At 42.6% G+C, this 144,179-nt stretch overlaps 2 protein-coding genes, 1 long non-coding RNA gene and 1 pseudogene across 11 annotated transcripts; 2 read left to right on the top strand and 2 right to left on the bottom strand.

Moving 5' to 3' along the window:
- The first annotated feature begins 7,430 nt into the window (after positions 1-7,430).
- Positions 7,431-16,616, top strand: LOC138923247 (ral guanine nucleotide dissociation stimulator-like). Its single transcript, XM_070261177.1, has 14 exons — positions 7,431-7,597; positions 7,999-8,109; positions 8,976-9,169; positions 9,766-9,873; positions 10,538-10,728; positions 10,875-12,166; positions 12,533-12,636; positions 13,146-13,215; positions 13,986-14,054; positions 14,495-14,569; positions 15,144-15,170; positions 15,542-15,663; positions 15,869-15,972; positions 16,312-16,616. Exons 6-14 carry the CDS (start codon positions 12,113-12,115, stop codon positions 16,371-16,373), a joined length of 687 nt encoding a protein of 228 aa, XP_070117278.1. The 5' UTR covers positions 7,431-7,597; positions 7,999-8,109; positions 8,976-9,169; positions 9,766-9,873; positions 10,538-10,728; positions 10,875-12,112; the 3' UTR covers positions 16,374-16,616.
- Positions 16,617-53,530: 36,914 nt separating this feature from the next.
- Positions 53,531-57,998, bottom strand: LOC138923250 (uncharacterized). The gene is made up of 2 exons (XR_011436606.1): positions 57,455-57,998; positions 53,531-54,478 (listed from the first exon to the last, which is right to left on the bottom strand). It is a non-coding gene; the product is annotated as an uncharacterized lncRNA (long non-coding RNA).
- A 3,038-nt stretch (positions 57,999-61,036) lies between these two features.
- On the top strand, positions 61,037-100,448 carry LOC138923248 (disks large-associated protein 5-like). Of its 9 annotated transcripts, XM_070261185.1 has the most exons (12): positions 61,037-61,173; positions 64,545-64,630; positions 74,534-74,711; positions 79,631-79,708; positions 81,400-81,671; positions 82,408-82,523; positions 82,944-83,067; positions 86,124-86,281; positions 91,475-91,567; positions 96,504-96,720; positions 98,104-98,153; positions 100,092-100,448. In XM_070261185.1, exons 7-12 carry the CDS (start codon positions 83,025-83,027, stop codon positions 100,134-100,136), a joined length of 606 nt encoding a protein of 201 aa, XP_070117286.1. In that variant the 5' UTR covers positions 61,037-61,173; positions 64,545-64,630; positions 74,534-74,711; positions 79,631-79,708; positions 81,400-81,671; positions 82,408-82,523; positions 82,944-83,024; the 3' UTR covers positions 100,137-100,448. The 9 variants fall into 9 exon arrangements, with proteins under 9 accessions (XP_070117286.1, XP_070117279.1, XP_070117283.1 ...); XM_070261178.1 differs by lacking the exon at positions 82,944-83,067 and having other exon boundaries at positions 86,121-86,281; XM_070261182.1 differs by lacking the exon at positions 82,944-83,067 and having other exon boundaries at positions 86,121-86,281; positions 98,107-98,153.
- Positions 91,187-96,509, bottom strand: LOC138923249 (PWWP domain-containing protein 2A-like; annotated as a pseudogene).
- Positions 100,449-144,179: the final 43,731 nt, after the last annotated feature.

Genomic DNA, 144,179 nt, shown 5'->3' on the forward strand with positions numbered 1-144,179 from the left:
GGACACATCAGAACCACAACCCAGACACTCTGGAACCATGCACTGGAGACGCCAGAATCAGGTCTTGGACATGTCAGAAGCCCCTGCCTGACACGCTGGAACTACCTGAATGACACGCCAGTACCCCTGGCAGGACATGCCGGAACCACCTGCCAGAAAAGACTGAAACACCTGCTGGATACGCCTGAAACACTTGATGGACAATCTGGAATCACATGCTGGGCATGCCGGAATGACATGTCAAATATGCCAGAACCAGGTGCTGGATGCGCCGAAACCACCTTCCGAACCAGGCCTGAACCACCTGCTGGACACGCCTGAACCACCTGCCTGACACGCCAAAATCACCTGCTGGACACGCAGGAACCACCACCCAAATATACCAAAACCACCACCCAACTTGATGGATTCAGGTCCTGGACATGCCATAGCCACCTGCTGGATGTGGTGAAATCACCTTCTGGACATGTGGGAAGCAACTGCCGGACACCCCAGAAGCACCCACCGGACACATCAGAACCAGCAAACAGACACGATGGAACCACCAGCCACACATGCTGGAGCCAACTGCCAGACACACTGGAATCACCCACCAGACATGCCAGAAGCACCTTCCAAATGTAACAGAACCACTTCCCAGACACACCTGAACCAGCTGCTAGACACGCTGGAACCACGTGTTGGATATGCTGGAACCAGGGGCCAGATACACTGAAACAACCTGCAGGATATGCCAGAACCAAGTGCTGGACACAGCGGAACCTGGTGCCCTAAGGCCAGAACCGCCTGCTGGACACACCCAAAACACCTGCCAAACTAGTGTGAACCACCTGCTGGACATGCTGGAATCACCTGCCAGATACGCTACAAAAAGCTGTTGCACACACCGTAACCAGGTGCAGGAGATGACGGAACCACCCACTGGACATGCTGGAGCCACCTGCCAGATATGCCAGAAACAGGTGACGCAAATGCTGGAACCAGGTGCTGGACACGACAGAACCAAGTGATGGACAAGCCTGAACCACCTGCTGGACACGCCATAACCACCGTCAGGATGCACCGGACCCATCTGGTGGACACGCTGGAACCACCCGCCAAGCATGCCGGAGCCAGGTGCCAGACACGCTGGATCTGCCTGCTGTACAAACCGGAACCCCAGACCAGACATACTCGAATGACATGCCGGACATGCTCATGCTCAGTTATTTCCTTTACTTAACATTAAATCTTGAATAAAGTATAATGTCAAGCTGACTCATTTACTCCTTCATTTTAAAAGCTGAAGACTATTTCCTAGGTTTTTAAATAATGAGGTGTAAAGAAGGAGGTGAGGTGTTGAAAATAACTTCCACTGAGATTGACAGTAGCAACTGCTCTTGATTTTTTTGAGATTTGTGGGGTCACCCATCAAAGCAGGAATGCTATTTATCTTCAGAAATTAACAATCTGAATTTTATTAGAAATTTTGACTTTTATACACCCTCAAAAAGTAAAATTAGGAATTTATTTTAATTTTTAGCTCTGTTGAGGTATGAGTAATAGACAAAAAATGCACACGTTTTCTATATGCGTATTGATTAGTTTGGACATATGCATACACCCATCATATCATCCCCACAACCAAGTGCTGAACACATCCATGACCTCCAAAACTTTCCTTGTGATTTTTGTGTGTTTTTTTTAAGCTTAGGAATTTCCTGGATTTTAACCTTATGCTCAGATAAAAGAGGGAGAAGGTGAGGTGTACATTGTTTCATTATGGTACCTTAAGACATAGACTTTCAACATACACATGACTTCTGAAAAGCAATATTTATTATTCTCACAATGAAATATTTTCTCCTATTTCTTTCAAATATATGGCCTTCTTATTCTACCCCCCACCCACTTCCTTTTTGAGTAGGGACTCAGGAAAAATTTCCAATGGTACAAACAAACAGGGTCCAAGGGGTGGCTGCCCCTCAGCCCTGCAGGCTTTTCCCCTGTGAGAAGTGCCCACTTTGCACGTGTGTGAGCCAATGTGGAACAGGACAGAGCATGTCTGCAGACTGGTTCAGCCTGCTGAGCCCCTTTGCTGCTTCTAACCTATGGCCACAAAAAAGGCTAAATGGAGGGAAATTAAACTTTGATGTGTTGATGATTGAAAAGGAAAGTGCCTTGCTCTCTTAGGGATAAAGTCATTTGGAGGAAAATCAAATAACTATTATAGTTATTTTTTCCTGTCTTATTTTTCCACTGAAGCCACTAGATATTTCAATCTTGCTGACTTCCTAACACAATCCAGTAGTACTTTCCTTTTCTAAGGCCAATGAACTGTTATGTAAGGGGCTTCTATTGCTTTTTCCAAACCCTCCTGGGATTCTGTTTATCTACTGTTCGTTTTTCACCCCCTGCTTTTCAGATTGCTTTGTTCACTGTCCTTGTAAAATAAATGTGGCTCATTAAAATAACCAGCATTAATATGTATCTCTTTCACTGCATTTGATCTAATAAATATGCTGAAGATTTTCTGCATTCTGCATGTGAATCCTTTGTTGAATATTGGAACTGGGACAATCTCTTCGCATCCTGTGACTTGCAAATTCCCTCTTGTAATGTGTCTTATGATGAACCTAAATTTTAATGAATCCCAGTTTACCGATATTTCTTGTATGGAGAGTGTGTGTGCGTGTGTGTGTGTATCTTCTTTGAGAAGTTTTTTCTACCCTGTGGTCCTGAGGATGTTTTCTTATGTTGTCTTCTAGAAGTTTCATTATTTTACCTTTCCCCTTTAGGTCAAAGTGTCCAGGAATTGAGTTTTGTGTGTTGTGAGGGTAGGGCTCAAGGTTTCCTTTACATCCATATGCCCGTCTCTACGAGTAATAACGGGCAGCATTGGGACAGGTGGACACAAGCCTGGGAGTTAGGGGTCCTGTATTCTCAGCCTTACCCTCCCTTTAAAGCACCCTCTGAACGTGGGCAGGTGATTTTCCCAGTTCTCCCTCCTCTCAGACTCCTTCCTTCCTCTCTTCCTTCTATCCTTCATTCCTCCCTTCCTCCCTCCCTCCATTCTTTCCTTCCTTCCTTCCATCTATCCACCGGAGCATCTGTCCAGGTATCAATCTGCCCAACTGTCCTCCTGCCTGTTCGCCTGTTTGTCCTTCTTCTCTCCTTCGATCCTCTTTCCTCCCATCTCTCCAACTTCTCTTCCTTGTCTTTGTTCTTCCTGCTTTCCCTGTGACCCTCAATTTGTCCGCTCTTCCTCTGTCCATCCAGGTATCCCCTCGATCTGTGCCTCTACCTATCTCTTTGTTGCGTCTCTCTCTTCTTCAAGCACACTGTCTCTCTTGGGTTCATCTCGCTCACAGGCTCGAACATCCCTCTACTCACACAATCCCTCCTTCTGTCACTCACATTTATGGCTCACCTGTGAATGGTTGTCCCAGGACAGCCACTGTTGGAGTGCAGATGAGCCTGTGGGGCTTCACCCACTGTGTGGGGTCTCTGTGCCTGCCAGATGACAGCCCTTTCCACAGCTCCTGAGCCTGGCAGCATGTTCCTGCCTACTTCCTCATTGCTTGAGCAAACAGAAGACACCACAGGCCTAGGGGGCCCCTCTTCCTTCCCCAGAGGAGCTCTCCAGCCCCACACCTCAACTGACCAATTCTTACTGGGCAGCTGGGAAGCCGAGGTGTGCAATTCTGCTTTGAGGGCAAGCATGCTGATCACAAGGATTATACCAATATTTCAATCTGATTCAGCCCTCAGAGAGCCCCTGGTCTTGTGAAAGTCACAGAAAATTCTAATACAAGGTGGGATGTTTTGAGGAGAAGTACCTGGCATCCTTTGGGTGGGAAGGGCTCTCTGGAGCAAGCTTTGCCCAATTGGGGTCTTTAAGAAGGAGTAGGAGTTATATAGGGAAATAAGGTGTGGAGCGTGTTCCTGGCAGAGGAAATTGCATGAGCAATGTCCCTGTAGGCAAAAACAGCATAGTGTACGGGAGAAGTGACAGGAATTTGGTTTGCCTGAAGCACAAAGCCTAACTCAGAGTGAATGCATCAATGAGGCTGAAGAGTCAGCAGGAGCCAGATGTGCAAGGGCTTTGAGTGCCAGGTCAAGAAGTTTGAACTTAACCCTGAAGGCCTTAGGGAGCCATGGGTGATGCTAGAGCAGGAGTGTTCTAGTAAGATCTTCATTTCAGAAAAATGCTTCTAATGTTCAAGGCAGAGAACATCCTTTAGACACTGCATCCAGTGAGCATATTAGGGTGTTGGTTCCAGTGAGAAAAGATAAGACCTACATGGGACGTGAATGAACAGAAGGAATGCATTGAGGAGCAATCTGTAAGTGCAATTGGTGTTACTGGCAGGGGAGGGAGGAGGAGCTGAGAGATATGCTGGCTTCGACTTGGATGAGCGCAGCATTGGGTGGTGGTTCCACTGGGAGCAAAGGCAACAGATGATACTGAGTTCAGGCTTCTGATCTGGTCTCAGGCCAGCTCTCAGTGATGGCCATCTCTCTCCCTCTCTTCTTGCAGCCAAGGGGCATGACCTGAAGGCCCTCACACTCAACTCCACCATCTCCAACATCCAGTATTTGACAGACATGAGCAAGGGCTCAGCCACATTGAACTCCACTGAGAGAGTCCTGCAGCACCTGATGAGACCCTGGTGCCAGCAGCTCCTGGCAGGATGAGTGCCAGCCAGCCGCACCCCACCTGCTGTCTCTCCTGCTAGTCCTCCTCCTGCCTCCTCCCCTGCTTGGCTCCTTGTTCAAGAAGAGCAGCCTGGGCCCCTTGTCTTGGGCTGTAGACTGATCTCCCTCAGGGAAGTCCCTTTTCTGAGCATTTGAGACTCATGAACACTATCGGTGACCACACCAGTTTTCACTCTTCCCACTGACTGCCAATTTGCTCCTCCCTCCCTCTGGTCCCCATTATCAGAGGATTCAGGACATCTCTCTAGAGTCCCCACATTCCTCTCTCCCCGGGCCTGCGGAGGAAGGGGCAGCCTCCAGCATGGACGCTGTCTGCACCTACCACCCTTACCCCATGGCTCATGATGGAGAGTGCGACAGAGACCCCATGTGACAGAGAGCAGCATTCCTGGGTGCTGAACCAGCTGATCCACCATGTGACCCCGAGGGGCCTCTACTCCCTGTTCAAGGACAGCCTTTTTGTCAGTTGTGAGTGTTCGTGCTGAGCTGGATTGACAGTGATCGTTACTTATGCCTGTTCTGCTTTATTTTCTCTCTAACAAGTCAGCCCATGTTCTGAGTGGGGGACACAGAAACCGCATATGTAAAGAATTTCAACTTACAAACGGAGACTGTGTAAATGGATTTGTTGATCCCATTTAAAAAAATGTGAACTATCTCACTATTAATTTTTACATAGATTGCCTGGACAAATGGTAATATCTTGGTTATAATGGGTTTAAATATACCATTAAAATTAGTTTCACTTGTTTATTTTTACTTTTTTAAATGTGAGTATTTAAAAAAAGTTTAAATTTCATAAGATAGAGTGTGAAATTCTACTGTTGGACAGCATTGTTCAAGACATGAAAATAAAGCCCAGAGAAAGTGGTTAGGGACAATTTTTCCAAGGAAAGGAGTCAATCTGACCCACGTGGCAAGATGCAGAAAACAGTCTCATACATACATGCATACACACACACACTTAGAAAGCAAGACCAACATCATCATAGAGTTGAACCACTACTTCTCAAGTGGCAAGAAGTTGCAGTCCTACATTGTTCTAAGTGGACGAACCTCAGGAAAGGAGCCAGGAGTCAAGAAAATTTACCAATCAGGAAGATCTAAAACCAGAGAGTAAAGGTCAGGATCTTTTGTGAAGTTCCCAGCGGTGGATTCTGTTAGAGACTCAATACGTTAGTGAGAACTTTGCAAGAAGGGCTGTTACAGAACTCACCTATCCTTTCCTGTGTAAAAATACACAAGTTTTGTAAAGAATACTAGCTCCTGCCAATCAACGAAAAGATGGTAGAACACGAATATTGCCCATGTAAATCACTCCTGGATTAGTGAGCCAGTCAGGGAACAGATGACAGTGGACTGAGTTGGACTGGAAGGAGCCTGAGAAGAGAGAGGAGGGTAGATGGGGACAGGCAGGGCCAGAGGGCAGGAACTGGCAGACTGTGCTTTCCCGTCGCTCTCTGATGACACTGCTCTAAGACATTGCACCTAGAAAATACAAATCCTTAACATCTCACAAATTCTGTGTGCCAGGAATGGGGCACAGCTTAGCTGGGTGCCTCCGCCTCAAGGTCTCTGTGAAGCAGGGGCTGCGGCTCTATTGCGGCTCGACTCGTGGAGGGTTTGCTCCCAAGTTCACTCACATGCATATTGACGGGGTTTGTTTGGACTGAAAGTCTGAGTTCCTGCCTGGCTGTTGGCCGATCATTCCCTCCATTCTCTCCTATGGAGCATCTTCATAGGACAACTGAAAACATGCACACTTGCTCCCCCAGTTCCAGAGATATAAGATGCAGAGAGAGAGAGAGAGATGGAAACAGAAGGAGGGAAAGATGAAGGGGACTAAAGCCAATGAGTAAGAAAGAAGGGCCAGGCTTTTTGTTCTTAACCCTGGGTTGCAGGCCATCCCATCACCTTGGCTGCATTCTATTCAGAAGGCAGTTCCTGACCACTTGTGGTTCCACAAGGACGTGCACAGCAGAAGACAGTGAGCACTGGGAGCCATGGTGGAGGCTGCCCACCACATAGGCCGACACGAGGCACTTGGGTCTGATTCTAAGTCAAACAGGAGACCGTGCAAGGTTTCATGCCAGTGAATGGAAATATCTGAATTTCCCCTAATTTCCACGTCTTAGAGTTGCAGACCTGGAAACGAGGCCCAGAGGGGCAGTGACTTTCTCAAGGTCACAGAGCTGGAACCCAGTCCTGTTTTGAGGGGTACTCCACACTACATCCCACCCCTTCTTGTCATTCTTTCATCTCTAAGTGTGTGCATCAGACACATGCAAACCAGACCACAGGTGTTGCCGCTATTGTCTGTTCTACACCTGAGGATGTCCCGAGGGAGCTATTTCTGGCCTCGTCCCCATTGTGCAGGTTGGGTGATTGAGGAGGCCCTGGGAGGCCCAATGGCATTTCCAGGACACAGAGCTTGTAGGAAAAAAGAGGTCGGAACTCAGCTGCATGTCCTCAAGCTGGAGCCCTGGTTCCATCTCAAGGTCCTGTGTTGGGATCTGTGCTGGCTATTTGTGTACAGTTCTGGAGGTGACATGGGCAAGGAGGGTGAGCAGCCAAGATCCCAGAGAGGTTTTGGGTGGGTGTGATTGAAGGAAGGGGCCCAGGTAAGGGAACCTTGAGGAAGTGACCTCACTTCCTTGGAGACAGACCCCAACAGAACTTAGCACACTGGTCTCCAGGAGCCCACATTCTAGACATAGCATCCTATCGAGCCCACTTGAGTGGTGACACTGAAGACAAGAGGATGTTCTCTTGCTGTCTCGCGAGTTGTGGAGGCTCTGGCTTCAGGAAAGCCAAGAAAAAGAGCCTTTTCAGTCACTATAGACACTGGCTTGGCCCTCACCTGCACCACCTCTGTCCAATTGGCAGGAGGAGCACTCAGGTAACACAGGGAAAGCCAACCGGGTTAGGCCACAACTGGATGCCACCCCCACACCCCTCTGAGCCTACTTGTCTGTCAGAGGGGAGTGAGTGAGGGACGGCGGGGCAGAGCGGGGACCCACCCTGGGTAGGAGCTGTTCGCTCGGTGTTGGAAGCCTGGCAGTGTGTCATGTTCCCAGCCTAGGTGGTGGCTAGCAGGATGGGAGAGTGGGTGCTGGGAACCAAGCTCCTCTACCCATAGGTTAGTCCCGAGCCATCCGGTTGTCATCTGATTCCCTCCCTGGCTGGAGGTCTATGCAAATGCTGCTCGGTACCTGATCTGTGCTGGGGTCTCCTCCTGTGGCCAAGTCGAGGCAGGCCCCTCAGACCTCCTGGCCCAGCTCTCGGGCACTGTCTTTGCAGAGCTGCATGCAGGAGGTGGTCGAAGAGCTGACGGATGGCTTCGGGTACTCCATCTCCCTGGACAGGGGCCAGCTGCACCGCACCACCATCAATCACCTGGGCTGCTCTGAGGTGAGAGTGGGCACGGAGGGGTCTTCCCACCCAGAACCTTGAGATGACCAGTGCAGGCCCAGAATAAAAACTCAAACTGCCCATCTCCTGGGACCCTAACAGGGCTGTCCCCCCTGAGTGTCCCACAGTCCCAAAGGAATCTGGACTTCCGCTCCTCCCCACCAGCTGCATAGGAGGGTAGGAGGGCACTCTTTGCATTTCCATAGGAAGATTAGAGAAAACGTTGATGTCGTTGTCACTTCCCAATAGGCCCTGAGTATCTTTGAATTTTGCCTTTTTTGGAAAATGGAACCTCGATAATGAGGGTCTCCAAACTCCCTTTAATGTACGAGAAATAACCATCAGCGTGTTTTGGAAGTCAAAGGGATTCTCAGAACGTGTCACTGCCCTGTACACTGTTTCCAGACCTGGGAGGGGTGAGGTGGCCACATAACATTTCCCTCCGGGTCAGGGTCTGATGAAGCCTCAGGCAGTTAGAGGGGATGTCCCTCAGCCCCCAGTTTGGGCGGTTCTCAGTTCTGACCCACAGGACCTAGAGAAGCCACTTGGCATGCCTAAGTCTCTGTTCTCCTCTCTAGAGAGGGCGTGTCTGTTGAGGATTCACTGGGCTGGTGCTCTGCACAGAGGGAGCTCTGTTGTCCCTCGGCGGAGCAAATGTCCTCGAGGGAGCTCAATGTGGAATCCTTTGCAGGCCCAAAGTCAGATTGTACTTTGAAAGCCCAGAGCCTTGCTGAGTGTGGGAGACCCTGTGTCTCCTGTCGCACACGTCTGGGAGGGGCTAGGAGTTCCTGCGTCAGCTGCAGACCTTGATAATCCTGGTGGTTGCAGTTGTGGCCCTGACCCTGTGTCCTCCTCATCCCACCCAGAGTGAAGATGAGTCCACTCTGTCTGTCACTGAGGCCTGCAGCATGCGTGCCCTCCAGGCAGGCATGATGCAGAGGCTCTCAGAGTCTGTGCTGCCAGGCTTCCCCAGCAGAGTCCTCTGCAGTGTCATCACCTCCCTCTGCAGCTACTCAGGCTCCAGCACAGCCCACCAGGTGCTGGACCAGCTGTTTCCCAGGTGACTGCCCACCTCCTCCTCAGCACAGTGGTGACTCTGCCCACTGCCAGCTTGTGTCTTGTCTTGGGAATGTCACCACATCTCTCTGAGCCTGAGTTGGCTCCTCTGAAACGTGGGGTGGGAGAGGATGAACTTGCTAGGCTTCTCCCAGGAATGAACGGGATCAGCCCTTCAGGTGCTGCCCTGGTGCCCAGCTCTGCAGAGAGGGTGGTGGGCCATGCTGTGGTTGCTGGTGGTGATTATTTCTCTGCCTCCCATGAAAAGTAGTCTTCCTCTCCCTTCACTGGCTTGTGGCTTTTTGAGTTTGGAAAAGCACCTGGAGAGCACCCTGTCAAGGAGTTTGAGATGCCATCCAGCTGGCCCTGGTGCTTGTCCTTGGTGTAGCCACTTAGGGATCTCTAGGCCCGCAGAGGGGCCACAGGCCCACTCAGACACCTGCGGTGGTTCTGGTTGGAGTTCATTTAACAATGTCTATGAAGGACGTACTGTGTGCAGGGCATCTGGACACACTAAGTGTCTCTCAATAAATGAAGCAGACAGCCTCCCTGGGCCTCCTCTCTAATCTGAGAGTCAGTCACACTTGACATTATTCCTAGGTCCCATCTACCCTCCATCCCGGCTGATGCCCTCATCCCCTTTGGGACACATGGAGGCAGCTTGGCCCATTGAGTGCGGGATGCTGGAGGACAGGACCACCTCCCAAAGTGAGTGGTCTTTGGGTCGAGAAGGAGGGCCTCCTGTCTCTAGCAAACAGGGTGCGGGGAGAGGATGGAGGCTGTGGCCGGGTCAGGCCTGGGAGAACCCTGCATCTCACCCATCTTGTGATTCCCATGGGAGGGCTGAGTTCTGATGGCTTCCAGTCCGGCAGGACTGGACTCAAAGAGAGCTATGCATGGGTCCCAGGCCCCCTGAGAACTGGAAGGGAGGCTGGGCTTAGTTGCCTCCTAGAGACCCAATCCCAGCAGAGTCCCAGCTCCTTCTGCCTCCCTTTCTCCACATCCACCCCTTGTGAGCATCACCGCCATGTCCATAGTAGGAGGTGTGTGAGCAAGCTGCTCACAGATCTGCTCGAGTCTTCATTCCAGTGGCCCATTTGCATGGAGGGCTGGGGTGGGCTGTGTCCAGACCCTTGGGGAGGAGAGTGTGGGTGGGAAAAAGATACTCTCACAGACTCTGTGTTCAACCTGCTGGATGAGCAGACCTGCCACAGCCAGGACAGCCAGCCGGGGCTCAGGGCTGGGTTGGGCCCCTCCTCTGGAGGGGGAGGGGATGGCACAGGGGCCCAGATGCTAACAAGAGTGCCTTGGGAGGGTGGTGTTTAAGGAAAGGCTGGGCCACTGACTCTCTGGCCCATCTGCCTCCCTTCAGTGCTATCTATTTCCTGCTGGGAACCTGGCTGGGCCAAGGGCAGGATTGCAGGGAGCCCCTACAGTTTCCATGCTGGACCCTGCAGCTGGCCACTCTGCACATCAGCTTTGGTGGCTCACATGTGGCGGGCCATGCCTACCTTCTGCCAGGACGCCTGGAGCACCTGAAGGCCATTGAGGCCAAACAGAAAGGTGAGGGGACTGGAGTCTGGGAAGACTGTCTGTGTTGAGGTTCATGGGCTAGAGTTCCCTTAAAGGCAGTGGAGTCCTTCCTGTCTTTGGAAAGGCACAGAAACTGTCAGGTGTATGGGTGAAACTTTCTCTTTATCCTGCTGCAGAGCCAGCTCCAAAGCTCCTGCCACATCCAGAGCCAGAGCCAGAGCCAGAACCAGCCCCTGGGCTAGAGCCATCTCCAGCTCCAGCCCCACCACCCGTGGCAGAGCTGGAGCCAGCGTCACCTGCATCAGACCCTACAGGGCTGGAGGAAGGGGCACCATTAGCTTCAGCCCCAGTGCCAGCTCCTGAACTAGAGCCCACTGGACCCTGGGCTGTGACCACCGAAAACCAGCTGAGGGAGGAGAAGCTGAACATCTTGGACTTCCCTCCCCGGCTGGTGGCAGAGCAGCTGACGAGGATGGAGGCAGTGAGCAGCGGGGCTTGCAGGGCAGGGGGGCCCTGCCTTCCTGTGCCATGAGCTGCCCCACACCTGCCATTCCCTGATCCAAAATCTGATGATCTGGGTCCACATTCCTGCTCCCCCGTTACCAACACTGCGACTTAGGCACTTTCTTAACCCCAAGCGCTCGCTGTCCCCACGTGCACAGCAGAGCCAGACACTAAGAGCACCTGCTGCACGGGGTGGCTGTGCCGATGAATGAGGTGGAACAGAGAGGAAGTTGGGCAGGGTCTGGCCCTTTGGTGCGGGAGGGAGCTCACTGAAGTGCTGCCAGGTCCTTGGGCCAATCACGCGTGTGCCCAGGGGGCCTTCAAATCCTCAGCACATATCAGGCATGTGATGTGTACTGACTCCAGCGGAGACAATCACATAAAGCCGGTGCTTCTCCCTGCCTCGGGGGAATGTGCATGGGAATGGGGAGTGGGACCCGAGGGGGACTGCGATGGGTGGAAGATGTCCCTTGGGGTGGCCTGTGAGGGCTGTGTTCTGGAGCTTGGAGGAAGTGAGATGGGGCTGGGAGCAAATGCCCTCCCTTCTGCACAGCACTGTGTCCCGGGTCATCTTGTGCTGAGACCTTCAGTGGACACAGACAAAACCCAGGGAATCCCACACACCTCAGAGATCACATCCTCTGCTTCCTGAGCTCCCGCTCTGTCCACAACCCGCCTGGGACTGTGGAGGACCATGGATGCCGAGCTGGGGTGAGGCAGTGCTGGCAACACTCTGAATCTTCCTCAGGAGCTGTTCAAGAAATTGGTGCCTGCCCACTCCCTGGGCTCCATCTGGTCCCAGCGAGACCACAGGGACCACAAGTACCTGGCACCCACCATCCATGACACTGTGGCACACACAAACACCTTGGCCAACAGTGTCATCGCTACATGCCTCGGGGCCCTGGGCATGACAGCGCAGGACAGGGCCAGGATGGTGGAGCTGTGGATTCATGTGGCCGAGGTAAGTCATGGGAGGCCCATTGAGGCCCTGTCTGGAGTCATGGGAATTGCCTCTTGTTTCTCAGCTGTCGATATTGAAGTCTGTGGTCTGAGTCCCTGCACTGGCCCTAGACACTCCTGCCAGGGCCACACTGACCTTGACTTGAGGTCCTGGTGGTGGCAAGCTCACTTCCTTCCTGTGCTCCTTCCTTGTGTTCAGCTAAAAATCCTTGTGCCTGGCAGTGTTACTCCTCAGGTCCCAGGTGTGCCCTCCCTGGGTTTCCTGGGCATCTGTCTCATCCAGGACAGGAGAAGTCCATGAGGGGACAGAATCCAGAGCTGGAGAGCTCCAGCCCCCACTCACAGCTCAATCTCTTCCCTTCCCTAGGGGTGCCTAGGCCTCAGAAATTTCGCATCCTTCCACACAATCCTTTCTGCTCTGCAGAGCCCTGCCATTAAGCGTCTCAAAGACACCTGGGGACAAGTGTCCAGGTGGGTAGGCTGCTCTCCATCCAAGCACCATGAGGGGGAGGTGGACCCTGCACCCAGCATTGGGTGGCCATGGCCCCCGCAGTCAGCTGAGACCACCTGGGAGAAGTGAATGCCTGGGACACGGACTGATCTCGTTGCTGGGTCCCTGAGCCTCTCAGGGCCCTTAGGCCAGCGGTTCTGCCCAGGAACTCATTTCCTTCAATATCAGATCCTGACTTGAGCCCAGTTGGAGATTCTCAAGTGTTTCCTTTGCAGCAACAGAAATCTCCATCCAACTGAAACCAAGAGTGTTCAAAACAGATCTGTGTGGTAGATATGGGAATGGAGGCCCCAGGTGACAACAGGAGAGGCCCCTCCCCAGTCCCATGGGGACCTCGGGGCTCAGAGCAACCCAGTGAAATCCCTCATCCAGGCCCCAGGCTGTTTGGGTCTTCTGGGATCTCAAACAAACGGGATTTGCCCTTCAACCACCCCATAATCTTTCTTTCTTTCTTTCCCCACTCCCCCAGGGAGAGATCCTACACCTTTAAGAAGTGGTGCAGGGGACAGCAGCATGTGAGCAAGAGACTGTTCCTGAAGGTAACCTGGGGCTGGACATCTGGGAGGAGGGGTGTGCGAGGGGGCCGGGAACATCCTGAGGGCATCCTAGGAAGTGAGGCTATGGTAAGGCCATCCTGGGGTTCAGAGACCCCTGTCAGTGGGGCAGGAAGGAGATGCCGCACGGCCACCACCAACACCCTCTGCCCTCTCCCTCCATGTCTCAGTTTGGCTATTGTTGGGACACACTCTGGGAGTGCAGAGGTCAGGACCGTGGTCAGTGGTGGGGCAGGGCGAGGGGTGAAGGCAGCAGGTACAGGAACTCTGGCTGGGACAGAGAGTGGCCTCTCCTCAGTGGGTCCTTGAGCAAGTCTCTGCCCCTCTGTGGGCCTCGGTCTCCTCCTCTGGGAAATGGAGGGAGATGACGTGGTGCAGGCCTCACGGTGGGGTGATACCGTCCAAGGGAGGACAGGAATGGGAGGAGATTTGTGCTGGCTCCTCCTCGAGAGCTGAGGGGAGAGCAGTGATGACAGTCAGATGACAGGGAGTCCTCAGGAGAGCCCTGGAGGCAGGTGGAGTTCTCCCCACTCTTTCCTGATGTGGAAAGAGTCTCAGGGAGGCCTGGGCAGGCCCAAGGTCACACAAGAGTGAGTCCTGGAGCCAGGACTGGTCTAGAATCAGAGCACCCTGGAGGTGGGAACAGCATAGACAGCAGGGGACTGGAGCCAGATGGCCAGGGTCTGAGGTCAGGGGCCTTGAGGGACATGTGGAAGGGAGCAGAGCCTCTCTGACCCTGTCCTCGGCACTGACAGGAGGCGACCTCCGTGTTGGCCACTGCACAGAGGGGCCGCCATGGAGCCCGGGAGAGGCGGCGGCAGCAGGTGAGGGTGCCTGGGGGGGAGGTGCCCAGGAGTCAGAAGAGAGGGTGCTCCCCCTCCCAGCTAGAGGCCTGCCCCAGGAGAGGGGCCTTCCTCCTCCAGCGCATCTGCTGTGGCTGCCGAGCCTGAAGTGCCTGCAGTGGCAGTGAACAGGAGGAGGCCTGGAAGGGCTGAGAGCAGGATGGTTTTGGGGTGGGGAGGGGCAGGGGCCACACTCCCTGGGATTGGCCCACAGCCAGCCCTGGGACGTGACTGGGGGAGTTTGGTGTTCCTGGAGGGGAGGGGAGGAGGGCATTGTGTGTGGTGGGGGCTCCTGAGGGTCCTAGGCTACTGTACGTGTGAGCCTGGGGTGGGCAGGTGGCTGGGGTAAGGGGTTTCAGGGGAGGGTTCATGGGGTCACCTGAGTGCTGGAACTCATCACCGTCCCCACCTTCATGGAGCAGGGTGTCATCCCCTCCCTCGAGATGATCTTCAGTTACCTGGAGCTGCTGCATGATGAGACGGATTATTATGTGGAGGTGAGTGAGCCTGGAGGTGGGGCCCTGGGATCAGGCTCCTGAGGGTTTGGGAGGAGAGAGTCCTGCCTGAGCCCTGAGCTCTCACACTTGGAAAGGTCCTCTGCAGAGCCTCCCAGCCTCCTGTGGAAGCCAGGGCATCAGGCCCATCTCAGCAACGAGTGATGGGAGGCTCTGCCTAGGCTGCCATCCAGGCTCCCAGGGCTGCTGAGGCTCAGAGCTGCCTGACTGTGTGGCCCCAGGAGGTGGTGTCTGAGCTGGACTCAGCCTCTCCCTCTGGCCCTGCCCATGAGGGAAGAGAAGTCGGGCCCCTCCCAGTCAGGAAGCACATCAGTGGCTGAGCTGTCCCTTCCTGCCTGAGGCCTCAGTCTCCCCATGTGTCATCAGAGAGGGTTAGATTACAAGGTCTCAGCTCCTCTGCCCCCAGGTCTGGAGCCCAGAGCCTGGCCCAGGTCCAAGTCTGGTCTCTGGAAGGGCCTGCCCACTGGCAGCAGTGCAACACTGGAAGAGGTGGGATGGGGGCTAGTTCTGGGCTAAGGGGGCTGTTTCTGATGGACTTCGGCTGTCTGCCTTCCAGGGCAATGTGCTCAGCTGTCAGAATGAGGTAAGGAGCTGCGGCCTCACTGTGGTGAGTGTGGGTGTGTGGGAATGAGAGAGCCCCCCTTTCATAACAAGCCCTCTAGCTCAATCCCTGGGGTCGGACATTTATTTGCAGAGTTTGATATACAGAGCTGGGGATCCTATGGTGTTGGCAGGTGGGGGAAGGGCTGGCATCAATGACCCCTTCCTGGTAGAGGATCTATTTCTGGCCAACTGTGAGAACAGGCACGTCCTGACTGGAATTGCAGGGAAGGAGAGTTCCCAAGTTGGCAAAGGCCCCACACTGGCTCCTTGTCCCCCTCCTCACCCCCTCCAAGAGCCCTGCAGGGTACCCCACCCAGGCCATGTCTCCATCCTGTCCTTCCTCTGTTCCAGGAATTCAAATTCATCAAGGACATCGAGATGGTCCAGAAGGCTGCAAATCTGTACACCGTGCAGCCCGATGAGCATTTTGGGGCCTGGTTCCAGGCCGTGGAGCCCCTGAGCGAGGAGGCGAGGTGAGGCAGGGCAGGAGTTGGGTGAGGGCAGGGCAGGCTCTCTCTGCAGACCAGCTCCAGTGTCCATGGCCGTGGCTCCATGGTCAGCCTCAGATCTGGCTGCATGGCGACCCCTGGGGCCCTGGGACTCCAGCTGCTGGGAGGCTCTGGGAGGCACAGCTCAGGCATGGCTCCTGGGAGCCAACAACTCGACTCTGTCCTGTAGCTACAGCCTGTCCTGTCAGCTGGAGCCACGATACCAGTGGACCAGAAAGATTCGACTCTTCTTCACAGACAAGAAGAGCCACTCATCTTCCCGCCCAGGGCTGAGTGAGTGTCTGGACTGGCAGTGGCTGAATCCAGGGGCTCAGTACAGATTCAGGCCAAGTCTGGGCCAGGGGAGTCAGACAGCTGTGGTGCTGGGGCCCCAGCTCCATCGCTGAGCAGTCCTGTCATGGGCGATTCCCCTCGCATTTCTGGGACTGGTTTGTTCCTCTGTGAAGTGGGTGACACTAAATATCAGCCCCTGTGTCAGGGACATGGGGTGCTGTTGGCTGACTGAGCACTCAGAACCGGGGCTGGGGCACAGGGTACAGTGGGTGCGGGGAGGGGGGAGAGTATGCTGTGTTTCTGGTGGAGGCCCCCTAGGAAATTCCTCTCTCTATCCAGACACCAGGCCCCCAAATAAGAGCCCAGCGGTGGTTGCAGATGACGCTCCTGAGACCAGCTGAACTGCAGCAGGGACACAGCGGGGACACTCAGGTGCATGGGGCCACCTCTCAGAGGCTGATGTGAATGAAAACTTTGTGATCCATTTCCTGGGGTCCCTGAAGGCAACAAGGGAGTGGGCGATCCCCCCATCTCCCTCACACATTTTCCCCAGTGCCTATTTCCCTCTTTGGAGGGGCCATGTTTTTGTTGTCAATGATAAATGCTAAGTTTGGGTATTCTATTAAATTTCTGTTTTTTTCTCAGCCTGGGAGTGGACATGTGGTTCTTTCGCTCTCTGTGCTCATGAAAATGAGATCCAGAATCTCACATTCCTCCTTGAATTCAGAAACCTCGCAGAGTCTTCAGCTCAGGGCATGTGGTGAAGGGAGAAGTGCCAGTGCCGTCCCTGGCTGCTGAAGGACAGTCCTGTGTCCCCCTCACTCAGAGGACAGGATCATTGCAGTGTGGTTCACCTGGTCCTGGAGCAGAAGCAGCCCCTCCGATCTCCCGGGGCTGAGACGTTGGAGGGACTTTCTCTGGCAGAACAACAGCCACGGAAACGGGGGTGTCTTTAAAAGTAGCACTTGCTTGGGGCCAGCCCAGTGGTGCAGCGGTTCAGTTCCCATGGTCCCCTTTGGCCGCCTGAGGTACGCTGGTACAGATCCTGAGTGCGGACCTAAGCATCCCTTGTCCAGCCACGCTGTGGCAGGTGTCCCGCATATAAAGTAGAGGAAGATGGGCACGGATGTTAGCTCAGGGTCAGTCTTCCTCAGCAAAAATAGGAGGATTGGCTGCAGATGTTAGCTCAGGGCTAATCTTCCTCAATAGCCAAAAAGCTGGCCCTGGCCTGTGCCTAGCACAATTCCTGCCCAGGACCGTGGCTGCCTTTCTGCACTTGGAGGATGAGGGAACATTTTCCCAGTTCCTCTTGCCCAAATGAGGAACTTGTTTTCTGATTCAGCCCCTGGAATTGCATCCACTGTAAGTGGGGAAAATCCTGTAAAACCTCAAAATGTGCACGTGGAGAGGGCGAGGCTAGAGGAAGGTCCTGTGCAAAGGGACTAAGGGTAGGCAGGACTTTCCCTCTCTGGGCCCCTCTAGGGTCTCCCTGTTCACCTTTGACCTGGGCTTGGTCCTCCTGGGATTCGGGTCCTTGACTCTGATTCCCACTTCCTGCTTATTTTCTCTCCAAGGGGAAAGATTGGGGAGGCAGCTTTTAGCACCACAGCCGGGTCTCCTTCCACGAACCTGGTGCTCCCTGTGAACTAGGATTTTCAGCATCCCTGCACTTCCGCATGCAATTCTCTCTAAGGGCAGAAATTCCCTAGATGCCCCTAGCCTTTCTGTCAGGTCCATCGTGGCCACTCCTTCCAGGCTGGACCTGATGGATCCCAGGTGAGCTCTGGTTTTCCAGGATAACAGACCATCATCCTGACCAGGAATGACCCCACAGTGTTCCTTGCTGCCCAGGGTGACCTCTGGGCCTGTGTGGTTCTCAGGTCCACTGTCTTGGACAATCACCAGTTTACACACTCTGGTGTAATTTGACTGGCTTTTCCGAAGTGGTAGCTGGGCCCGAGCCCATGAAGCATGTAGCCCCTGGGGTGACTGGAGTCTTTTCCACAGTCTTGGCGGTGGTTCTGTCATCGAGGTGTGAACCTTTCCTGTTGGGAAGTTGGAAAGATGAGGCCTAAGAAAGGTGTGAGTTGGGGGTCCTGCGGGCAATGCCACCAAACTAATGTTCTGTGGGTGTGCATGGACACAGCCTCACCAAGTATAATCCGGAAATGCTCCCCATGTGGGTGTCCAACAGACACTGGTCTGGCTCAACCGGAGAACCCGCCTGAGAACCAACAGCTAAAGGGTGACCTCCCGGCCTTTCGAGCTTCATCCCCAGGAAACACCATGTAAGCAAGGAGCAGATGAATCGCTTGTCACTTCTGAGTTATCCCCTCCTTCCTGATCACTGCAAGTGTCACTCAGACACTTGGCAGGCCAGACTCTGCCAGGGAGGCCGTCTCAGGACAGCCAGAAGCTGAGGATAAATCCTGGTTCCCGGCAGCCCAGGCCCTTGCTGATGCAGCACAGCCACCCAGGAAAGAGACTTGCCAGAGGACGGTGGGGAAGGCTGTGCTGTCCCTCCAGGGAGAAAGAGTCGTGGCAGGTCCCAGGGCTAGTCAAGGGCCAGGATGAAGGCATGGGTGTCCCACAAGTGTCTCCTCCAGGACTGGGATGCTCCTGAGAGCCGACCCGGCAGGTAGCAACATTCAGTAAGTCACGTGGGTACAGCTGTGGCAGAGAAGGGACAATTTATCCCATCTTTGGGTTTCCAAATTGGAAATTGTTTGCTGAAGTCCGTGAGTAAAGCAGTTAGAAAATCTGGATGTCAGGTTTATTTTTGAAGGAAAGTATGAGTTACCAACACTGGCTTCCTAAGAGCTAACTAAAGGGAAGAGAAAATAACAATGTGAATCTTTTGAAATCCCTCAGGTGCATATAGTGTCAGAGAGAAATCGTCAGAATATTTGAGGAACTGGAAAGCAGGGTTCTGTTTAAACTGTTGCAGGTGTAAGGTGGGGATGGGTGCTTGCATCTCATCTTCCAGTGTAAGTGAAAACAAGATCACATTAGGAGTGAACTCAGTCTTTCCAAAGTGGTGTAAGACATGGGATTGTACTCCTCACTCACGTCCCTCAAGAATATCTTGCCACGTGGTCCATTCATTGATGCATCTTCCATTTACAGGAGCTAACAAAAAATCTGTCCCATTGACAGCCATACCATCCAGCTAAATGCCACCTCACCCCACTCACAGTGCCCCGCAAGCCTCTCTTGGTGATCTGTCTCATCACAGTGAGGGATTCATGCCAGAGTATTCCAGAACCCTGGGAACCATATTCATACCATCTCCAATTGCCAAGACAGGAGGGTCTCTGAATGGGAAACCTGACTCTCAAACACTGCCTTTCCCTTGGCTCACCTTAGGATTTCTCCCTGAATGACATGATTGGCCCATTCACCCGACTGCTGCCCCCTTGGTTTTGGTGGCTCTGGAAGAGGTACCAAGATGTACTGGCCTTTCCTTCACCATTGAGGAGACCAATGAGAACCCTTCTTGACTCCTCAACCTGACCTTAGGTTTTGATGTGTACACTGCCTGTCCCAGTGACCACAAGACCTTGGAGACCACTCTGACTCTCCTGAGGGAATTGAACTCTCTCTAACTACAACCACCAGACTAGAGCAAAACTGGGGCCACTGTTTTAGGAACAACTTCAGCATTTGCAGCTAAGGTTGGAACACTTCTGGAGATCTACCAAAGCCCCTGGGTAAGGGGTCTGGATTCTGGAGAGAGAGATTCTGGTCTTCACCAATCAGTTCTCTCATCCAATCATAGGGAAAGGCAGAAGCTCTATGTATGTCATCCCAAGGACTTCTCAGTTTGTGAGATTATTAACTGGGTTGGGAAGGAATATGATGGTGAAGGAGAAGTGCCATGGAAACATTGAGACTCAGCCCAGGGTCATGCTCAAGGCCAATGCATCCACCGCACAGCTCCTGGGAACATTGGCTGAGGACTGCTCACAGCTCTTTCCCTCACATGCCCACAGCATAGGGAACCACCTAACCTTAGGAGACAGCCCTCTCGAGGGACAGCCAGAGGCCCATGTCTGGCTGATAAGGGAATAAGAAGCCTGGTCTCAATTTGGGACAACACCAAAGGGCTGTCCCAGCTCCAGAGATCCTTGAGAGTTGGCAGAGACTCAGTGGCAACTGTCTTGGCCTTCAGCTTCTCCTTCAACTATCCCCGCCTTGCTAACTTCCCATAGGGATATCTCCCCAGAACGCTTTCCTAAACCTTCCACATGGAATCCTCACCCTCACAGTCTCTTTCCAGGGCCCCATCTGTGACAGGCAGCAATCGGGAGACATTAATGCAGAACACAGCAGCATGAGATTCGGCAAATGCTGTTCTGGAAGAATGATCTGTTAGATGATCTGAGAGGGTAGGTCATTGTAATCTCCAGGATAACTTAGGTAATGCTCTGGTAATAAATGCAACAATTGAGAAATTCATGACTAAAGATGTATTTCTCCTCAGATTTACATCATACATTGATAGTTGAGGTGAAGGGACCCCTGCTTCCTAAGTCACGTGGGGCAAGGCTGATGGAGGCCCCACGATCTTGTTGGTACACCATCTGAAACTGATGCCTTCTTCAGTTGCCACCAAAGGACAGAAAGAGAACCTAGGGTCTTACACCTCCTCTTTTATTCTTTGGCTTAAAAGTGATGCCATTGGTTGGAAGGTGCCACATATCCTTTCCAAAACCAAGAGGTCTAGGAAACATAGTCTTCTGTGTGCGAGAGTGAAAGCAGAAGTGGATGCTGGCCACCACACTCTCTTTCTTTTCACCAAAGGATATTATTGCTTTCCCTCTCACATAGAGAATTAACTCACCCTCTTTCCCAAGGAGGACATCTGAAGACCCGGTAGACTCAGAAACCCTAGCTGACCCTTGGGCTAATGGGACAAAGACTTCAGGGACCACACATGACAAAGAATACAGAACTCACAGGAGTGGATTAGAAAATTCACTGAAGAAATGAACAAGGACTATTGTAATAAGCAGAAACAAGAAACGCTGGGGATGGGGAGAACCTGGCATCCTCAGTTGTCACATCATCCTATTCCAAATACTCAGTCTTCTGCAAGAAGTTGCAGGGCATACAAAGGGACAAAGAAGGATGGCTCATACAGAGGAAAACTTAATGATTAGAAGGGGCCCTTGAGGAAGCACTGAGGGGTTACTGCAGAAACTTTTGTCTGCTTGTTGCTATTCACATTCCTGTGCTGAGCCTATGTCTTCATAAGCTTGTTGCGGGGATGCTGAACAGCTCTGTTTCAGGGTAAGACAGAGTCAGAGGTCATGGATACCAGCACCTGATTTGTCTATTCTCTTCTGTCTTTCTCCATGACTGTATCTACTGTCTCATCTTGCTTTACAAGCAAAACCTGGAAAACCTACCAAAGCAATTGTTTTTGGGTTTTTCTACCAATAGTACAGAAAATATGGCTGTTACTTTTGGTGCTGAAACTCAATTTTGTGGAGCAAATTTCAACCTGAATTTGAAGCTTGTTTAAAATAGTTAAACATAGAATAACCATATGACCTGGCACTTCCACTCCTAGATATTTACCCCCTAAAATCGAACACAGGTACACAACCAACAATTTGTCTAGGAATATTCACATCAGCCCTGTGCATAATAGTCCAAGGTGCAAGGTCCATCAACTGATGAAGGGAGAAACAAAAATGGGGACATCCATGCAATGGGATATGAATCAGCCATGGAAACGAGTGAACTGCTGATGTGTGCATAATCTTTAAAAACACTATGCTAGTGAAAGAAGGTAGACACAAAAGGAGAAATCTTTATGTTTCTATAGATAAGAAAAGTCCAGAAAAGGCAGATCAATAGATAGAATGTCCCTTCCTGGTTGCCAGAGGATGGGCGTAGGGTGGAAATGGGGAGCGACTGCTTAATTTATATGGGGTTTCCTTTAGGATGATGAAATCTTGTGGTCCAGACAGCAGTGATGATTGCACAGCACTGGGAATGTCCTAAACCCCACTGAATTGTGGGTGATTCACCTTTTCACAGTGAATTTTACGTGACGTGAATTTTACCTTAATTTAAGAAAACAATACAGAGTTCATTAGCTCCCACAACAGAGTGTCAAGAGCCCCTGTGGCTCAAGGATGAAAGGGCTCTATCAACAACCTCATGACTACTCCAGGAGTGGTAGATTTTCATTTTCTCTCATAGTGAGAGTGTTCTGTCCATTGACACAAGACTATTCGATTCTTGGCCCCAAATGTCCAAAGACAGTGAGAAAAAATATGCCCTGTCATACCCCTTTTCACTAGACAGGGCTTTCCTTCCAGAAGCCCCAAGGGAACTTTCTGGGTCAGGGTTGCAATCCAGCCCATCACTAAGCTACACTTTGAGCAGTGACAGGATTGCATTCAATTCCTTCCCCACTGTTCTCAGGTGAGAAGAAAAGGTCATGTCGCCTGAGTCCATGGGATGGGAAACACCCAAACCAAAATTAGGTTCTAGCAAGGAGAAAGCCATCAGTACACAAATAACTCCCTGTTCTAGGATTTAATTTTCTTATTAATAGACTTTACTTTTTAGAATAATTTTAAGTTTACAGAAAAATTCAGCATGGGGCTGGCTCAGTGGCATAGTCGTTAAGTTTGTATGTTCCAGTTTGGTGGCCCAGGTGTCCCAGGCTCGATCCCGGGTGCAGACCTATGTACCACTGATGAAGCCATGCTGTGGTGGTGTCCCACATACAAAATATAGGAAGATTGGCACAGATGTTAGCTCAGCAGCAGTCTTCCTCAAGCAAAAAGAGGAAGATTAGCAATACATGTTAGCTCAGAGCCAATCTTCCCCAGCAAAAAAAATATATATATATATACAGCAGACAGCACAAGTCCCAATATCCTCCCTCATACCCCAGTTCACACACACTTTCCCTTGTCATCAATATCTTGCATTTGTGAGATACATTGGTTATATTTGATGAGCCAACACTGATACAATATAAAATAAACAGCTTATATTAGGGTTCACTCTGTATGTTTTATCTTTAATGGGCTTTGAAGAATGTATAAGGGCATCTATCCACTGTTACAGTATCATACACCATAATTTCTCTGCTATAAAATTCCTCTGTGCTCCTCCTATTCATTCCTCCCTCCCTCTGCCCAAGTCCTGGTAACTACTGAAGTTTTTATCATCTCCTTGGTTTTGCCTTCTCCAAAATGGCACATAATTGGAATCATACAGTGTGCAGCCTTTTCCAATTGGCTTCTTTTACTAAGAAATGTGCATTTAAGATTCCTCCATGTTTTTTTCTTGGCTTGATAATTCATTTCTTTTCTATTGTTGAATAATATTCCATTGTTTGAATAGACAACAGTTTGTTTATCCATTTACCTCTTGGAGGGCATCTTGTTTATTTGCCATCTTTTCCAATAATGAATAAAGCTGACATAAACATTCAACTGTAGGTTTTGTGTGGATATATGTTTTCAATTCATTCAAGTATATACCAAGGAGTGAAATTGCTGGATCTTAGGGCAAGAATGTCTAGCTTTGTAAGACACTTCCAAACTCTCCTCCAAAGTGGCCGCACTGTCTTGCATTCCCAACAGCGATGGATGAAGTTTCCTGTTGCTCCATGTCCACCTCAGCATTTGCAGCTGTTAGTGTTCTGGGTTTTGGCCATTCTAATAGGCCTGTACTTGTATCTGATTGTTATTTCTAATTTGCATTTCCCTGATGGCAAGGATGTTGAGCATCTTTCTGTGTGCTCATTTGCCATCTGTGTATGAAAGGGCAGAAACAGAATGGACTGCAGGAAAAGAGATGGCTGGGATGACAGGAAAGTGGAGGCAGAGATGATCTTCAGGGCTAACTAGGCACTGACTATGCCCTCTGTCAGATAAATTGTGGTCTACCTAACATTGAGTTTTGAGTGAAAACTCCATAGTATCTCGTTGTGCACACATATATCTTATTGAGGCTTGAGTTTTTATATATGTTTTTACTGAAAGATGCTGTAAGCCCTATGTATAAACAGGTTGCTGTACAGCAGGTGATGACAGTGTCAGAGATGATGAGAGTCTATCTTGAGTGGATGGTGTCTGCCATGCAAGCAGCATGTGTTGCCTATCACCAGAGGCAGAAACCAAACACTTCTGCCACTGCGTCTTAGTATTGGAGTCTCCAAGGAAAACACAATGCAGCCAAGCACTGGGTGGAACAATGCTTTACTCACACAGAGGAGACAGAGCAAGATCAGTTTCAGTGGTAGGCAGTGGTCCCCCATGGCCAGTGGGTTCCTCCTGGCAGCTGAAGCAGCGCAGCTGGCCTGCACACACCCTTCCCATGCTGTAGAAGAAAGAACCTGACCCCATCTGCAAGGGACAAGTATAGCAGTGGAGTTGGCCAGCTGCCATGTGACGCCCAAGCTTAAGCAGAACGAAGGAGAACACATTGAGTCTGGAATGGGAAAAGATAGTCCCACAAGAGGTGACAAGTTCAGCACAGGCTGTGCAGACTCCTTACCTCTTGGTGAGGAAGTGTTCCCCGCCCAAGACTCCTTCCTAAGTGGCCCAGTGAGGGTCCACAGACCACATGAGCTGGATTGCCTCTCCCGGCAGTGTCAGTGGCAGCCAATGCCTCTCCCAATACGCATTTTCATTTTGCATTTGCCACCAGAGAGAGCCCTGAGAGGAGCTACATCTCTTTTATCTCTTGGAGGACACTTCATTCCTGAGAAGTTTCCGTATTCTCGGCTAATTGGGTTCATAATCTAATCATTTTTATATTTGTGTATGTAGCATGCGCAGTATCCCCTCTCTAATGTTCAGTTCACTTGCAACACTGGAGGTGCTTACTATTATATTTCTATTTTAGAGCTGAAGATTCTGAGGTCAGAAGAGATTACATAACATCTACGAAGTTATCACATTTACTAAGTGCTGAAGCCATGTTACCAGGTCAGACAAGCTTCCTTCAGAGCTGACCTTTTAACCTCTAACGACTTCTTGTAGAAAAGAGAAGAGTAAATGCAAGTGCTTTCTCAAGATCATTGATTGCAGGAGTTCTTTGAAAAGAAAACAAAAAGCAACACCTTCGTGTTAGGAAAAAACCTTACAGTTCTCCTTTACCCGGTGTCTCATCTTAATTTTCACAAGGAACACCTCACTTCACCAAATCTGTGTGGGTTTTCCCCACACCAAGCAATTCCGTGGACACCAGCTGGGCGTTCTACAATTTAACCTCATTCTGACACTCTGTAGCTGGAGATAGCGTCAGATCCCACTGGTTGAGGGCTCAGTCCCATGACACTGCCCCCCACTTCAGATGCCAATGGCAAGTAGTAGGTCCCCAGGTTACCCACATTTTCTGTCCAATTTAACTACAAATCAGAGGTTACCACAACTTCCTCCTTAGGTTCGATTAATTTTCTAGAGCAGTTCACAGAACTCAGGGAAACATTTATATATGTTTACCAGTTTATTGAAGGATATGATGAACGATACAGATGAACAGCCTAATGAAGAGACACACAGGGTCAGGTTGGGGAGGGTCCCGAACATGAGAGCATCTGTCCCTGTGGAGTCGGGATGGATCACCCCCACTGTAGACAGATGTGTTCACCAACCTGGAGGCACCCCAAAGCCCATAGTATTGGGATTTCATGGAGGCTCCCTCACAAAAGCATGACCGATTATTAACTCCACTTCCAGCCCCTCCTCTCTCTCTAGAGAAGTTGGAGGAGAAAGAGGGGATGGAAATCCCAAGCTTCTAATCACAGCCTGGTCTTTCTGGTGTCCAGCCTGCACCCAAAAGCCACACAGGAGCCCACCCAGAGTCGCCTAGTTAGAACAAAAGAAGCTTCTATTGCTCTTGGCACTTAGGAATTTACCAGTGTTCCAGGAGCGCTGTGTCAGGAACTGTGGGCAGAGACCTATCTATATTTCCTATTATCTCACAACGTTTTTTCCATTTCACATTACTGTCTCCAGATACTGACTGTCGATACAGCATGTTTGCACCCTTCTCTGCTGTATTAAGCCTGGGTGGGCTTGACTGCTCCCAGAGGCCACAGACGGGGAAGCGTCCGTAATCTGTAACGCCTGTTCATGAGTATCTGACTACAAATACTCTGCTCCTCAGGCATATGCAGACATGGATAAACTGCAGCCAGAGGCTCAAAATCCGGAAAGAAGGGGCTATTAGAAGCTGAATCCCTATAGAGGATAGAGGGGGGAAGAATTTTCCCTCTATTCTTCTAGGTTCTTCTGGCTGTTCTAAGAGTTAAATTGACATAAGACAGAAAAAAGGAGAAAAAGAAAACAAAGTTTAATAACATGTATGCATGGGAGAAACCTAGGAAAACTGAGTAACTCAGCAAAATGGCTGAAGCCACCACCTTAATTACCAACTCAAGCTGAAGACACAGGGGATGTTGGCTGTGGGGGCCTGGGACTTCCAGGGGCAATTCACGTGGAGATGGAAAAGTAAATGTTTGGTAAATAATTGTTTGCTCTACCTGGCAGAGACTTTGCATACAGAGAGGACGGTGATCCACCGGGCCTTTCTGGGTTCCTCGCTGTCTGTCACACCTCGTTCATATCACACTGTAGTTTCCATGGTAGGAGTTCCCTCCTGGAACAGGCCTTCCATCTAAAATTCTTTTAGGCAGTTATGGGGAAGGTCAAAGTCTTTTGCTCTTAAAATTGATCAAGCCAAAGAGACACATTTTGGGGTAGCAAATTCTGCTCCCCTACAGTAGTTAGATTCATGAGGAACTGGAGCAAATGGGAAATGTAAAGTTCTCCTCAAAGGAGGCCCACATTTTAGTTATCAGCATTATTACATATTTAAGTATGTAATGCATACATAGCACAACCGTTCAAAAGGCAAAAGGGGTCAGCAAACTTTCCTTCCAAGTGCTCAGACACACAGTAGTTCACTTCAGAGAGAACAGTGCTTTAATTTTGGTGTGTATCCTTGCAGAGAAGTTACTTTCATATACAAATAGGCAGATGCTGAAAATACACACACCTACCTATATGCGTATATAAATATATAGGTCTATACTATGTTAATATGCAATCTCAAATACATATATGCATTTCTAAGTATTTATCTTTTTCTTCACACACATGTGGTTCCAAGTCAGTACATTAGACGTGTCGTCATTTCCCACAGCTTCAAGTTAGGTCACAGTATGTGTGGCTGCACCCTAGGCTAAATAACCCGTCTTCTACTAACACGCATTAAGGATTTCTCTGTATTCTTACAAGCAGCGCTCCAATTATTAAAACTGCGTAAACTACAGTTTGCATCTATCTAGGCTTACACGTAAGTTAAATTTTCAAAAGTGTATTTTCTGTGTGCATTTTCACTTGTGATGAGTTTTCACTTGAGTGTCTTTTCACTTGAAAAATTTCTCATGGTGACTGTACCATTTTACGTTTTCACAGCAATGTGTGAGTGTCTGTTTCCCCAGCCCACAGTTCCTACTCTGACTCTCCATTCTTCTTGCGCTAATGCTCTACTTTCTCCTCACCTCAAATATCATTCAAAGAGACATTTTCCCTCTGTGTCAAGGCTCAGAGAGGATTCCACACTTGTCACTTTAGCCACATCTGTACTACAAACAGGAGAACACTGCAATATTATTCCTTTTGTAGGTTCAGCAAAATAAAATCTCATTCACACACATATTTCTAAGATTACTTAGGGTATTTCAATCTCCGACAATGGATAAAAACTAGGCTGAGAACATGATCCAGTACCTCTATAAAGAGTTTAACTGTTTAAAAAAATGTTACATTTTGTGGACACTGAAAGCTCATGGAATAGGAGTAAACATGAGTTGGGAACTGTGAAATAATAAGAAATATATATATTGATGTCAGCCCCTGGTTCCTGACACAGAGCTCCTAAAACCCTTGTAAAAACCTAAGTGGTGAGAGCAGTAGGAGCATCTTTTGTCCCAACAGGTGACTCTGGTGGGCCCCCGGATGACTCCAGGATGGGGGCTGGTTACCAGAAAGACCAAGTCTTGACTAGAAGTTTGGAATTTTGAGCCCCATCCTTCATCCTCCAGAGACGGAGAGGGGCTGGAAACGGAGTTAATGATTGATCATGCCCACGAGAGAAAGCCTCCAGAAAACCCCAACAGTACAGGGTCTGGGGAGTTTCTGGATGAACACGTGGAGGTGCTGGGAGAGTAGCACGCCTGGAGAGCGCATGGATCTGTGCCGGTTCCCCATGCCTTGCCCTAGGCACCTCTTCCATTTCGTTGCTTCAGAGTTATATTCTTCTATGATAAACTGGTAATCTTAAAAGTAAAACATATCTCTGAGTTCTTTGAGCTGCTGTAGCAAATTAAATTGAACCCAAGGAGGAGGTCGTGGGAACGTCTGATCTATAGCCTGTCGGTCAGAAGTGCAAGTGACAACCGGGGCTTGGGATTGGCATCTGAAGTTGGGGGGGGAACAGTCTGGTAGGACTGAACCCTCAACCTGTGGAATCTGATGCTGTCTCCAGGTAAACAGTGTCAGAATTTGGGTGAATTGAGTTGCATTGTAGGACAGCCAGCTGGTCCAGGGTCCTGGGTCCAGGAACCTCAAAGAGGAACAGAGAAGGAAGTGACATGAAATAGCTGTTCTTTAATAATTCTAAGAATTAATAATATTATCTGAGGAAATGTGGAAATCACACAAGCCAGGAAAGGAGAGACAAATGGCCATAAGATGCTTGTACAATAAAAAGAAATGTGAAAATTTGTTTGTGTGCTATAGAATTTTGCTTGTGTGTGTGCATTTTAAAGTATTATAACTTAATATACAATTATAACCCAGTTTCAGCTATCAGTATCGTAACAAAATAATTTCCCCATACAAAAAAATAAACACAAACATTTTAACGGCTACAAAATTATATTGAGGGTGTTTCGTTACTTACTTAACCATCTCAATCTTTGGGAAATTTAGTTGTTTTCCATAATATGCGATTATAAACGATGCTGGTATTAACATATATTCATACTAAAACATTCTGTATATTTTTTATTTTCTTACGCTAGGTGTATAAGAGAGCATGAACTGAGAAAAATTTTAATTGCTCCTAATTTATATTTCCACCAGCACTACATAAAGCTTCTTACCTCAACAGAGTTACCATAAGGGATTAGTATTTCTTTAAACAATAATTTTGGAAAGGGAGCCTTGGAATGCAATCACAAAGGTAACCATCGCAGGACAGGAATTCTGAGTTTCCTTCCTATATAGATTTTAAGAACTCTGCCTAAAGCCAAAGAGAAGCCTGATCTTCTTTTCTTTTTTATTTTTCCCAAGGATTGGCACCTGGGCTAACAACTGTTGCCAATCTTTTTTTTTCCTGCTTTTATCTCCCCAAACCCCCCCTGTATAGTTGCATATCTTAGTTGCACGTCCTTCTAGTTGTGGGATGTGGGACACCGCCTCAACGTGGCCTGACGAGCAGTGCCATGTCTGCGCCCAGGATCCGAACCCTGGGCCGCCACAGCGGAGTGCATGAACTTAACCATTCGGCCACGGAGCCGGTCCCTGGATCTTCTTTTATTTTATATGATTTTTTTTTTCTTTTTTACTCCTTTTACAAAAGAAAGATCCAACATCAAGTGATGGAGCCATTGGCCTCCCCAAAGATGTTCACAGATCGCTGCATCCTTTGTCTCTCTTTTCTGGGACGGGTACATGTGATCAGGCTGTGTTAAACAACTTGATCACGAATATCATGTTGAGCTAGCTGATTTAATTACTCCTTCCCTGAGACTTCAGTGCCACAGGGACTGCTGGATTTGGAAAAAATGACCCGAGACCAAAAGGGGATATTGGATAGGTTCCAGAACTTTTTAAAAATCTCTACTGCAGCGGAATGAATAAGACAACAGAGAGAAACTTTATTAAGCTGGATTTCAGGGTTTCTCAGCCTAGGCTTCCACTATAGGGATAACGTCCCGAGCAGAGAAATTTTTCTGTTAATCCTAGATCACTTAGAAGAACTATTACTTACTTTTGGAGTGCCAGAACTGACATGTTGAACTAGGACATGGGAAGCAGGAAGAGTTAACAGTGGATGTCTGTGGAGTGTGCTGAGGAAAGCTTTGTCTTGCCATGTCTCCTTAATGGACACAAGAAGGTTCATACGTATAAGTAAACTCCATTTTCCTGTGAATATGTCCTCACCTCATTGAAATACAGGAATTTTCTATAATTCAAAGGATGGAATGTATCTTCAAGAAAATTCTGAATGAGAATCAAAGCAAACAATGCTTTATTTTGATAAAAAACAACAATAATAACAAAAACACTGAAGCAGTTATGCAGGTGCCATATCCCTCTGGTGTGCTGGGTTCCCTGCCCTGGTCTGAAGAGGAGAGTCCTCGCTACGACCTCACACAGCATTCCCTTCTGTATGTCTACGACATCTTCCATGTGTTTACTCCTGGAACACAAGGAGAGATCTCCAACTCAGTGACACCATGCCAGTTGATGCACGCGGGCCATCTGGCCACTGAGGGCTCTGACAGTCTTCACTGATGGTCATGACCTCATGATGCATGGCACAGAACAATCTTCTACACTTTGCCAAGTTTTAATATCCTCCGCGATTACAGTGTTTAGACAATGAGTTACATGCTTATACGTTACAGTAGCTGGGAGGGGTTTCCTTCCAACTTCTGGTATTGGAGGGAAAGAAAGGACAACTTTGTGAGTCAGTCAAGCCATAGGAGACACACAAAGGCTGTTCACATTGTAGGAAATAATCAGATCTATTTTTTTAAAAAAATCAGTCTGTTGAGTGTTGAAGTCATTCTCTCCAACGTTTTGTCACTTGCAGAAATTCTTGTATGAATTCATTATAGGAGAAACCGAGTTTCTTCTGACTTTCTTATTATAATTAGAAACAGTGAGATGAAGGTGCTTAATAGGATTACTCCAGGGCAAGAGGGGTCCCTCTCTGAAGGGTCCTGTAGATGTGGATTTCCTACATAAAATAAGTAGAATGATGGGATTTCATCTTTAGTTTGAGAAGAGGTCTTTTCATTAAACTTTCTTGGAAACAAGAGGGCGAGATGTTCGCAGTAGCAGGGATAATGAAACTATTTTGAAATAAGCAGAACTTCAAACTGAGGAAACCTAGCGGATTTTTCCAGTGGCAATGAGGAAAGCGGGAACTGGAGAGACTATGCCACCGGCTTGGGGTAACAGGAACCTCACAGCTCCAATGGTGATCTGTCAGCATGAAGGAGGGTTAAGTGGTCTGAATCATCAGAATATGAAGAAAAGGACAAAAAGAAGACACCACAAGTCAACTCAGACCTAGGAAGAGACCCAGAGGCTTCACTTTGGGATCCTCCATGGTTAATAAACCTGTGTTCTTTCATAATTGTGAAAGGAGGCTTGCCTCCCCCAACAGTCACATTCAATTTCTATTATTAAGTTGACAAAATTAAGAATTTTCTTCTTTCTCCTCCAAAGCATACTGACAAATAAATACTAGATTTGCTGAGGCAGGATTCCTGTTTTGAGATCCACAGAAAAAAAGAGCCTGAGTGAATTGTAGCTCTGTGAAAATAATCTTTGAAAATGTCCAGTTAAGCTTATTTTAAGTACTGAGTCAATCAGATTGTAACCTATGGACTCAGAGGTCAGTGTGAGCTGGTCATTGACGTGAAATACATTTACAAAGAACAGTTACACTTGTCCTGAAAACAGTGTTTGTGCTTTCACTTTTTTAGAATCTGAATTTGGAGAAGAACCTGATTGACCAAAATTATAACTTTAAGAACTTCATGAATAGAGAAATTTCTTTCTTTTCACCTTCCTTTCTTCTATTTCATTTTCATTGTGAAATATACAAACACAAAAAATGGATACATATTAGACAAGGAGAACTGATCGGTGGTTACCAGGGGAAAGGGGGGGTGGGGGGAGGGCACAAAGGGTGAAGTGGTGTACCCACAACATGACCAACAATAATGTACAACTGAAATCTCACAAGGTTGTAAACTATCATAATCTTAACAAAAAAAAATGGATACATATAGATGGTTATTAAATAAACAACTGTGTGACATCAACCCAGGTCAAGAAATAGAGTACTACTACCACCAGTAGGTCTCCTGCATGCCCCCTACTGTTGCTAGACTCCTCTTGCCCCCAGGGTATCGAATATCCAAATTAGTATAATAACCCTCCCTTGCCTTTCTTTATACTCTTATCATGTCTATTTCTATGCCAAAATCATAGTCTGATTTTTGCCTGTTTTTTTCCCCTGTGTAATTAGGGTAACATATATATACTGTTGCATCTGATTTCTTTCATTCAATATTAAGTATTTAAGATTCATACTCAGTGTTGCAAGTTAATCCTATTAATACACCATTTTGTTTATTCCTTCGATTGTTGATGGAGGTCTGGATTGTGTTCACTTTTGGCAGTTACAAATGATGCTTCTGAGACGATTCTTCTGTGTGTGTATATATATATATACACATATATATATATCTGGTTACCATTCACATGGATTTACTTATGGTATTAAGCAGGGATCATAGGGTAACCATATCTTCAGCTTTACTGGGGATATTGTCATTTTTTTTCTTCAAAGTCAACAAACCAATTGATAGTCCCACACTGTAATTCCCATATCTTCACATTCTTGCTGACACGTAATACTGTCCAGATTTTAATTTGAGGCTTCTGGCGGGTGTGTCGTGATGACTGTGGTGTAAATTTACTCAGCCTTTTCTTTTCTGTAACTCTGTCCCTGGTCAAGATTTGTGTGGGGGGGACAGGGTAGGGGGGAACCCGGGATTCCTACATCATCCTACGTGAAAATGTTTGTGGGGCACTGATATCATTTATTTCTTTTACTTTACTTGGTATTTCAAGTGCACTGTCCAGTAGTGTGGCCAGGACACAGAGTCATTTCTCAAGGACCCCACGGAGTCTAAATATTAGACTCTAAATATTAGGTCTTCTTGTTTCCCTTTGAAATAGCTTCTTTTGTCCATCTGATAAAACAACCTCGAGTACTCTTTTTAAAAACAATAAGATATAATTGACATATTATATTAGTTTCAGGTGTACAACATAGCGATTCAATATCTGTGTATATTGTGAAATGGTCACCACAATAAGTCTAGTTAACATCCATCACTATGCATAATTACATATTTTTTCTTCTGATGAGAAATTTTAGGATCTATTCAGCCACTTTCAAATACACAATATAGCGTTATTAACTATAGTTAATATAAATATAAATAGAGTCAACAAGTGCGTTACATCCCCAAGACATTTATTTATAGCTGGAAGTTTGTTATTCAACCCTCTTCATCCCTTTCACCCCCCATCCCGACCCCCCACCTCAATTACTCTTGAGGGAGCGTAAAATCCTCATACTGACTAATCGTGGGTACTTCCAAATTATTTGTCGGCTTCCACCCAGATCTTGCATTGAAAATCTCAAAGAGAGAGTTTAGATTTTCTTTCCTTCTCACTGCCTGACCTGACCAAAATGTCATGCATCGCTACTGGCCTATTGCTACATCCAGGAGAGTCACTTGAGGAACAGACAAAACTGGAAGAAAAAACACATGGGTAATTTATCACTACATTGTCATCACAAGCATGGAATTCACCAATGATGCCTAGGAAGAAATTGGGATCATTTATGGAATAGTGTAAAGAGAATATAGGAGATATCTCAGCTGAAGAGAAAGAAGCTACAAAAAATAATTATGCAAAAGATGGAGCAATAAAATGCATCAGGAGATTCAGGAGCATAAACAGAGTTAAGGGAAAAAAATGACCCATATTTTCTTAGTTACTCATTATGGAGAGCAGGATCAATTCCTAAAAGGTCAAGTAATTCTGATTCTGGTGCATTTGATGATAATGTTTATTACTAATGGTAATTTGTATTTTCAACTATCATCATGTAATGCTGATAATGTGCATATATAATTTATATTTCTATAGTTATTGCTACTCTCCTCTTAGACTAGTGACCATTATTTTGAGCGACAAAAACACAGTGCCTTGAGATTATCTGTCTGTTCATTATATGTGTTAAGTTATTGAATTTTTGTCTTGCATCAATTTTTATTTCATTAATTGATTGTCATTTAGATGATTCGGATGTTTACACATAATTATCAAGTCAAATCTCAGTATTCCTTTAGCATTTCTCTCTTCAGTTATGGTTGGAAAATCTGTCCCTAACTTAATATTACAAAAACATATGCAGATGTATCTCCAGATCGCTTTTACATTTAATTATTCATTCCATTTTGACTATTATAGCTTAGCCTAGAGAATTAAGTAAATATGTATTACTTCACTCCTACACACCTTTTAAACGCAGCTAACAGACACTGAATAAACCAGCCCATCCTGGCGGTATCAGGAGTTGCTTGCCCCATATGCTGTCCCCAGGCTGCAGCCGCCTGAGGGGACTCGCCCGGGGCCCCGCCCTCAGAGCTCACACCCGCCGTGCGCTCTCGCCAAGGGGCCGCCCCGCGGACCCTCCCGCGCGGCTCTGCGCCCACAGGCCGGACGCTCGGAGACGGCGCCGGGCCGCCCTGCTCGGCCTCCCCGGCGCAGCGGCGCCTCTGGACCGAGCACGCGCACCAGCGGCCTCCGCGCAGACTCCGTGCCCGCGCACGCGCCCTCGCGTCGCGCTCCTGGCTGAGACACCTGCGCTCGGGGCCGGGCTCCGGGCGGTTCTCGCGGTGCCATTCTCGCGGAACTTCCGCGCTTCGGTGGCCTTTCGGACGAGCCGCGGCGCCCGGAGATGTTCAGGTTGGAGCGACACTTCCCAGAGGGCAGCGGTCACTCCAGATCTTCGGCTTCCATTCCGTTTTCGCGCGGTTCTCCCTCTTTGCAGGGTGAGTTGAGCTCATTTGTGGATGTGTTAGCACAGGATGCGGGAATCCTGTGAAGCGAGTCAATTCGGAGCCCAACGTGAACCAGGAGGGGTGGCAGTGGAAGCGCTCACTGCGTGGAGGCCGGTAGTAGGGACGCCAGTCCTCACGGGACTCTCGGGCCTGAACGGCAGAGGACGGTGTGTGTCTGTGGGGACAGACGGGCAGCGTGTGGCGGGGTGTGTGTGAGAGACGCGAGTGAGCGGTGGGATGCGCCTCCGTGCCGTGGGTGTGGCTGCGAGGCTGTGACAGGTGCGTGGCTGTGCTGGGGTGACGGGGATTTGGTGCATGTCCTTCACCTGTGCGGGTGTGATGGCTGTGGCTCTGTGGCGTCACTGTCTGGTGGCTCTGGGCTCCCTGGTGTTCCTCCTCTTCTCTCCTCACAGCTGCTTGGCTGCAAGAGGGAAGTAGGATCTTGAGCCCTAAAGGGAGATTTCCAGCCAGGGGACACCGAGGTTAATTTGGGAAAGCCTGGAAAGTTCTCTACTTGGGAGCTCTGAGGGGCGGCTACTGTCTCAGAGCCTCGGGGTTCCCAGAGCTCGGACCCCAGGAACGTGCTGTAAACCTATTCCCGTAGTCCAGGCTCTGTCCTCCTGCCATCTGTTTATGTGTATGAGCAGGGCGGGTGTGGACCTGGAGAGTGTCGTGTAAGGGAGTCATTCTGTGCCCCAAGAACAGCCTGGTGCCTCCTGACTTCCTCCTCAGTCCTGCCATCCCCAAAAGAAGAACCTTGATGAGGGGAAAGAATTGGTTTACACACAAAAGTCAACATTGAGGATGGTTGATTTTCTTTCATAAAATCATTGATTTTAAATTATTGATAGAAGAAAAGTTTAACAAAACTTTGCATTAACATCTGATTTTTAGTTGTCTTCCCAAAAACATGTCCAAATACTAATTGAAATAGAAGAAAATAAGGAATCATTTTATTTACCCACATGCCTTTTGTTGCTGCTTAAGGGCACTGTCAGTCTTACTAATGTTCTCACTGTATGAGACGCTTGATCACATCGGATTTTTTGGGCAGGTTATAATTCACAAATGTCTCTTTGTTTCTGCTCCATTTCGGTGGGAGGGAAATTTCCTCTTTCCTAGAAGCTCTTGATTTATAAATTAAAAATGCATTCTCAAGTAAAAGTCCTGATTTTTCCCCCCCTTTTTTTTGTGAGCATTATCAGAGCAGGGCTGATAAGCACAATTTTATCCTAAAAAGGCAAATTGTTTCTTTTATAATACCCAGTTAGGGGACATGCAATGTTCTTCAATAAAAATAGCTAACATATTTATACAGGATTACAACATATTATTAAGTTTTTATGTAGATTATATTTCTCTAAGATATTCATGCTTAAGAAGTGATCTTCATACTCTTGCCTCTACTGATGAAAACCCCAAGACACTAATATGTCATGAACTTTAAGAGCAGTTACATTTAGAAAATCTGAGAACAGAATCTATGTCTTAAGTTTCAACTGGATACCTTTCCCCAGTTATGAGTGCGTACTTTACACTGGGACCAGTATCATCCTGATTAATAATCCTGTACATGCCATCACATAGCAGGACCAAATTAATTAACCTGTTCCCTCTTAGATTTTTGTGTTTCTAGTTTTGGCTGTCAAAAACTGCGTATTGAAGATACTCATATCTCTTCTAGCCCAGTCTCTTCTAGCCAGTGTTTACGTATTCACTGACCAGATTATTCTCTCCTATGTGCTCAACTTAGTAATATTAAGAGCTATAATGGAGGAAGGAAGAAATTAAGCCCTGTAAAGAAATGATTTGAGCTTCCTGTGTCAGGACTGTAGTTGCATGAGAGATGGAGATCCCATTTGGCCAAGCAGGGAAAGACTGACATTCTCACAGACATGAGTTTTCTGGATAAATGTGATAAAGCCCAGCAATGAACGGTCTCTGGAGGCGGAGATCCAATGCTCTGTGAGGTTTTTGGAATTGAATAGCAATATGAATTAGTGATTGTAATATATGGATCATGGTTCTTGGTAAGGAATTTCTGAATGATGAGTACAATGAATATTTTATTGCTGACTAGGAGGTGCTGAAATTGAATGACCTTAGTATAACTCTGCATCATCATACATCGAGTATTCTCTAAATCAGGAACCGCAAAAGTGTTCAGTGAGGGATTGTTAATGGCCATAAAAGAGAATAAAAACATAAGCTGTTTAAGTTATCAGAGATGAAGAACAGAAAAGACCTTAGATATGTTGTCCAACCTAGTGTACAGAAACCTAGTCATCTGGAGATGATTAAATCTATTATAACTGTAAGTTTGAGTGCTATGCAGCCATTCAAAATATTTGTTAAAATAAGAAAACTATGTGGCATAGGATTTAACATAAAGAACTTGAGGATTGAAGACATCCCTTAGTTTATCAAACCCTCTTATTTTTCTATCCCTTGTGACAATGTCTTTATTTCATTTGGAGTGTTTAGCCCATTTACATTTAATGTAATTATTGATACAGTTAGATTAAGATCATCCATTTTATTATTTTCTGTCTTTCCATCTGGCTTCCATCTTCTTGGGTTAATTAAGTATTTATTTAAAATTCCATGTTAATTTGCTTCTTTGCTATACTTTGTGATCATTTTTAGTGGTCACGGTCTGTATTATAATATATATTCTTAACTATTCAGAATCTACTTAGAGTTAATATTGAACTCTGCTCTTACTCGTCAAGTGTAAAAACCTTGCAATTTATAGCCCCATCTTCTGTATTGCAGCTGCCATATATATTGCATCTATCTTTATATAAAACTATAATACCATGTTTTTAGTAACATCTGTATTGATATAGAACACAGCACATATTTAAAGTATACACTTGGATTCATTTATTTAAAATTTTGATATAATAGACCTATAACATTATATTAGTTTCAGGTGTACAACATAATGATTCAATATTTGTATATATTGAGAACTGATCACACTAAGTCTAATAAATATCCATCGCCACATATAGTTACAAATGGATTCATTTTGAAATGTGTATACATCCATGAAACCATGACTACAGTCAAGATCATGAACAAATCCATCACTCCCAAAGCCTTTGTAATCCCTCCCACCTCCCAGCCTCCTCCCCCTCTGCCTCCAGACAACCACTGATCTGCTTTCTGTGACCATAAATTAGTTTGCAATTTCTAGAAATGCATATAAATGTAATCAAACAGTATGTTTTCTTTTTTGTCTTGTTTCTTCCACTCAGCATAATTACTTTGAGATTCATCCATGTTGTTTCATGTATCAGTTCAATCCAATATATAGCTGAGTAGTATTCCATTATATGGATATATTATAATTCATTTATCCTTTCTCCTGTCAACAGACATTTGAGTTGTTCCAGTTTGGGGCTATTATGAATAAAGCTGCTATAAACATTTCTGTGAGAGTATCTGAATGGGTCTAAGTTTTTATTTCTCTTAGGTAAATACCTAGGTGTAAAATTGTTAGGAAGTAAGGTAATTGTATGTTTGACTTTAGGAGGAATTGACAAGCTGTTTTCCAATTTTTAAAACTGTTTTATATTCCCACTATTAATTTATGACTGCTCCATTGACTCCACATCTTTATCATCCTTCTTATTATCAGACTTTTGAATTTTAGCCATTCCCTCTAAACTCATTTTTAACCTGAATGTCACAAATTTTGACATGTTCTATCTTTATTATTATTCAGGTCAACATATTTTAAGTTCCATTTGAAATTTCTTCTTGGACTCATGGGTTATATAAATATGTATTGCCTAATTTCCAAACATTTCCCAGATATTTCTGTTACTGATTTTAATAATTCCATTTTGGTCTAAGAATACACTCTGTGTGATTGGATATTTCTAATTTATGAGACTAGAGTTTTGTTTCCCAACATATGGTCTAACCTGGTGACTATTCCTCATGCACTTAAGAGAACAGGTGTTCTGTTGTTGTTGGGTGGAGTTTTCTATAATTGATAATTAAGTCTGTTTGGTAGTGTTTTCTTCTTTGCTATTACTGATTTGCTATCTATTTACTGAGAGAAGTGTGTTGAAGCATCTTTACCATTTTATTTTTTTCCTATTACTTTTCACTTCTGTTTGTTTCCTATGTTTTGAAGCTATTATTATGTACATTCACACTTGTGAATGTGGGCTTGAGGAATTGGATACTTTTTCATTATGAAATGGCTTTCTGACTCTGGTAATATTCCTTGTTCTGAAGTCTCCTTTGTCTGGTATTATTACAGCCACTACAGCTTTCTTTGGATTAGTGTTTCCATGATATTCTCTGTCTATCCTTTTACTTTTGACCTATTTTTCTTTAAAATGTATATATTGTGTAAATGTGTATATATATAAAATGTGTAGTATTGTCCTTTCTTGCTTAAACCCAGCCTGACAATCTCTAAATGTAATCATTAGACAATTTACAATTGATGTAATTATCTATATCAGCAGTTCTAAAACTTTAACTTGTATAAGAGTCAGCTGGAGAGCTTGTTAAGCCATACTTTTCTGGACCCATCACCAGTATGTTCGGTGGAGCCCATGAATCTGCAATGCTATCAAGTTCATAGCTCGTTCTAATGCTGGTCCAATAACCACATATCTATGTATTTGTGTCTCTCTGTACCACTGGTGCCTTTTTTCCTGTCTGCCTATCCACTGCTTGTTTCCTTTTCCCACTTTTTTGCCTTGTCTTAAATTGAATTTTTTCTTTTGTATTTCCACTTTGACTTATCAGATATACCCCTTTATTTTATTTTTTGAGATTATTCTGTGGTTTCCAGTATTTACCCCAGTCCATCCTCAAATACTGTTATACTGCCTAGCATATAAGGTAATGTTCAACAGTATATTTACCTTTCACCTGCCTATCCTCTGGATTATTTTTATCATACAGCTCACTTCTGCCTATAATGTACATCATACAATGCATCATTATTATTTTTGCTTTATGCATTTAGTCCTTTTTTAAAGAAATTGTAAAAATTCATTCTTCCCCTCCAAAATTCTTACACCTGGCAGACACAAACTAAGGAGATCTCTCAGAGCTTCTTTTTATCTATTAATTTGAACCAAGTGGTAACATAATTTGATTGGAATACAGCCACACCCATTCGTTTATATATTGTCAATGGCGGCTTTCCAGCTACAACAGCAGAGCTGAGTAACTACAAAAATATTTATTATCTGGCCCTTTATGAAAAAAACTGCTGATCCTCAGTTAACGGCTCTAGAGGAGCTACCGGAATGAATGTCACTCAGGGGGATGCACTGCAGTGGTGCTCGAGGTGCTCTGCCCTGGGCTTCTTCCCTCCCCCTTGGCTTTCACTCACCAAGTGGACACAAAGTAGAGAGCAGCTTTGGTCTTCCTAAATATACGTTAGTGACAAGGTAGCTGGCATATTTAGGGGATTAAGAATTCCTTAATAACCAGACACCGAATAGCCAGACAGCTGAGGAGGACAGTGCAATAAAACCACATATAACAATGAATAAAACCGCATATAACACTTGAGGCAGAATATAACATGCTTGGCCGTGGCATATTATTCTCTTGAAAAACTGCTCAGTTTTTCTTGTGAATATTTTATTCAGAAGTTTTGTACAAATATTCAAAATTGGTATTAATATTGATTTCATACATTAATACTCAAAATTAAGAATTTAATAGTCTTAAATTTTTGTTATCGCCATTACATGTTCATTAAAAGTTAGAGGTGCAGGCCTGGTGGTTAAGCTCGCATGCTCCACTTTTGTGGCCCAGAATTCGCAGGTTCAGATCCTGGGTATGGACCTATACACTGCTCATCACAGCATGCTGTGGTGAGCATCCTACATACAAAATAGAGGAAGATTGGCACAGGTGTTCGCTCAGCGACAAACTTCCTCAAGCAGAAAGAGGAAGATTGGCAACAGATGATAGCTCAGGGCCAATCTTCCTCACCAAAAAAATAAAAAAATATATATATACATACAACTTGATTGCTAACCCATAGAGCTGTTTTTTTCATTTCATTTCCTTTCTTGTGATTTTAATATTAGAGTGTTAACCACTTTCCCAAATTCATCTGACAGACTAGTGTTTCCATTTATACTTTGTTTGAAGCCAACAGATTACCTGGGTACCTGCCCCAGCCCAATTCCTTTGAGCACTTCTCATCCTGGTAGTACTGCTGAGTCCCACATAAAGGGAGCATCTCTAAATGAGCCCCTCAGTGAAAATCAGGTATCATGTGTTCTTGGCCAATAGTATGCTGGAGCTCAGGGCCATTCTACAAGAGTATAAAATGCCATATGGCTGCTTAGCCGTGTTTCAATACTTACCAGCAAACTTAACAATAGTGCAGATTCTTTAATGTGTGAAGGTTTTAAAGCAGGGTGAGAAATATCCACTAATAGTTTTATTTGTTTAATGTACCATGCCTAAAGTTATAATTGTCAAATAATTGTCATTTCATTAAACTATCAACATCCCTCTAGATTTGCACTGTCAGATACAATAGCCACTAGCTACTTGTGGCTATTTAAATTTAATTGATTAAAATTAAATAAAATTAAAAATTGAATCCTTCACGGGTACTAGCCATAACCAAGTGTTCACTAGCCACGTGTATTGGACTTTACAGATAAAGAAGTTTTCTATCATCATAAAACTTTCTATCAGATAGGAATATTCTGAATACCTACATTTGACATAAAGAGAATTTTATGGATTTAACTAATTAAATACTGCCACACATTTAATCATTTGCAAAATTAACTGAGTACTGTAAAGCATATGGTTAAAATCATAAATCTTTGTCAGATATTTGAAAGCATCTTAATTCTTGTCTAGTAGAAACAATACGCAAAAATATTGTTTAAAAATAGTAAATTGGAAAAAAGTTGACTTACATTTTGTTATTGCCATTTTTAGGTTTATACATACTCATATTCTCATTTCTTACCATATTTCCCCTATGATTATGATAACTGGACGATGTTAGATAATTCCTGCAGTTTCCATGTTTTTGCCTCACACACACACACAAAGTGTAATCACAAAAAGTGAATGTTTTGGATCTAGCTTATCAACCAAATATTTCTCAGTCAGGGCCTAGGTCTTGGTGACCTTGCGATGGAGTCCCCTAAATATCTCTCCTTTATTTCCTTCTTACAAACACGTGATTGAGATGGGTTAAGTTATAGTTTCAGACCCTTCCTCCCCTATGATGGAGTAACAAGGACAGCAGGCACTCTTTCACCTCAAACAATTTAAAAATATAAAAAATATGTGTGAAATGACAGTGTTCAGACATTAGTCAACTGCTCAAGACTAAGATCCCTGACTGCATAAACAGTCAAGGTGAACCCTAGTATTTCTCCAAAAGTAATGAACCAATAGCCACAGTGGAAAAACTCCATAATATATGGAATATTGGGTAAAGTATGCAAAAGGAGACTGGCTTAATAGAGAGGAAAAATTAGACCTATGACATAAAAAAGCCCTTAACCTTTTATAAGCTACTCTGGTCTTGCCTAACAAAGCTTAAAAATGCACCTTGAAAGGATCAAACACTTTCCAAGTTATACCACCTGCAAAGAAGCAGGAAAATGTGATACATGATCAGGAGAAAAATCAATATTTAAAACTGACTCAGATATAGAATTAGTAGACAGGTTATTAAAATAGTTATACCTATGTTTCATATGGTGACAAAGATAGAGCAAAATATGAGCATGTTAAGAGAGTCATGGGAGATTTTTAAAAACCCAAATTAAACATATGGAAATGAAAACTACAATGCCTGAAATGTAAAATACATTGGGGAAATTAACAACTGATTAGGTACTGCAGAGAAAAGATTATTGAGGTTGAAGGTATACTAATCAAAAAGAAACAGAATGAAAAGACTGTAAACTTATCAGTGAGCTGTGAGACAACTTTCAGTGACCTAATATTATCATTAAAGCCCCCAAAGAATGAAGAAAGAGGAGGGGACTGAAAAATTATTTGAAGAATATGGTAAACAATTTTCCAAAATTGATGAAAATTATAGATCTAAAATTAAAACTCAGTGAACTGTAATCATAGGAATGTAGAAATATAAACCAAGGCTGATCATAACCCATGATTTTAAAACAGTGATGAAGTAAAGAGGAAGTCAGCAGAGAAAGGAGACTCATTATGTAAAGAACAAAAACAAGAATAAAATCAGATTTCCTTTGGGAAAACAAAGGTAGAAGGCAATTGAGCAAAATCCTCATGCAGTGCTGAAAAGAAAAATATTTCCTTGAATTCTATGCAAAGTAAAATATTTTCATAAAAAAGTAAAAATTTGTGTATGTCCAATTTTCTCACAGACATAAGAAATGAAAGAATTGATTTAACAGCATACCTGCACTATAAAAATGTTAAAGTCCTCCAGACAGATAGAAAATAAAATCAGATGAAAACTTAGATCTACACAAGACATGATAAAAATGTGTGTAAGTATATTTCTTTCTTATTTTTTAAATTAGTAAAAAGATAACTGAGTGGGACCCTCAGAATGGTGTAATGAGGAGCTTGGCAATTTTCCCCAAAAAAGCAATGATGAAACTGCATAACATTATTAAAACAATTACTTTCACTCTATGGAAATTGAGCAAACACATAAATGAATCAAGACGCATTTATTCAAGCAAAACTACTGAACTCCAGGAAGGGACATTGGGAGAGTCCAGAGTTTTAGCCTAGGGATGCTCCCATCTCCCTCTGGCTTTGTTTTACCAGAGCTGAACAAGCTATGAAAACCAGCAGCTTTGAGCTCTGGGATACTGACATGAGTTGGAATGGAGTATGGAAAAACCCCATGCCTGGAGGTGTTGTGCAAAAGGAATATGAACCTCAGTGCAAAGAACTGGGGATGGATAGCTAACACAGACGGTCTGAGGGTGCAATATCATGAGACTAACCAGAGGTTAATCAAGGCAATTCTGGAAATGAGAAAGCCAGAGAAGTTCTTAATAAGATTTGACACACTCGTGGGGGTCCGGAAGGTTGGTTTATGCATAAAGTTGTGAGAACCCTAGCCATCTGTCCATCTCTGGCTGAATACGAGGCCTTGAGTATGCAAAGAGGTGACAGGAGAAGGCCCTGCAGAAAGTAAAAAGCCAAGGATTTGGTTATTTTTTTAATTTTATTGAGGTCATAATAATTTATATCACTGTGAAATGTCAGTTGTACATTATTGTTTGTCAGTCACTGTATAAATGTGCCCCTTCATGCCTTGTCCCTACCCCCCAACACCCTTCGCCTCTGGTAACACTAAACTGTTTGTGTGTTAGTTTATCTTCCACTTATGAGTGAAATCATATGGTGTTTGTCTTTCTCTGTCTGGTAAAAGCCAGGGATTTTAATGTGTTTCCCAACCAACCAACACTCAGAGCCATTGCCAAGGGGTAGAAGGCTCACCTAATCAAGGGGCTTATGGACAACATCTGAGCATTCATTGGCTGACCACTAAGATATGCTGACCCAGAAGTGACTCTGTGAAGCCAGGCTTAAAGGAAAAAAAGAATTTAAAAAATAACAATAAACTGGTCAGAGACATCAGCATCTCCAATTTGCAAAGGAGACAGATTCCAGAATTAGTCAAGTCAGTACACAAAAGCAACAATATCAATTCCTGGGGGAGTAGTAGATCTAAATCCAGAGTTGGTGCAATATATTATCTAAAATATCCAGGTGTCAACAATAAAAAATGGGAACTGCAAAGAAATGGGAAAGTGTGAACCATACATGGGGAAAAGTGAACAGAAACTGTTTCTGGGGGAGGTGAAGATATTGGACTCAGGAAAAAAATACTTAAAAGGAGCTATTATAAATATATTCAAAGATCTAAATGAAACCATATTTGATGAACTAAAATAATGTGTACAATGGCTCATCAAATAGAGAATCAATAAAGAGAGATTACTTTTTAAAAAGAAGATAATAGAAATTCAAGACATAAAGTGTTGAATATCTGAAATGAAAAGTTACACAGACAAGCTCAACAGCAAATTGAGTTGTTAGAAGGAAGATTTTGTGAACCTGCTCATAGGTCAATGGAGATTATCCAGTCTGAAGAAACAAAGATAAAAGGAATAAAAATTAACAGAATGTCACAACCTGCTGGGAAAACAATCAAGCATAGCAAGCATACACATGACAGAAGTTCCAGGAGTATAGTAGTTACTTTGAAGGAGAGTAGAGAAAAGGACAGAAAAGTTCTTTGAAGAAATAATGGCCCAACATTTCCCCAAATGAGGAGAAACCAATCTACAAATCCAAGAAGGTCAACAAACTTCAAGTAGGATAAACAAAAGGCAATTCACATATAAACACATCATAGTCAAGCTACTGAATGCCAAAGACAAGTAGAAAATCTTGCAAGAAGCAAGAGAAAGAGGGCTCATTATGTACAAGGGAACCACAAGCAACTGACAGCTGACCTCTCTTCAGAAACAATGCAGGCCAGATGATATTGAAAATGCATCTTTCTCTTTCTTTTAACTGATGGTAAAGATGATTGCACAAAACAATGAAAAAACTGTAATGTTGGACCTATATAAATATGTAGTATATGAAAATTGCACAAAGACAGGGAGGAATGGAGCTATATCGAAACAGTTTCTAAACCTTACTGGAAGTAAATATTAATCTGAATAGTATTATGTTAAGATGTATATTGTCTTCCCTTGAGTAACTACTAAGAAAATAATTCAGGCTATTAAGAGAACCAGTAAAATGTTTCTCTAGAAAAAAATATATTTGATATGAAAAAGCAGTAAAAAGGCACAAAAGCACATAAGACATAGGAAACAGCAAAATGGGAGATAAAAAGTTAACAATATCGATAGTTGAATTAAATTTGAAATGTATGAAGTACTCCAATTGAAAGCTGAGATGGTTGGGGCCAACTCTGTGGCCCAGTGGTTAAGTTCATGTGCTCTGCTTCGGTCACCCAAGGTTTGCAGGTTCTGATCTCAGGTGGGATCTATCAGCTCTCATCAGGCCACACTGCAGCGGCATCCCCCTAAAGCAGAGCAAGATTGGCACAGATGTTAGCTCAGCAACAATCTTCTTCAAGCAAAAAGAGGAAGATTGGCAACAGATGTTAGCTCAGGGCCAATCGTCCTGGGGGGGGGGAAGCAAAGATTGTCCGTCTCAAAACAAAACAATATACAACTGTATGCTGTTTACAAGAGACAAACTTTAAATTCAAATAGACAAATAGGTTCAAAGTAAAATCATAGGAAAGTACACCATGCAAATAGTAACAAAATAGCTGGAGTGGCTATATCAATATCAGGCAAAATACTGTTTGATGCAAAAAATGCCACTAGAGACAAAAAGGAATATTTTATAAGGAGGAAACTGGCAACTTACATAATTATTTAACACTTATAAACATATTTGAGAGCTGAACAACAAAATATATGAAGCAAGTCTGGCAGAATTAAGATATAAACAAATTGTCAACAATAGCTGGGGTCTTTAATATGCCATTCTCAGTCTGCGTCCAATGAAGGAAGAGAAACCTCACAGTAATTTGAACAGGAAACTGTTAATATAAATGACTAACATAAGGGGATTAGAATAATGAGAGATTAGCAAGTAAGTAAACAGAACGCTACAGAATGTAAGACTAGAGATATAAGGAACACTAAACAGGGCTGAGATTGAGAGCCCATGGGAGATCCACTTGACAGGACTGAAATCCAGACCTTGTGGGAGAGGGCAAGGCCTTTACTTACTGAAAGGACTCTGCGAGTAAGCCATGGTAATGGATCTTCAAGAAGCCCACCCCCTAGTGTTTGTGCTGCGTAAAGCTGTCCGTGGGGAATCTCACCAGAGATACTTAAGTGCGAAACTGTGCAATGGAGGACACACATGGAAACTGCTGATTACTGAGAGCTGCTGGCTTCAGGCACTGGAGAAGCTCTGAGTGACGCAGGAGCCAAGCAGATACTCTGCCATAAAATAATCCAAGGATGGGTGTGTGATTAAAGAGCACAGATGTATTTACAGAGCAGCCAGAATGAATGATATTATACCTGAGTCAATAATTTTTTAACTGTCACACAGCATTCCCAATAATGGAGAGAAAAACTAGATTAAAAAATGAATATGAACAATCTTATCTGCCAATTTGAATGACGTCACATGTGTAGAATAGAGGCAGAGACCATATGCTAGGCTATAAAATGACTCAATATATTTAAAAGAACTGAAATAATGTAAAGTTCTCCTATCACAACATAATTGAATTAAAAAGCAACAGAAAGAAATGTGGGAAAATCTCAAAGTTTGGAAATTAAACTACATGCTTCTAAACTGCCCACATGTCAAAGAAGAAATCACAATGGAAACTAAAAATAATTTGAATGAATGAAACAAAAACAACATCTCACAACTGATAAGAAGTAAACGAGGATGCAAAGGAAAATTTATAGCTTTAACACCTATATTAGAAAAAATTATTTTAAATAAATACCTAATTGTTCACCTTAAGAAGGTAGAAAAGAGGAGCAAACAAAACCAAAAGCAAGCAGAAGGAAGGAAATGATCAAGAATAGAGCAGAGATGGAAGTCTATTAGAAATAATCAAAAATTACAGCAAAGATGCAGGGTACAAAACAAACTTACAAAGATCAGTTGCATTTCTATACTCTAATAATGAACTAAGAGAATTCAAGAATACAATCCCATTTACAACTGCAACAAAATGAATAAAATATCTAGGAGTAAATTTAATCAAGGAGGTAAAACACCTATACAATGAAAACTATATGACATTACTGGAAGAAATTGATGATGACATAAAGAAATGGAAAGATATTCCATGAACTTGGATTGGAAGGATAAACATAGTTAAAATGTCCATACTACCTAAAGTGAGCTACAGATTCAATGCAATCCCAATCAGAATCCCAACGACATTCTTCATGGAAATAGAACAAAGAATCCTAAAATTCATATGGGGGAACAAAAGAACTCAAATAGCTAAAGCAATTCTGAGGAAAAAAACAAAGCTGGAGGCATCACAATCCCTGACTTCAAAATATACTACAAAGATATAGTAATCAAAACAGCATGGTACTGGTAAGAAAACAGGCACACAGATCAGTGGAACAGAAGAGAAAGCCCAGAAATAAAACCACACATCTACAGACAGCTAATCTTTGACAAGGGGGCTAAGAACATACAATGTAGAAAGGAAAGACTCTTCAATAAATGACATTGGGAAAACTGGACAACCACATGCAAAAGAATGAAAGTAGACCATTATCTTTCACCATAAACAAAAATTAACTCAAAATGGATCAACTACTTGAAGGTAAGACATGAAACTATAAAACTGTTAGAAGAAAATATAGGCAGTAGACTCTTTGACATGGGTCTTACAAAGATCTTTTTGAATACCATGTCTCTTCAGGCAAGGGAAAAAAAGAAATAACTGGGACTTCATCAGACTAAAGAGCTTCTGGAAGGAAAAGGGAACAAGGATCAAAATGAAAAGACAACCAGGGCTGGCCCGGTGGTGCAGTGGTTAAGTTCGCACGTTCCACTTTGGCGGCCCAGGTTTCGCTGGTTTGGATTCAAGGTGTGGATCTGGCACCACTTGGCAAGCCATGCTGTGGCAGGCGTCCCACATATAAAGTAGAGGAAGATGGGCACGGATGTTAGCTCAGGGCAAGTCTTCCTCAGCAAAAAGAGGAGGATTGGCAGTAGTTAGCTCAGGGCTAGTCTTCCTCAAAAAAAAAAAAAAAGAAGAAAAGAAAATATACTAAGGCAGCAGGGCAGAAGAAAATAACTTGCAAAGGAACCACATCAGGCTTTCAGTGGATTTCTCCGCAGAAACCTGACAGTCTAGGAGAGAGTGGAATGATCTATTCAAAATCCTGAATGACCAAACTTTCAGCCAAGAATACTCTATCCAATGAAAATCTCCTTCAGATATGACAGAGAAATAAAAACTTTCCCAGATAAACAAAAGCTAAGGGAGTTCATTCCCACAAGTGCCCCCCTACAAGAAATCCTCAAGAAGGCCCTCATATCTGAAAAAAGAAATAGGAAAGGCGCTACAAAGCCCTGAGCAAGGAGATGAATAGGTAGGCAATAATCAAGAAGTGGCATATCTCTATCAGATCAGGTTAGTAAAAAATTCTAATGTCAAGGATAATATAAACAGAAAATACCAAAACAAAAATGACCTCATCTTTTTATCCATAGACTCACAACACAAGTTGGAAAATGATATGACAAAATAACTTAGAAGGGAAATAGTAAAGGGATGGAATCAGTATAGTCTAAGGAAGTAGGAGGCTGTCAGAAAATGGACTATCTCAACTATGAGATTGTTTATATGAACGTAAGGGTAACCAATAACAAATAATCAGAACAGACATCTTTACAATAAACGAGGAGGAAAAGAAGAAAACCAACAGAGAAAACTACCTAATCAAATTGGTAGTCCAAAATACACAGGAAGGAAACAAAGGAAATGCAGAAGAACCAGGAAATGTGTGAGAAGATGGTAGTGTTAAGCCCTATATATCAATAATCTCTCCAAATGTAAATGGATTGAATTCTCCAATCAAAAGACACAGAGTGACAAGATGGATTAAAGAACAAAGCCCAACAATATGCTGCCTCCAGGAAACATATCTCAGCTCTAGAGACAAACATAGGCTCAGAGTGAAGAGATAGAAGACAATACTTCAAGTCGATGGCAAACCAAAGAAAGCAGGTGATGCCATACTTATATCAGACAAAGTAGACTTCAAGATAAAACTGATAAAGAGAGACAAAGGGGCAGTGTATAATAATAAAAGGGACTCACCACCAAGAAGACATAACACTTATAAACATGTCTACACCCAACACAGGAGCACCAAAGTACATAAAGCGACTATTAACAAAGCTAAAAGGAGATATTACCAACACAATAATAGTAGGGGACCTCAACACTCCACTTACATCAATGGATAGATCATCCAGAGAAAAAGCCAACAAACAGATACTGGACTTAAATGAAAAACTAGATGAGATGAATGTAGTAGACATATATAGAGCCTTCCATCCCAAAACAGCAGAATACACATTCTTCTCAAGAACACATAGAACATTCTCAGGGATAGAGCAAATATTGGGAAACAAGGCAAACCTTAATAAATTTAGGTAGATTGAAATCATATCTACTATCTTTTATGACCATAATGCCATGAAACTAAAAATCACCTACAAGAAAAAAGCTGGGAGAGGAAGCAAAAATGTGGCGACTAGACAACATGCTACTGAACAACCACAGGGTCGTCAGAAAAATGAAGAAATCAAAAGATATTTGGAGGCAAACATGAATGCAAACAGCATGTTGACTCTTATGAGATGCAGTAAAAGCAGTCCTAAGAGGGAAATTTATAGCAATACAGCACCACGTTAACAAACAAGAAAAAGCTCAAATAAACTATCTTAATCTACACCTAACAGAATTAGAAAAAGAAGAAGAAAAAAGCCCAAACTCAGGAGAAGCAGGGAAATAATAAAAATGAAGTGCAGAAATAAATGAAATAGAAACAAAAAACACTGTGAAAAGGATCAATGAAACAAGGAGCTGGTTCTTTGAGAGGATGAAGAAAATTGACAAACCCTTAGTGAGACTAAGAAAAAAAGAAAGAAGTCTCAAATAAATAAAATTAGAAATGAAAGAGCAGAAATTTCCATGGATAGCACAGAAATACAAAAGATTACGAGAATACTATGAAAAACTATATGCTAACACACTGGACAATCTAGAAGAAATGGGTAAATTCTTAGACTCTTACAACCTCCCAAAACTGAATCAAGAATAAACAGAGAATCTGAATAGAGCAATCACAAGTAAAAAGAGTGAAACAGTAATCAAAAACCTCTCCAAAAATAAAAATCCAGGACCCGATGGCTTCTCAGGAGAATCCTGCCAAACATTCAAAGACAATTTATTACCTATTCTTCTCAAACTATTCCAAAAAGTTGAGGAAGATGGAAATACCCCTAACACATTCTATGAGGCCAACATCACCCTGATCCCACCACCAGACAAGAACAATACAAAGAAGGAAAATTATAGGTCAATATCGCTGATGAACATAGATGCAAAAATCCTCACCAAAATATTGGCAAACTGAATACAGTAATACATTAAGAAGATCATACACCATGATCAAGTGGGATTCATACCAGGGACACAGGAATGTTTCAACACCCACAAATCAGTAAATGTGATACACCATATAAACACAAAAGGAGGAACAAAAACCACATGATCATCTCTATAGAAGCAGAGAAAGCATTTGACAAGATCCAGCATCCATTCATGATAAAAATTCTCAATCAAATGGGTATAGAAGGAAAATATCCCAACATAGTAAAGGTCATATATGACAAACCCACAGCCAACATCATACTCAATGGGGGAAACTGAAAGCCATCCCACTGATAACAGGAACAAGACAAGGATGCCCACTCTCTCCACTCTTATTCAACATAGTACAGAGGTTTTGGTCAGAGCAATTAGGCAGGAAAAAGAAATAAAAAGAATCCAAATAGGCACTGAAGAAGTGAAACTTTCACTCTTTGCAGTCGACATCATTTCTATATATAAAATGTTTAGAAAACTCTAAAGAATCCATCGGAAAACTCTTAGAAATAATCAACAACTACAGCAAAGTTGTAGCATACAAAGTCAATGTACAAAAATCAGTGGCATTTCTATACTCTAATAACGAACTAATAGAGCAAGAACTCAAGAATACAACCCAATTTACAATTTCAACAAAAAGATTAAAATATCTAGGAATAAACTTAACCAAAGATGTGTAAAACCTATACAAGGAAAACTATAGGACATTACTGAAAGAAATCGATAATGACAAAGAAATGGAAAGATAGTCCATGTACACGGATTGGAAAAATAAACATAGTTAAAATGGCCATACTACCTAAAGCAATCCACAGATTCAATGCAATCACAATCAGAATCCCAATGACAATCTTCACAGAAATAGAACAAAGAATCTTAAAATTCGTATGGGGCAACAAAAAAACCAGAATAGGCAAAGCAGTCCTGAGAAACAAGAAGAAAACTGATGGTATTGAAGTCCCTGATTTCAGAACATATTACAAAACTGTAGTAATCAGAACAGCATGGTACCAGTACAAAAACAGGCACACAGGTCAGTGAAACAGAACTGAAAGCCCTGAAATAAAACCACACATACATGGACAGCAAATCTTCAATAAAGGAAGCAAGAGGGGCTGGCCTGGTGGTGCTGTGGTTAAGTTTGCACGTTCCTCTTTGGTGGCCCGGGGTTGGCCAGTTTGGATCCTGGGTGTGCACATGGCACCACTTGGCAAGCCATGCTGTGGTAGGCATCCCACATATAAAGTAGAGGAGGATGGGCACAGACGTTAGGTCAGGGCCAGTCTTCCTCAGCAAAAAGAGGAGAATTGGCAGCAGACATTAGCTCAGGGCAAATTTTCCTCAAAAACAAATAAGTAAATAAAAAATAAAGGAACCAAGAACATAGAATGGAGTAAGGAAAGCCTCTTCAATAAGTGGTGCTGAGAAAACTAAAGAGCCACGTCTAAAATATGAAAGTAGACCATTATCTTTCTCCATAGACAAAAATAGACCCAAAATGGATCAAAGACTTGAATGTAACACCAGAAACTATAAAACTTACGGAAGCAAATATAGGCAGTACACTCTTTGTCATCAGCCTTAAAAGGATCTTCACAAACATAGTGTCCACTCAGACAAGGGAAACAAAAGAAACAATAAACAAGTGGGACTTCATCAGACTAAAGAGCTTCTGGAAGGCAAAGAAACCAAGATCTAAATGAGAAAACAACCCAGGAACTGAGAGAAAATATTTGCAAATCATATATACGATAAGGGATTAATCTCTGCAATATATAAAGAGCTCACACAACTGAACTATGAAAGAATAAATGACCCAATCAATAAGTGGGCAGAGGATATGAAGAGACATTTTTCCAAAGAAGATATACAGATGGTCAATAGGCAGATGACAAGGTGCTAAACATCATTAATCATCAAGGAGATACAAATCAATGCTACAGTTAGATATCATCTTATGCCTGTTAGAACAGTTACAATGACCAAGACAAAAAAATAAATGTTGGAAAGGTTGTGGAGAAAAGGGAACCCTCATCTACTGCTGGTGGGAACGCAAACTTGTGCAGCCACTTTGGAAAACAGTATGGAGATTTCTCAAAAAGTTAAAAATAGAATTACCATATGACCAGGCTATCCCACTACTGGGTATTTATCCAAAGATCTTGAAATCAACACTAAGCAACGTATGCACCTCTATGTTCATTGCAGCATTATTCACAATAGCCAAGATGTGGAAGCAACCCAAGTGCCCAACGACTGATGATTGGATAAAGATGATGTAGTATATATATACAATGGAATACTACTCCACCATAAAAAGCACATAATCGTCCCATTCACAACCACATTGGTGGAACTTGAGGGCATCATGTTGAGAGAAATAAGCCACACAGAGAGAGAAAAGAACATATGATTTCACTCATATGTGGAATATAAACAAACTTATGGACAAAGAGAACAATTTAGTGGTTACTGTGGCAGCAGGAGAGTGGGTACAAGGGGTGCGGTGGCACATCGATATGGTGTTTGATAAATACTGATGTACAACTGAAATTTCACAATGTTATAAACTAGTTAGACCACAATAATTTTTTTTAAACTGGTTTTTTGGAAAGTTCAGAAAAGGTGAGACAACATGAGTGACATCAGCCTCATGGTGGAATTTTCCCCCTTGTCACTCCCCTCTAAGTTACAGCCAAATGGACATGCACTGACCAACATAGGATTTCCTATACAGCAGTAGAGGATGCCTAAGAGATCCATGCGTCTATACATCTGAATGTGGGTGGACTCAACCCCCAGTAAGCAGTGGAACTAGGGGAGAAGCCCCCACCACCCTCCCTGAGTGGCAGCAATCCAGGTTGTGGATCCTCACACAGTGGCTTGCACAAGTGGTGAGGACAGCCCAGCTCACCTGACTGCCAGTGGAGCATGGATGGTGGCAGCCTGGCCTGTGTGACTGCTGGCACAGTGGAGGTGGCCTGGCCCACACAACTGTGAGCAAACTGGGTGGGGGCAGAAGAAATAGCCCCTTTGCCCCAGCACTGGCAGGTGGAACCTGTGACCAGAGGCTTCAGGAAACACAGCAGATCTGGTGACCTAGCCCCCACTGGTGGCACCCCCCAACACCAGCTCAGCTGGAGATACATATAGTTCTCCAGGTCCCTGGCAGGGATAGTGACACCTATGAACCCAGCACCCCTGGCAGCAGTGCAACGAGCACCTTCAGACAACCCAGGACAAGCATCACCAGTCATGCATGGGGCAGCAGCATCCAAGCCTATGGGAGCCAACAGAAAGCCAGTGGGGTCTCAGATAAACCAGCTTCTCTATACCTGGAAGACCTAGAAAAAGAACAAACAAAGCCCAACGTCAGGAGAAGGAAGGAAATAATGAAATCAGAGCAGAAATAAATGAAACAGGAAGTAGAAAAACAATAGAAAGGATCAATGAAACTAAGAAGTGGTTCTCTGAGAAGATAAACAAAATTGACAATATCTCAGCCAGATTCAGAAAAAAAGAGAGAAGACTCGAATAAATACAATCAGAAATTACAGAGCAGTAACTACAATGGACACTGCAGAAACACATTGGATTACAGAAGAATACTATGAAACACTATATGTCAACAGACTGAATAGCCTGGAAGAAATGGATAAATTCTTAGAACCATATGACCTCCGAAAACTGAATCACGAAGAAATAAAGAATCTGAATACACCAATCACAAGCAGAGATTGAAACTGTTATCAAAAGCCTCCCAAAGAAAAAGTCCAGGACCATACAGCTTCTCTGGTGAATTCTACCAAACATTCAGAGAAGATTTAATTCCTATGCTTCTCAAACTATTCTGAAAAATTGGGAGGATGGGACACTTCTGAATTCATTTTCTGAGGCAAACATTATCCTGATATGAAAACCAGACAAGGATGACACAAAAAAGGAAAATTACAGGCCAATATCAGTGATGAACATAGACGCAAAAGTACTCAACAAAATATTAGGAAATTGAATACAACAATACATTAATTGGATCATAGACCACGATCAGGTGGGATTTACTGTAGGGGTGCTGAAATGGTTCAACATTAGCATATCCATCAATGTGATGTACCACATTAAAAAAATGAAGAATGAAAATCACATGATCATCTCAATAGATGGAGAGAAAACATCTGACAATTTCCAATATCCATTTATGATAAAAACTCTCAATAAAATCGGTATAGAGGGAAAGTACCTCAACATTACAAAGGCCATATAGCACCAACCCACCGCCAACATCATACGCAGTGGTCAAAAAGTGAAAGCCATTCCTCTGAGAACAGGAACAAGACAAGGGTGCCCACTCTTGCCACTCTTCTTCAACATAGTACTGGAAATTTTAGCCAAACAAGTAAGGCAAGTAAAAGAAATAATAGGTATCCAAAAAGGAAAGGAAGAATTAAAACTGTCACTATTTGTGGTTGACATGATTCTATGTACAGAAAACTGTAAAGAATCCAACAAAAAACTATTAGAAATAATCAACAAATACAGTAAAGCTGCAGGGTACAAAATCAACATTCAAAAATCATTTGCATTTCACTCCGTAATGGGGGCCTGCAGTTTGCCAGTTTGGATTCCGGGCATGGACCTACACACCGCTCATCAGGCCATGCTGTGGTGGTATCCCAAATAGAAGAACTAGAATGATTTACAACTAGGATATACAACTATGTACTGGGGCTTTGGGGAGAAAATAAAAGAGGACGGTTGGCAAAATACGTTATCTCAAGGCCAGTCTTCCTCACACACACAAAATCACTTGCATTCCTATACACTAATAATGGACCAGCAGAAAGAGAAGTCAAGACTATAATCCCATTTACAATTGCAACAAAAAAGAATAAAATACCTGGAATAAATTTAACCAAGGAGGTGAATGCCATATACTCCAAAAACTATGACATTAATGAAATAACTCAAAGAAGACAAAGACATGGAAAGATATTCCATTCCCATGTATTGGAAGAATAAACACAGTTAAAATGTCCATATTACCTAAATCAATCTACAGACTGATCTACAGATCAATCTACAGATTTAATGCAAACACGAATGGAATACCAATGACATTCTTCATGAAAAGAGAGAAAAGAATCTTAAAATTTATATGGAAAAACAAATGACACTGAATAGCCAAAGCAATTCTGAGGGAGGAAAAAAAAAAACACTTGGATGTATCATGCTCCCTGAACTCAAAATATACTACAAAGCTGTAGTAGTCAAAACAGCATGGTACTGGCATAAAAAACCCAGATATACAGATCAATGGAACAGAATTGAAAGCCCAGAAGTAAAACCACACATCAAGGGACAGCTAATCTTCAACAAAGCAGGCAAGAACACACAATGAAGAAAGGAAAGTCTCTTCAATTAATAGTGTTGGGAAGATTGGACAGCCACATGCAAAAGAATGAATGTAGACCATTGTCTCACGTGATACTCAAAAATTAACTCTAAATTGATTAAAGACTTGAATGTAAGACCTGAAACCATAAAACTCTTAGAAGAACATATAGGCAGTACAGATTTGACGTAGGTCTTAGTAGTATCTTTCTGAATACCATGTCTCTACAGGCAAGGGAATCAAAAGACAAAATAAAGAAATAGGACTACATCAGACTAAAGAGCTTCTGCAAGGCAAAGGAAACCATCATCAAAATGAAAAGACAACGTACCAATGGGAAGAAAATATTTGCAAATCATACATCTGACAAGGCGTTACTTTCCAAAATATATAAAGAGCTCATACAACTCAATAACAAAAAAAAGAATAATCCAATCAAAAAAATGGACATAGGATACGAACAGACATTTTTCAAAGAAGATATCCAGATGGCCAATAGGCACACAAAAAGATGTTGGACATCACTAATCGTCAGGGAAATGCAAATCAAAATGACAATGAGGTATCACCTCACACCAGTCAAATGGCTATAATTACCAAGACAAAAAATAACAAATGTTGGAGGGGATGTGGAGTAAAGGGAATGCTCTTAAACTGGTGGTGGGAATGCAAACCGGTGCAGCCACTATGGAAAACAGTATGGAAATTTCTCAAAAACTTAAAAACAGAAATACTGTATGATCCAGCCATTCTGCTACTGGGTATTTATCAAAAGAACATGAAATCACTAATTCCAAAAGATATATGCACCCGTATGCTCACCACAGCATTATTCACAATAGGCAAGATATGGAAGCAACCTAGGTGCCCATCAAGGGACAAATGGATAAGAAGGTGTCGTATATATATACAATGGAATACTACTCACCCATCAAAACAGACAAACTCATCCCATGTGAGACACCATGGATGGATCTTGAGCAAAACAAGTCAGACAGAGAAAGAAATACTGTATGATTTCACTCCTATGTGGAATATAAGCAAACACATAGATGAGACTAGATTAGTGGTTACCAGAAGAAAAAGGGATGAGGGAGGATGAAATGGTAAAGCCACATATGTATGGTGACGGATAAAAACTGAATTATTGGTGATGAACACAATGCAGTCTAAAGAGAAACTGAAATATTATGATAGACACTTGAAATGTATACAAGGTTGAAAGCCAATATGACCCAATAAAATAATTATATATATATATAAATACATATATATACATATATATATTTAAATACAGACAGTGACCACTAAAAATAGGCACATATAGAAAAAGCAAGTTAAAATGGAATTTTAAATAAATATTATTAACCCCAAAGAAGAAAAAAAGAGAAAGGGGAACAAAAGCCAAATGGAAAAAAAGAAAACATACAGTAAAATGGATGACCTAAATCTGTCAATTATTAGATTAAATGTAAAAGGATAAAATTCTCCAATTGAAACTTAGAGTTTGTCATAACAGATAGAAAAACAGGATTTAAAAAGAAACAAAAGAATATCTTAAATACTCAAAATCTTTGTTAAATTCTATCATACATAGTTTCCTTATTTTGACAAATATTTTGAATGGCTGCATAGCACTCTAACTTATGGTTATAATAGAATTAATCATGTTTAGGTGATTATGATTTTATACATTAAGTTTGACAACATATCTAAGGTCTTTTACTGTCACAGAACTATACACTGAAAAGTGGTTAAAATGGCAAATGTAATGCCATGTATACTTTCCAAAATAAAGTAAAAGAATGATGTGCTTATCTACCACATGGACGAACTTTGAAAACCTCATGCCAAGTGAGAGGAGCTAGACATAAAAGGACACATATTGCATGATTCCATGTAGACTGAATTTCAAGACTCAGCAAATCCATGGAGACAGAAGACAGGTTAGTGGTTTCCAGAGTATGGGAGGACCAGGGATAGGAAGTGACAGCTAACAAGGACAGGGTTTCTTACTAAGGTGATAAAATGTTTTGGACTTAGATAGTGGTAATGATTTGTACAACCTTGTGACTATAGTAAAATGTTTTCTTTTGAGTACATTTTTACAAGGTGAGTTTTGGGGCTGGCCCAGTGGCATAGTGGTCAAGTTCAGCACACTTTGCTTTGTTGGCCCAGGTTCACAGGTTTGGATCCCAGGCATGGTCCTACGCCACTCAACAAGTCATGCTGTGGTGGCATCCCACATACACAATAGAGGAAGATGGGCACAGATGTTTTCTCAGGGCCACTCTTCCTCAAGCAAAAAGAGGAAGACTGGCAACAGGTGTTAGCTCAGGGCCAATCTTCCTCACCAAAAAAAAGAAAAGAAAACAGTGAATTTTATGATCATGAATCTATCTCAACTTAAAAAGTAACGTAAAAATTTACAACATAAATCCCTTAGCATCATGGTGCTCTCATAGGTCATCAGAGTTTAATCACAACCCGACAGTGGTGACTGCAGTCAGAATGACATCACTGCCTTATAAAACACCAAGTCACATTATCTGAATCTCCCTAGTGGCCTTCGATGCATCTATTCCTATTCAGGGTTTACTTTACTTACCAGAAGGAACGTAAAAGTGTCAACTACGTCATTTGAATCTTTTTATCACCCCGAATACTAAGATGGCATGGTCTGGAATATCATAAGCACTTACTAAAAATCTGATTATTCTACCCCAAATTCTAGTTCTAGACATTTCTTAAGAAAATACTGAGAGAAAGAAATGCATGTACGAGTATGTTCAATACTTAGTTTTTGACACCCAAAACCCAGAAACACAAAACTCTAACAGGGAACAGGTTAATTAATTTGGTTCTGCTACATGATGGCAGGTACAGCATTATTAATCAGGATGATACTGGTCCAAGTGTAAAATATGCACCCATAACTGGGGAACGGTATCCAGTTGAAACTTAAGACATAGATTCTGTTCTCAGATTTTCTAAAAGTAACTGCTCTTAGAGTTCATGACATTTTAATGTCTTGACTTTTTCATCAGTAAAACTAAGAGTATGAAGATCACCTACTAAGCATGAATACCTTGGAGAAGTATAATCTACATAAAAACTTAATAATATGTTGTAATCCTATATAAATATGTTAGATATTTTTACTGAAAAACATTGCGTGTCCTCTAATTGGGTATTATAAAAGAAAATTATTCTTAGATTAAAATTGTGCTTATCAGCCCTGCTCTGATAATGCTCACAAAACAAAGGGAAAAACAATCAGGACTTTTGCTTGAGAATGCATTTTTAATTCATAAATCAAGAGCTTCTAGAAAAGAGGAGGAGGAAATTTCCCTCCCACCAAAATGCAGCAGAATCAAAGAGACATTTGTGAATCACAACCTGCCCAAAGAAGCTGATGTGATCAAGCGTCTCATAAGTGAGAACATCAGTAAGACTCTCAGTGCCCTGAAGCAGCAAAGAAAGACGTGGGTAAATACAGTGATTCCTTATTTTCTTCTATTTCAATCAGTATTTGGAAATTTTTTGGGAAGACAACTAAAAATCAGATATTATTGCAAAGTTTTGTTAAGTTTTTCTTATATCAATAAGTTAAAATCAATGATTTTATGAAAAAAAAACTATCCTCAATGTTGACTTTTGTGTGTAAAACAATTCTTTCCCATCATCAAGGTTCTTCTTTTGGGGATGGCAGGACTGAGGAGGAAGTCAGGAGGCACCAGGCTTTTCTTGGGGCACAGAATGACTCCTTTACACGACACTCTCCAGGTCCACCCGCCCTGCTCATACACATAAACAGATGGAAAAGAGGACAGAGCCTGGACTACGGGAATAGGTTTACAGCACGTTCCTGGGGTCCGAGCTCTTGGAACCCCGAGGCTCTGAGACAGTAGCCGCCCCTCAGAGCTCCCAAGTAGAGAACTTTCCAGGCTTTCCCAAATTAACCTCGGTGTCCCCTGGCTGGAAATCTTCCTTTAGGGCTCAATGTCCTACTTCCCTCTTGCAGCCAAGCAGCTGTGAGGAGAGAAGAGGAGGAACACCAGGGAGCCCAGAGCCACCAGACAGTGACGCCACAGAGCCACAGCCATCACACCCGCACAGGTGAAGGACATGCAACCAAATCCCCGTCACCCCAGCACAGCCACGCACCTGTCACAGCCTCGCAGCCACACCCACGGCACGGAGGCGCATCCCACCGCTCACTCGCGTCTCTCACACACACACCCCGCCACACGCTGCCCATCTGTCCCCACAGACACACACCGTCCTCTGCCGTTCAGGCCCGAGAGTCCCGTGAGGACTGGCGTTCCTACTACCGGCCTCCACGCTGTGAGCGCTTCCGCCGCCACCCCACCTGGTTCACGTTGGGCTCCGAATTGACTCGCTTCACAGGATTCCCGCATCCTGTGCTAACACATCCACAAACGAGCTCCACTCACCTTGCGAAGAGGGAGAACCGCGCGAAAACGGAATGGAAGCCGAAGATCTGGAGTGACCGCTGCCCTCTGGGAAGTGTCGCTCCAACCTGAACATCTCTGGGCGCCGCGGCTCGTCCGAAAGGCCACCGAAGCGCGGAAGTCCCGTTGGAACGACACCGCGAGAACCGCCCGGAGCCCGGCCCGAGCGCAGGTGTCTCAGCCAGGAGCGCGACGCGAGGGCGCGTGCGCGGGCACGGAGTCTGCGCGGAGGCCGCTGGTGCGCGTGCTCGGTCCAGAGGCGCCGCTGCGCCCAGGAGGCCGAGCAGGGCGGCCCGGCGCCGGCTCCGAGCGTCCGGCCTGTGCGCGCAGAGCCGCGCGGGAGGGTGGGCGGGGCGGCCCCGGGGCGAGAGCGCACGGCGGGTGTGAGCTCTGAGGGCGGGGCCCCAGGCGAGTCCCCTCAGGCGGCTGCAGCCTGGGGACAGCACGTGGGGCAAGTAACTCCTGATACCGCCAGGATGGGCTGGTTTATTCAGTGTCTGTTAGCTGCGTTTAAAGGGTGTGCAGGAGTGAAGTAATACATATTTACTTAATTCTCTAGGATAAGCTATAATAGTCAAAATGGAATGGATAATTATTTGTAGAAGTTCTGTGGTGAAAATTATGTAGATATTTTGTAATATTGATTCAGGGACAGATTTTCCAACCATGCCCAAAGAGAGGAATGTTATTAAAATTTTAAGAGTTGACTAGATAATTATTTGTAATCATCCTAATCACTTGAATGCAAATCAATTAATAAAAGTTAATCCTAGACAAAGATTTGATAGACTTATTTTTAAAAAATATAATGAGCACACTGATAGTAATCTTAATTCCATCTTTTCTCAATAAGATAGTTGTCAGTAGTCTAAGTGGAAAGGGAATGGTGAACTACCATAGGACCCAGCTATCCCACTACTGGGTATCTCTTCAAAGAGCTTGAAGTCAGCAACTCCAAAAGTCCTGTGCACCCCAATGTTTATTGCAGCATTATTTACAATAGCCAAGACATGGAAACAACCTAAGTGCTTCCATGGATAAAGAAGTTGTGGTATGTATATGCAATGGAATACTACTCAGCCATAAAACAGAACAAAATCGTCCCATTTGCAACAACATGGATGGAGCTTGAGGGAATTATGTTAAGTGAAATAAGCCAGATAGAGAAGGACAATCTCTGTATGACTCCACTCCTATGAGGAATTTAAACATGTGGACAAAGAGAACAGATTAGTGGCTACCAGGGGAAAGATGGGGTGGGGGGTGGGCACAAAGGGTGAAGGGTTGCACCTACAACACGACTGACAGACAATGATGTACAAATGAAATTTCACAAGACTGTAACCCATCATTAACTCAAAAATTTTAAAAAATAATTTTAAAAAATTAAATAAATAAATAAATAAGACTATTTTAACACACTGCCTCCTCAATATTTATGACATATTTGATAAAGAATTCACACATTAAAATATGCCTATGGGCACTAGGCCTTTACTTTAAAAATTCACTATTACATTCCTTCCCGTATTAGGAAGACCTGCTAAAAAATCCACACCGAAAAACAAACCCCCTTAGCTTTATACAGATAAACAAATAATTTAGCCAAAAAGAAATACTTGGGAAACGACTGGAAGGAAACACTAACAAAACTTAGCAAGAGTGACAAGGCAATGGTAATGAGCACGCCGTCTTTCAAAAGAAGAAATCATTCAAAATATTTATCAGAGTCACAAAAACAATCATGTCCTCTGGTACAGTAAAACCACTTTAAAGATATATTCCAGCACCCTGCTCCATTCCATCCCATTTCCTGCATATATTCTCTATCAGTGCACATCACACTATATATATATATATATATATATATATATATATATATATATTCCAGCACCCTGCTCCATTCCATCCCATTTCCTGCGTATATTCTCTACCAGTGCACATCACACTATATATATATATATATATATATATATATTCCAGCACCCTGCTCCATTCCATCCCATTTCCTGCATATATTCTCTATCAGTGCACATCACACTATATATATATATATATATTCCAGCACCCTGCTCCATTCCATCCTATTTCCTGCATATATTCTCTACCAGTGCACACCACACTATATATATATATTCCAGCACCCTGCTCCATTCCATCCCATTTCCTGCATATATGCTCTATCAGTGCACACCACACTATATATATATATTCCAGCACCCTGCTCCATTCCATCCCATTTCCTGCATATATTCTCTATCAGTGCACATCACACTATATGTTTATTCCTGAGATCTAAACTTCGCATACAAAATACACATCATCCTGAATAAGAGAGAGTGCAAGACGGCACAGTCAAGCACACAGACTCAGCGCCCTCTTCACAGTCTACTTTCCTTCAGAAGGTGGGCAAGTTCCTTGACCTCCAGATCTCGTTTTTCTCCTCTGCCAATATTTATTCATCCACTGCATCCTAGTTACTGTCCAAAGAAATTTATCAGCAGTTCTCTATATTTTAGATACCAGACTTCCCTCTGACATACTAATGGCAAGCATTACCCCATTCCATTGACTTTCTTTTTATCTTTGTTTTCTTTGGTGTAAATGTTTCTTATTTCCATATATATAGGATTTGAATTTTTCTTTTTTGCCACCAATAATTTCCTTTAATGTTTCTATAATTTCTATGTTACTCAGTAATTCGCCTGTCTGGGATTGTATCCTAAGAAATTATCAGAGACTTGGACACACTGAAGGGGATCACACTTATGTGGAGATGGCAGTGGTGGGGAAGGACAGAAAGGGGTGGAAATGTATAAATTTTGCATTGTTTGACAGACATTTTTACTTCTTTCAGTTTTTAAAAGAGTGCCATTCCTGTCTTCCATTGTAAAGACCAGGGAAATAAAAAGCTAATGTTGAGATATAAAAGAGAAGCTTGAACAAAAATTGACATTTTAAAAGATGTTAATTGAAGGATTATGTATAATAGGAAAATTAGAAATAGCTTAAATAGCTAATACGAAGAGAGTGATTAATTTGTAATATATAGCATATATAAAACATAAAAAATATACAGCAATTAATTAAAACATTTTATTTTCAAGAAAGATGTGGGTTTTTAATAACTGAAAATTTAACATTTAATTAGATCATCAGGGACATAATTAGATTGAGCTATTTGCAGGAATTTTTAAACTACATTTTTTGTATAAAAACCATTATTACAATGCTGGAGGAAATGAAAACACAAGAAAGGTTGATGTGATCTTGCCAGATCACCCAGCTCCTCCCAGGCTTTGTCAATATGTGTGTGTGACTTGTAAATAATTGTAGTCTGTCAACTCTGTATTTATACATTTTCAGAGGTGATTTTGGAGATGTGTGCTTAAATTTTACAGAGATTTTTTTAAAGTGTTTTGAATCATATTTTATGAGTTCTAAAGCACCATAAAAGAAAAATATTTGTCACCTTATATAAAACATCTACATAATAAAAGTGCCAATCAACATATTTATTGTATTTCTGCTATGTTTTCTCAGACAGTTACTGAGGGAAGAATCAGCAACAGCTTTTACTTATTGGTGGAAGAAAGCAGCAATAAGTGGATGAAGAAAGAAAAGTTTGAGTGAGTTCTACTTTCTTTAAGTCTCCAAATGGACACTTAAGGGGGAAAATGCTGATTCAGAGCAATGGCTGACAGTGTTCTGGATTAAGTGAGACCCTATTCATCCTTTAGACATGTAAGACTGATTGGGAAACAGCTCTATATTTGTTTTCTAGAAAGACTCCACCAGTTTATACTTGTGGCCAACTAATGTTAAATTTTCTCATTCTTACTAATTTTTTATAGCAATACCTCTTGCTCTTGATGTCTCAATACTTTACCTAAAAATGCTCATAATTTCTAATGGTAGATCCAGGGATATTGTTATTATTGTTGTTGTCATTATCAGTATTTTAAAGTACCATTTATTGAAAATATATTATTTGCCAGGTACTGTAATACAATTTATCTTAAAACTCCATGGAGAAGAGATTGTTATCAAACTGAGGCTTATGAAGGATTACGCCTCTTGCCCAAGGCCATATATGGCCTTCAACCTTTGGATTTAAAACAGTGGCAGGGTAGAGATTAAAACCCAAGTCAAAGCCCACACTCTTTGCCACTATCCTGTACTCATCTCGGGCCCCTGCTAATCCAAGGCTTAGTTTACATGGACTCTGGAGCCATTAGGACTTAAAAGTTTATTAGACACACAAAGTGAGAACATCTTTATTTATTTATTTATTTATTTATTTTTGCAGGGGAAGATTTGCCCTAAGCTAGCGTCTGTTGCCAATCTTCCTCATTTTTTCTTCGTTTTTTCCTCCCAAAGTCCCCAGTACATAGTTGTGTATAGTTGTAAGTTCTTCTGGTTCTTCTAAGTGTGCCAGCACCATAGCATGGCTACTGACAAATGAGTCGTCTGGTTCTGTGCCCGGGAACTGAACCCAGGCTGCTGAAGTGGAGCATGCTGAACTTGAACTGCTAGGACATCAGGCTGGCTCTAGAGAGCATCTTTAAAACTGGGGAAAACAGAACAGGTTTTTGAAATGGAGAATCCTTTAATTGTAATTCTTTCCTCCTTTAATTCCAGTGGAGAATTTAGAGCCCCATTATCTTCCTTTCAGCTTTAACTGTTACAGGCAAATAGATTCATTAAGTAATGAAGTCCGGTTCTCCACCCAAGCCCTGCTCCCTGCCTTGCCAGGAACGGGGCTGGTGGAGTACACAGGGGCGCCCGCAGGATTTGAGCCTCATTCTAACTTTTCCCTTTTGTGGTCAGCTCACAGTAACTACCAGGTTTTGAAGTCCTTACTGTATTCCAGCTGCTATGCTATGATCTTTAGGTAGGATATTTCATTTCATTCTCACAACAACCTTATGTCTACACAAAATAACCCATAACCAGTCTATAGGTTAGAGAGATAAGCTGAGTTTTACTTGAGCCAAGTTGAGGATTATAACCTGGGAAGGCAGTTTCCACAAAGGAAGAAAATGTTCCAGAGAAGCATGGTTTTCAGTACAGTTTTATAGCTTTTTAGAACAAAGAACATACCTTAAACATGCCCAGGATACATACTCATCAAAGTTTCAAAGAGGTATTCAGTTAAAAATTAGCAGGTCAACCTGACCCTGATGTCCAGGAAAGGGAAGTTATCTTCAGAGTGCTGATATGGGTGTTACTAATAGGGAATTACTGACACTGGATACTGGCTGAGACTGGCATTGTAGGAGGGGACGTATGCATTCTTGTAAGAGAATGCATTCTTTAACAGTTAAAGCAGATGTACAATGTGTGTTTGATAGGCAGTAAGTCAAGCTTCCTTAGTTCAAGCCAAATCAGTTTTGAACCAGAATGGCTACCCCATATACACAATATGTGAAAATCTCATATCACTTATGAAGTAGGTGTTGATATGACTCACATCAATGAAGTCTGAGAACAGAAATTGAGCAGCTCCAGAACTAGAGCCCTAGGTGATCAGACTCTAAAACTAATCTCTGCTCTACATTATAAATTTTTCTTGAATCAATAATGATTTCTCTTGCTCCTATTTGGTAATCCAATTTCAAGATTTCAAGTCTCCATCTCAAGATGTCTACAGATAAAGCCCATCAGATGGAGACCACCAAGAACACCTGAAGCTGGGTACCTGAGGGTTACTGTAAACATTCGATTCTTTTGACCTTGTTCCCGACACAGATGTAGGTGAAAGGAAATTAATCTTGTCAATTTGCTGCTTTTTTTGTTTAACTTGAGTGGTGACTCAAGGGTAACAAGGATTTATAAGCTTATTTTGCAGAAGAAAAAGAATGCCTTCATTGTTGTTCCTTTTAATTTTATTATTATTATTTTGGTGAGGAAGATTGTCCCTGAGCTAACATCTGTGCCAGTCTTCCTCTATTTTGTATATGGGGCACCGCCACAGCATGGCTTGATGAGTGGCATACAGGTCCGTGCTCATGACCTGAACCCATGAACCCGGGGCTGCTGAAGTGGAGCATATGAACCTAACTGCCACACCACCAGTGCAGCCGCAAGAATGCCTTCAATGAAGTTACAATCACCAGATAAACAGCCCCCAGCTGCCCTTGATACCCAGAAGTCAAATTGCCCAAGGGCTTATCTGGAGCGAAAGGAACATCACGGATTTCCCCTTTGTTTCTTTGAAACTCCTCCTGCCAACCCCCTTAGCTTATGAAATCCCCCACCTTCCTCTCTTGTGAAGGTGGTTTTGAGAGAACCTGTTTTCCTCCCCCTTGTTTTGGCCAATTTGAATAAATCTTTCTCTGCCTCCAGGCACGCATGTCTCTGTGTTCGGCTTACTGTACATCAGACACGCGAATTTGAGATTAAGAGGTTTGGTATCACAAGTTGCAGTTAAGCAAAGTTTGGTTTATTTACTTGCTGCTGCAAGGGAGAACATGAAGCCTCTCAGGGGAACCCTGGGGAGTCTGGGCACAGCGACCTGGGAGGGGCTCACCTCAGGGTGTGGGCCCCGCTGGGTGATTCTGGGGAGGGACCCAGGAAGCAGGGATCAGCTCTGGATTGTCTCTGTCATGGGTCAGGGTTCATTTGGTCAAGTTGCTTAATTCTTTTGTTGACTCGTCTTTATATCATTGCTGAATTGTGTCTGTTTGGTCAATCAGCGCTGAGAGAGGTATGTTGAATCACTCACGATAATGGCAGATTCATCAATTTTTTCTCTGTAGTTCTGTAAATTTTTGCTTCATCAATTGTGAGCCTATTTTATTAGATCCATACATGTTTCAAATTGCTCTAGCTTGGTGAATAGAATCTTCTATCATTGCACCATGACCCTCTCCATTCCTAACAATGTGCCAGCTTTCTTTTGGAAAACTGCTTGGCAATTTCCTATAAGGTTAAGCATACCCAGAATGAACCAGAAATACCACATCTATGTTTCCCCAAGAGAAATAAAACATGCCCACAAAAAAGACTTGTACAAGAATGTTTATAGCAACTGTTGACCTTAAACAGACAGCCAGTTGTTTCTCCGGCAAAAATGGGTTTACGGGGAACCAAGAAAGAATTGCAATTCAAAGTCTGAAACCACGGCGAGCCAGGTGCAAGTCGCTAGCAGCATGGAGGAGAAACTCTATTCTGGGCGGAAGAGGAAGTTGGGAGGGCCATTGTAAACAAGGAGTCCAGAGGTGTAGCAGCGTTTCACTAGCTGAGTTGTGATAGTCTCTCATTGGCTGAGCTTCTTGGTCAAGAAGAAGTCTGTCTTCTTCCTGTTGGGCTCTGCTAGGAGGTAGGGTGTGAAAGCTCCGCCTCTGGATCCCAAGACTCCAATTTAGTGAGGTTTCTATTTATTAATTTCCACACAACTTTATTCATAATAGCCAAAAATGGAAATAATCCAGATGTCCAGCAATGGGTGAATGGATAGACAAAGTATTCGATGGAATCCCTTTCAGCAATAAAAACCAACTCCTGATCACGCAACAGTAGGGATGGATCTGGAAAGCATGGTTAGAGAAAGAAGGGCCACCTGGGAGAGGACTACCCCCTTTATCTGTGTGGTGATGGAAATCAGAGCAGAGGTTGGCTGCCTAACAGTGGGCGCCTGGAAAGGGGATGAGGGAACTCTCAGTGATGGAAATGCTGTTTCCCGATTGGGTGGTGTTTACACAGCTGTTTACGTTTAGCAAAACTCATGAAATCGCACACTAAAAGATCAATCCTTTCCAAGGTATTTAAATTTTACCTCAATAAAAACCGGATGGAAAAAAAAAAAAAAAGCCTGGCGATGTTGGAAAGTAACGCTAAGCGATGTAAGGAGAATTCTGGGGAAGTAAACCCTTTTTAAAAAATATTAAGTGAAGAAAACGTTCCAATAAGTTGTGCTGGATTTGTGTGACTAAACAAGGACATTAAAAGCCCTGCAAACACTGAGTCCCTTCTGCTCCGAGGAGCGCTTTCATCTTTCCTCGGATGCTGGCGCCCTGGAGCTCCAGGCGGTTTACGGACCGCACCGCCTCACCAGCGCCCCGTCCCCGATCCTCAGCCATAATCGCGTCGGACGCGCCCATCCTTTGAACAGTCCGTTCACCTTTCAATCAATTCGAATAGCGCAGGGACGGACGAAATCGCAAGCCTCGTCAAAAAAAGAAGGGACGGGCCCCTTTCCCCGCGGGGTTGCTCAAAGACCCTCCAATCAGAGGCTGGGTGTGGGCAGTTCGGATTCTGGGCGGCTCAGGTGTAGGCGGCGCTGCTCCGAGGCGGCGGCAGCGGCGGCTCTCCAGATACGGAGCGTTTCTTTCCTTTGGGTTTGACTGAGGTTTCACGCTACAGGCTGCCTCAGGGAGGTGGGTGCTGGGAGCTGGAGGAAGGGCGCTGGCTCGCCTCCTCCTAGAAGGTCTGGAAGGGTCTGAGGTGGGCGGCGGCGAGCTGGACTCCGCTCGGGGGAGGCTCCTCTAGGACCAGTTACCTGTCCTTCCCGCAGCCGATGCCTCCGTCCTCCAGAAGAGTAAATATTTGTTGCCATAATCTATGTAGCAGTCAGCGTTTCACCACTGGGCCGTGATTGGCCTCTGGGGCGGGACGATGCTTAGCATCCTTGGCCCCGACCTTCAATTCCATTAGCTGCTCCCAGAGCCGGCGACATCTAAAACCGCCCTGGTTGGGAACCTCTAGGCAAGCAAGATGAAGGCATTCTAGACTTTCAAGCTGGAAGAAACTCCACTCAGCCAAGAGGGGAACTTGGATGTAGTGATGTGAAGAGCCAGGCTGCGGGGCTTGAGATCCCAGCTCCAGCGCCTGCTGGCTGTGCTAGCGCGGGCAGTTCTCTCCCTCACCTGTGTAACAGGGATGATACTAACCACCTGTGCTGGTTTAGGTGACAATTAAACACGCCTTTACTATTAACTCAAGCTTTTGCATGCAGGCTGTCTCTCTTTGTGGTGTATAGTGCTATGCTGTATTTTAAAGTAACTAATGGTTTATTGTTTCTTTAACATTTAGCACATTAATACTTCCAGGAGGTGGGAAGTCAAATAGTAGAGGAGCATGCTTACTGAAAAGTAGTGTCCTTTGTCACTTCCCCTGGGCTCTTACAGGAGAGTGTTATTAGCATCCAAGTCAGAAGAATTCTCATTTTTTGTATACTCTGTTGATCGTAACATTTTAATGGGTTGCATTTCTTGTGCAGATTGTTCTTTGGAGTTTTCTAGTGGACTGTCTCAGTTGTTCTTGTTGTTGAAGAGTCTAGTTTGCTTAGAACTTTTTATCTTCCTATTGGCAGACCGTCCCCTTTTTCTTTCTCTCTTTCTTTTTTTTTCTTTTGAGCCAGCAGCACTTCTGGAGAATCAGTCATCTTTCTCCCGTTGGGCTTGGTTGTTTTCTATACCAGCTGCATAGGTGACTCCCTTAGACTTTCCACTTTCCTTTATTCTTTTCCTCATTTAAATGAAGGATTTCCTGGAACACATGGCATCCTGTTTCTTGTCCTTCTCCCTTGTTTGGCTTGAACACGTTCTCAAGAATCTTTCTAAGAAAAGAGTATGTGCCAGCTAAACAATGTGATTTCTTACATGGCCGAAAATAATTTCATTATGCCCTCAAATGGCAAACTGTATGGCTATCCTTCTGTGTGACCATGGTAATTCTTCTAAAAACCCATCTTTTGCTCACTCTTGTATATCCAACTGCCTGCTTATCATCCCTGTCTGTCTAATAGGCATCTCGTGTGTTTGGTTTGTTTTGTTTTCTGGCTTGAGAAAAAATGCCAGGCTGCCTGCCTTCATCACAGGGAAAGGTTAGGAAACGATTCTGTATACTGTCCTTTGCTTACTCTCCCTATTCTCTCCTTTCCTTCACACTTGTCACTTTGTAATGCTGTGCGGTGAGCCTAGAGCCTCTTGTTTGTGTTATGGCCCCTAGCTTCCTGGGCTTCACTTCATCTGTCAAGCAAGGCCCTATGTAGAACCCCAAAATAGACTGTACTATCTTTTGCTAACTTTCTTCCCACTTTGCAGTGTCACATATTTATTCCATTTTGTACTGAAAAATTTTTATGTCAGAATGCTCTGAGTTGGGGCAGGAGGTGAACTGGAATCTTAATTTTTTAAATAATGTGAAAATCTATATAAGTTGTCTACCTTTCTTTTGCCTGGCAGGATGGCTGCATCACATTTTGCCAGTCAACTGAGAAAGGATTTAAATATTGAGATGATTAGAGCTAAAATTGCTAAGGAGAGATTTCTCTCTCAGAAAGCAGGCAGATATGATAAATATGAATGAAAATGACACTCCAACGTTGGAAGGTAGAAATCTTGAATTGGAGGAGGCATCTCAAGAGCCTATTCCAGAAGAGATGCGTGTGAGGCAAAGTAAGTAAAGGGCTATTGTAGTTTTAACTGCTTTGAAGAGGGGAAAAAAGTTGGTTTAATATCTGAGGTTAAAAAATCCTTGATCAGGGTCCAGCTGGGTGGTGTGGTGGTTAGGTTCACATACTCTGCTTCTGCGGCCCGGGGTTTGTGGGTTCGGATCCTGGGCATGGACCTACATACATACTGCTCATCAAGCCTGTGGCAGCATCCAGCAAACAAAATAGAGGAAGATTTGGCAACAGATGTTACCTCAGGGGCAATCTTCCACATCAAAAAAAAAAAAAAACCTTACCAGAAGAATGGAGTTTTGAAATCCCATTCTAGATAACTTGGTATTTTCTACAACTAAATACTGTCTATTTAAGGTAAAGGCTGTGAAAGTTCCATTCACTTGTGGAGTATTGTAATGCTTTAGGATTCCTATATGGCAGTATGGATAATAAAGTTCTGACTTCTGGAGTTTGAATAAGATAAGTGTTGACAAGATGAATTGATAAGGGACATTAAAATAGAAGTTTTGTAGATAAATGAGGTGTCCAGTTGTTTAAATGTTCACTGCTTCAATTTTGTCATTTTCCAGGACCAGTGAAATATGCAGCATGTACAACATATTGAACATATTCAAGCTTAATTGATTCTGCAAAAGAGAGGCTTGGGCTAAAATATTTCTTCCAGATTTGTCACTTTTGTGATTCTAAAGGAAAATGAGAGAAAAGAATTGGACAAAAGTGTTGTAGGGTTGTTTTTGTTTTTGAGGTGACGTGATCGGTGCCTGTTTGAAGGTCAAAGGAAATGGGTTGGTAGTTGAGGGGGAGAAAGTAAGGAATAACGTGTCTTAGGAGTTGGGAGGAAACAAAAACTGGTCCATAGAATGATATAGGGTGACCTTTAAAGGAAGAGCTAGACATTTTTTGTCTGAGAAGGTGATATTGCTGCCTATATCAGCTCCTTGCGTCTTCTCTAGCCCTCTCAAATACTCCGTTCCTTGACCAAAATCTCTCAAAGGAAAGTCTAACTCTGTCAGTATGCTGTTAAAATAGCCTTCATTTTCCATTTGCGAAAGTCTAGAGGTGGCAGTAGGCCTGGCATGTTCCAGAGAAGCAAGTAGGTGAGCGTGGCTAGAGAAGAACGAACAAGGGGGACAGTGCCCGTAGAGCCCCGAGGGCCTTCTTTATGGGGAGACGAGCTTTACTCTGAGTGACATGAGAAGCCATTATTGGATTAGTGTGTTTATAATCTGCCTTATGTTTTAAAGCATCACTTATGGATGGTAGGGTGATCAGCATGGCCTCCAGGAGACCAGCTGGGGGACAACTGCAATAATTTAGCTCATGGTTGACCACAGTGGGAACGGCAACCCTGGGTGGTTTCATTCTGGATATATTTTGAAGTTTGAACCAATAGGATTTCCTAATGGAGTGGATGTAGGTTGATAAAGAAAAGTCAGGTTGGTTCTAAGGGTTTTGGCCTGAGCAACTAAAAAAATGGAGTGGCCATTTACTAAATTGTAAAATACTGAGAGAAGAACCTGCCATCTATAGATGGCAAGTCAGGGTACTGTCTAGTATGGTCTGATGACGTGAAATATAAAGCTGGGCTGTTCTACTGAAGAGGAAGAAATAATTGAGAAACAGCAATGAGGGACCACCCCCCACCGTGGCCCGCTTCAGGCCCAGTGATATGACCTTTTTGGGAGAAGAAATCAGTAAACCACTTGAGAGGACAATATGGGGAGCATTGTCTTCAGGGGAGAGCCAGGTTTCGGTTAAATCAAGAGATGAAGGGAACGGGAACTTCAGGGGAGTTGAGGATATAGGGGTTTTATCGACGATTAACCACTTCATCATCTGAGCTTTCGCATCTTCTGTTCTTTGCCTGGATTATTTCTGTTAAACAACTTTATTCAGGTAGAATTTGCATACCATAAAATTCACCCATTTAAGTAAATGCCCTTTTTTATGTAAATTTACTGAGTTGTGCAGTCATCTCCCTGGATTATTTTAAACCCTCACCCAGTGGGCAAACGCACTCTCATTCTTCAGAACCCTTCTCTGGTATTCACTCTTCTGACAAGCCTTTCCTGACCTCCCCAGACAGGTTTATACTGATTCTCAATTGTGCATTCTCGTAGTCTTCAATCCATGCTAAACCAAATTGAAACTGTGCTCATCTCCCCCATGATACTGTGAGCCCTTCAGGGGCAGAAATTCTCTTATTCTTACTTCCTAAAAATGTCTGGTACATAGTAGCTGCTCATATTTTTTAAACAAGTTTAAATAAACATGAGAATACATAGTAGAAACCTGAGTTGAGAATCATAGGTGAGAGGTAAGGAATCTGACAACTAGCCTTAATCTCAAAGGAAAAATTGTGTTAGTTACCCCAAAACTTAATGGTTTAAAACAACAAGCATTTATTATTTCATACAGTTTTTGTGGGTCAGGAATTTGGGTGCTGCTCAGCCAGGTGGTTCTGCAGGTTGCAGTCAAGGTGTCATCCAGGGATACCTCTGAAGCTTGACTGAGGCTGGAGGAGCTGTTTCCAAGATGACTCACTCACATGACTGGCAAGTGGATGCTGGCTTTTGGCAGGAGGCCTTAGTTCTTTGTCATGTGGCGTCTCCATAGGGCTGCTTGAGTCTCCTTAAGGCTCCACATGGCCACTGACTTCCCCAGCGCAAGTGATCACAGAGAGATCAGGGCCAAGCTGCACTGTCTTTAATGATACAGTCTTGGAAGCCACACTCCATCATTCCCACACTTTTCTTGGTGACACAGCTCAGCCCTATTCTGTGTGGAGGGGACAACACAAGGGCGTGACTACCAGGAGGTGAGAATTGTTGGAGGTCAGCTTGGAGGTGGGTGATCATAGAAGTTAATTAATTTAAAAGTGAAGTAATGCATGTCTAGTACATGACAAGCTGTTAATATGTGAACAAGAGAAGGCAAAAGGAAGAGAAACTTTAAAAGAATAGGGGTTGAAATGACTTGTGTGGTTAGCGTGCTAAGGAATCAATACGAAGTTACTGAAAGTATTGCTTAGCGGCTGTTGAAGTTAGACAATGGCATATTAGACATTTGGATAACTTTTTATTTGAACGTTTTATATGCTATTTTCCCCCCTGCTTAGGATCAGCGAAGTCTCTCTTCTAAGTGATCAACGAAGACAAATGCTCCGGAAATACCTAGAGGAAAAGCGACTAAAAAAATTAAGAGAGAAACCTCAGCGACAACCGTTTATAGTGGGTGTTTATTGACCCAATAAGCCTATTTTTCTTTCATCAATACCAGCACACCAACCAAAAAAGGTAAATTTAGTATCATAACTTGATATTCAGGAATAGTTCTTAACCAGACTTTTCTTTAAGAGATTATACTTGATCTTAGCCAAGAGGCCAAGAAGCGATTCTTTGAGAGTTTAAATGACTAAAATAACCCTTTCCCTGTAGTCCCTTTATTCACTTAGCTAGTTGGCAGGAGCCGGGAAGGACATACTAATAGTTCAGAAGATAAAGATCAGGTCTCTCGGTGCAGCCATAGGTAGGTTGACACGGGATAAAACTAGCAAAGCAGTCAGAGCGGGGCTGGACGGGGAAGGCCGGGTGAAGGATTTGGCGTCCATCCTGTCGGATGCGCAGAGTCAAGAGAGGCTTATACATGAGCTTGTACCATGATCAGATGAATAATTCAGGAAGATTACCCTGGCCTGGAAGATCGTAGTCTGGAAGGGGAAGAACTTATAGGTAGGAAGACTGTAGTGAGACTGTCGTGCTAGAATAGATGAGACAGGATAAGGGGACTGGGGCAGTGGGCTTAAAGGAAGAAACAGGTGTGAGACATCTCAGGAGAGAAATTGACGGGGACCAAGCAGATGGTGAGGGGTGAAGGAAATTGAAGAGTCGGAGATAAGATGATTCTGAAGATAAATTAGTTTGAGCAACCATATAAATTGTGCTGCTGCTAAAAGAGGTGTGGAAGGCAGGAAAAGGAATATGCCTAAGTGGGTGCATATTGATAATGCTTTTTCTGCTTTTTTTTAAAGCTCATTTGGGCCATCTGGATAACAGGCAGTTGGGAATAAAAATTTGAAAATCAGGACGGAGATCCATGCTGAGTGGTGGATTTAGGATATGATATTGGGAGTATGGATGGGGGTTTAAGCTGTAGGGCTAAATGAGACCACTCCAGTAAAGATATATACATTGTGAAAGAGTGAGGTCTAGAGAGCACCTTCAAGTGGGCAGAAGTCAGGTACCAGTGATAGGTCAGATTGGCAGGAGAGCTAAAACAGGACAGAAGCTGGAGGAGGGGTGATCTAAAGAAGAGAATGATCCATGAGTCAAGAGGGATGAAGTTTGAACACAGGCAGCTGGATTTGTAAATTAGGTAGTCACTGGTGATTTGCTCTTTTCAAGGTAGTCTCTTGTTGGCTGTGTATTCATTCCTGATTTAAATAAGAAGTGAATAACATAAAAGCTCAAGATAGCGCCTGTTTTTGTTTGCTTCAGGAATGTCATTGATTTATTTGAGAGACCTTTGATTACTCTGCGTGTGACCTTAGGATAACATGGAAGTGACCAAAAGTAGTAGAATGTAGCTCAAGGTGGAAAGATACAGAAAAATATGGTGTGTATGTGTTCGAGGAGGGCGAGATTGTTTCTGTTTGGAGGAACATCAGAGAAGACCTCTTGGAAGGGGCTGAATTTAATCTGGCTTCTCAAGAATATGTAAGGCAAGAGTCATTGGTCTAAACTGTAAACAGCTATTTACAAAGTGTTATATGTAGGGGGAAAAAGACACACATTGTTGTGTTAAATAACACGATTCACCAGTAGTTTTTTATTCTACTTAGACAATAGCCATCGCTGAATATTGTTTACTTTGTGCCTCGTTTCTTCAGCACTAGATCTTCCCTGAGATTTGGAGAAGCAAGTGGCTCCTAATCTAGAGGAGAAGTCTGGTTGTGCTTCTTCAGGAATTTTAGAGTTGATAAATATCTTATCACTTTTAATCAGTCCTTCTCTTGCTGGATTTCTTCCTTGCTTTCTGATCAGGTCTCCATTTTCTTATGGACAGAGGACAAGTGCATAATCATTGGATTTGAAGGCAAACTGTCAAAGCTAAGAAAGTAAGCTGTGCAGTATCTTTTCATAAACAGGAGAGAAGAGATCTTAATACTCTAGTCTCTTCATCGACCCCTTCCAAATATTTCCAGTTCATCATATTAACAAGGATTCTAATACCTGGAAAATATAGTATGAAATTTCTCCTTTGTGCTCACTGAGAAATATGAGTACGTTTTGAGGCTTTTAAGCATAATTTAAATCAAACCAGAACCAGAAAAGAGAGTAATTTAAGTTAGCAAGTATCTTTTTGGCAAGTATCTTTTTGCCATAAATGAATAAGGGTTAGATGGCTATGGGTAAAATTTAACTTTAAAATGGAAACTTTATTTTGTAATGAGACATGGAAGTAAATTATGGCAGTTCGTTTTTTTAACTTTATCTCTTTTGATTGTTTTAATGCTGTTCCATCTTGTATGGATTGCCAGGTCAAAGGCCAAAGCCCAAATGGAGCTGACTAGGGTGTAGTTGATAGGAGATAATTGTTACTAAAATGATGAATCATGCTCCTTTTCTCAGAGTAAGTAAATTCATTTTAAATCTATTATCAGCTTCAATCAGAGTGATTATTTTCCTAGAGTTAACAGTACCAAACTCCCTGTTATTGGTATGGTGACATAGAGCAGTTTTGGCTAGATGCTAAGGAAGTACTCACTTGAAATATTCATTGCCAAACATCCCTTATGAGATCTATACCAACTCTGTGTGTCACTCTGTTTGTTTACTGGGCTCTATTATGCATCCATGTCATTATAAAATGCAGATAGGGATATAAAGCACGTAGGGTGGGGGATAAACTTATGGGTCTTCAGAACACCATTATGAACAAAGTTAATAGGACGATTACTAAAATAAAGTGAAGTGGGCAAGGAGGTAAATAGCATGTCTCTTTATCAGGTGAGAAGGCTCTCTTTCATGTATTCAATAAATTGAGTCACTACCATGTTCCTCTAGTCTCTAGGATATAGTAATGAATAAAGCAACCTTCCCTGTTTTCATGGAGCTTACATCTGAGATAGGCAATGAAAAGAAAAATATATAGTATGTGATGGTCATTAGTATTATGCGGGAAATAAAAAAAAAAGAGAAGGCAGATGGGGAGTATTGAAGCTGGTACAGGGTGAGCTTCTGATGGGGCCTCGCTGAGACAGTGGCATTTTGAATGAAGTCTCCAAGGAAGTTGGAGAGTGCACTGTGGGAAGAGTTTTCTATCCAGGAGAAGATTTTTCCAGACAAAATTCAAAAGTTTTGAAGCGAAAACATGCTGGTATGTTTAAGGACTCTCAGAAGATTATAGTCAGCTATTTTGAATAGCTTAGGCTATTAGCATTTTCAAAATTCTAGGATTCTACAAAAAGCTTGTAAGGAAATCTATATAATGGAAAACTTTTTTCATCTCATCTTATTTGGGGTGGTGGATTTTTTGCTGGGTCCTTTACAATAGTCAGATTTCAGATGAGGGGTCAAAATACCGATTGAAAATGTGGTAATTTGATTCATTAAGCAATTAAATCACGTACCACCTAATCTTTTAAATAGATCATTAATAGGAGTGATGTTCAAGCAACATGATCTGGTCAAAGACAAACTTCTGAAAAGAAAGTGTCCAAAGAGAAAAAAGGTAGGGGTGTTAGCAATTATTATAAGCTCTGATGTTGCCGCAACAATGCTTTAGTAATTGCCGAAAGCATTTAATTTCGTGGTTCCCGCAGCAGGGCAGCCTGCAATGCCCACGTGCGTGAGAACCACTCGGTCGATGACTCAAAGAGCGAAGCAAACCTCGGGGGCAGGCGCCGCCAGTGCAGCCTCCGCGGGAGCAGCCTCCGCCGCGCCGGCCACGCGAGCGGCGCGTGGTGAGAACTGTTCCTTCATCAGTGGCTGAAGTAGAATGCTCTGGTCCCTGAGGTTTTTCGTGTTCAGTTTTTAAAGTCATCGTGTACGTCTTTGAGGAGGCGAGGAGGAAACGGGAGATTCCAGGTCCCGAAGACAGGTTCAGTGCCCCACCATCCAGTTAGCACACAGTGGGCGCTCAAGCGGTGGAGTATGTGCATCGGTGGGCAGCGCCACAAAGTGAAGATTAATGGCCCCAGTAAATTACAGCCCATTTGTTTGGTGGAATACAGTGTACCGTTTAAGAACGATCCTGTGAAAGACACTTCATGACATGGTTCAGGATATATTAAGTGGGCAAAGAAAACAGGTCAAATTCTGAACAGTGTGATCACAATTCTAAAATATGTATGTGAATATGTGAACATAGGAAAAAACTGAAAAAGCATACCCTGAAGTGTCAGCAGTGATGATTTCTGAATAATGTCGTCTTGAGTGATTTTTATTTGTTTATTTTTTGAGGAAGATTAGCCCTGAGCTAACATCTGCCGCTAATCCTCCTGTTTTTTGCTGAGGAAGAGTGGCTCAGAGCTAACATCCGTGCCCATCTTCCTCTGCTTTATATGTGGGACACCCGCCACAGCATGGTTTTGACAAGCAGTGGGTAGGTCCGCACCAGGATCTGAACGCCTGGGCTGCCAAAGCAGCAGTGTGAACTTACCTGCTGCGCAGCGGGGCCTGCCCCTCTGGGGTGACTTTTTTTTTGCATTGTTTTTGTGCTTTTCTTTTCCTGATTTTCTATAATAAATATGCATTTGATAGTCAGAGGCAAAAGGTAAAATACATTAGCACCTTTTGTTTTGAAAACAGATATCCTATACTTGGCAGGAAGTTATATCTGTTTTTATCGTTTTTAAATAGGATATTTTAAAATGACTTTTAATCATAAAATCCTATAAGGCATAGATTCGTATTGTTGCCTTTTTGTCTTTCCCAAATTACCTAGTACTTTTTTATTTTTTTGAGGAGGATTGGCCTTGAGATAACATCTGTGCCCATCTTCCTCTAGTTTATATGTGGGACACCTGCCACAGCATGGCTTGATAAGCAGTGCATAGGTCCATGCCCAGGATCTGAACCAGCAAACCCTGGGCCACCGAAGTGGAGTGTATGAACTCAGCTGCTATGCCACCGGACCGGCTCCTTACCTAGTACTTTTAATGCAGAATTTTCTATCTAGTCAAAATGGATCTGTTATGTCATTTTTATTTTAGATAATGAAACAGAAAGAAAAGTACCCAATCAAGGAAGGCGTGCCGAAAAGATCGAAGAAGAACCAGGCAAGGTAGAGTGTAAGTATCTGTTTATTTCTAGACATTTGGAAAATCTCATTGCGATTTTCATGAAGCTGAAATTAAGCTTACAGAACTGCTTCAAGAGGGTAACCTCCACGTGTGTGAAAACCTCTTGAAGCACAAGGAAGCATCAAGAGGGTTTACTGTTAGGGTTTATGAGGTGTCTCATCTTCAAAACCTTATAGGTAGAGAATGTGTAGTTTGGTTAACAGAAGAGAGAAAATAAAAACACAGCTGACGGAAACCTTTATGTGAGCATCGGCTAGGAGACGGGTGCAGTGGGTGAAATGCGTTGACTCTGGATTCAGCTAGGCCTGAGTTTGCCTGTTGTCTCGCTTCCAATTGGCTATATAATCTTGGGGAAGTTATGAGTTTGTTCTCCCAGCTGTAACATGTAATATCTACATAGAGTAGTTTCAAGAATTAAATCACCTGACGTTTCTGACAGCATCTAGCGTAGTGCCTGGTAGAGTCTTCAAAAAGAGCCACCATTTCAAGGACCCAGTCCCTTAATTTATAATCCATGCTACAATTCCTTAGCCTTAAAAAAAAAACAAAAAACAAAGTTATGCCAAAGCGTAAGAAACCTGGCTAGATTCTTACCAAAAATCAGACATCGATCCTCCAAGGAAGGCAGTACAGGGTGATCTTCACAGGCGAGCAGCTGGACCTCACACTCCTCCCTCAAGGTTGGTTATCTCCTTAAGGATTATCGCTAGTGTCTACCTTTGCAGCCACACAGGCCTCAGGGACAGTGTTACCCTTAAACTCTTGTCCGAGTAGAAATACTCTGCTTTCAATTCATATCTCATTAAAACTCAGAGACGTAGAAACCTCTAAAAATTCTGTTGAAATGGGTGGGTTAAATTGGCAAAGGTGGTCGAAAGGTACAAACTCCCAGTTATAAAATAAGTAAGTAGAGAATGTAATGTACTGCATCGTGACTACAGTTAATAATGTTGTATATTTGAAAGTTGCTAAGAGTAGATCTTAAAAGTTCTCATCACAAGAAAACAAAATTCGTAACTGTGCATGGTGATGGATGTTAACTAAACTTACTGGGGTGATCACTGCACAATATACAAATATTGAATCATTATTTTGTATACCTGAAACTAATGTAATGTTGTATGCCAATTATATTGCAGTAAAAAAATACCAAATAAGCAATTGACTTGAAAAAGAAAATACGCTTCACATTTTATATGGTTAATCTTACTGTGTCACATTGAAAAATGGTTTTGCTCATATTGTAAAGTTATTTATAATAATCCAAAGTTATTAAAAAAAGGATTTTGTCCTTGACAATAGTAGTAATCCAATAAACATTGGATTTCTGATTCTCAAACCTTTGTAATTATCAACATAATTTAAGTAAAAAGATATGTATTTGTTAGGTGAGTGAATTTTTCCACCTTAGTTTTCACATATTTTAATTTTTGGTAATACCTAAAACCTATTATATGGTTTTTTTAATATGGATTGGTTCTCCCTCTTTCTGGACCATAGCAATGGTTTATGTAGCTGGTCTTCTGACTCCATGTAAACATTTAATTGTATTTGTTTTTGTTTCTTAAATTATGTACATAGGACATATCTCTTAACTTTCACATTTTCGGGCCTAAAACATTGGGGGAATATATCCCCAGAAGAGAGACTCTCACTCTGTTCTGTTTATTCACATCCAGGTCGTTTCTTTTAAAGTTGATAGTGAAGTAAATACTTTGGAATCACAAATCAGTGTGACAAACGGAAGGGATCCAGATGGAGTCCTATCAAAAGTGGAAAGGTTACGTAAGACAAATCCTGCAAAAATGAAAGGGAGGCCATCCTTCGCACCAGTAGATTTTCTGTTTCGGGCGCCAGATGGTCTGAAGAGTTGTGACGTAACACCTAGGACTCCAACAAGTACCGCTACTTTGACAGCCAGTTACAGCTGCATCTCTTTAAAAACAGAAGTGTAAGAATGAGATGTTATTAATGAATTCCTTGCTGAGATGCATGATGAATGCCTTTCTTAGATTTGGCCTGTGCTTTTTAAGTTATTTAGTTAGTAAACTATGTTCATTATAAATCATGAAAATTTGACCTTTCCAAAAAATTTTTCAGAAGGCTACAATAATGTATTTGACAGGTTTGATATTTTCTGTGCATTATTATTTTCATGATTCAATTTGATTTTTTTTTGCTTTTAAGAAATGACTTAATTGTAACACTTAGAAATAAATTTTTAGAAAGAAGAAATTGCTATACTGTAGTTCAGACATGGTTTGGATTTTTTTGTTTGTCTTTTTTTTACTGAGTATTACTTTATAAAAGCTATCTCAAAAGACAAAATGATTAACTTGTAAAGTGGGGAGAAAAAATCAGTTTGAATCTTTAAAAGAAATGGCAAGGTTGCTTTCCAAAGGCCGGCTGGCGGCAGATTGACTGGGAACTGCTCAGCGGCATCCGAGACTCCTCAGTGTGTATGTCCAGTTGAGAGGTCTTCGCATCTGTGGATCTCATCGCAGGGAGCAGAGACGGGCCTTCCCACTGGAGGTGTTTACGGTTTTCCCCTCCAGATTAGACACGTTTTAAAAAACAAACATATTTCTATTTTATCCCATGTTTTTAAAAAACAACATAATTTTGAAATCCTTCAATGATATATATGGGGTTCATGTTTCATGAAGTGTATTTTTGCTCTTGTTTAGTGATGAGGCTCCAGAAGTAACAAAAGAAATGTTGGCACGCAAAAGTAAAACTTCAGTACATCAAGATTCCGATGAATTACGACGTCCTTTGAGTTCTCTGACAGTTGAGAGCACAGGTATGGTATTTTCATGAATTTTTTACTTGTTTCTCTGGGTTATGATTTATCAGAGATCATTTCGAGCCCTTTTCACCATATGTCTCACCATGTAGCTCAGGGTGTGATCTCAGGGTCAGAAGAGACGGAAAAGCATGGGGAGGGCTATCTGGAGACAGAGCTGGAATGAGGACTACAGACTGAGAGGGGGACCGAAATGTAAATTTGAAGAGATGAAGAACGTTGAGCGACACTGTGAAAGGAGATCTGATGAATGAAATCATTGAAGCAGAAATAAAATTTTATTTAAATTTTAAATTTATTTAAAAATTTCAATTTCAATGTTGAAAAAATTGAAGGATTTAAGGAATTTGTCTTGTGGGGGATGTCATAGGAGTTGCTGCTTTGAAATGTATATGTAATGTTTTCTTTAATCTATAGTTCGTGTCTTAAATAAAAATGAAACTACTACTGAAAATTTACGTTGCTTTCCAATAAAAGAAGTCCCAACACTTGAAATAGATGAGGATCAGACATCTCAGCAGCGACATGTGCTGCATTTCAGGTCTGTGCATTTGTTCCCAGTGTAAGCATTTTGTATTAATGTCTAGACATTTAAAACCAAAATTAAACTATTTTAACCTTAATATAATACGTAGATGAATTAGGAGGAAACTGACATTGAGTGATTTTTATTTATCTTTTAAATTAAATTTTTTTCAATGGCTAGTACATTCTTGTGGTTCCTAACTTAAAAGATAGAAAGAGGTACAAGTGAGAAACCCTTTTTCCAACTGTGCTCCCAACCCTACAGTTCGAACCTTCCACAGAGGCAAGTGTTACTCATTTCTTGTGAATTTTTCCAGAGATACATAATGCATATGTAGATAAACATTTTTTAAATGTAAGCAGTAGTATACTATTCTCTTTTCATTTAATGTTAAATGGAGGAGATATTCCATTTTAGTACCTTAAGAACTTTCTCATGCTGTTTTTTTGTGTGTTTTAATGGCCGCATAGTATCCAATTGTATGGATACACCACGATTTACTTAGTAGGCCCCTATTCTGGTTGTTTCCATTGAGTTCAGTCTGGTAGTATTACTGTCAAGCCTGCAAAGAACAAGCTTGGATGCTTTTCAATCCTCTCCTGTGCAAATAAATAAAGACCTCAATTTACATTCCCTCAGCAAAATATGGGAGTTCCTATTTTATCATACCTTTTCTTTTTCTCAAACAAAGAAACTAAGTTAATGTTTATTTTGTAAAAGAAGGATAGAGGGAGATGATTGGAGGCTCCTTGGCCCACTAAATCATGAAATAGGATTATGTTTCTCCAACTATGAAGACTGAAAATTAGAGTTCCTGTTTGGGAACCTAAATGCCATGTCACCTAAATGCCTTGGTCACAGATCAGAGGACTGCATCTGGAGAAAGGCCCCAACACTCCACATCACACAGGAAATGATGACATACTATGTCCTTTAGTGCATGTAGCAAGAAAATTCTCACACCTTTTCCAATGCAGTCCTAACCACTTTTTTGGTCTTTGACAATCAAATAGAGGAGAAATATTACCTTCCTATAGTTTTAATACTCATTTGTTCTATCCTGAATGAGTATATTTCAGAGCCACTTCAGTTGTTTGTAGAACATAAGGTTTTACGATTGTAAGGGATTTTAAAGATGAGCTAGTCCACTGTGTTGTTGGACTGAGACATTGAGATAATAAGCAATTTACCCAACTAAATAATGTCGGATCTAAGCCAAGTCTCCTCTCTCATTAATTAAGTTCTCATTAGATATAAACAGCTAAATTTTTCTTCTAAGAAAAAAACTATCCTCAGTTTCTCCTGCTAAGATGCTTTTTATAAAGAGACAGATTCAATTTATCTTGGGCCGGGGTTTCTCGCCTGGCACTACTGACACTCAGATTGGATAATTGTTGTTGTGGGGCCGTCCTCTGCATCGCAGGATGTTGTGTAACATCCCAGACCAGTAGCACTCCTCTGGTTTGTGACAAAGGTGCTCTAGACACTGCCAGATGTCCCCTGGGGGGCAAAATTGACCCGTGTTGAGAACTACTGCGCTTGGACAAGCAAAACCTACTGATTAGAATCTGTGAGGCCCTAACACTGTAATTCCAGACTTACAGGGTTTAGCTTCAACTTACTCTGGGGAGTTGGGTTGGTCTTAGTTCCATGGGCAATACCAGAACCAAAGACAGAACTCAGGCATGTCTGGTTCTTTCTGTTTCATCTGTGATAAATAAGAACAGAAAGAACTAGAAATATTAGCTTGGAGAGTGGCTCTTGGCATTAACCATCCACATAAGTTTTAGGTGTAGAAAGATAGACATATATAGGATATCAACTTGTATTTATGGATTTTAATATATCACAGTTCATAAAATAAGCATCAGCTCTGGAAAATTACTATTGTACAAGTGTCATATTGCTAATACTTAGATATTAGTTTGAGAAACATTTGTAAAACTGAAACATATGTCATAATTTTAGAAAGATTCTCCAATATGAAAGAGAGGAATTAATACTGACCGACTGCCTTGAGTGGGAAAGGAAGCTTGAAGCATATATTCCAAATAAAGGGGAGGGAACATTTATGTTTTTTGTCTTAGCTTTGTTTATTTTATTTTATTTATGTATGTATTTAGGAAGATCGGCCCTGAGCTAACATCTGTTGCCAGTCTTCCTCCTTTTTTTCCCTCTCCCCAAAGCCCCGACATATAGCTGTATATCCTAGTTGTAGGTCATTCTAGTTCTTCTGTGTGGGATGCCACCACAGCATGGCCTGATGAGCGGTGTGTAGGTCCGTGCCCAGGATCTGAACCAGCGAACCCTGGGCCGCTCAAGGTGAGTGCATGGACCCAACCACTTGGCCACCAGGCTGGCTCCGCATTGTTTATTTTAATATGTTTACATTTACCTGAAACAAAAATCTAGTGTTGCTGAACTTTATAGTTTTGTTATTCAAAATAGCAAGAATTTTCATATCTCAACATATGTTCACTAGTATCTCTGTGCTAAAATGGTAGATGACTTATAAGGTGTAAGTAATTAGAATGTTAGCCATCATTCCTGGGAGTTAAACGTTTGCCTATTTTATTATTAGATTTTTTTATGACTTTTTGAGTGACATCTATATGTACTATTGTTTAATTATGCAAAATATTTTCTGAATGAAAATGACCTAAATAAATATGGAACAAATTTTCTGATATTTCCTTAATCTTATTTGGAGAAGCTTTTTAGAAAAAATCACTTGTGTGCCGTGTGAAGTCCTTAGATGCTGATGTACAGTGAGTTGTTTGAGGTTGAATTCTTATAAAGTACAAGGTGAGCAGAATGCTGTTTACTATGTAGCAACATATATGAGAATGAATATGGCTACATTTTAGTGGGAACAGCAGCAGACAGTTAATGCTCAGTATTTGTATGACAAAGTTTTGTAGTTGATGTTTTTTTGTTTTGCTTTAAGGTAAGAGTTTGATTCTGGAAGCCCCAGGATAATTGGGGTGAGGTCGTCCTATCAGCTGGCTGACTTGCAACCAAGGTCCTGTTTTGTTCTCTCGCTTTTGAAAATCTCATCTTTCCCTTAGCAGAAGATCTTATTCCCCTCGCAGTTGGTCAAAAAAGACTCCTTAAGGCAGAAATATTCAAACGGTTTGAAGAACTGGTGGACAATTTGGAATACAAACAAAGCGAAAAGGATACCACCTGTGCAGACCTGGATGGATTCTGGGACATGGCCAGCTTTCAGGTTTGTGGTCAGGATTTGGAATGGATTAACTTTCGAGTAGCATGTTTTTGGAAGTGAGGCAACAGTAGTAAAATGGGAGTAGTAGAGGCTGCTTAGGTATCTGTAGTATTAAATGAGATATTAGCCCCTTTACAAACTGTAAAGCACTGTCTAAATTTTATGGCTGCTGTCCCCTCCTCCCGCATACTGTCAGGATAATTTCTATCAGGGTTGGAAATTGAGATTCTATTCAGCTGTTGCCTAGTCTGTGATTATTCCACATGTGAGAAAATGAGGACGAGTCTTCAGTAGCTGGGTCCATCCAGCAGTTATTGTCCCTGCTGTGTGCCAGGCATTGGACGAGGAGCTGACAAATAAGGCACATTCTCTACCCCAGAGGAGTTTATAGTTTTATCAGAGTCAGACATAGCACGTCATTCCAATCTGGTGTAGAAAGTGCTGATAGAGGCAGTTACTAGGAAGATCAGTGAAGGTTGGGAGGAGATGACACTTTCTGGCTTTTTGAGCTTATTTTAGAAATAAGCATATAAAATACTATTTCAAGAACCAGTGGCCAAGAACTGTGAGACATTTGCAGACAGCCCGAAACCTGGAAGAAGGGGCCGCAGCAGCACAGGAAGGAAGCTGTCTGGATGAGGCCGTGGGCTGATCCAGGAGAAGGAACTTTAAAAGCAAGTGTTAATATGCTCAAAGAGACCAGGCATTTTTTCTGCCAAATAAGAACAGCTATGAAAAAAAGAACATTCGGAGAAGGACAACAAGAGCTCTTTGAAGTTAAAAACTATAAGAGCAGAAATGTAAGATTCACTAGAAAGATGGAATATGAAGCTGAGATCTCCCATAAATTAGAGCAAAAAGAGAGAGAAAATAGGAGAGACTAGATAAGAATATTAAGGGGACCAGTCTAGGAAGTATAATATCCAAATAATAGGAATTCCAGAAAAAGAGAACAGAAAAAATAGCGGAGAGGAAATGATCAATGAAATAGTTTGACATTTTTCGAGAAGTGGAGGACCTGAATTCCAGATTGAAGGAGCCCATTGAGTGCCTAGCACTGTGAGTCAGAGTAGACGCACACCAATGCACAATGAAATATAATTGTACAACTCTTGGGATGAGGAGAGACATCTAGAAACTTCCAGAGAGCAAAACAAGTTTCATCCAAAGGGTCAAAAATCAGAATAGCCCTAGATTTCTCAACATCGACATCGAAAGCTGGGAGAACAATGGCCTCAAACTTCTCAGGGAAAAGAGCACTCAGCCTGGCGTTGTATACCCAGCCAGTCACGCTTGAGGGTGGAAAGGCATGCTTCAGACACACACAGTCTGAAACTTTACCTCCCATGCACCCTTTCTCAGGAAATTGAAAACGGCCCTCACAAAAATGAGGGAGTAAGCCAAGAAAGGGGAAGGAGCTGGGACAGATCCCCAAAAAGTCTAAGGGAATTGTGGCTGAGGTGAGTAAAGAGGGTGGGCAGCGGGCTTAGGAAGCAGCCGTTCAGTTCAGACTGGAGCAGGAGGCTGGGGCTCGGCAAGATGCTGTCTCTGAGGCTGAACGGAATAGAATACCCGATTGGTTCGCTTTTCTAGTTGTATTAAGAGGGGATTTATACACACTGTGCCGAGTTTAGAGGCAAATTGATGATAGATACATTAAAAAACTAAGCAAACAAAATGCAAAGCAATGATGAAGTCTAGAGAAAAATGTGAAGAAACACAATATCCTGGTAATTATATGGCCCAGAAGTGAATAGTGTTTATGGAGTCAGAATAATGTCAGCATTACTTTATGACCAGTTGACATAATAATGAGTTGGTTCACTAGCATCCTTCAATGGTGACCAAATAATTTTGTCTTTCTTAGTATCATAATTATTTTATGGATTTAAAAGTATTTGTGTTGGCATCGTTTACAGTCATTATCCTTAGTGATGCTCATTTCCCAGCTTTGGCCAGTGGGAACCTCTTCAAATTGGCTCCTGGGGCTTTTATTTATTTTGAAGAGCTGTACTGAGAATAAATAATCTACGTATTATAAAATGTGCCCATTCTAAGTGTAAAAGTCAATGATGTTTAGTAAATTTACAGAGTTGTGCAACCATCGCTGCAATCCAAACTTAGAACATTTTCATCACCACAGAAAGATGCCTCTTGCCTGTTTTCAGTCAGTTCCCACTGCCACTCCCAGTCCCAAGCAACCACGAGTCTCCTTACTGTCTCTGTAGATTTGCCTTTTCTGAACGTTTCATTCTCGGTAGAATCACCCAATATGTGGTCTTTTGTATGTGGCTTCTTTGCCTCGGCGTGGTGTCTCTGCGGTTCCTCCGCGTTGCAGGGCATGCCTGTACTTTGTTCCTTTCATGGCTGAGTAGCAGTTCATGGAGACATCACTCTTTATTCTCCAGTTGACAGACATATAGGCTGTTTCCACTATTTCACAATTACGAATAATCTATGAATATTCACTTACAAATCTTCATATGGGCATGTTTTCTTTCGCTTGGGAAGATATGGCTGGATCATGTGGTAGATTTGTGATTAACTTTTTAAGAAACTGCCAAACTGCTTTCCAAAGTGATTACACCCTTTCATGTGCCCAACAGGGGTGTGTGAGAGCTCCTGTTGCTCCACATCCTCACCAGTGCTTGCTCCTGTCTCTCTCAGTAGAGCCATCCTGTGGGGTTTGAACTATCTTATTGTAGATTTGATTCATGTTTCCCTAATGAGTAATGATGATCATCATCTTTTCATGTGCTTATTAGACATTCATATGTCTTCTTCGGTGAAATATCTATTCAAATCTTTTTGCCCATTTTTAATTGGGTTTGTCTTTTTATTATTGAGTTGTAAGTGTTCTTTGTATATTCTGGATACAAGTCCTTTATCAGAAATATTTGCAAATATTTCCTCCCAGTGTGTGGCTTGTTCTTTAGTTTTCTTAGTGGTATCTTTTGAAATGCAGATGTTTTTAGTTTTGATGAAGTTCAGTTTATCAATTTTTTTTAATGTTGTGATTTTGGCATTATTTCCAAGAACTCTTTTTGCCTAACCATAGGTCACAAAGATTTTATCTTATATTTTCTTCTGAAAGTTTTATCTCTTTCACTTAGGTCTATGCCCATTTGGAATTCATTTTTTTAAAAAATTAAGTTGTGATCAATTAATTTTGCTAGGAAAGGTTTGCCCTGAGCAAATCTGTTGCCAGTCTTCCTCTCTTTTTTCTCCTCCCCAAAGCCCCAGTGCATAATTGTATATTCTAGTTGTAAGACCTACTAGTTCTTCTGTGTGAGCTGCCACCACAGCATGGCTACTACTAGGCAAGTGGTGTGGTTCCACACCTGGGAACCGAACCTGGGCTGCCAAAGCAGAGCATACCGAACTTTGACCAGGGCTGGCTCTGGAGTTCATTTTTGTGTATGGTGTAGGAAAGAGGCCAAATTCATGTTTTTTCTTGCAGATATCCACTTTTCCCAGTACTGTTTGTTGAAAAAAACTATCCTTTCCTCATTGAATTGCATTGGCACTTTTGTTAAAAATCAATTAGTCATAAGTGTAATCCTGAGTCTTTTTGACATTTAATTTTTTAGAGAGAGGGAGATTGAGAGTACCTATTTGTATAAATGCATAGTACGGAGACTCAAAGCATATTTCCCCAACTGTTGACAGTGGTTACCACTTGGAGGAGATTGGAAATACCAGAAGGATGGGGATCATATATTCCCATCCTCCTAGTATGTATATTATTTGAATCCTTTAAAATGAGATTGTGTCAGGGTAAGCCTAGTGGTATAGTGGTTCAGTTTGGCACACTCCACTTCATTGGCCCAGGGTTTGCGGGTTCTGATTCCAGGCATGGACCTACACCATTCATCAAGCCATGCTGTGGCGGTGACCCACATACAAAATAGAGGAAGATTGGGACAGATGTTAGCTCAGGGCTAGGCTTCCTCAAGCAAAAAAGAAGAGGATTGGTAACACATGTTAGGTCAGAGCCGATCTTCCTCACCAAAAAAATAAAAATAAAATGAAATTGCATCAAGAGAAAGAGAAGGCAAGCTACAGACTGGGGGAAAATTTTGCAAAAGACCTATCTGATAAAGGACTGTTTTCTAAAATATACAAAGATCTCTTAAAACTCAACAATGATGAAACAAACAACCTGATTAAAAAAATGGGCAAAAGGGGGCTGGCCCAGTGGCCAAGTGGTTAAGTTTGCGCACTCCACTGCAGGCATCCCAGTGTTTCGTTGGTTCGAGTCCTGGGCGTGGACATGGAACTGCTCATCAAACCATGCTGAGGCGGCATCCCACACACCCCTACTAGAAGGACCCACAACGAAGAATATGCAACTATGTACCAGGGGACTTTGGGGAGAAAAAGGAAAAAAATAAAATCTTTAAAAAAAAATGGGCAAAAGACCTGAACAGACACTTGATCAAAGAAGACAGATGAATGGCAAGTAAGTGTATGAAAAGATAAGATGCTCAACATCATATGCCCTTAGAGAATTGCCAGTTAAAAGTACGATGAGACACCAGTACACACTTATTAGAGTGGCAAAGATCCAAACCGCTGACAGCACCGGATGCTGGTGAGGATGTGGAGCAACAGGAGCGCTCATTCATCGCTGATGGGGGTGCAAAATGGAGCAGCCACTTTGGAAGACAGTTTGGCAGTTTCTTACAAAACTAAACAGAGTCTTACCATATGATGCTGCAGTCACGCTCCTTGGTGTTTACCCAAATGAGCTGAAAACCTGTGTCCACACAAACATGTGCACACAAAAGTTTATAGCGGCTTTGTTCATAATTGCCAAGACTTGGAAGCAACGAATATGCTCCTCAGTAGGAGAAGGGATAAATAAACTGTAAAAAAAAACAACAAGAACAACAAAAGGGAGAGAGATTGTGTTCACACTGTATAATTTAGGATATCTCTCCTACCATTTTAGTCATCAAAATAATTTAGGAGAGTTATTCACATATGACATCCTTTATGTAGATTTTTGAGGTTTATAACATAAAATAACAATGAGCAATTTTACCATAAGAAGTGATTTGAATACTAAATTGAAAATGACAGTCTAAATTTATGTCACCAGTCCCAGTCGTCAATTTTTGGGAAACTTTTGTTCATTAGTTGTGAATTTAATATGGTTAGCATTAATCTGATAAACTTGTGCTTTATTAACAGATACAGGATCTGCGCCACAAATTCAACAGTCTCACCATACTTGAGGAGTGTGGATGGGAGAAAGCCTGCAGTACGAGCAAAGATGTGTTTCAGGTAAATTTGTGGATTTCTAATATAGACTCTTTTACTTTAATGAATTTAAGCTTTAGAAACATTTAGCTTCAGGTTTTTCATCATTTCACAAAACGTGTCATCTATTACTTACAATGTCCTGATTGTCTTCAAAGAGTGAGGAAAGGTCAACACAAAATTCAGGATGTTCATTTCTTGGGTGGGGATGTGGAGGCTGAGATTGGATTTGGTCCCCCTGAGAGCTTCTGAGTTGCTAAGCAGTGGTATGTACCAGTGTGTTTTATTCTTTAGACTGTACCTAACCATTGTTTTGTAGTAATAATAACAGTAGTAAATAATTTATATAATGCTTAGTATGTGCCAACTATGCTTCCCAGGCCCTCACACACATTGACTCAGTTAATCCTCACAACAGTCCTGTGAGGTGGGTGCCGTTATCCTCGGGTGGGGAATCTGAGGCCAGGAAGACTCGAGCACGTGCTCAGGGTGGAGCTGGGTTTCTCACTCCAGAACCCATGTTCTTAACCCACAGGCTATGCCATCTCTGCTTTCTATACTCTTGTGCATGATGTATTTCAAAATGAAGGAACTTTTTAAGGAGAAAAGAGGAACAATGACTCTTAGACTCTCTCTCTTCTTCCCAAATTTTATCATGGAAAAGTTCCTATTTTCTCTGTAAAATTGGCTTTGTTGACATGATAGATTCCATTCTTATCTATTTGTAGTAATTTTTTTCCTAAAATATTTTAACTCCAAGCTTTTGGTTCAGATTGCTACTTCTCAAGCCACCTTGGAGCCCTGTCACTTTTTCTTTTAGATTTTAGAAAAACACCTCTGGTTGTAAAATCAGGTTTCTAAACTGGTACTTTATTATGCTGTGTAATCTAAATAAAAACTCTGTTTTGAATTCTGTCTTAGGAGTTTAAGATGTTAGAGTATTAAAGGATTATTGTAGGATTGTTTTACTAATGAAGTCTCCTTATTTTACTAATGAAGTAATGTCTTAGTAAGACATTGGTAATGTCTTACTAATGACAAAGGCCCTGAGGACTGTGACGAGATTGATTGAATGAATTTCAAGTCTATTAAGCAGGAAGGATGCTGGGACATTTGGACCTCCTGTGGGCATTTTTTATCCGGTGCTTAGTCCTGGGAACATAACACCACCAGCGACGCAGACAATGGCTGTGTCAAGATAGCATTATATCAGAGCCTTGTAATTCTGCCCCTTACCACCAGTGTTTCTCTCCTACTTTATTTTATTTTTTTTTTGGATTTAGTTGATTTTATTTACAGCTTGTTTTTTTACATTTCAGAGCATTACACAATTACATTTTCTCATTTTCTGACCTGCAAACAGATACCTTAAATGAAAATATTTTTTAAAAATTATCAAATTAGGTACATCCAAAATGCAACAATTACACATATGACAATTAATTCATAAAGTGTAATTTACTAGGACGTATCCTAGGAATTTAGGAACAGCCAGTCAGGAAATCTGACCAAATTCAGCAATCGACTATTTACATATCCAAAGACAAAGCTATCTAAACTCCCAACCCAGAAGTTTGAAAGTTTTTGTTAAATAACCATTGGACGAAAGAGAGAGAGTGATGATTCAAACCTAGCCAGCTGTGACAGACTCAGTCTCAAATACTGGGCTAGGTACCCAGTCTGCAACAGAATAATAGCAAGCATCTCAGTTTTTCAGACACCTATGCGCCATTCTTGCACCATTATGCACATAGAAAGGCTAAGTGTTCGTTAATTAAAAAGCAAGTAGTCATTAAATATCCACACTATTCCCCCTAGCTCACCAGCCTTACTGCAATCCGAATATGCAACCTGTGTCACATAGTGACAGGCTATATTTTATATATATATGTGTATATACACACACACATATGTACGTGTCCGCATATATATACACACATACACACAGTACTAGGTACAAATGGCAATTAACAGTCCCTGCAAAAAATTCATTTTCAGTTGAGGCTATGGCTCCTCTGCCTTGGGATGGTTTTAGATGTCAAAACTCAAAAATACTGCTAAAATCTCACTTCCTTAAGACAAAATTTGATTGCTTCTTCAGTTTAAGCTTCTCAGTCTAAAAATGGCTATAAGGTAAGTATAAAAAAAAGCAGCCAGCTGAGTGCAATTTCTCTCTCCAATTTGGCCAGGCTATTTCATAGAAGTTACTCCTAACTAAATTAGGAGATCTGTGGCGCCTTCCAATGGTTCTTGCCTACCTTACTGTCCATGTTCACGTTTCAAACGGTGTCAACAGAGCCGGCACTTCAGGGGTCAGCTGCTTGGCAGCCTTAGCTGCCTCTGTGATAGCCTTGCGATACAGGCTCTTTCTCTTCTTATTAAAGCATGACTGGAAGTTTTCTAAAAAGGGGGAGAGTTGCGAAAGAGCAAGGAAAGATGTTGTTGGAGACCCAAACCATGAAATACGGGCCTCCTGTCGAACTAAAAGGCTGTTATCTTTCCAGCTCACAGTTATGGTAAGAATACGGGCTGGCCACCAAGGGAAGCCATATATCTTGGCCCAAACAACGTCCCCTACACATATGATCCTGCCATCTGGTGTGACGCATTTAGAGACGTTTTTGGAAAAGACTTTCATTTTCAAGGAATTACTGAGCTTTTTCTCTTCCTTTGAAGAGGAGGAAGTGGAGGAGGTGGAAGTTGCGTGCATACTGCCTGGAGGAAAATCAAAGCTTTCAGAAGAACTACACTCAGAGTTGGAGGATTTCAGCTCATCCGTGCTATCAATGCTACACACTGACGCACTGGAAGAGTCAGATTTCTTTTGATTTAGGGTCATGTAAACAGAGATATTGCTTTTGCTGCCCTCTTTGCCCAGTGTCTGTGGTTCCTCCTACTCACCAGGCACAAGCACTTCGTTTGTGTCCTGAACCGCACAGCTGGCCTCTTCAGGGCCGTCTGAGGGGCTCTGATTTTCTGAAGGGGCCTCACCTGCTGAGCGGGTAGAGGTGCAGCGAGCCTGGGGCTTGGGTGCCATCTTGCCACTCCGCATTTTCTCAAGTCCTGTCTTCAGAGAGGAGTCATTTTCTTCATTCCTGTACCTTTGTGGTTTTAAACGAACCCGAGGTGGAAGGGAACCTGAGCTAGGCTTCTGATAGCGGCGTGTGAAAGGGACTTTTGAATGTGCATTTTTGGACGTAGAGGTTTCACTTTGCTTCTTTTGTGCCTTTTCTTTGGCAATTTTCAACACTTCTCGAGCTTTTGCATGATCCATGTTCTTACTCTGGAGCACTTTTTTGGTACTTAACTGAGCTTCTGATGTGTTGGCCTGAGCAGAAGCTTTGACTACTCAGCTATGAGCAATATTTGAAACCTGAACCACAGCGTTTCTTTTCTGGCTTTCATTTTGGTTTTTCCCATCCACTTTATGGTCAGTTTTCAGTGTTTTGTTCACAGTAGTTACGCTTTCATTTCTCCGTTTTTTATCTTCGTATTTAGAAGAGTCACTTGCACTACTGCCTTTTCTAATTTCCTTTTTTTCAGCAACAACACTGTTTTTACATTTGTCACACAGGACTTGCCGGGGCCGTAGTTTAATAGCATTCATTATTGAAGTAGGTTCTTCCCTGTACATCTTTCGTTTGGGTCGCTTAATTTTCCGCGGAGGTGGCTGAGGTATTGATTGGGTATATGTGTCCCTGATAAACAAAGGGGGAGGATAAGGTGCTCCTTCGTGGAAGAGAGGAGGTGGTTTGGAAGTCCACAGGCTTTCAGCCAAGCTCGGCTGGGGAGGCGGGACAGGAGGGGGATCCCCAGGAACAGCACCATTCGCTTCACGCTGGACTTCTGTCCCTTCTTGGAATGTGTTACTTTGAAGCTGCATAGCTTCGGGTTTATCCTTCTATTCCCTTTTGGGAAATACAGTCACAAGGGTCCCACGGGGCCCAAACCATCGGAGTGTGTGCTGTTGCAGGAAACAGAATGGAGAGCCGTGAAAGGGAGTCTCTGCACTTCCTATCTTTTGGACAGATCCGTGAGGACCCCGGAGAAGAGCTTCTCCCCGAGGCGGAACGACACGACGAGCGCGTCCCCAATGATGCGGTGCAGCGTGACCCGCACCTCCGAGCGGGGATGAGTTACGACAGCGCGGAGTCCCGCCCGCCGGCGGCACGAGCGCGGGGCTGCGGGCTGGGGCCGCGGCGGCTCCGGGCGCTCCTCGGGGGCCGGGGGCTCTCGGGCGGCGGGCAGGGGAAGGCGAGGGTCGGCCCTTCCTGAGCGCGGCTGCCGCGGCTCCAGCACCCGGCGGGCGGGCGGCTTCTCCTCGGCCTCCAGGCCCGGCCCCGCCGCCTCCGGGCTGCGGGCGAGCTCCCCCGGCGGCGGCGGCGGCTCGGCCTGAGGAGAGGACTGCTGGCCGTCAGCCTCGCCGTCAGGCACCGAGGCTTCAGTGGCCGTGACCGGGAGGGGGTCCGTGCCGGCCTCGCTGCGGGGATGGGCTCCGTCTCCGGCTCAGCCTCCCCGGGGGACGCTGCAGGCGCTGCCGCCATTTCTTCCTGGCTTCTCCCTCCTCCTGGTCCTCTCCTACTTTACTTTATAGGCCACTGTTAAGATTACTGAACAAGTAAAATCAAACTAATCTTTTATCTGTACTTTGAAACCATTCCCTCAGACCTCTTATTCATTGACCTCTCCTCCCATCAGTTAGCCTCGTTCTCTAGTTTCCATCAGTTTTTAGACATGTTGAGGGGTCTTGTCTTTGTTTACATTAAATGACAACAGCCTAGACTAACTCCTTGAGGGCAGGAACTTTGTCCTTTACCTTTGACCCCCAGCACGTTTAGCACATACTAGGAACTTGATAAGTATAAGACGGATGTGTGAAATATTTCAGGTATGCTTTATTTATTTTTCTTATAAGATGGTAACGAGTTGCTTTAGTAAATGTCATAATTTCTCTTTGTAGGACAAATTTGTTTCAGGTATAGCGAGTGAACCAAAACAGGATGGTGCTGGGATCCCAGACGGGGGTGGCCTCGCTGCTGTGAAGAAGGCAGTGAGAGAGAGGATGCAGCCGGGAGAGCGTGCTGAGGCCGTGGGCTCTGCGGTGCCGAAGGAAGTTGATCATATAATGTTTGACGCTGGATCTTTTAGAATCGAAAGTCCCGTTAAATCGTTCTCAGGTTAGTTTTTCTGCTGAGACTGCTTAAGAAAAGTATTTGGGTTGGATGGGAGCTTGTACAGCAGGTGAAAAAATTTTCACAGGAAGTGATATAAGCTGTCTGTGATTTCTGGAAAATAGACCACATCCTCACCCCCAAACACTTGCAGATTTCATTTGATGGATGGGATTAGATTACTTGAAGTGACAAATCTCCTGAAGTTGCTTTTCTGTGTTTGCTAAGTGACTTCACTTCTGTTATTAGCCCCTAACCCCACGGTCCTGGGAGAAAGGTCACAGGTCCCAAGAGGGAAGGGAGATGATGAGGAGTGAGGTGATTTCCTTCAGGTTGGTGCCAGGCTGGATGAGAATTTCAGATGCAAAGGAAGCTTAGGCACCAAACCATCACACTTCTCTGGCTGTGCTTAAAAATGATGCTTATGGAAGTTGGGTTTGGTTTTATTTTCATTTGTATCAAAACTTTTGCCCAGAACTTTTGAAACAGTAAATGTGCTAATTTCAAAATATTCCAAGGAAATCAGCTGAGGTAGACCCCGGTTGTGGTAGACCTATTAAAAATCAACAACAGGGGCTGGGCCTTCCTGGTGGCATAGTGGCTGGGCTTGTGCACTACGCTTCGGTGGCCCAGGGTTTGCAGGTTTGAAACCTGGGCACGGACCTACACACTGTTCATCAAGCCATGCTGCAGTGGTATCCCATATACAAAATGGAGGAAGATTGCCACAGATGTTGGCTCAGCAGCCATCTTCCTCACCAAAAAAAAAAAAAAAAAAATCAACAGCAGATACTAATCCATGTTGGATATAAGTAGCATTTTACATTAGACCAAACTATTTGGGATCCTTCATTGTTTGTGAAGACTCAGAATTAGAGAAATTCCCTGAAGTTTTATTAGTTCTCCTCCTTTTCAACACACATCGTCAAACCTTTCTTCCAAATGACCAATTTTTCTTCCCTAATGCCTACTCCTACCTACTTTGTTGTGATTGTCATGCATTAGGAAAGGGCTCTTGCGTATCTGTTATAATATAGCGTGTGATAGTTCTGCCTCCTCTCTTCTGCTGCTCTGTGGTGCTCTTCTGGCTGGTGCCTAACGCAAAATAAACATCACCTTGGCCGGACATTTCATGTTCCCCAGCTGGGTTCTTCATTGAGATTCTTTTGGGCACCTTTAATGTTACAAGCATGAGATTTGCTTGGAGAAGTCCCTTTTTATGCTGAAATAAAGGATGAGAATTTTGAAAAACTGTTATAGCATAAGATGACCTATATTTTTGTCTTAGCATTTGATATATGGAACTTCTCATATCTTTCAAAGGTTTGTCCATTTCTAATAACCCTTGACTGTGAGAATATTTAAAAAGTTAAAAATTCTTTTTTTCAGCAGTATTTGATAATAAAAATCTCATGACTGAATGCCATCTTCTTGATTCAGTAAGTTTTCCAACTTAATCTGAAAAGTTCTTTTATATTCTAGACTTGTTTTATAAAATGAATAATACTCAGTTTTTAATTGAAATGCAGTTTAAAATTTACATCTTATTTTTTTACTCTGAAATCCATTTGTTATTCATTTTTATCAAAATGGGAACAAAATTTCGTGTTTACATACTTTAAAATATAGTTTGTTTTAGTATTAAGCTCTGAAGGTGTATTTCCTTATGTGACTTATGTGTCAAATGTGCTGTGACAAGTCGGTTGAGTACATGAATATCTAACATGTGGCCCGGGTTATGCAGGTGTTTCTAAGTGATGCAGGAAAGTGTAAGGCAAGGTTTCCACCCATCTGAAGCATGCGCTTGGGGACACGATGTCTAGCCTAGCTTCAGGTGTCATTGGTTGTTTTCGTTCTAATTTGCTTAGATTACTCTAATTATGTTCTATTTTATTTGGAAGCCCCCAGCCTTTACTTTTGGTGACTTCTTGCCTCTAACTCCAGCTCCAGCATCAGCCCTCTGGGCAGCCTTCCCGTGGACGCTCTCGTCTCTCCCGTGTTGCCTCATGTCCAGGCACAGGGGCACACGTTTAATCTCTTATGAGGAGAGGGATGTGAATGTGTTATGTTCCTAAAGCATGTTGTAACTTCAGGGCTCCATTTCCCTGATCCACCCTGGGCCTGTCTCAGGCAGAGCGTCTGCCTCGTGTTCAGGGCCACTGGCACGGGCACGATGCAGCAGTGCTCTCTTGCCCACTGAGTGTTTGCTGCCCTGGTTTTCTGCCCTTCCACGTGGTTGTAGTTCAGCGATCTGGGGTAGACCTGTGCCAGGTCATATTAATGTGTAGCCCGGCTGAAACTCTGGTGTACAGCCTTACCTTGAAATTTTCCAGGGCAATTGCTAAAATGGCTCAGGGAATGGCCTTGGTTTGTTGATCTTTGATTTCAGAATGTAAACAATTCATTATGGCAAGTGTGGCATCAAACAGCAGCAGCTGTTGTTAACCTCATGAAGCCTGGCCAATGCTTGGCTTCCTGAAGCCACCAGTTCCTTCAGGACCTCTGTTATCTTGGCTTTCATTGGCTCTCAAAGATGCCTTCTTGGTGTTCAGGCTTCTGGGTGGCCTGGTGTCTCCGGGGCAGAAGGAAGTGTGTTACTGTAACCCACACTCTGGTCCTTCTTGGTTCCAGCTGCCTTTAATCGCAGGCTGAGACCAGAGGGTCAGGCATTTCGGCATAAGGCCCATTTATAGAAACTTGACTTCATCTTGTTCCTAGATCTGAACTCAGAATGGTAGGTTCTGATAATATATGATCTTATAAGTAAATCTGGAAGCTAATGAATCACAATATTCTGTTTTTCATATATTAGTAATATGATTACAAGTACTTCACAGTTATCTATACATTATCTTGCTGATAAATCTTAGTACCTTATAATTTACTCTCCTTGTGAATTCTTTTCTACTTCTGTATATATTAGAATTTTGATTTTTTGATATGTTTTTTGTTGGTCCCCCTGTCCCTTTCACACCCAAATTATGACTTGCTCCATGGCATCACTTGAGCCTGAACTGGGGCTGGAGGGCGAACAGAGCAAAGGATCCCACAGGATCCGACTAGTAAAAGGCATATTAAGTGCGGCTCTATGGGTTAGGATTTGTGGACTCTACATAAGTGGCTTAAGATGTGGCCTCAGTTTTATTCATTCTGCATGTGCTGCTGAGTCCATTTACATGTTAATCACCCTTTCAATGAAAAAAGCTATAGTTTTGACATTATATCTGCTAGAAAGTAGCATAATCATTATGTTAATAATTTTATTAGGTACAAAAATGTTATGTTATTAATTAATCCACTATTAACTTGCAATGTTGCAGACTAAGTTGGTGAAACTTGAATGTTACTTTAGTGACTTCTCTGACTTTGTTCTCTAGCCACGCCCGGGGTGCAGTGATCCCTTCACGCAGGTGGAGAAGTGACAGGACCATGCCAGGCACGCTTCCTTTGGTGGGGGCTTAATTGCCTTTTCACCTCGAACGCCTCCTAATGTAAATCAACCAGAAGAACTATGAATTAGAAAAAGCAAAACATTGTTTTCATAATCTCCATGCTGCAGTGTATTCTTTGAATACTGAAAAGTTAAAGAATATGGATTCATGTTCATGTATATAGTGTTATGTAATGTCTTAATTGTTAATATTTACTATCATGTGTTTTAGATATGACACTGTTTTTCAGGGGAAGTGGGGATATTTTTCACTTTATGCAGAATAAAAAATGCACTGTGCCTAGCCTCTCTTGTTTAAAATGTTTTAAGCTTAGGGCCGGCCCCATGGCCAAGGGGTTAAGTTCGTGCACTACTCTGCGGTGGCCCAGGGTTTTACTCGTTTGGACATGGCACCGCTCATCAAGCCACGCTGAGGTGGTGTCCCATGTGCCACAACTAGAAGGACCACAACCAAAAATATACAACTATGTAACAGGGGGATTTGGGGAGAAATAGCGAAAGAAGAAAAAAACATTGGCAACTGAGATAACAACTGTTGACAATCTTTAAAAAAAAAAAACAAAACTTTAAGCTAAGTATATTCACAGCTTATGAACATTCTTCAGTTTAATCAAAATATGTTAAACTTTGACAGGAATATTTACATCCTTTCATACGCTATTCTTAGTTTGAACTCTTAAATTTGCTGGTGTTGAGCAGCTTTGCAGGCTGCATTTTCCAGGTGTACTGCGTTTCTTTAGATGAGCTATCTGGATTCTGAACTCAGTTTACACACTGCTGTTTCAAATGGTCAAATTATTAGAGGTGCCCATTAAAGTTTTGCCTTTTGCCTTTTTCCTTTGACATAACTGACAACCTTTGAAGGAAATGCCTTCTTCCTCTGAAGAGAATTATATCAATCACGATGGGTTTGAAATGTTCTTTTATAAGACTCACCTATGAGATTGTAGAAGGCAGGACCGTCAGAATAACGGAGCACCAAGAAGACTCGGAGTAGCTGAAGCTTGTGATCAGACCTGGGTCCAGTTGTTTGTGTCAGCAAATGGGCTGAGGGTTGGAGGTGTTGACCAAACAAGCAGGAACTTGATGGATAACCCCCTCAAGATTAGGGGTTTGCAAACAAGAAAAGAAAACGCATCCACTTCTGTTGTCAAAGGAAAGTGTGTTCGGCTTGTGGGGGAGACGGTGTTTATTATCAAGTCCATGTGAGCAGTTGGGAGGCTGTGTGAGGAATGTTCCCAGAATGCCTAGTCTTACCCGAGATTAAGGTAGCTTTTAATCATTAAGTTTGTCAATGAATAATTCAAGCAAGACGTGCAGAACAAAGAAATATATATAGAAGTTAGGGTTTACTAAGGGTGCAGAGCCAGGAACATGTAAAAGAGGTGAGTACAAAGTAACAATATGCAACATAAGATAATATTTGCCCTCGAGGATAAAGTAGATGAGAGTAAGACAGAGTCTGTAAGCAAGGTTTTTCTCTGTGGTAGGTTTAATAAGATCTACTACTGAATCGTTCAGAAAGCTTTTGGCTGTTAAGTAGCAGTAAAGTGAACTCAAACTGGCTTAACAGTAAGTCATCAGGATGATTCGAGGCACTTAAGTATCAACAGCTCAGTGATGGCATCAAGGTCCACATTCGGTTCGTAGTTCATTTGGTCACCCTCGGTGTCGGCTTCTCCAAGGCGGGGTCCTTTCGGGGTCATAAGATGGCTGTGGGTGGTCAGCAGAGCTTTGCCTTTCCCTTTGGTTGGGCCAACTGATGCCACTTGCCCATCTGCAGATCAATAGGAGTCAGTAGGGGATAGGAAACGGGGAATAAATGGGAAGGCAGCCGTCAGTGTCTCCTACAACTAGAAAGAGTGTTCCTGGGCTATTGGACTCTAGAATCATGAGGCATGAGAAAACTCTTTAAAGACCAAATGGAAGGAAACTGCTTGAGTAGAACAAGAGCCTTTCCAAAATCAAAAAGAAAGGGCATTTCCATTTATTGAAGACCTACTACATGACGACCCCTTTGCAAACAATATTTAGCAACCACAGTAACCCTACAAAAGATGTACTATACTGCCCATTTTATAGACAAAGGAACTGAGGCTCAGAGGAGTTATTTTGTGTAAACATAGTTCCCTCTCTTCTCCAAAGCTTATGTTCTTCCATTTAACCATAGGAGAAGGGCGGTCCAGACCAGATGTTAGGTTAAGGGATTTATGTACTTTTTACACTGTGCTGTGATGCGCCGCCCAATCCCTCTGAAGGACTGAGGAATGAACTCCTCTAGTCATCGGAAGTGCGGACAGCCCGCAGTCAGTTATCATCCCATGTGAGAACGGCCTCAGGTGAAGACAGACCCTTCACCCACGTTTCCGCCCTGTTTCCCAGGTGGCTGGTACTTGTTGACTAGAGTTCAGCTATAAGGACCTGTCCCCCTCTTGACTACTCTAAAGGATCATCCCAGCTTCAGCTCCCCTGCAGGGTGGGCTGAGGCATCCACGCCCCATGTCCTCCTCTGCCCAATCCTGTACCTTCTTGTCCCTATAGCAGTTGATCACAAGAGCGCTCCCTCATAAACCACTTGCATTCTGATCTCTTTGCTTCCCGGGGAAACCAGCCTGTGACAATGAGCAATTTAAAGTACTTGAGAAGATGGTATTGTAGAGACAATAATAGATACAATAATATTTTGGTTTTCTATAAAATGAAATCGTGTGACCACAACCTAGTTTTGAAATTTTATTATTCTTTGGGCTTGCTGGGAGAAAGGAAGGGCAGAAAGGCATAGTTAAGAATGTTGACAATGGGAACTATTAAACTTTTGAATCTGATATACGTTTAATTAAGATGATTTTTTTCCCCTCTACAAATTTAGAGATTTCATAAAAACCAAGAAAACCTATGGGGAGATAGTCTCATGTCGGTCTCCAATACTGATTTGAAAGCAGTGAAGTATAGTTTAGAGACAAAATAGGATTTAAAAGGATTCCAAAGAAATAGAATGCTAACAGTAATTGCCTATGGGTCAAGGGTCATCTATGGGTAAACTCTTTCTGCTTTTCTCATCTCCTGAATATATTTTATTTCCTGAAGTAAGAAAATGGGAGAATGATTTCCTTGTGGCATCTCCTGGTTTTTATGAAACCCAGGAAGAGAGAGGTTAATTTTGGGATAGTATTTACTTCTATTTCTTGTCTTAAAAAATATTTTAGGAAGTATAGAAAGCTTTGGGAGACTCCAACACAGTATTAATATTGCTACATATTTCTTTTTCCATTGTGCATTATTGAAAATCAATGCACATATGATTAAATGACATATGAAGACAGGTAACTCTTACAGTATTTATTAAATGGATGATTTACAAGTAGGACATTGATGAATAGAGGTAAAACTTTTCACTCATAGTGTACATAAACCCTTTAAATGTGCAAAGTTTACATTCAATTTCATTTTTTTAAAAAGCATCTGCCCCTTTAAGATTATACCATAGTGTGCAAAGCCCTGGTGACATTTATGTCACCAGAAATTCACAGTTTGCTGACTTCTCTGAGATTTCTCTTCCGATGATTGTACTGCAATAAGTGAGCATCTCTGACTGCAACCTTGAAGTGGTGAGCTTCAACCAGCACTTGTATCTGAAATGGCACATACACAGAACTGTTAGAAATGCCCACTAATTTCAAAACCAGTCTGCCTGAGCTCAGGATGCCCGATGTTCCATCTTTAAGATCATTTGTGGAACTGACTAAAGTGCAGAAAGAGTAACTTTACAGCAAAAATAAACTCTAGATTATTTAAAGATTTACACAAAACAAAATGATAAAATTGTTAGAAAAAATATATAGTTGAAGCCATAAAGGAAAACATTAATAAAAACATAAAGTTTACATTAAAACAAAGTTTTTTTATGGTCTAAAACACATAAAAGTAAAAAATAAACACAAAAGTAGGACATCCTTAATAGAGTGGCAAATGTCATGAAGCTCTGTAATAACCAGTTTGGGCAAGAGCAGGGAAAACACACTCTTCCAGGAGCTCGTGGATGCGTTAATCCTCACATCCTTCAGAAGGAGCACTTTGGCAATGTCTTCTCTACATTTTAAACATGTCTATTCTTTGAATAAAATTGTTCTTCTAGGGAGCAAAGATTTATAAGGATAGTTATTACAGTATTTCAGTAAAATAAATAAACTAACCTTCCCAGGTTTTATTTGTTTGGAATTTTCCATATTCCGAATTTTCATCAATAGTGTACCGGTTGAATTATCACATATATAAACAATGACATACCATTGGGTAACAATGTTCAGGAGGAAAAGACGTCCACCAGATGTAGAATAGGGTCCCTCCGCTCCCTGCCCTCGAGGAGCTTACAGTCGAGCTGTTTTTTTGCCCACTCTACAGCCAACCACGGCCCAACAGGGAGGGCCTAGGAAATATTTCTTGAAGCAGCACTTAAAAACAGAAAGTGTGCTGTGTGTCGTAGACAATACTGGAAAGATATTCACCAAGTTGCAACTTTTGTGAGGATGGTGGAGGGGATGAAGGATGGAGGACTTTTTAGCCACTTTGAAAATGTATAATTTTTTTCATAAAACAGGCATGTATTCATTTTAGAATTAAAAAAAAGATTTTAGTTTTGACTGCCGTGCCAACTATGTTGATTTAAGGAAGCGAGTTTCAGTCCAACTGCACCGTAAAGACTTTCTGCCTTTTTTTATTAAGGATGATATTTTTCTCATTTCCAGAAGAGCTTAAACTCAGAGTGGTGGCCGCAAGCACGACAGCCACTTCTGGCCCTGTTCCAGCCTGCAGTGCCTGGTCCCCTGGGATGGGGAGGAGATGTCCTAGTTAGGTGTCTCAGGAGAGCTGATAAAAATTCATTTCAAGTGCATTGTGGTTTCGAGCGAGTCCCATGAGCAACAGACATTTTCAATATCTCATAGTAGCAATAACTTACTTTGGTTTACCACTTTCAAATGGGAAAACCGCCTGTCTTTCTTCCTTTTCCCAGATATTATCCAGCTTTGTAATGCAAACAATGACTCTCCTGTTGTTCTCACTGAAGCTCGGGTTAAAGTGGAAGGCGACATCATGCCCTCTCTTGAAATCTCAAGCGAGCCTGTTTTAAACCAAAGACCAGAGTTAGTAAAATGATTCAAGCTGTGCATTTGTATCAAGTGAAGAACATGTAATTTTCTAAAAAGCAACTCATTGTATAAATACAGGATGATTTTCTAAACAGAAAACACACTGGACGTACATTAGGCCAAGGACTGGATGTAACACAGAAGCATCTGAAAGGAAGCAAGACAACGTGCTGAGTTTTTTGCCTCGTTGTCTTGGTCACGTCATTCTAGTCAGCTGTCATTCCCTCTTTACTGCCTCTACCCATGAAAGCTCCTCAAGGTTTTCTCACAGAGGTTTAGGGCCACTTTGAGGGCACTTTATGCTTTACTTTGCGGAGAATAACGGTTACCTCCTTCCTGTCCTGCCAGCCTGCTTTTAATACCTATTAACGGCAAACTGGTCACACAAATAAGAGCTTTCAAATACTTGGCTTCCTAATAGTTAACCAAAAGCCGAGTCCTGACACAGCCAGAACTAGACAACGTCGTTAAAGTTCAGTATTCTGATGCTAAGTTGTAAAGTCGTGACAATAAATGTGATAAACATTCCATGATGTGAAGTGGAACTAACAAAAGTGCTGCTTGGCTTTTTGACCCAAGTTCTTGTACTTGGATGTCAAGGCAAACACAAGTCCTGGCTGTCGAAGCACTAACTCTTTCCCTCAGTGTCTCAGCGAACCCCATAGAGCACTGACATCAGAATCAGCAGGTGCTCTGGTTTTAAAGCAACGTCTGCACTCTAGACCTTTTAACAATGATTCTCTGTATATTTTGATTCACCCAGTAATGGACACATACACCACACTGTATCTTCCAATGATTAAATTCACAGGGAAAGGACGAAAAGAGTCAAATGGCAATAGAATTTGTATTTCACTGAATATCCAATGCCTGTATTTCCTCTGCAGTGAAAAGCAAGATACTGTCATCTCTACCGCCTTCAGTGTTCTTTTTTTCATGTAATTCCTCACATAGAATTTGCAGGACCAAGCAATAGCTTTTTCAGTTTAGACCACCTTAACCACTTGCTTCACTGCTGACCCTCGAACTTTCGATGACAGGATTCCGCTGCCAGTTGCGAAGAGTTCCCAGTCCCACCTGGTTCACCTTTGCCATGCCTTGGCTCAGCGACTTTGTAACATTTCAAAATACCTTACAGTTGGCCCAAAGATGCTCTAAGGCAAAGTGGCCTGCAGGAAGCTCAGGGCCCCTCAGCACCCAGCCCTCATCCTGTCATCCACTCCCACCGCCTTCAAGAGATTACCTCCGACTCCCCCAGGACTGCACCAGTATCTGACCTTCCAGCCAAGGAAGCCCTTGCATCCATAACATCTATTTCAGATATTTTATCTTCACATACTTAAGAGTCATGGAGGAATTAGTTGTTACAACATTCTTCCCAAAGAGGTGAGAACTATGGTTAATTGTCACGATTAAGCTATGATGAGCTAACAGACTCATCTAAGGCCCCTGTGTGCAGAAAACCAAAGCAGGCAGGGGTGAAACACCTCAACACCCTGAATCACCTTCTCGGCAGCCCTGGCGGTCCCTGATTCCTCAACACTCCCTGGCGGTGCCATCGCTGACAGCCAGCACACGGGCCCAGCCCACCGAGTGGCCAGTGGCCCCCTTCCTGCCTCCCAGCTACTCTCCACTTTTCTTCAAAAACATCAGCTCCTCATCAGCTCTGAGACATAGGCCTCAGAGTTTACCTAGAAAGATGGGTGTTATTCATGTATCAGCCAACACTGGAAAACGTTTAAAAAATAAGTTTATTATTTTGCAAAAATAAGTTAACTAAATGGTTGACACAAGAAGAGGTGCCTTGCCCACGCAGGCACATGGACAGCACTTCAGGCACCTAGATAATTCAGCTGCAGAAGGAGGTCCGTCCAGTCAGGGCATATTCTTCACTACAGCTTGGGTAGGGCTGTATGTGTGAAGGAGGGGTTCAACTAAAGTAGCACCAGATTGTATCAGTTTTAAAACTTGTATTAAGCTCTGTGCAGAATCCCCCTTAAAGACAGACGGTTTCCAGCCTGTGTCTGACAGCACCCAGAAACCCCGGAGGCACATGCTCATCTGAGGGCCTCAAGGGTTCATGTCCCTCTTCAACAGCCCCACACTGCTCTCGGGGCTAGCATACGGAAGAAAACACTGTCGAGTCCAGGGTTATTTTTAAAACTCCCATTACTACCACAGCAAGCACAGGACTGGAGAGAGCAGCTGAGCAGAGGGGGAAGAAGGAAATGCAGATGACTGTGGGACTGACAATCATCCCACGAGATTCCTGTTGAGGGAAAACAGGCAGGAAAGGGGCCAGGCTCAAGGCCGCTCGGCCAGAAACAGAGGAATAGGCTTAAAATCCACGTTTACTGGACTCTCAAACCAGCACTCTCTCTCGACACTCCTCGGGCTCTGGCACCTGGAGGCTGAAACCCTGTGGAAGAGCACAAAGCCCAGAGCAAGGCCAGACACACAACCAATTTAAAAGTAATTCTGAAAACATGAGACTAATCCGTAAAACATCTTCTCTGCTTCCCCATCCCACCCTGATTCTTTGAACATGAAAGATCCCCATGACTGAGGAAGTTTCTCTGCCTCTCAGACAGGCACAGGACTCCTTATTGTTCTGATTTCTACACACCTCTGACTATATGTTCATACACCCAGACTGCGAGCCTGAAGTTAATTTAGTTCAACGACATTTAAGACATAAGGAAAACTACTGTAGCTGCCAGTTTGCGGCTACAGACAAAGCCAGGTGGCGGGCAGGATGCCAAGAGCCCAGCATGGCCCTCTGCCAGCACCATTCCCCTCCTGCACGCATGCAGCAGATGCTGGCTGGCTGGGCCATCACTAGACACAGTGAAGGACGGGACCACTGGGGGAAAAGACACCATCATTCTCCTAGAAGGCATCTAGCCTGTTTACAAATCCCAGTTCCGTCACTCATAAGTTGAGTGACCCCACGATCTCTCTGCCTCAGTTCCTTCACCTGTGAAATGGACATAGTATCTATCAAGCAATGTCATTGCGAGGACCCCATTAGAGATCGTGCCTGAAGAGCCAACACAGAGCACCGGGCAGAGCACACGGCTCCTCCCCAATCTCCATGACAAGCAGGAAGGTGGCCAACGCCCTTATTTCCTCCCAGAAGACTTTGTGACTCCCCAACCACCCACTGCCTTGAAGAGCATGCGAATCCGGGTTTTGGAGAGCGTGCCACCCTGGCTACCAATGAATCAGACACATCAGCCTGCACTGGGGAAAGAAAACCAGAGCTTAAAGCAGGGCTTCTCAAATGCTGGTGCTTCCTGAAAATCACAGGGAGTGGCTATTTAAACTGGATACCTGGGCCTTGCCCTCAGGATATTCTTACGCAGGGGTATGTCTGCAGAACGATGCCATGGGGGATGGAGGGCTTGGCTGCACAGGAGGAGAAAGTCTCAAAGACGGCTCCTGGAAGCAGTCGAGCTGAGCTGTGTTGTCCCTCCTCCACACACTCCAAGGGCCCTGGGCACCTGTGTGCTACTCAGGGCTGACACAAACACCAGAAGTAGCTGAAATCCATCAAGCACGAAGTGGACAAAGGTCCTAAGATCAAAGTAACCTCAGGGATTCCCTCCTGCAGGAAGCAAACCCCGAAGGAGCCAGAATCCCAATGGCTAATATTCGGCATCCTCTGAAGAGCACTCAGACCGAGCCCATGCTTTACCTGTGAGCACAGACACCAGAGGAACTTCTCTAGCTGGACCTTCACATACTTTGGGGCGGACAAACCCACAGTCGCCTCCAAACAGGCACACACCCAAGAGCTAAAAGTGTTTTCCCTATTATGTATGAAGATGTGAACTGAGCTAAGGTCCTTGGCAGCACGGCCCCGACAAAATCGTGCAGCTCTGGTCTGTCCTGACTCCCAAGGCAGAGAAGGGAGAGAAGCCTCACAGAGTCAAGGGCAGCCCTCAATACCACACACCTGCCTCGGAAGCAAGGGTACAACCTCTCCAGTTTCCACGTGAGAGAGACAACAGTCAGTGTGTTTCAGAGCAGGCAGGGCTCGAGATTATTAGATCCAGCACAACTTATCAAAAGGGAAGATTCTGACACATGCTCCAAGACGAATCACCCTTGAAGACATAATGCTAAGTGACATAAGCCAGACACAGAAGGACAAACACTGTATGATGCCACTTATAAAGGACCCTAGAGTTGTCAAATTCATAGAGACAGAAAGTAGAATGAATGGTGGTTGCCAGGGGCTGGGGGAGAGATGCTGGGGACTCAGCAGTGAATGGGGACAGAGTTCCGGTTCTGCAGATGGACACTGCACAGCAGTGTGAATGTGCTCAATGCCACAGAATTGTACACTTAAAAATGGTTAAGATGATAAATTTTGTTACATATATTTTACCAGAATTCTTTTGAAAAAACACACCTTAGACCAGCTTTTTGCCTGGCTTCCAGGAAGGAAAAGGAAAAGAACATGAAAGCAAGAGACCAGGCTGCGCAGAGCGCATCAGGGGCAGCCCCCTGTGGAGCCTCGGAGCCTTAAGCCCAGCGTGCTCCACCTGAAACTTGGGGCCCTGTTTCCCCTCTGGACTTGGTGCTTCTCCAGGAAAGCCTTCTAGTGGCCTTTGGGCTCTGACCACTAAGACCTTAGCTTTACGTCAGCCCCCAAAAGCTCAAAGAGAAGTGGCAGAATTTGGCACAGTGGGCAAACAGGGGGAGAAACAGAAGAGGAGAGAGGCGGCAGTTTGGGTTTCTAGATTCTTCACTCCATCCACTCCTGAAGAACCAGAGGCCCAGCCAAATTCCTCAGGCTCCCACTTGTCTGTGAGGCTGCCCTGAGCCCACCTCACCTCAACTTGCATTTAGGAAATTTCCTTTTTTGGGAATTTGCCTCTTCTCCACACCCACCAGTTACAGGGTATGTGGGTGTATCGAGAAAGAAATTTCCCAAAAAAGGAAAAGTGACTTCCAAAGGTTAGTCCCATCTCAGAGCCTCCTGGAAGAGAAAGGCAACAGTCAGCCCTTGGAGCCACACTAGGCCTGAAGGCCCCAGACCTAGCAGAAGGCCCCAGGCAGAAAGGCCTCTCGAAGCAGCCCTTGCGGCAGGCACCACCCCAGGGACTGCAGTCCTGCTCCTCCTCCAGGGCCTTCTGACAACCACCTTGACCCTCGCTCAGTCCCAGCCAGGCCGGGGGGTGGTGGGGCAGCCCTGCAAAGACAACCTTCCCCACTCTGCTCTCCGGAACCCTCTGGAGGTCACTCCCCCTTCAGCTGAGGAACCACTAAGAGTTGCAACATGTGATGCACCTAACCTCTCTTCCAGAAGCATCCCAGGTCCCACCTTCACCCCACAATGAACGCAGAAATTCTGCAGCAATGTATTTACAAAGTTGAGTAGTTCAATTCAACAAATACTTATTACTAGGTTTGCGCCACCCAAGCCCAGCCCAGACAACGCAGAGAGATACCAAGAACTATCAGAGGGCCCAACAATGAAAAGAAGTCACAAACTAGTTAGTAAGACAACATTTAAACAAATAAAATGAAAACAAATAGTAACATTGTATAAAAGTCAAGCAACAATTTGAAACAGATTATAACTAAGCGTTAAGGGAACAGCCCAGCCACAAAATCTTACAATTTATTACTGCAGTAGATCAGCTCAAGAGGGATGAGTGGGTTGGGAAGGGGGAGGGCTGGAGCTAAGCTTGTCACCAGAGGTAGGATCAGCAGTAGCTACAGACTGCTCAGAGCTGCTGCTCTCCGGAGACCAAACCCAAGATGGGGCCATTATATAAGAATGGTGGTCTGAGCATGCCAAGGGATGTGAGTGGTACCTACATGCTCCCTGGGTAAAAGCACACATAAGCAGTTCTGCTAGCCCTGTGGTCACCCGGATGTGCAGGGACACCCCAGAGAAACCCCTCCATGCCAGGAATAGGCCCACCCCCATTCCACACCAGGCACTTAGCACACCAGCCAACAGGCTAACCCTGCCCCATCACCCTCCTCTCTCCCAGAAATCTGACGGTGAATCCTTCCACACCTGTTAAGAACGGGTGATAGCAAGTCAAACATTTTAATTTTTAAGAATAAAAATAATTTAAGCCACTGACCAGATCATGCAGGGTTCTCAGCCTTGGCACTGCTGTCATTTGGGGCTGGATCTTTCTGGGTTGTGAGTGGCTGTCCTGTGCATTGCAGCATGTTTAAGAGCATCCCTGGCCTCGACCCACTAGGTGTCAGTAGCAACCCCCTCCACCCCTGTGCAGTTGTGAAAACCAAAGAGGACGCCAGACATTAGCAGGTGGCCCTGGGAGGCACAACATCCCCAGTTGAGGATCATGCTTCTACTTCTGGGCACTCAAAGAGAAGACCTCCAGCATGGCTGGAATTCAGTTCACACACAAGCCTGCCTGAAAAGTTCTCCTGCTCCAGGTCTCAGGACTCTGCTGGCCAGGTCAAGGCGGGAGTCTAGGCTTTAGGAGAGCTGACCGCGGGGTTGGAGTTCCAGGATTCTGGACTGTGCTCATCCAGGGAGCGGCCATGAAGAACAAGGCCTGATGCCGAGCACTGGTGCAGCAAAGGCCCCTCCAGCCCCTGCAAGAAGGAGCCTGCCCACAAGCACTACAGCAATGGCCATTAACACTGGCCACTGGGCAGCTGGTATTTGACTGCCTCCTTCACCTAGCCTCTCTTCAAGTGCAGCCCAGATGCTTCCTTGCAACTTTCCTCACAGGACCTTCCTAGCACAAGAGGGAAAACCCTCACATGCCTGAAACGCTGTTTTAAAGGTATTTCAATGCAACTGCCACTGTTTCTTTCACTCAAAGAAATAATGCCACTTCCTTCCCTGCAGGTTCAGGGTATCTGCACCGCCCAATTTGGGCAGATTAGTACTAACTGGCTCACCAATTCAGTCTCTTCAGCTCCAAAGTCATCTCCCAGAAAGGGGGACTCCCAAAACTCTCAGTCCTAGGCATCCCCCACCAATGTGCTCTCTGCAGTCCCAGTTTTTCCTAGGACTTCTTTCTCTTCCCACGTCGCTGGCACAGTCCCACCTCTGCCCTAGCAGCACATGAAATAATACCCAACCAACACTCAGGTTGCTGGGAGACCACGGTGTACTGCAAGTGTCCCTACTCACAGCTCAGCAGCCTCCATCATTTTGGAGTGGCTCTCGGATGCAGCATGTGCCGACACAAAGGCGTCCCCAAGAGCGACCATCTTTGTGCTTGTGCAACTGAGCTGAAGGGAATAATGGATTGCGCTGGACTCCAGTTAGACCTAGAGAAAGATTTCCTAACCAGAATAATCAGTCTCCAAGGATAAGTCCAAGCAACTCTGTTTTTCAGGATGGTTCATGGCCCAGCCCAGCCTGGATGCAATCCAGTCAACTTGGGGGCCCCTTCTCTATTGTAAGTCTCTGTGGGATTTCAGAATGGGTCAGCCAGGCACAGGGAGGACAGAGGAAACCTCAAGGTTCATAGGAGCCCAGCTCCCACCCCAAGACTACTGCTCACATGACGGATGGCCAAGTGGGGACAATACAGAGAGGCAGCGCTGGGTCTGCCTCCAGGCCTGCTTCCTCCCCGAAAGGAACTGAGGGTCCAAGCACAGCAGTTGCCTGCTCCCACCTCTAGGAATTCTAGCACCCCATAGGCACTCACTTTCAACCCAGTCATCTCAAACTACTGTAGACCACAGGTGTTTCCAGGGCAAAAACTCTCTGCGGCCCATCCATGTTGTAGAAATAGTCTCACCAGGAAGAATGAGGAAGAAAATTCTTTTTAAGAAGGAGCCAATGAGGTGATAGTCGATATAGAACTGAGTATCATACCTACTAATTCCATACCTAGATATCATACCCATTAACTCATCCCAGAAACAAAACAGAGAAAGCAACATATCACAAAGATTAGGACCCAAGTGTGGAAACAACCCAATTATGGCCTACTCACATATGAGCTTTAATAACCCCCCTAAAATCCAGGTGTCCCAATAGTCCACAAGGTCCTTGGAGAGGACAGTCATCTCTGCTCACACTTCCAGAAGTCTGCTCTCAACCCTGCAGCAAAGATATGATGTCAGGGTGGGGGGTGGGGGGGTCAACCTATTTTACACGGTGTGACTATGTTTTTTAGGACAGTCCCAATTGAAAAATGCTGCCCACGTGAATGCACACACACACTCACACTCAAACGGAACAGGAAAAGGTAATCAAATCTTCCATCTTCAACCCTTTTAAAGCTTGGAATTCAGTCATACTTCAGATTAGTTAGGAGAGACTAATCTCCTTCAGAGAAAAAGTCAGGAGATGAAATGCGGGGGGGGGGGGCGGGGGGAGGGAGGGAGAAAGAGCCAGAACGTTCCACCTGCTTGGTTTTCAGGTTTGCCTCTGGACCAACAGCAGTAAACACTAGTCCAGCCCAGGATGCAGGAAGCAAACCAAGTAAGCAGCAGGGCAGGAAGGAGCCCTCATGCCACAGCTTAGTGACCACAAGAACACTGACCCCATGACCAGGAGGCCTCTGAAAACTGAATGGGATGAGTGAGACCAATCACAGCAACGGAACTGAGAGGCAGTCCTGGGATTACAGTGCGTGAATGCACGTGTGCTCAACTTCCACACACACGCCCAGAGCCAGCACCCATCTGCCCATAGGTCCACAGCCTGCTCCACTTCTCTCTGCCTAGGAGCACTCTGCCGAGTCCACTTCCTATCAGCCTTGAACAGAAGGGCCTTCTTTCCTCACTACTTACTCTCACCCACAACCACTACACATGCCTCAAACTAAAGGTCTGAGTTCTAAGGACCATCTCTACGAGCTGCCACAAGTTCTTAAAAAATTCCAGGCTCCCAAACAGAAGCCCAAGCGAAGAGCACACAGCTACTGTGCTCAGAGACGACGCAGATGAAGCTGAGTTGAGGGGCATGGCAAAGGCTGGAGACGGGGAGTGGGAAGAGGAGGACACTCACCATCTCGTCCAGGGCGTAGCGCAAGAGGCCGTGCTTGTAGAGGATAAAGAACCGCCACTGCCATTTCTGCAACGGAGCATAGAGTGAGTGGTTAGGAGGGCTCTGGCTGCGATCTCTGCTTCCTGAGTCCCTGTGTCTGACAAATCTGTATTTACGGAACGCTGGTTCCACAGCTTCCATTGCTAGGGCAGACGGCATGAAAAGAGGGACCCATGGTGAAGAACGGTGATGTGCTAGCTAGGGGAGAGGCCCAAACCACCCACTGCGATTCCACATGAGTTAAGGAGATCTAACGAGACACCTGGTTTATTTTAATTTGCAAGCTCCTCGGGAGAAGAGATGGTGTGTTGGTCACCTTTTTGTATTCTTCATCGACTAACATGTGTCAGTATTTATTTGATGAATTATCTGACATGATATGGGATAACCTGAGAATGCCAGGCACTAATTCCCCACTTCTGAAAAAATCTGGGAAACTGCTATAAAAGCGTTGTTCCAATGATCCACAGGGAGTGGGAGACAGGGAAAAAGACAGCCGGGCTCCAGTACTCACTGAGGAGGAGCAAACTAACAAAAATCAAACCTGAGAAAGAGCAAGAGCAGCAGGAACAACTCCAACGTCCGGGAATGACGAACCGGCAAGGAGTGCCCCCCTCTACTCCCCACCCAAAGGCCAGCTGCTGGGGGCCAACAGTGGGCCGACAGCACTGACAGCAGAACAACAAGGACCTGAAGATAGACGCCTTCCTTTTGGTGGGGGGAAAACATGTCTAGAACATGAGACTGTTGGTCCCTGAATCCCAAAGATCATTATGAGGATCCATGACCTATTTTCAACATTTCAAAAAGCCCAACAAAATTCGTACTTTTCTGGCAATAAGGCCACAAGAACTAAGTAAAATACCATGCTCTGCTTTGGGCCAGAATTATATCATTTATAATAATGATTTTCCCATCAGAAGCTGGAGATGGCAATTCTGTATGACCTAAATATAAAACAGGAAGGGGAACTGCTCCCTAGTTGCTGAAGTCATTGGAACACAGTCACCCCTGTGGTCCTCCCGCCTGGGTGGCAGGAACAGGATACTCAAACGGCCTTGCAAAGAGGACCTGCAGAGGGCTGGTTCCGCCCTTGGTGTCCAGGGAGAGGCCACGTGGACTCTTCTTGAGAAACATTTTCAAGACTCCTACTTGCTGTTTTAAAGTCAAAATCCATTCCAGAAGGAATTCCAAACACCCCAGATACAACGCAGGGTCTGTGGGGCACTGTGGCCCCCACCCCAGAGTGCGGCATTCAGGCTGGGGGCAGCAGAGACCAAGAGGCAGGGCAGAAGCTCTCTGGAGGAGCCAGGGATGGGAAGGAAGCAGAGATGGAGCAATTTAGAGGGTGCAGGTGGCAGCACTTGGAAGCAAGCCCGTGGAAAAGGAAAGCATGTGTTTTAACTGGAGTCAAATCCAAAGGGGCTCCCTGGCAGAGGAACAAACCACTGGTCAGGGACAATGTTGGTTTGACCATCTCACTGCTCCCAGCAGCCTGTGCACAGCAGGGACCTGTCCTGGGCTGGGGTGCCCAGGAGAGATGAGGCAAAAGCAATGCTGGCCCTTGAGGCCCTTAACCCCTCACTAGGCTCATTTGCTGAGCGCCCAGCCTGAAGCACCGGATGGAAGAGGGGAGCTGCAGGAGGCAGGGCCTCGGCCCTGAAGGAACTGGGAACCTAATTAGCATAATACAACCATTTGCCAAACTGCTCTTTTGCCTTTTCCATTTAACTGTTTCTACAGTCAAGAGGACCCATGAAACAGGTGGCACCACATGAGAGCACCTCATTTTGAAGCAAACACCTATGAGCTCATGAAATGGGGGTTCCCTGCTCATCCTGCCATCCCACAACCCACTGTCCAGCTCCCTATCTCCCTCTTCCACTTGGCCAGTTTGCCCTTAGATGGGCCCTTCTCCAGTCCCTCCCACCCTGAGAATTCACTCTGACGCCCTTACCCGAGACTGATGCACTGGGTTGTCAAGGTGAGTCCCATCTGGAGCCAGGAGCAGCCAGCCACCGTAAATGGGTTTTGCCTGGAGGAGTAAAAGGAGAGCAGATCATCAGTGGTCTTGGACCAAAGAGAGAGAGAACAGGTTCAACAGCCAAGGTAATGACAAACACTCTCTGGAAACACAAGTCACCTCTGCTTAGCACACTCCATGCATCTCATGCCCTAGCCACAGGCTGAGTCTCCAAAAGAGATGTCTGACAGCAAGAAACTTGTGGGAGGTCTGCAGCATCTGGTGTGGAGAGGAGAATGCAAAACCCAGTGGAAGTCTGAAAAACTGCAGAGTAGAGGAACTCCTAGGAAACAGATGCCTCCTTCAAGCTCCTGTTCGAGCCACCAAGATCAGAAAACAACGGCATTTTCTTCAATAACCATCTGAGTGCCGATGTGTGCCAGGCGAACAACACAGTCAAAAGTCCTCATCCTAATGGCACAAAGCAGGGCCTGGGAGAAGAGAGACCCCTTCAGTGATGGCAGCCAGCGTGGGCCAAACCACTGTTGACTTCCTGGTTGTATGACCCTGGGCTGAAACCCTCTGAGCTTCAGTTCTCCCACTTGAAAGGAGGGGGCGAAAACAATTATATCTACACCTCACGAAACTTATGTGAGGACTGATGACACAATGCAAGCAAAACTCAGCACAGGAATGGAAAACAGTGCAGCCACTGTGGAAAAGTCTGGCAGTTCCTCCAAAGGTTAAGTGAAGAATTCCACTCCTTGGTATATACACCCAAGAAAACTAAAAGCAGGTGCTCAAATAAAAACGCAGACGTGAACGTTCATGGCAGTCCTATTAAACAGTCACCAAAGAGTGGAAGTCACCCCAACATCCATCATCAGAGGAAGGGATAAACAAAAGGTGGCCTAGCCACACAACGGAATCTTATGCAGCTATAAAAAGGCACAAAGTACTGACAATGCTAACACATGCATGAACCTGGACATTATGCTAAGTGAGAGTAGACCCAAAAGACCACATGGCGCATGATTCCACTTCTATGAAACATCCAGAACAGGTACATGTACAGAGACAGAAAGCAGACTGATGGGTGCACGACACGGAGGGAGTGGGAAATACGGGGTGACTGCTAACAGGTAAGGGATTTCTTTTCAGAGTAATAAAAATGTTCTGGAATTAGACAGTGGAGATGGTTGTATGACTTTGTGAATATGCTAAAAACTACTCTGTATACTTTAAAAGGGTGAATTTTACAGTCTGTGAATTATATCTCAAAAAAAATCATAGCAGAAAAACACACTAAGCAGTGTCTGGTCTATGAGTTCAATCAATGTTAGCTATGATTATATTTTTTTATATCCAAAGAGTTTCTCCTCCCCCAAGACCATGGCAGTCGGAGCTCAGCGTGAGCTAAAGATCTGGACAGCCACTCTGACTCCACCCCCCTTTTCAGCCAGAGCCAGCTGGAGAGAAAGGGCGGGGGAGGCACAACCAGGCCAATTTGTCCACTGCCCTCTGGAGGGCAGGACACAAATAAAGACCAAACCCTCTGCCTGCTGTCGACACACACAGTGATCTCCGGGTGAGCCTAAGGGCTCCTCTGGAAGTGCTTTTTATTCAACGCTCTCCAAACCAGGAGGCCCTGTCACACCTGTTCAGCTGGCAGCCTGGAATCTGTGGACTCAGAGAGGAAAGGTCATTTGCCAGAGGTCACACACCATCTGCCAAGAAGAACCCTCTTTTCTTGGCTTCTGCAGGTTCCTCAAGGCCCCCCAGGAAAGCAATGGTTTTTCCCTGTGAATGTGAACAGGGCACGTAAGGAGGGGCTTCGGGCAAGGGGCATGGAGAGGCCTGAAGAAAGTGAAAGACTGGCTTTGATGGACACAAGAGTGGGCACTGGCAGGTAACCAGGGGTTAGAGGGACACAATCCAGGAGGGCCATGGGGTATGTGGAATGAAATTCTGCCTGGGAAAGCAGAAGCAAAGAGAGTAGAGGTCTGTTCTCAGCAAACACCAGCAGCACCCAGCCATCCCCAGGCAGGTGAGCACGCTCGGCTTCTCTCCCGCACCACTCAGGGATTCACACACTTATCAGACCCCATCAAAGCTTGCACACAGGATGGAGCGGTCAGCACCGGGGCAGGACAACCCCCTGTGTGTATCCTGGGCCAGGTGACTTCCCCAGTTTGCCCCTCAGCCTGCAGTTCCGTGACCTGTGAAACCAGGAAGTTAGACGACGAGGTCATGTCTCCTCCATTTCTGTCCAGCTTTTATTGTACATCAGCCTCCCAGTCTCTGGCTGCAGGGCTTTGAGACAGCTTCACATTATCAGCCACATCTGGGCTTTCCCTAAAAGCGGCAGTGGGAGACCCAAGGGCTAGCACAAGTTCCCTCAGAACCCAGTCTTGGTCTCACCCTGGCCCACCAATGGTGTCCTTATTCACTCAACAAACATATACTCAGCTGACTGTGTGCATAGCCCCCATGTGCTGTACAGCAGGGAGCCTGCCAGCACCCACCTCGATTGGCCATGATTTTTTTCTTTTCTTTTTTTTTTTTTGCTGAGGAAGATTAACCCTGAGCTAACATCTGTGCCAGGCTTCCTCCACTTTATATATGGGTCACCGCCATAGCATGGCTGACAACTGGTGTAGGTCCACACCTGGAAATGGAACCCACAAACGCAGGCCGCTGAAGCCGGCCACACTGAACTTAACCATTATGCCACGGGGCTGGCCCCTGGCCATGACTTCTTTATACAGATCACCCCAAGGGAGACCCTTCCAGGTCGGCAGGTTGTATAGAAACGTAGGAAGGCCAGGTCAACACCGGGCATAGGGCCAGAAACACGTGCTCTGGGAGGAGGAGCAGGCTGGGAAGTGGCTATGTTCTATCAAGAGCATTTTCCAAGGCAAATCCACAGTGACTGAAGGCAGACAACAGTTGCCTAGGGCCAGGGGGATGGAAGGATTGGGGAATGACAGCTAAGAGGTACAGGATTTCTTTCCAGGATGATGAAAATGTTCTAAAATTGATTGTGGTGATGGTTGCACATCTCTGGGAATATACTAAAAATCAAACTGTACAATTTAAATGGATCAACTGTATGATATGTGAATTTCATCTCAATAAAGCTGTTTAAAAAGTCTGTGGAAGCAGAGATAAATGAGAAACTGCTCCTACCTTCACGGGTTCACAGTCCAAAGGAAATAGAGAGAGTCCTTTTTCCAAACCTAAGGAAGCCAAATCTGGGGAGGTACTGGGGGGGTCACTATGTAAGTCTTCAAGTGACTCTGCCCCCACAGCCAGATTTGGGAAACTTCATTCAAAGAGACAGGGACAAGGTTCCAAAGGGCAGTGACCCAGTCCACTGGTTTGTAGGAAGAGAGCTGGAACGTGCCAGGCACAGAGGCCAGAGAGGGAGCAAGAGGCAGCAGGCGCAGGCTGACGGGGTAGAGGGTGGAGCAAAGAGTTCCTAAAAGGGCCGACTTGGTGCCCACAGCTGGATGACAAGAGCCTCCAGATGTCTACTGTGCCATTCTACCTCCTCAGGAGACAGGGAGGTACCTGCCACCCTGCACAGCCATCCAACTGAGCAAATGACCGTGAAGGAGGTGAGGACCTCCAACCCCACCACACAGGAGGGCGGCCTGAGGTGGAAAGGACTCTCTGGGCACAGGCACAGCTAAAGCAAAGGCACAGAGGCAGGAATGACTGCGTTTGAGGGGCTGGTGAGGAAGGAGCCAACCTAACCACACAAAGCCGCTCCTGCTGCTTCCCTCCTCAAGCTCCCCAGCACCTCTACTGCGAGCCCCAGGACTGGAACTCACCCCACATGCCCGAGAGCCCAGCACCAGGACAGCCTGTGGTCCTGAGCCGGCCACCCTATCCTCAGCCCACAGGCGTGGGAAGGGCCTCCCAGGAAGTGCTGCTGCTTCTCCCACCATTTCTGACTGTCTAAACATGCCAGCAGCAGGCCTGGCCGTGGCGCTAAGTCCAGAAGTGCCCCCCAGAGCCACTGTCCCCACAGGACCAGAGGCTCACAAGCAGTTTGTAAGGCAGCACTGCTCCCTCTCAGGCCTCACCGTCTGTCCTGGAGAGGGGCCTCTGACAGGCTTGAAGGCATTCTCTTCCTGAGAGCCCCATAATGACAGACACACAGACTCTCAACAGACAACCCAAAAGGAAGCTGGCACTGGGGAGCGTGTCTAGAAACTCTTAGTGGTATGCTAGCTTTGTTGTTTTCTGACAGGGTGGCTGGGGTTTCTGTTTTTGTTTCTGTCTTTTGAGGGAGAGACGGGGACAGGAGAAGCAGGGATCTGTTGTTGATACCGAGGAGCTGAGCAGTAAGGATCCAAAGGACAGGACTGAGTTCTGTTTCAAGCAGGCCACCCCAGAGGAAGCACACTGGTCCAGATCCCACATAAAAGTGACCACACAAGAGTGTCCTCTGAGCTACTTCCCTTCAGTTAAACTCGGCCTCCCCTCACAGACCCAATCAACTGGAGGCTGCACTCCTGGCTGGCCTCCGGGAAGAGGCTGCTGGCGGTCCGGGCATACTCCTCACCCCAAAGCCCTTTCGAAAATGGTTCCCTGAAACTTCTGCTTCCTGGAAGATGGAGTAGACATAATTTTGTCCATTCCTCCTACTAAGTACGAATAAAACCCTGGACATAGTACATAAGACAAACCTAAGAAGACTGAAAGGTGGAGAGACAAAGGCAGATGGGCTGGGAACCTTGGAACCTGAGAAACGACATGGAGGTATGGTGTCCTGGGTTTTCTTTTTGCCTCATTGTCCCAGACTGGGGACTGCAGGAGCCAGCAACCTAAAAGTGCCAACAGGCACAGATAAAAAGAAGCCCCAATAAAAGCCTGTTCTCTCTGACTGAAGCACCAGGCAAGGGACAGCTGGGTGAGAGAGAGAACTCTCAGACAACAGCCATCCTACTCCAGACACACACCACAGAAAAGATGCAGCTCCACCCTGACTAGCAAGGGCTGCACTTCCACCTTGCCAGCTCAGAGGTATCCTAGCATCCCTGCCAGGGAAGGGTCAGGAGGCCAGATAGGGAGCTGGGACTTTCATTCCCACCCAGCAGATCCGAGGCCCGCTCCCTTTCCCTGCTGGGGTGATGATGGAGGAGGGCACGTGGGGAGCTGAACTCCCACCTCCCCTGGCAGTACCAAGGAACCTCCCACCTCAGGTGTCAGTGCAGGCCAAGTGGAGAGTCTGGACTTCTACCTCCACCTGAAAGTAAAAGGCAGTGGTCCCCCTTCCCTGCTGGAGCAGTGTGAGAAAGAGCTGACTCAAAGAGAAGGATCAAACGCAATCCAGAGTCACCCAACATAACGTGAAAATGTCCAGGTTTCAACAGAAAAATCACCATTATACCAAGAAGCAGGAAGGCTGCAAAGTCAACGAACAAGACATTCGATGGACGCCAACATGGCGGTAACAGATGTGTCAGAACCACCTGACAAGGATTTTAAAGCAGCCATGCTAAAAGCTTCAACAAGAAATTATGAACATGCTTGAAATAAATGAAAACACAGAAAGCTTCAGTAAAGAAACAGGAGATATAAGAACCAAACAAATTATGAAACTGAAAAATACAATAACTGAAATAAAAAGCACAATGGATGGGCTCAACAGCAGAATGATGGGAGCCAAGGCAAGAATCAGTGAACTGGAAGACAAAACAATAAAAATTACCCACTCAGGGGCTGGCCCCGTGGCCGAGTGGTTAAGTTCATGTGCTCCGCTGCAGGCAGCCCAGTGTTTCGTTGGTTTGAATCCTGGGCACGAACATGACACTACTCATCAAACCACACTGAGGCAGCATCCCACATGCCACAACTAGAAAGACCCACAACAAAGAACATACAACTATGTACTGGGGGGCTTTGGGGAGAAAAAGGAAAAAAATAAAATCTTTAAAAAAAAAATTACCCACTCAGACAGCTGAGAGAAAACAAACTGAAAAAAATAAATAAATATGAGAAGAACAGCATTTAGGAACTTGTGAGACTATAACTTGTGGAACTCTGTCATCAGAGTCCTGGAAGGAGAGGGGGGTAGGGCAGAAAAAGCACTTGAAAGAATGGCTGAAAACTCCCCAAATTTGTCAAGAGTGGCAACCTATAAATTCAAGAAGCTGAGTGAATTCCAAACGATAAACTCCAAAGAAATCCACACCAAGACAGAAATTTAATTAATATCAAAAACAAATATCAAAACTAAAGACAAGGATAAAATCTTGAAAGTAGTCAGAGAAAACAACAGCTTATAGATAAGAGAAAACCAAATATAATTAAAGCAGATTTCTCATTGGGAACCACGGAGGCCAGCGGGACGTGGCACAATGCTTTTCAGGTGCTGAAAGAAAAAAACTGTCAAGAATTCCACACCCAGTGAAAACACCCTTAAGGAAAAGAAAGGGAGATAAAGACATTCTCAGACAAAGGAAAACTGAGAGGATCTGTTAGCAGACTTACCGTAAAAAATATGGCTAAAGGAAGTTCTCTAAACAGAAAGAAAATGATAAAAGAACCAACCTTGGATCATCATAAAGGAAGCAAGAATACAGGAGGCAAAAATACATGTCATCAGGCTTCCCTTCTCTTGACTTTTCTAAATTATGTTTGATGACTAAAGCAAAACTTACAACAGTGTCTGGTGCATTCTAAATTATGTAGAGGAAACATTTAAGACACTTACATGGGGAATGGTAAAGGAACGTAAAAGGTACTCCCTTTCCTTGAACAGGTAAAATGACACCACTAGTAGGCTGCGATAAACTATATATATATGTATAAAATGTAATGCCTTGAGGAATCACTAAAAAATCTATACTGAAAAAATCACTATAGATAAATATAAAATTTATCATAAAAAAATCAAACCCTAAGAAAAAAAATTCAAGGAGAAAGAGAAATGAAAATCAAAGAGAACAAACAGCAAATAAAAAACAATTATAGCCTAACATATCAATAATTATATTAAATGTAAATGGTCTAAACATGCCAATTAAAAGACCAAGACTGAAACAGTAGATGAAAAAAAATGATCCAACTATACACTGTCTACAAGAAACTCATTGCAAACATAATGATACAGACATGATAAAGTAAAAGAATGGTAAAGATACATCTTGCAAATATTAAAGGAGAGCAAAGTTGCTATGTTAGTAACAAAGTAGACTTCAAAATAAAGAAAATGACAAGAGACAGAAAGAATATTATATAATAACAAAGGCTCGATTCATCAAGAAGACAAAGCAATCCTAAATGTATAGGCACCAAATAACAGATCTGCAAAGCACTGTGAAGAAAAACTGACAGAACTAGAAGGAAAAAAAAATAAACCCACAATTACAGTTGGAGACTTCAACATTCCTCTTTCAATAGTTCATAGAATAACTAGACAGAAAATCAGCAAGGAACCAGAGCAATCAACAATACCATCAACCAACAGAATCTAATTGATAGCTGTTAGAACAGTCCACCAAACAACAGCAGGTTATACTTTTTTTTTAAGTGCCCACAGAACATAGACCACGACAGATCCTACCTTGGGCCATAAAACAAATCTCAATAGAATCAAAGAACTAAAATCAACGTTCTCAGACCACGATGAAACCAAACTAGATATCAGTATGAGAAAGGTAACAGGAAAATCTTCAAACATTTGGAAACTAAACAATACACTTCTAAATAATCTTTGGGTCAAAGAAGGAACCTCAAAGGAGATTTAAAAAAACACTGACATATTGGGGGCCGGCGCAGTGGTTAAGTTCATGTACTCCGCTTCAGTGGCCCAGGGTTCACAGGTTCGGATCCTGGGTGCACACCTAGCACTATTCATCAAGCCATGCTGTGGCAGCATCCCACATAAAATAGAGGAGGACTGGCACAGAAGTTAGCAGTCCTGAGAGGGAATGTTATTGCACTAAAACACTTACATTAGAAAAGAGGAAAGGTTTCCAATCAGTAAGCTCCCACCTCAAGAATCTAGAAAAAGAAGTACAAAATATACCCAAACCAAGAAGGAAATAAAGACAGGAGCAGAAACCAATTAAACTGAAACAGAAAAAGAGTAAAATCAATGAAACGAAGAACTGGTTCTTCGAAAAGATCAATAAAATTGATAAACTTCTTGCAAGACTGACCAAAAAAAAGAGAGAAGACACAAATTAAAATTAGGAAATACCACTATAGATCCTGTCGACATCAAAAGGACAACAAGGGAATATTATGAACAATTCTACAAACATTAATTTGACAACTTAGCTGAAATGGACCAATTTCTCAAAAAAACCCCAGATAATCTGAATATAACCTTAACTATTAAGAAAATTGAATATGTCAAAAGGGGCAGAGCAAAATGGCGGGGTGAGCTGACCCGGGATTCTCTCCCCTCCAAAATACAACAAAGGATTAGAAAAACTGAATTTCAGAGAATAAACATAATGCCAGCACGTGAGAGACCTACAATACCAAGAAGGCGGAGATCATAAACCCTACTTACAGCCTTGGAGGCGCTGGAACGGTAGGAGAGAACATCGCTCCCTACCCTAGAGTCTGCGATCGCTGCTGCACGGGTCAGGAAGGAGCACGGTAGGGGCTGCGCGACCCGGGATCACCCAGGACTCCTGCTGCTGGTTCAGTGGAAACCTGCTGACGGGGGGAAAGCTTCTGTCCGTGGGGACCCCATAAACCAAGGGCCTCGGGAGACCAGAGAACAGAAGTGATCTGAACCCAGACAAGCGCGTGAGAGTAACAGCCCCATCCTCCCGGCAAAGCAAGTGGGCGCAGCCATATTGCCCCAAGGCAGAGAGCTCATAACATGCCGCTCTCGACGCCCACCTAGTGGCGACAGGCTGTAACTGCAACCGAATTCTACCACCATGTGAAAAAACCGCTCCTCCACCATCCAGCAATTTATAAAAGCCCCAGACCAGAAGGAAAACAGTAAAAACATAGAATTAAGTCCTGAGGACTTGGAATTAGGTAAACTAAGTGATGATGAGTTCAGAGCAGCTATAATCAAAAAACTCAATGAGGTAGAGAGAAAGATAGAGAAACAAGCCGAGTTCTGGAGTTACTGCACCAAAGAGATTGAAATCATAAAGAAGAATCAAACAGAATTACTAGAGATGAAAAACACAATGGACCAGATAAAACAGAATACGGATTCCCTGAACGCCCGTGTAGACACCATACAAGAGAAAATTAACATAATTGAAGGTAGACAGACTGAATGGCTCCAGACAGAGGAATAAAGAGAACTAAGAATTTAAAAAAATGAGGAAAATCTCCAAGAGATAACGGATTCAATGAGGAGTAAGAACATAAGGATCATAGGAATTCCTGAGAATGTGGAAAAGGAAAATGGAGCAGAAAGTGTGCTTAACGAAATTATTGAAGAGAACTTCCCAAATCTAGGGATTGACAGAGAAATGTGTGTAGAGGAAAGTTTCAGATCTCCTAGATTTGTCAATGTAAAGACACCTACTGCAAGGCACATAGTAGTAAAATTGGCAAAAAGGAAAGAATACTCAGGGAAGTAGGAAAAAAAGAGAGAATAACCTATAAAGGAGCCCCTATCAGACTGTCAGCGGATTTCTCTACAGAAACCTTACAAGCAAGGAGAGAATGGAGTGACATATTCGAAGCTTTAAAAGATAAAAATATTCAGCCAAGAATGTCTATCCAGCAAGAATTTCCTTCAGATATGAGGGAGAAATTAAATCTTTTCCAGACAAACAAAAGTTAAGGGAATTTGTAACTAAAAGCCCTCCATTACAAGAAATCCTCAAGAAGGCTCTCATACCTGAAAGAAAAAAGGGAGAAATGGGACAGAATCCACAGACTAGGGAGACCGACGGATAGAACCAGAACAGGAAATCAAATATTCAACTATAGCATTAAGGTAAAGGTAAGGAAACTACCAAAGCAAGGACGATCTTATCACTCTAACTACAAATTCATAAGACGAGTTGGAATAAAAATGAAAATAATTATTTAGGAGGAGAAGAGCAAAGGGTCTAAATCAGTATTGGTCAAGTAAGTAAGAGACCACCAGAGAATAGACTATATTATACACAAGATTCAAAATACAAACTTCAAGGTAGACACTAAAATAAAGTACAGAACAGGGTCACAAATCATAAATAAGGAAAAATCTAAGAAACCCAGCATAAGAAATTGCAGTATTAAATGGGTAGGCTAAAGCACACAGGAAAAGAAACGCGGGAAAACAAGATAATGAGCGATAGATTGACAGCATTAAGTCCACAGGCATCAATAATCACTCTCAATGTAAACGGACTGAACTCTCCAATAAAAAGACAGAGAGTGGCAAAATGGATTAAAGAACAAGATCCAACAATTTGTTGCCTCCAGGAAACACACCTCAGCCCCAAGGACAAACACAGACTCAGGGTGAAGGGGTGGAGGACAATACTTCAAGCTAATAGCAAGGAAAAAGAGGCAGGTGTTGCAATTCTTATATCAGACCAAGTGGATTTCAAAATGAGACAGGTAAAGAGAGACACAGAGGGACAATATATAATGATCAAAGGGGCACTTCATCAAGAAGAAATAACGCTTATAAATATCTATGCACCCAACACAGGAGCACCAAGATTCATAAAGCAACTATTAACAGACCTAAAGGAAGATGTTAAAAACAACACAATAATAGTAGGGGACCTCAACACCCCACTCACATCAATTGAAAGATCATCCAGACAGAAAATCAACAAGGAAACAGTGGAGCTAAATGAAAAACTAAAACAACTGGACTCAATAGACACATATAGATCACTTCACCCTGAAAGAGCTGAATACACATTCTTCTCAAGTGCACATGGAACATTCTCAAGGATAGAACATATGTTGGGAAACAAGGCAAGCCTCTACAAATTTAAAAAAATTGAAATAATAACAAGCATCTTCTCAGATCATAGCGCTATAAGTCTAGAAATTAATTACAAGAAAAAAGCTGAGAAAGGCACAAAGATGTGGAGACTAAACAACACACTACTGAACAAGCAATGGATCATTGAAGAAATTAAAGAAGAAATGAAAAATACCTGGAAACAAATGAAAATGATAGCATGCCATACCAACTCATATGGGATACAGCAAAAGCTGTATTAAGAGGAAAATTCATTGCAATACAGGCACATCTTAACAAAGAAGAAAAATCCCAAATAAGCAACCTTAAAGTACATCTAACTGAACTAGAGAAAAGAGAACAAATGAAGCCCAAAGTCAGCAGAAGGAGAGAAATAATAAAAATCAGAGCAGAAATAAATACTATTGAAACGAAAAAGGCAGTAGAAAGGATCGATGAAACAAAGAGCTGGCTTTTTGAGAAGATAAATAAAATTGACAAACCACTAGCCAGACTTACAAAGAAAAAAAGAGAGAAAGCTCAAATAAACAAAATCAGAAATGAAAGAGGAGAAATAACAACAGAATCTGCAGAAATACAATGGATTATAAGAGAATACTACAAAAACTATATGCCAGCAAAATGGATAACCTAGAGGAAATGGATAAATTCTTGGACTCCTACAATCTCCCAAAGCTCACTCAAGAAGCAGCAGACAATTTGAACAGACCGATCATAAGGAAAGAGACTGAAACAGCCATCAAAAACATCCCAAAGAATAAAACCCCAGGACCAGATGGCTTTCCTGGGGAATTCTACCAAACTTTCAGAGAGAATTTAATACCTATCCTTTTCAAGCTATTCCAAAAAATTAGGGAGGATGGAACACTTCCTAACACATTCTATGAGGCCAAAATCACGCTGATACCAAAACCTGACAAGGACACCATGAAAAAAGAGAACTACAGGCCAATATCACTCATGAATACAGGTGCAAAAATTCTAAACAAAATTTTGGCAACCAGAATTCAGCAATCCATCAAAAGGATCGTACATCATGATCAGGTGGGATTCATACCAGGGACACAGGGATGGTTCAACATCCGCAAATCAATCAACGTGATACACCACATCTACAAACTGAGGAATAAAAACCACATGATCATCTCAATAGATGCAGAGAAGGCATTTGACAAGATCCAACAGCCATTTATGATAAAAACTCTGAACAAAAGGGGCATAGAAGGAAACTACCTCAACATAATAAAGGCCATATACGACAAACCCATAGCCAACATCATACTCAATCGGCAAAAACTGAACGCCATCCCCCTGAAAACAGGAATGAGACAAGGATGCCCTCAATCACCACTCTTATTTAACATAGTACTGGAGGTCCTGGCCACAGCAATCAGGCAAGAAAAAGGAATAAAAGGAATCCAAATAGGGAGGGAAGAAGTGAAACTCTCGCTGTTTGCAGACGACATGATCTTATATATAGAAAACCCTAAAGAATCCATTGGAAAACTGTTAGAAGTAATCAACAACTACAGCAATGTTGCAGGGTATAAAATCAATTTGCATAAATCGGTAGCATTTCTATACTCCAGTAATGAACCAACAGAAAAAGAACTCAAGAACACAATACCATTCACAATCGCAACAAAAAGAATAAAATACCTTGGGGTAAATTTAACTAAGGAAGTGAAGGACCTATATAATGAAAATTACAAGGCCTTTCTGAGAGAATTGGATGACGACATAAGGAGATGGAAAGACATTCCATGTACATGGATTGGAAGAATAAACATAGTTAAAATGTCCGTTCTACCTAAAGCAATCTACAGATTCAACGGCATCCCAATCAGAATCCCAAGGACATTCTTTACAGAATTAGAACAAAGAATCCTAAAATTCATATGGGGCAACAAAAGACCCTGAATTTCTAAAGCAATCCTGAGAAAAAAGAACAAAATGGGAGGCATCACAATCCCTGACTTCAAAACATACTACAAAGCAACAGTAATCAAAACAGCATGGTACTGGTACAAAAACAGGTGCACAGATCAATGGAACAGAATTGAAAGCCCAGAAATAAAACCACACACCTATGGACAACTAATCTTTGACAAAGGAGCTGAGGGCCTACAATGGAGAAAAGAAAGTCTTTTCAACAAATGGTGCTGGGAAAACTGGAAAGCCACATGTAAATGAATGAAAATTGACCATTCGTTTTCACCATTCACCAAAATAAACTCAAAATGGATCAAAGACCTAAAGCTCAGACCTGAAACCATAAGGCTTCTGGAAGAAAACGTAGGCAGTACACTCTTTGACATGAGTATTAAAAGGATCTTTTCGGACACCATGCCTTCTCAGAGAAGGGAAACAATAGAAAGAATAAACAAATGGGACTTCATCAGACTAAAGAACTTCTGCAAGGCAAATGAAAACAGGATTGAAACAAAAAAACATCCCACTAACCGGGAAAAAATATTTGCAAGTCATATATCTGACAAAGGCTTAATATCCATAATACATAAAGAACTCTCACAACTCAACAACAAAACATCAAACAACCCAATCAAAAAATAGGCTGGAGACATGAACAGACATTTCTCCAAAGAAGATATACGGATGGCCAATAGGCACATGAAAAGATGCTCATCATCGCTGATCATCAGGGAAATGGAAATCAAAACCACGCTAAGATATCACCTTACACCCATTAGAATGACAAAAATATCTAAAACTAATAGTAACAAATGTTGGAGAGGTTGTGGAGAAAAAGGAACCCTCACACACTGCTGGTGGGAATGCAAACTGGTGCAGCCACTATGGAAAACAGTATGGAGATTCCTCAAAAAATTAAAAATAGAACTACCATACGATCCAGCCATCCCACTACTGGGTATTTATCCAAAGAGCTTGAAGTCAGCAATCCCAAATGTCCTATGCACCCCAATGTTCACTGCAGCATTATTTACAATAGCCAAGACACGGAAGCAACCTAAGTGCCCAGCAACAGACGAATGGGTAAAGAAGAGGTGGTACATCTATACAATGGAATACTACTCAGCTGTAAAAGAGAACAAAATCATTCCATTTGCAATAACATGGATGGACCTGGAGGGAATTATGTTAAGTGAAATAAGCCAGCGAGAGAAGGATAATCTGTGTATGACCCCACTCATATGAGGAATTTAAAATTATGGACTAAGAACAGTTTAGTGGATACCAGGGGAAAGGTGGGGTGGGGGGTGGGCACAAGGGGTGAAGTGGTGCACCTACAACACGACTGACAAACATTAATGTACAAGTGAAATTTCACAAGATTGTAACCTATCATTAACTCAATAAAAAAAAGTGTTAAATGTATATCTTTTTTTACTTATCAAATACTTAAGGGAAAAAAAGACCACACATTATAGGACAACTTACTCTGAAGTAGACACTCTCACATATGGACAGTGGTAATAAAAGGATTTAGAAAACAACTTGGCAATAAGCCTTTGATCTCTTGAGTAATTCTGCCTCTTTTTATCTATACAAAGAAAATAAATAACTTTACTCACAAAAGATACTGATCTATGAGTTATTTACAACAGCGAAAACACTGTAAATAATTAAAATGTATAATAATGGCTAAATAAACAGGTATGCATAAAAGTCATACAATATCATACCATCCGTTAAAAATAATTCAAAAAAGTTCAATTATAATATGGAAAACAGTTCACACTACAATGCTAACCAAAAATAGCAGGCTATAAGTTGTAGATAAAATATGATCACAACTATGTTTAAAAACACATGAGGCCAGCCCAGTGGCATAGTGGTTAAGTTCACGTCCTCCACTTTAGCGGCCCAGGTTTCATGGGTTCAGATCCCAGGCTCAGACCTACGCACCACTTATCAAGCCATGCTGTGGCGGTGTTCCACATACAAAATAGAGGAAGACTGGCACAGACATTAGCTCAGCAACAATCTTCCTCAAGCAAAAAGAAGAAGATAAGCAACAGATGTTAACTCAGGGCCAATCTTCCTCAACAAAAGAAAATACGATAGGGGGCCAGCCTGGTGGCATAGTGTGGTTAAGTTCACAGCAGCCTGGGGTTGACAGGTTCAGATCCTGAGCACAGACCTAGCACCACTGTCAAACCACGCTGTGGCGGCATCTCACATAAAATAGACGAGGATTGACACAGATGTTAGCTCAGCAACAATCTTCCTCCAAGCAAAAAGGAAGATTGGCAACAGATGTTAGCTAGGGCCAATCTTGCTCACACACACCAAAAAAAAAAGGAAATAAAATAAAATTATTACAGTAAAATACTCTCAGAAATATTAACAGTAGGTGTTATCTAGATGATAATATTATAGGTGATTTTTTTCTATCTTTTCATGGTATAAATTTATTGCTTTTATGCTGGAAAAGCTTTGTTTTCTTTTTTAATTCATGTAATTTTCTTTTATAGTTCATAAATGAAGATTGGAGATGTATGAGTTAAACTAAACTTAAAAGTTGAAAACTTAATTTTCCTAAGATTTTGCAAGGTAATCCACTCCCATTCAAGAAATTACTCATATGTGCATGTGTTTTTAGTTTTAAAATTATAATATCTATTTACAATGCATTATAAAATACACAGCTCATTTATTTGTTAGTATCCATAACTTCACTTATAAATCAAACAGTATTTGATACTTAGCTTTTCACTAATCCAACAGATTCTTTTCACACCTCTTTTATTTACAAGTTTACTCCTTGCTTTAGTGTTAGAAATCTTATCTCCTTATTCAAGTAAAATTATAAGAAATCCTATCAAAATCTTCCAAGTATTAATTACGTAAGCATATAAAATAAAGTCTTATTGTCTATAAACTTTTTATGCCTTGATTTTAGTCACAAATGTGATACAGGCCCATACAGGTTTCCACTATGCTGCTGAATACTTACCACTGCTTCCGGTTGTTAGGGTAAATGGTGGAATTTTTCTCAGTGGGTCCACGTCTTGGGTTTCCTTACAAAACCTCACCAAATTTTAACATGTGCATTTTATGCACACTGACCTGATTTAAACCTCATGAGAACTTTATTACAGGAAACTGAGGCTCAGAAAGGCACTTATTTGCTCAATGCAATAAGGGAGTTAAATAATTTGCACTTAACAGCTACTAAATGGAAAATTAGGAATTCTATCTCCAACCAAAGCCTACGCTACACTGCATCCCTTAGGGGAACTCCAGGCACAGTGACAAATATAATTCAATGAATAGAAAAAGTAGTTACCCTAAAAGATAATCCTCAAAAAACTCAAAATCTGAAGTACAGTTTCTACTGAATGTGTATCGCTTTTGCACCATTGTAAAGTCAAAAAATCGTTAAGTTGAACCATCATTAAGTTGGGAACCGTCTGTACTTAAAAGGACTATGGACAAACTAAGACGTCCATTACAGTGCTTTCAGTTACTAGAGCATACTTTTCCAAAGTTTTTCATCTTTGTTCATTGCTATCTTTGTTATTGTTTTATATACGCTCATTGATTTAATTTACATTTTTAATAAGACACTTTACGGACACATGAAATTACCTGAGTTCTCTGGCTTTACTGCTCATGCTTAAGCCACTGTGCTTACCACACTATCTTCACTTGGACACAGCAGCAACTAAAGATAAGTCACTAACAATAAGAAAAGTAAATCATTTTAAAATCAATTCCTAAAACTTCCAACTAAAACTGGAACCGATCCTCACAAAGACCAAGACTTGACAGGCGTTACAAAAGTATTTCAAACAAAGGAGAGTACGAAAACTAAAGCCACAGACAGCTATGGCATCTCACATAGGACCATTTAAAAAAAAAAAAAAAAAACACTAACCAGTCAGCTACAGCCCATAAGGAGCTTATAAGTCCTCACTCCTATGCTCACAACAAGAAAAAAGATAAAAGAAACTGTAAATCAATAACATCTTAGAAAACTGAGGTCACAGGGCAAATCACCACCGAAAACACTGGAGACAGGCAGATACAGAGAATCACAGCTTATCTGGAGTGGGAACACTTCAACAGTAATTGACAAACTGTAGGAGACCAAGTATGGATTAGCCTGAGAGTTAAAATATCTTGGGGTCCCAGATTTAGGGGGGGCCCCAGACTTTCCTGGGTTTTACGTCCAGGAACCCTAGAAGGTTTTCAGGTTTTCACAATGAAGATCTGAGGAAAATCCTCTTCTGCTTTGAGCAGGAGAAGGGGAAAGTAACCATACTGAAATATGCCCAGAACATTCTCTTCTTAACAAAGTCACACCCTGAAGATAAACTACTTTAGCAGAGCATCATCTACCTGGAGGAAGAGCAATTAGGCAACCTCAGCCTCCACCAGCCTTCTTGTCTCACCGAAGCTGGGGGAGGGAGGGAGGGCTAAAAGACACTTTTGAAGGTCACAGTCCAGGGACTCAGGACCACTAGAAAAAAATGAGATTTAATCGTAAGATTACAGAACACTTTCCCTCCCCAACTGCTTATCACCCCATCAACAGGGATCCACCATAACAACAGTGAATTACAAGTGAGAATGCAGCAAGATAACAGACTCTGTTTAAGAAGGAGTTTTTACTTAGGGAAATCCAAAGAAAACAGGAAGAAAAAAATAAAACAAGGAAATTAGAAGAAAATGAAGCCTCTGTCACCTACGGGTACAGCAAATATTAAACACAACCCAGTTCCTAGCGAGATTAACATAAAAGCTCACACCAAAAGCCTGATTACCTCAGTTCCTATCACCAGAAATATCATATCTGGCTTTCAAAAAAAACTGCAAGTCATGCTAAAAGGCAAGAAAAAACACAATCTTAAGAGACAAAGACTACATTAGAACCAGACTCAGATAAGACACAGGTTTTTGGAATTATAAGACAGGGGAATTAAAAATAACTGTGACTAGTATGATAAGGTCTCCAATAAAAAAAAGCAGGTAACGTGCAAGAATAGATGGGTAATATAAGCAGAGAGATGGAAACTCTATTAAATAAAACAAAAGGAAATGCTATAAATCTAAAACACTGTAAAAGAAATAAAGATGCTTTTGATGGGCTCATCAATAGACTGGACACAGGCAAGGAAAGAATCAATGAGCTCGAAGAGGAAAGAATCAGTCAGGTTGATGATACGTCAACAGAAATTTTCCAAACTGAAATGCAAAAGAGAAAAGAGAGAAAAAAAAGGAAACAGAAAAACTAGTAACTATAGGACAATTACAAAAGTTGTAACATACACATAATGGAATAAGAAAGAGAGAGAAAAGAGCAGAAGAAATGTTTGAAATAATGGTGGGTGGAAAATCTTCCAGAATTAATGATAGATACCACAGATGCAGGAAGCACAGAGAGTATCAAGCAAGATAAATACCAAATATCTACACTGAGCTATATCATATGCAAACAGGCAAAAAACCAAAGACAGAGAAAAATTTTAAGAAGGCAGAAGAAAGACACCTTATCTACAGAGAAACAAGGATAAGCATTCCATCTGACATGTGGTCAGAAACCATGCAAGCAGAAGGAGCACGGAATAAAATATTTAAAGTGTTTAAAGGGAAAAAAAAAAAACCACCAAGCAAGAACAATGTATCCAGCAAAATGATCCTTTGAAAGCGAAAAAAAATAAAGGCTTTCTCAAACAAACGAAAACTGAAAGAATCTGTTGCCAGGAGACTTGCCTTGCAAGAAATGTTAAAAGAAGTTTTTCAAAGAGAAAGAAAATTATATAGGTCTGAAACACAGATCTGATAAAGAAAGGAAGAGTATTAGAGAAGGAATAAATGAAGGGAAAATAACATATTTTATGCTTCTTATTCTTAACTTACCTAATAGCAAAAATGTATCGGGTGAGTGTGATCCCCTTACAGATAAGAGGAAGAATTGGGAACGCTCTATTATCAGGTACCTACACTATTTGTGAATGGTATGGTTTTATTTGAAAGTGGACTCAGACTAGTTATAAATGTATATTGCAAACTGTAAGACAACCAATAAAAATTGTTTTAAAGAAGTATCACTTATAAGTTAAAAGAGGAAAGAAAATGAAATCATATAAAATGTTTAAAACCAAAGGCAAAACGGGGAAGATAAAAAGAAAACAAAGAACAAGTGCAATGAATAAACAACAGCTACAAACATGGCAGATATTAATCCAACTATATAAAAATTCACTTTAAATGTAAATGATCTAAATACATCAACTAAGAGTCAGAGTGTGTCAGACTGTCAGTGTGGATACAATCAGGTGTCAGAATGAATTAAAAAACAAGACTCAATTATATGTTGTCTACAAGAAACCCACTTGAAACATAACAATATTGGGGCTGGCCCGGTGGTACAGCAGTTAAGTTCGCACGTTCCGTTTTGACGGCCCAGGGTTCGCCAGTTTGGATCCCGGGTGCAGACAGGGCACTGCTTGGCAAGCCATGCTGTGGTAGGTGTCCCACATATAAAGCAGAAGAAGATGGGCATGGATGTTAGCTCAGGGCCAGTCTTCCTCAGCAAAAAGAGGAGGATTGGCAGCAGTTACCTCAGAGCTAATCTTCCTCAATAAACAAATAAATGAATAAATAAATAAAAATAAACACAACCATAGTGATTTTAAGTAAAGGGATGATGGGGGAAATGGGGACTTGTTGTTTAATGGGTATAAAGTTTCAGTTTTGCAAGAAGAAAAAGTTCTGAAGATTGGTTGCACAACAATGTAAATGTACTTAACACTATTGAAATGTACATTTAAAGGTTAAAATGGGGGCCAGCCCCGGTGGCCCAGTGGTTAAGTTCGGCACGCTCCACTTCGGCAGCCTGGGTTCAGTTACCAGGCACAGACCTACACCACTCGTCTGTCAGTGGTCACGCTGTGGTGGTGCCGCACATACAAAAAGATGAAGATTGGCAACAGACGTTGCCAGGGTGAAGCTACCTCAACAACAACAACAACAAAAGGTTAAAATGGTAAATATTATGTTATGTATGGGTAGTTCACCACAATATTTTTCTGAAAAGTAAAGGGATGTATATTCAAGTCCTTTGCCATTTTTTAATTGAGTTGTTTGTCTTTTTGTCACTGAGTTGTAAGAGTTTTTTATATATTCTAGATATTAAACCCTTATCAGATATATGATTTGCAAATATTTTTTCCCATTCTGTAGATTATCTTTACACTCTCTTAACAGTGCCCTTTGATGTGAAAAAAGGTTTTAATTTTAATGAAATCCAAACTATTTTTTCTTTTGTTGTTTGTGTTTTGTGCCTCTTATTTAAGACACCACTGGCAAATCCAAGGTCATGAAGATTAGCCCCTATGATTTCTCCTGAGAGTTTTAGAGTTTTAGCTCTTTAATTTAGGTATTTGATCCATTGTGAATTGTGGTATAAAGTATAAGGTAAGGATCCAATCTTCATTCTTTTGCATGTGGATATCCAGTTGACCCAGCACCATTCACTGAAGAGACTATCAAGAAAGGTATACAGTTTTTGTCAGGGATGATAAAACAGCTCTGAGTATAGATGGTGGTGATTGTTACATACTGTGAATGCATTTAATGTCACTAAATTGCACATTTACAAATGGCTAAAATTATAAATATTATGTTAGATATATTTTACCACAATAAAAATAAATGTGAGATACTACTTCACATCCACTAGAATGGGTATAATAAAAAAAGATGGACAATAGGATGTGCTGGTAAGCATGTGGAAAAATTGGAACCATGATACAATGCTGATATGAATGTAAAATAGTATCGTCACTTTGAAAAACAGTTCTGAAAGTTCCTCAAAAAGATAAACAGAGTTACCACATGACCCAGCAATTCCAATCCTAAGTATACACCAAAGAGAAGAGAAAATATATGCCCAGACAAAAATTTATACACACTCATAATTTGATTCATAATAACCAAAAATTAGAAACAAACCAAATATCTGTCAAATGATGAATGGGATATTATTCAACAATAAAAAGAAATGAAGTTCTAAGTCATGCTACAACGTGGATGTACCTTGAAAATATTATGCTAAAATGAATGTAGCTGGTCACAAAAGACATGTATGATTCCTTTTATATAAAATATTCAGAATACACAAATACATAGAGATAGAAAGTAAAAGAGCGGTTGTTAGGATCCAGGGTAGACGTTGCGAGGGGAAATGAGGCGTGCCCACTAATTGGTATGGGGATTCTTGTTGGAGTGATAAATATTGTGGTGAATATACTAAAACCACTGACATGTACTCTTTAAATGGGTAAACTGTGTGGAATGTGATTTATTTTAATAAAGCTGTTATTTAAAAAAAATGACGCACATTAACTGAATTGCTGATAGATCTTTTGATAGTAATTGCACTGGAATTTTGTCCTTTAATACAATTCCTAGTCCAAACAAGAACGAGGGAGGAAAAATCTAACTCAAACTAAAAGATTTAACATGATCTGAAAATATTATTTGAATCTTGAGCTTTAAAAGGAATAAATAGGAAGTAATCAATCTGTAATTGCTTGAATTTTTTGCTTCAGCAGAGATTATAAAATTATAGAATGGAAATAGAAATTAAAATAATCTGTTATAAATATACATATTTTTTAACTTATCTGTCAAGACAATTATTTTGCTGCCTTTTGAGGCCAAGCAGTAGTGAACATTGATTGACTATATTAAAAATGAGCAGAAGCAGCACAAGTTCCTTCCACCAAGGATCTCACCCTAGGATATCAAGTCTTTAATGAAGCTCTGCTTTCTGAAAAATTCCACATTCAGTATTAAGAAAAAAACCAAGTGTCCACACTTTATGTTCATCAAGGGCCCAAGGTTTTTACAATGTGATTTTACAATTTCTATTCTCTATAATAAGATTTTTTTGGCCTTCAACTCTACTTGAATCTTATTATTGTATTACTTTCTATTTAACATTAATTGCTTAATATTAATTCTGTACTGGGACACAGAAAGGACCAAGGTACCAGGCAGTCTGGCAGGAAGCCTGTGCCACAAATAAGGGAAGTCAAATGGTATCTTCCCTTTTTAATTCTTCAGAGATCTCTCTAGAGATCCTCTAAAAGACCTAGACTTTTTAAACCCATGTGCTTCTCTTGACCCTTGAGAAATATTAACATCTTAAACTTCAAAAATTTCTGGAAATATAACAAACTTTTGTTCCTTTTCAAAAAGAAAAAAAAGGAGGGGAAGAAAAAATACTGAAACAAGAAATAAACAAGACTGGTGTCTATTCTACATCATCTCAAAAAAATCATTCAGGCCTCCCAGCCATCTAAGGATATAAAAATTAAGTATGTGAGACGACAGGTCATACCAGCATGGGTAACACAGAATAGTCATCTTAGAAGATTAATTTTATTTTTCTAAAGACAGCATCCAAAGTTTACCACAACCAACATGGCATTTCTGAAACCTAAGACCTTCTCTTTGAGTCCTCACACAAGATACATTAAAAGGTAGTCCTTCATAAATAAGTATCCTGCATACAAAGAGCCACGGAAAATCTCTTGAATACCACTGAAGATTTCTCTAAAAACAAAAAGGAGGCGATCCTTTTTTTCACAAAACCTTGGATCTAACTCATTTGAGGAAAAATCAGAATAGCGGTTCTACATTTTGTAGAAGCCATCTTAAGACTTTGCAGAAGTAAACGGAAGAATTCATAATGAGTTGATCAGAAGCAAACTAATTCTGTACGCCGTGCCTAACCATTAAAGTTACATGAAGATTAGCATAAAGAGAGGACTCAACTAAGAAGAAACAAGAGAAAATCAGTAAGTTCTGCAATTCTGATAGATGAGGAGTAGAATACAACCCAACAAACCTGTCCAACATCAGCTCTAATTCTCCTACTTCAAGACAACTAGAGTTCCTAGTCTGTGTGTACTCATTCTGATAGTTGAGCATCTTGCCCTGTGCGTAAAACCTAATTCTCGTCTTACCACCCAAAACTACAACTCATTCCTTGTCCCTCTGGTTAAACTTCCTCATTCATTTCTTTTCAGCTGATGGCACCGATCTCAGAAAACTAAAATTAATACCACTCCCAGAATGCAAATAGCCTATCTTCTTTAACTATTAAATGGTTTTCTTATAATTCCATTATGATTAATAAAAGAGATTCAGAAATGGCCAAAGATCCTGAGTTTCGAATTTTCCAGTCTGGTTTAACACATGAAAAAGTCATATGGGTCTGCTTTAGCAGGCTGATGCCTCAGGGGAAAGATGAGTCATAATCTAGGAGTAACAATATAATAAGGAAACAAGACTAATAGATATAACTTTCTAATGGCTGATGCTTTTTTGAAAATCCTTTAAAGTAACCATGTAGCATTAAAATTACAAAGCAAAGGCAATTCAGGTCACCTTCACAAATATCTGTTGCCTGGAAAACTTCCATTTAAACTCTTCCCGAATTGATAAGGGTTTTAACCCCAGTTAACCAGTCAGATTTCACGTCTTATTCATGAGGAGTTAGATTCACTTAGTCATTTTACAATATTTACCAAATGCTGAATCTATTCTGGACACTTGGTATTGGAATAAAAAAACATATTAAGACCTCACCTCAAGGAACTCACAATCTAATAGTGAAAAAAGGCTGTTAAGTAGCCCAGGAGTAATCTAGGGAAGAAAGGGGGGTCCATCCCTATAACTATGAATTACCTAATGCTTTTTAAATCTTTGACTACATCTAATTTTTATATAGCTTCCTTTAGGGTTAAAACTCTTTACCTTATTTCCAACAACTGCTAACCTCCATTTTAAGAACCAAAATTTGCTAGAGGGTCAGGAATTTCCTGAAAGAATACCTTGGAAAAGCAAACACTGAACCACAAATGTTTCCTGTATCAAAAGAGAAAGGTGTAATGGTTTTACATAAAGTCAAGGGAAAATGTAGATCACTTGAAGCTGGTAAATATTTGCAAAGCTTAGATTTACCATTCCATTCAAGGCAAATCTACCTAAATTCAATACATTCTATTCACTTTAACACAAAAAGTAAACAAGTATTACTGCCTTTATTTTCTACAAAAGCATACTAAATTCTTTCAAAAAAGGAAACCTTTAGGAGGTTTTTAACAGGATGAAGTTTATTTTAGCTCAAAGGGAATGAATTTAGATTTAAGTAAGTTAAAAGACAAACTACCCTCAAATGAAGCAGAAATACAATTTTACTTCTACTCATTGTAACAAAATCTATTTTCCTCTAGAACTTGATTCAGAGTGAATTTATATCCCTATATATTGTCATACAAAGAGTACTTAAACCCAGTTTAAATAAAAGCCTTATTTCTCTTTTGGTAAAGAAGAAAGTGGAGAAAACCAAAATCTAGATTTCCTGAGAGAAAACAAAAGTCACATGTTCCTATTCTATAGCTAAATATTTAGTGTCATAACTAAGCCCATCCACAAGCTACTATGGTAATCATTTAATTTGTGGACTACTACTCAATTTTGAGAGAGTGCTAAAAAGCAAATCTCTCCAGATAAAAACAAAGCTTATTTCCCTAATCAATAAAAACTGAATCAGATAAAATCTGCAACACAAGTGCTAACTAGAGTTTTGAAAAATATTAATTAAGCTCTGAAATAATATTAACTTTTTTACACAAGCAATAAAACCATCACGCCAGAGGCAAAAGACGTATAAACACATTAGATCATCTTCGAAAAAACAGTGTTTAGCTCGTCTTTAGAATGTAGTGAACTCGATACTCCAGGTGATAGACACCTGAGGAGGAAGGTATGAAAAATCAGAATCAACTTATATGGTAACTTCCATACTTTGGGATATGTACATCACAGCTATTCATAGCTCTTTTCATAGAATTCATACCTAATCAATTCTCCCTCCAACTATTAAGTAAATCCACTCCAAAAAACAGAAAAGGAGCAAAAAAGGCAAGTCAAGGGGCTGGCCCCGTGGCCTAGTGGTTAAGTTCACGGGCTCTGCTTTGGTGGCCCAGGGTTTTACTGGTTCGAATCTTGGGCACAGACATGGCACACTGCTCATCAAGCCATGCTGAGGCGGCATCCCACATGCCACAACTAGAAGGACCCACAAGTAAAAATACACAACTATGTACCAGGGGGCTTTGGGGAGAAAAAGGAAAAATAAAATCTTAAGAAAAAGAAAGGGGGGGTGCGGCCCATTGGCACAGCAGTTGAGTGTGCACATTCTGCTTCAGAGGCCCAGGGTTCACCGATTCGGATCCCAGGTGTAGACATGGCACTGTTTGGCAAGACAGGCTGTGGTAGACGTCCCACATACAAAGTAGAGGAAGATGGGCACGGATGTTAGCTCAGGGATAATCTTCCTCAAAAAAAAAAAAAGAAAGCGAGTCAATTTTGTTAAGAGCTTACATTATGCTAAACATCTTATAAAGATTTTCATTTAGGTGTTATTGTCTCCATTGCACAGATGAAAAACCAACTTTCCAAAGTCACCCAAAGTTACAAAGCAAGAGAATTGGATTTGAACCCAAATCTATCGCTATATCATGTAATTCCAAATGAAAGCAAGTTGAGAGGAGAGCTCAAACTATTTGAATTGTATTCCAAAGGATTGGAGATTAATCGATTTTCCTCTATTTCCTTTCCCCGAGAAGAGAAAATACCAAATGCAAATAGACCTCTTACTTAAGTTAAATGACAATCCCTAAATAATTGATGAGATATTCTTTGAAATATTCCTCTAATACTGGAAAAACAACGGGTAAACAATAATATAGCTTGGTTCCATTTGCATCTTAAGGAAAGCCTGATATTTAATAAAAGAAAAGCATTAATTCGTCTTTGAAAATGAAAACAGTTACAGCTCATTTACTCACTTATCTTTTCTATAACAATAGTCCAGGTGTGGAAGTTGTAGCATATTGTTACTAAGGACTCTCCACCACATCCTTCTTCCCTGATGATAAATCCACTAGTGAAAGTGAAATATAAAGAAAAGTGTGAAGTACAAAACAGAATGTCATCTATAATCCCACCATCCAGAGATAATCGTAGGGGAAAATGTTAACACACATTTGGTTTTAACAAAACTGAATGGTTACTCTACTGGTTTGTAACCTTTCCTGTCTGTTAATATACTGTAAATATTTTCCTGCATCATTAAATATTCTTCTAAAACATAAATTTTAGTGGCAGCATAGTATTCCATCATGTAAAGATGCCATAAGATTTTTTTCAAGCTAACAGCACTTAAAGAGGGATATGCTTTCATTGTAAGAATTGCAGCTGCCTACTAATAGGATATATAGCACAGCTGGTAAATTTTAAAATCAATTTTTATTTATTCAGATCATAAGTACCACAAAAAAAAGGGCTATGCGTATTAACTATTACAAAAGATTCACTGAGAAAAATATGGTGACACTTATTTTATCTTCACTTAAAGAATTACCAATGCTTGTCTGCGCTGTTAAAAACTTCAGTGTTAAGTTATAGGTGTCTACAAAAACACACTGGCCACAATAAAGAACTGCAGAACAAGAAAATTCTCAAACTGCCAGTGGAAGTGTAAATTAATAAAGTCATTATGGAGAGCAATTTGGCAATTCTAATAAGAAACAAAGGAGTGACATCAGCATCATGGCAGAGTGAGGCACTCTCCCCCACTAAGATACAATGAAAAGGGCACTCATAAACCAACAGAGGAAACTGACACAATACAAGAGATGTCTGAGAGATCCACACAGCCATATGTCTGAAGATGAAGGTGCTGGACCACACAGGAGGCAGTGGAAGGAGGTAAGGGGATCTCCTGTCCCCCCTCGAACGGCAGCAATCTAGAGCATAACACCATGCATGGCTCTGAGAGAAGAGAGGGGGAAAGGGCAGCCCTCCAGGGGAACGCATTCAATCTCAGAAGTGTCTCCCAGCCTGTGGCAACGCTCCACACAGAGGAGGCTTAGCAATCACGGGGGCGTCTTCCCCAAGCTGAGCAGCCCAGAAGGGCAGAGAGCAAGTACAGAGCAGGAGCACCCCCAGGATCACGCAGCAAAAGAAAGCGGCCTTCTCCTGCCTGGCACATCAGCTCAGCCAGAGCAAGGGACTCTCACCAGAGCGCCTGCACACCTATGTGTGTAAAGCAGCGGTGGCCAGTGGGCAAATGCAGATGGGCCCTGTCAGCACAACTTCCAAAGGACAAGCACACCTGCCAGGGATTGCAGTGGGCTCAGAATACACAGGTTCTGCCCGGCCCTCCAGTGGTGGGAAGTGGAAGCTGTGACTAGATACTACCACTATGCAACAGCACAAATCCACCCCATCAAATAGTATGAAGAGATATATTACCACTACAGACCAGAAAGTAAATGACCCAGAAATCAATCCTGAAGCCACAGAAAATTACAATCTAACTGACGGACAATTCAAAATAACTATCACAAAAAAACTCAATGAGATATAGAAAAAAAAATCAGAAATGCTGGCAATGAAAAACACAATGAATAAGATAAAGAAAACTTTGGAGTCTTTAAACAGAGCTGATATTATGGAGGACAAAATTAGCAATTCAGAAGAAAGAAACATGCAAATGCTTCAGGAGGATGAGGTGATAGAAGTAAGACTAAAAACAAATGAAAAAATATCCAACTCAATTACAAAACGTAACATAAGGATAATAGGTATTCCAGAGGGAGAAAGGAGCAGAGAGCTTGTTCAAAGAAATAATAGCTGAGAACTTCCCAAAGCCAGGGAAGGAGCTGGAATTACAAGTAAATGAAGTCAATAGAACTCTTAATTACATCAACATAAAAAGACTTTCTCCAAGGCATGTATTAGTAAAACTGGCAAAAGTCAAAGACCAAAAGTATTAAGGGCAGCAAAGCAGAAGAAAATAACCTACAACAGAACCCCTATCAGGCTTCAGATTTCTCAGCAGAAACCTTAGAGGCTAGGAGAGAGCAGAATGATATATTCAAAATTCTGAA

This window comes from Equus caballus, chromosome 2, assembly GCF_041296265.1.
Source record: "Equus caballus isolate H_3958 breed thoroughbred chromosome 2, TB-T2T, whole genome shotgun sequence".
Taxonomy (NCBI): Eukaryota; Metazoa; Chordata; class Mammalia; order Perissodactyla; family Equidae; genus Equus; species Equus caballus.

Coding starts and splice junctions, on each gene's coding strand:
- LOC138923247 (XM_070261177.1), top strand. CDS start 12,113: ATGACAGCGCAGGACAGGGCCAGGATGGTGGAGCTGTGGATTCATGTG. Junction 13,216..13,985: donor GCAAGAGACTGTTCCTGAAG/GTAACCTGGGGC, acceptor CGGCACTGACAG/GAGGCGACCTCCGTGTTGGC. Junction 14,055..14,494: donor GGGAGAGGCGGCGGCAGCAG/GTGAGGGTGCCT, acceptor TTCATGGAGCAG/GGTGTCATCCCCTCCCTCGA.
- LOC138923248 (XM_070261178.1), top strand. CDS start 81,526: ATGAAAGGGAGGCCATCCTTCGCACCAGTAGATTTTCTGTTTCGGGCG. Junction 91,568..96,503: donor CGAGCAAAGATGTGTTTCAG/GTAAATTTGTGG, acceptor TTCTCTTTGTAG/GACAAATTTGTTTCAGGTAT. Junction 96,721..98,103: donor TCCCGTTAAATCGTTCTCAG/GTTAGTTTTTCT, acceptor TCTTTTTTTCAG/CAGTATTTGATAATAAAAAT.